Consider the following 144,179-nt stretch of genomic DNA (forward strand, 5'->3'; position numbering starts at 1 on the left):
TTAATAATAACAATAATAATAGTGTGTATTTATAATGCGCACATTCCATTCGTGTTTGCTCGTGGTGCAATTGTCAACTCTTCGCATATACATGTATTGGAAGAAGTTAATATGATAAAGTAAATAGATTTGTCTTTAATTGTGACTGCCCAAACTCTTGAAATTCTTAATTCCTAAAGGAAGAGAGTTCCATAGGGTTGGTGCTATGTACGAGGAAGTTTTTTGTCCAATTGGTTTAAGTTTATAAGTATGTACAGTTAAAAGATATCCATTCTGCCATGTGCGAGTTCTTTGTGGTTTGTAGTTTGTTAGCAGGCTACTTAGATAAATAGGTGCTTTTCCATTAAAGGACAAAGTTGGTGTCAGTCATTATCACATGTGTGATAGAACTGGTTAAATACGTTCCAAATATAATCTAAATACAGAGATCATTGCTACCATAGATGCGCTGTGAAGCTTTCAAGAAAGGGAAGTGACGAACGCAAAAGGAAAACACGAGTTGTCCTTCTATATAACTGACTTTAGTGACGAGTGATAACCGATACACGGGCGAATTTCTGCTCACTAATAATTCCTTCGAAGACCAAAAATTGTTATGTGAGGCTGTGAGAGGATATCTGATAATTCAAAAAAGTAATTGAATGCCACTATAGATAAGAGAAAACGAGAAAAATAGAAATAGCCCGCACATTCCCTTGTTTTTTTATTCATTCTATACTTCATAAAAACATGTTAATGCACGGACTTTTTCTATTTTTCTCGTTTTCTCTTATCTAGTGAGAGTCAATTATTTTTTTTGAATTGTAAGATATCCTCCCACAGTCTGATATAACAACGGGCCTGGTATTTGAACATTTGAAACGTAGACACATCATAGTATTTAACAAATTAAGAATTAAAAGATCAAATGGTGTGCAAATGTGGAGTCTCCGTAATATAATTAAGACTGACTTTAATCTTGAAACACTTCGAACAGAATTGCCTTCGACAAATCTGTTTTATTAACAATTTTCAAAACCAAAGATTTAAAAAAATGTTTTCCCCGTTTTATTATTCATTTAAAGCCAAGAACTCGTAATGTTAAGTCTTTTCCTTTTCTTAATGAAGACGAACGGAGTACTAGAGAATATTTTCAAAATAAACAAAATTCAAACTATTTTCAACCGTCATACCGACTGCGCTAATGATGACGGGTAATTTTCATGAAATACTTAACTATCCGTGCCAGTATATGCATTTTTAAATGCTATACAAATGTGACGTCATCCTTTGAAATTATTATTTCAAATAATGGCATGGGCAATGTGTCAAGCGTACATTATTTATACTTAAAATACAGATGTGACGTCACCCTTTGATGTTGGCGTACGATTATTTCAGACAATGGTACGTGCAACTTCCGAATCGTACATTATTTATACTAGTGAAATATTGGACTCGCGTGACATATTTCACTTTAAAAGCTCGTGCGGAGTGCCTGTATTTTAAGTCGTTTAATGGTCTCGAGCTTAAAACGTTGCGTAATATATTACTTAATGTCTCGCTCTCGACCATTAAACAATACGTATTTCATTGAAATGTACATGCTGGTAGTGTCTGTATTTTAAGTTGTTTAATGGTCTCGTGCAAGACATTGAGTTATAGATATAGCACTCGTGCAATATTAATATATTACTAAATGTCTCGTACTCGGCCATTAAACTACACATACTGTTAATATATTAAAACAATATTCCATACCTGTAGTTTTGTGAATATCCTATGTATATTATAAGACTAGTTCATATGTCTTAGATGAAATACTATCCCTTGTTTATATAAATATACATGTTTTTATCAGATCATTATCAGATGTCATGGCCAGCAGCTGTTACAACATGATCTACATATTATAATCCGGTACAGATCAACGCATTTTGTTATAAATAGGGCCGTATGTAGCTCAGAGCAACCACGGGGGCGTGAAGTGTTCTCAGGGGTGCTGTCAAAATGGACAATGTATATCAATTTTTTTATGGTCAAAAATTTTTTCACGGGGGGGGGGGGGGGCTTTGTATCCCCCCCCCCCCTGCGCCCACCTTAGTTACGGGTCATAAATAGCTTGGTCTGGTAGAAACCAAATGGGTTTAACGTCCTACTCTTCTGCTCCGACTGGGCTAATAAAGAGGGGTATATGCGATTTGGTCTCTTATATCGAATTCACGTACAAGCCAGTATGTACCCGGCACATCGGTGTATCGTCTAATCCGAACGGCGAACGACTATACGTTATCCCTTGTAAGGGCCTCTGTCCTGCAACACTGACAAGGGTGAGCCACGTGGGAAAATCCTGATGAACTTTCTTGGCCAACACCCGTACCGAACACAGAACCAGAGAAAGAACTATAATATTGTTACATCTGTTATATTGTAAATATTTCAACAAACCAATTTCACGCACAACGATCCATTTTGACATATTATTATATTATCATTTTCCAAATAGTTGGGGCAGGTCCACAGGGGCGGATTGGGCCATCGGGCGATAGACCGAAGGGCTGGTCGGAAAAAAAATAATTTTGTCTAATTCGTCTAAAAAACCTTTTTTCTGCTAAACATTATATGAGGGGTGGGGGGTATTGGACCGACCATGGAGCGATGATGATCATGTGTGACACTATCCTTGCAGGTTGGGGTTTTGGCCTAAATTTCTCGATTTATGAGATATATTATTTGACAGAGATTATAATCAGATATGCCACCAAATCACATATTTGGGGTTCATTTTTCAAAATTTTCCAGGGGGGAGAGCCCCCGGACCCTCGGTCAGTAAAAGGGACCGCTCCGACACGGGAGCCCGGGCCGGTTCGCGGCCCCAATCCGCCCCTGCAGGTCCCCTGTGGCTGGAGACCCTTGTTCTGTAAGGGATAATTATTTTTTTCAGCTGCTTTCACCGAAGAAAACGCCGCTTTAGATTTTGATGCAATAAAAGTCTATAATTCTATAACGTTTGTCATTCTGTCAAGTTATGTAGTTTCAATTCATGCGCTTGTATGTGACTGCTAAAGACCCCAATGTGAAAGTGAATTATTGAAATAAAATTGAACCATATTAGTCTCAAAACGGCATACTTGGTTTTTCATTTCATCTAAACAACTGTTATGCTGTCGAATGTCGGCCCTCCGTCCTAAACCACTGACAAGGGGGAACCATCCCGGAAAATCCCAATGAACTTTCTCGGACAATACCGGGATGGAACACGGACCTCCAGGTTAGCGAGGCAATGTCTTACTCACTGGGCCATTGTTTTATAAACTGTCTTAAGAGTTTTCTAGAAACGCAGAATAATGGTGGTTACTATGATTCGCGTACTCAAACATATCACCCGGTTTTATCGTATACCGAGAAAGATAGGCTGTTAGGCAACGAAACATAAACCCACAGCAGGTGAGTCATTTGTGTCGCATATTATTTCTTTATACGACAACTGAAAGCATTTACAAGGCACTAAAAACTGATACTAGTAACAACTCATTGTTTGGCTTCAAGTTCTGGGCCCTGTTTCTCGAAATCTTAACTAAAGATAAAATCCAAATTTTAGTAGATATTTCAATTTTGATTGGTTAAGCACTAAAATCAATCTAATATTATCCAATCAAATTATTAAAATTTGGATTTTATCTTAGTTAAAATTTCGTAAAACAGGCCCCTGTCCCATGCATGTTTTCCAAAGTGTGTATCAGTGAATGATTTACTACATACTTCACATGTATATGACTGTTCTTCAGGCTAAGACTTTAGTAGGAGTTCTTATGTGTCTCTGTCAGAACGGAGGGCCTGACAAGGACAGCTGTCTAGTCCTGCAGATGATACAAAAAACCGAGGTCCCGTGTATATATTTGAATGCACGTAAAAGATCCCCTGGCAGTTGGAATTCGATATAAAAGTAGGCGATAGTGCCGCTGCCCGGGCACAACTTCCCTCATAGCCCACTGTATGGCGTATGCCCGTCTTCATTAGCCCAGTATAGGATCAGAACAGTAGGACGTTAAACCTCATTTCATTTCATTTCATTTATGTGTCTCTGTAGATTATCATTTCTAGAAAAAGATTTGTTACAAACAAGAAATCATAAGGATTTTCTCCACTACGAGATTTCACATTTATATGATTTCTTTTCAGACGGGAGAGAGAGAGAGAGAGAGAGAGAGAGAGATGGGGTTTAACGTTGTCCACTCGACACAAACTAGGTCATTTCGGGACTAACATATGGTTTAATATTATTATATTATTTCAATAATTCGCTTGCGCATAGGGGTCTTTAACAATGGGAGGAAACCGGAGGACCCGGAGAAAACCCATGAGGTTGGACAGGCGACCCTACTCCTTGTCACGTACGATCGGGGATTTGAAACCACACCAGTCGACTCAATGACAGACTTTATGATACAGCGCGCGCACGCTAACCATTCAGCCATCCAACCCCCCTTTTCAGACGGAAGACTTCAGTATAAGTTCTTATGTGTCTCTGTAGATTATCATTTCTAGAAAAAAATTTGTTACAAACAAAAATTCTTAAGGATTTTCTCCAGCACGAGATGTCATGATGCGATTCTGCAGATAACACAAAAACTGTTGCCCATATACACCTATTCCAATACAGAGATAATATTAGGCCTAAAATCTAAGCAATAATACAAAATAAAAACAATGTTGTTCTTTATTTTAAAAAATAACAACTATGTACAAAAAAAACCCAAACAACAGCCATATTACAAGTTTATCAATGTTGTGTTTTGTTTACAAAAATAATTAATTAGTGGGGTTGGGGGAGGGGTGTGGGGCATCTTTCTTCCAATTAATTCAAAAATTTTCCTAAAACATGTTGAAAATAATGATTGATCAGGTAACAGGTAATATTTTAACTACTCCTAAATTGTCTGAGTAAGTAGGCCTATGCCAGATTGCCTGTGTAGACATGCCAAGCCTACATGTACCTCCTTCAGGGTCCAAGTAAGGGGCCTCATAACTGAACTAGCACAGGGCCTTATTTGTCCTAAATCCAACACTGATAATATCCACAATATTATAATAATAATGAGGATTACAGGGCTTGGGTAATGTGTAATAGAATGTAATCATTAGATTTTTTGAATTAAGGGTCCGTGTGATGGAAGATTTAAAAAGTAATGAGTAATGGAAATGTAATTAAACATACTTTATGCAAGAGCTAAATCTGCCAATTGCAGGTCTTTCTTTAGGCCTAAAATGTTATCTAAATTATTAACTATCCAGACCATAATCAACTCTCGATGGCATTGCTAGTCTACGATATTTACTGGATTAGAACCCGGTCTGCTGTTGCTGAATAAATCAAAAAGTGGATAATCGAGACTATGTTTTTTATCCTACCGACTTTAGTAATGATGATCGAGGCTACGTCTATAATTCAATCGCTAAATTCTTGGTTCGGGGTGGATCGATTTGACTGAAATTTTCAGCAAATTCCCTTTACATTATCTAGTTTTTAACTATTATAGTGAGAACTGCAAGCTCTTTATCTAATCTCCCATAATGTATCTTCAATTACAGTCCAAAAACTTGTCAATTACATTTTATTGCAAATATCAATATTTCCAACTATCACAACCCTCCAAGTTTAGTTTCAAGGAAGTAAATTTGGACAGGTTACCCTACTTCTTGCCACGTACAAGCAGGGAATCATCAAACCAAATAGTCAATTCTAATGACCTTCAAGTATCTCATAATTTTATGTTATACATGTAGTACACAAAACAGGTGGTTCTACATTGTGTATGTTCATCTCATGTAAAATGTGAGCGTTTATTGCATGGCAGCTCCTGTTTATATATACATGTATACTATATATATTGTAGTCATAAAGAAAAAGGTAATTGTAGCTTATTACATCCATTGCTAATCTGATTAAATTAATTTAAAGATGGGTTGCCAGGAACCGAAACATATGTCCACTATTTTTTCTCTTGTGGATAATGGGAGCATTTACAAGAAACTGATTCCAATTTCAAATAATATACTACAAAATGAGAGAGAGAGAGAAATGGGGTTTAAAGTCCACTCAACACAAACTAGGTCATTTCGAGACCAACATATGGTTCAATTTTATTTCAATCATTCGCTTGTGCGTAGGGGTCTTTAGCAGTGGGAGGAAACCAGAGGACCCGGAGAAAACCCACAAGGTTGGACAGGCGACTCTACTCCTTGTCACATACAACTGGGGAATCGAAACCCCGCCAGTTGACTCAATGACAGACCGTATGATACAGTGGGAGCGTGCTAACCATTCGGCCATCCAACCCCGCCACTACAAAATGAACAAAGGCTATAAATCTAGAAGCAATTAACGAAAATTGTTGAAATTTGATAGGATTCTTCGTTTTACTATTGGGGTTGGATGGCTGAATGGTTAGCACGTGCACGCTGTATCATAAGGTTTGTCACTAAGTCAACTGGCGTGGTTTTGATTCCCCGGTTGTACGTGACAAGGAGTAGGGTCGCCTGTCCAACCTCATGGAGTCTCACTCTCTTTCTCTCTCGTTTTACTAATTCATATAATTCAAATGGGATGATAACTTCAACATAGTGAATCAAGGGCCACAACTCCAGATGTCATTAACTGAAATTGCTGGAATTCAAATCTCATCTTTGTTTTTTTAAATTGCATACTGCATATAAATTGCATACATATCAGATGAAAATTGTTGTTAGACCATTCACAAGGTTCTACAAAGTGAATCAAGGGCCACAACTCCATAAGTAAATGTAATTAACAGAAATTGTTGAGACTCCATAAATTTAATGCAGATCTAACGATAACTTTTGTCTTTCAAGCGTTAACAAGGTACTACAAAGTAAAACAAAGGCCATGACAGAAAATGTTGAAATTCAATAGGCTTTTTATCAGTGTATGTGTTCGATTTTTAGGTCTGTCATCGAATCAAGTGATGTGATTTTGATTCTCCACTTGAACTTGAAACTGTTAAGTGTCCGAGACCCCTAAACGTGCAAGCTACACGTTAAAACATGTTTCATTAAACCTATGCGATGTTCTTTCTGTACGCTCCTAGACATGTAACGCACAGATGCACCAAACAATTATCACAATGATTCGACAGATTTTTTTTTTTGATTGACATCACTGACTCTGCTAAAGACCCCTTATTCCTATACATGCAAAATACATGTACTAATGTTAAATCAGGGTTTCATCAAACCTACACGATATTCGATCTGTACTAAAGTTATTCTGATTCATGGTATGCTCTAAAACACAAAACGCACAGATGTACGAAACAATTATCACACTGATACAATGATTCGGCACGTTTTTTTGATTTCATACACTGTCTGCATCTAGCTTTTTTGGTCGCTTTCATTGGAAAATGTCTACCAGTTGTTGTGGGTAGATCGGAACCAAAATCACAACGTTTTCGTTTTCGTCCATTTCTCTCGTTTCCTATCATTTTTTTGAATAAGTTCATTTTAAATTCTAGTAATATCGGTGGACTGTTTTTCGATTTTTTCGATTGGTTTTTCGATTCTTTGAATAAAATAAAAGCATTGGCTATACAAAGATCAAACAAAAAATAAAACAGATATAGCCACCATTTTTTGGACATCCTGTAGGTCGGGTATTCCATCCGTAGCTGGTCTGATCGATCTACTCCTGACATGTTAGAAAAATACTTGCTGATCGCGACAGGACACTTCATACCTTTTACTGCAATGTCTTTTTGCTTTCGTGACACAACCATGGTCTCTAAAGGTATACTGCCGTTTTGCTTTTGCAACAAGTCCACAGTCTCTGAAGCTGTACCATTTTTTGGTTTTCGTGACACGTCCACACTCTCTGAAAGTGCACTACCTTTTTCTTTTCGCAACAAGTCCACATTTTCTGAAGCTGTACCATTTTTTTGTTTTTGTGACACGTCCACGCCATCTGAAGGTGTACTGTCTTTCTGTTTTCGCAACACGTCCACTGTCTCTAATGGAGAATCAGCAGTTGACATAAAGTTGATTATCTTCCTGTCTTTCCACATGCCGGCCGTGAGATTTGTGGATTGCACAATTTTATATTCGCCACTTGCCCAGTTTTTTACGTCTTTGTGGTTCTGTTTCAGACCTTTAGGCCAATTCTTTCTGGTATTCTTGCACATTCCACGGGCGAATATACCCACTTTTTCTAGTTCACTAAATAATTCAGCACAGGTAAAATGATCGTCAACATTTACAATCATGTTTTGAAACTGAACTTTTCTGGTCAAATCTAAAACCACACGAGACGAAAGACCAATTTCTGAAGTCTGTTTTTCTCTACCGGTGTACACTTGGAACTCGTTGACGTAGCCATTGGTTGGATCTGCCCGCATCCACACTTTTATTCCATGTTTGACGAGTTTCGAAGGCGTAAATTGTTTGAAGCCGATCCTTCCACGGAATGCCACCATAGCTTCAGCAATAGATGTGTTTTGATGTGGGTTATAGCGTTTTGAACAATTGTCCAAAACATGATCTAAAACGGGTCTAACTTGATGGAGTTTATCATGGTTTATTTCACCTCTGGCTGGGTTTGTCGATTTGTCATTTATATGCAAATGTTCAGATATCTTATTATAGCGGTCCCGGGTCATTATATCGGCTATTTTGTAATTACCAAAATAGTATTCCCGGGACCAGTACATGCCTGTTCTGGGCAGTGTTGAGACACTCATAAAAACACGAAGGCCCAAAAATGCTTTTACTTCTTCAGCTGTCACGTTTCGCCATTTTTTCTCCCCATTTGGATGTTTGACAGCGTGGCAACGATTTGTTTCATCAGCAATGATCGTGTAAAGATTTGATCCAAAAAACAAACTAAAATAATCAAACTCATTCTTCTTCTCTTCCAAAACTCCTGTTGGCCCAGGCAGTGGTCCTAGAAACGATGGAGACATCACTGAATTTAGAGTTGTTTTCCAAATAAAGTTGGATGAAGATGGAAGGCCATGTTGATCATTCTCGACTATTGTTCCATCAGGGTCCTCCTCCTCTTCTTCTCCACTAGAAACATCAGAAAAGTTACTACCAAGACTGATATTATCAACATCTAGAATATGTTCTTCCAGATCTGGAAATAAACAAATTAATTAAAAAATAGGGCGTCAGGCAAGACACATACACCCTCAGCATTTACCATTTCATACAGATTGGATAACATATGAGTGCTCACACAGTTCACCAAATAACACTAGCAGTTATTAACAGAAATTATGAGACATTTTGTTGTTAAGAGTGTTCACTAGGTTCAACAAAGTGAAACAAGGGCCATAACTCTAGAAGTTATTAATGGGAGTTATTGAAATTCCATAGGCTTCTTCGTTTTACTAATTTAAATAATGCATGTAAATTTAGTACAGATCAAACAAAAGCCATTCAAAGTCTGAAAATGAACAAATTATTAGAAAAATGGATATAAGAATATTAAATACTATACAAAATGATAACCAATAAACAGAAACCCCTCAACTTTTGTTATTATGTGGGAGCTGGTTTGACCCAGTATTGACCAAGAAACAGTGATGGGATTTCACCCTCATCTTTCGGACATGTCCGACGCTAATTTCCAAACGTCTTAAATTGTCCGACAAGGAATATGCCCAATCGGACATCAAGACAGGATTTTCGACGAGGTTCAGTGACATAGTATAGTTATTTGGGTGAGATGAAAAACGGAGGTCCACTGTACACATTGTCATGCACATAAAAGAACCCTTGACAGTAGGAATTTGATATATGAGCAGGCCATAGCACCGCTATCTAGGCAAAATTTTCCCTATAGCGCACACTGCATGGCATATGTCTGTCTTCATTAGTGAAGTCTGTGCAGAAAAGCAGAATGTTAACCCCATTTCAATTTTACCTCCTTCTTCAGACTCCTCATCTTCAACATTATTGGTCTGCTCAACTTTAACATCAACAAGTACTTCTGTATGATCAACTTCACAGTGTTTCTCTAAATCAGTTTCTAATTTAAATTCTTCATCACATAAATTACACTGATGCAATGTTTCAACATCTTCAGTTTCCTCATCTTTGATAATGATATGTATTTTATAGTGTTTTTCAAAATCGTCATATTGTTGAAAAATTTCATTGCATACAACACACTGATGGCAAACATTATTAGTGTCCTGTAATATATAATAGAAGTTACAACATCATTAGTGCCCTGTAATACATGTATATAATAGAAGTTATAATATCATTAGTTTCCTGTAATACATGTATATAAAAGTTATAACATCATTAGTTGCCTGTAATATTTAAAAGTTTTAACATCAATTATCAATAGTTTCCTGTAATATAACATCATTAGTTTCCTGTAATATATAAAGTTATAAGAAATAGATAAAATCAAGTTTCTGGACTAACACATGCTTCAATTTCATTTCAATAATTCCAATTGTGTTACATAGTAAACGCACGATTATAACACTCTTAAACAGCTCTTGCTACGAAGAAATGAAACTGCTCAAACATTGTATTCTAGTCTATATTTCTATGAGCAGGACTAAAATGATGTCACAGACTGCTTATTGATGGAAAGTTACGACTAACGTTAGTAATTTCCGCCATTCTCTGTGGGTAGTCGTAACTTGTACTAGGGCTGTACACAATCTAATTAAAATATAGATCTATATTTCGTTTCTTTTTTTTTATACTTTCGATGGCCTACACTACATGTAGATCTAACAAGTTATAGTGGGAGTTTACATTCTATGATGTCAGGTACCAAGCAAGTGACATTTGACCCGATAACGTCAGTCATTTGATTAACCAATTAGAGACCGCCATACTTTTTTAAATCTATTTTTGCTTTGTTTTGATTTCTATCGCTGGTAATGTCTACCCACAGTTCCGCGCAAAAAAGGCCAAAGGCTCGATTCGACAGACCATTTGATTGGCTGATCCCTCATTTCAAGCAGAACACAAGTTAAATAACAAGTCTTCCAGATCCAAATGTAGTAAAGACAAGTAAAAACGAAATTTTGAAGTATAAAAACCGAAACGGAATTGGATCTGTGTTTTAATCAGATTGGGCTGTACGATATTGCAAAAAGGGACGATATCGATATCATTGGCATTTTTTTCAACGATATAGTTAAATATCGCGATATTTAATAATAATGTCACTTTGCTATGCTGATGTTTAAAAAGCGTCTGCTTGTGACCTTGTGTAAGAAAATTCTCAAATACCACTTGCAGCGGAATTAAGTAGATGCGGTCTTCAAGTCTTGTATTATAAGTTCAAACAGTTTAACAAATACTAAATGATCCGGACTATCTTCCATTCAAGCATTCGATTGGCTGCGGTATTCCTGGCCTAACAGTGACAGTAATCTATTTATAGATCTTTTTATTCTTGCTTTCAGAAATTAGGTTTCGTAGAGTTTTCTAAAAATATTTGTTTTTTAAAAATATGACAACCTATTTATAGCCTGGTAATTAGCCGCGGTGGTGGGAAATTTCAGGCGTTTAGTAGGCCTAAGCTTTACATGTAGCAACAACTGGCAATTTATTGTCGACTAAAAACAAAGTAAAAGTAACGCATACACGATACAGTGAAAAACGGCTGCAGACACTGCGCAAGTGTTTGGATGTCAGCTGTTTCGTAACCTGGCTGTTTCGTACTTAGTTCATTCGTACCTCCCATGAGCCGTTCCGTACTTCACTTCGTACCTCAAATTGATTCATACCTTTTCCCATGTTGTTGAAATCAGTTAACAGAAATTGAAATAAAGGTGAAACGATTTGATCAAATCCAACGGCTACGCTAAATTTATATTACACAGCCTGCCCAATAGTAGTAATTCACACACAATTAAAGGATACATTTATACTAAAATTGCTTCAGCATTTCACTAAATTTACATCGGTTACGATCAAAAGCCATTTTCATGCAGTTGGGTTTCAATAAGAGAATTACCCCGTGATATGACCGTATATACGGTCCATGATATAACAGAATGGGTTTAATAATCAACCCCGGATTAAATACTTTTTCATCCGTTTTTTAAACTGCTTTAACAATCACCAATCAACTGTCGTCAATAATCACAACTCACTGAGCAGAATGGGTTCGATAATCAACATCAGATTTAAAGAAAGGCAGGTAATCGTTTATTATTTCAATTTCAACAACATATAGATTTATTTTAATTTCTTTCAATTCATTTCAACAACATATAGGAAAAGGTACGAATCAATTTGAGGTACAAATCACGTGTGTATTCTAATTCTCGTTCGGCAGCCATTTTTATAAATTTAGCGCAGCCTTTGGATTTAGGAGAAGGAACTAATCAATTTGAGGTACAAATCTCTTGCATATTCTAATTCTGGTTCGGCATATTCAATTTCTTTCAACTGATTTCAACAACATAGGTACGAATCAATTTGAGGTACGAAGTAAGGTACGAATGAACTAAGTACGAAACAGCCAGGTTACGAAGCAGCCTGCACCCAAGTGTTTTCAACATTTAACGATTCTCAAAACATTAGCTTTATTATAGTTTATTGCCGCCAGCTAATTTCCACTGCTGTATAGTGTATTTATTACCTATTTTTATGATAATTTTTTTCGATATTTGAAGATTTTGGCGATATTCGATAAACCACTATATCGACGATTTTTGGCCACATGATATCGTAGTTGGGTCTGAAAATACCATATCGCGATAAATGACTATATCGAGAATATTGTACTGACATATTATTACTTGCATTATTTAAAAAATGCATGAAGCTTTTCCGGTGACATTTTAAGACGGAAATAAAAAAAACCCAGATCTGAGTGGAATAGTTTCTTGATATACAAAATTGTCGTAGAAGAGCCAAACACAGTGCTTTTAGTCGCATTTCCGTCTATTTTATTAATATAATGTTCCAAAGATAGGGTGACGCACCATAAATAAATATCTCCAAATATCTCGACAATTACGCCACAATATTTATATATATACCAAGCCTTAAATCAGTTTCACACAATTATAGTCACTAAATAAATGATCATGTTGTACTTAATAAGCCATGACCATTTAACCATCTATAAATAATAGACTGAAACTGGTTCCAAGTGTCGTCCATAACATCCAGACACTTTTGAGTAAAAGATAGGGTACGTGCCCTTGTTTTGAAATTAGTCTCGCTTAAGCAATGTACCGACCATTCTACGTCTGATTGACAGGTCGGGATAAGCTGGAACAAGAAATTGAATTTAGAAACACGCACGTTAAGCAGCTTAACAATTGTTTTAAGAAACTTGTAAAAGTAAAATGAAACTACTGCTAGTATCATGTTCCTGCTAACGAAAGTGATTCAGAGATATTATTTGTACTAAACCAAAAGATGCCGCTCTTAACGGTACAGTTAATGATAAAGCAATTTAAAAAATAAAACGAACGTAATTTCTTAAACTGCTGTAATAACCAAGAAGCTAAATTTTACTGCTATTCAAATTCGTCAACAATAGATTTTTTACGGCTGTAATAGTTGATAGATTTGTAGAGAATTGCACGTGCCATGGCTATTTATAGTATCATACACTCCACCGCTGATAGTTCGAGACGACCACTGAAGCGTGCACATTAGCCGTGTCGAGACCAACTTTCTGTAGAGTGCACGGGTCACCCTACCAAAGAATAGAACCATGCGCCCTTTAATTAAAGGGGCCTAGAAATTGACAAATGTGGGTCGAAACGCATATAATACTGTAATATGAATGTATATAAACTGATTTACATTTAATGGTTTCCATTTTCACTCCAATTTCAAATCAGTTATGTTCGGCGAAATAAGCCAACAGTCTCAAGCGAGTGCAAATTTCTAGCGTCTGGTTATTTCAGTCTACATATTATGCCGTTTGATTTGGTGCAATGTGTCTAGCCTCGTTTCTCGAGTCTCTTGATACAACTGGGGCTGAAGCGCATTATGGTACACGATTCGTGTACCAATGGTAAAATGTTTATTTTGTCTTAAATATTGGATATCAAAAGCCCATCTTTTTCCGGTAAGATCACAAAATGAACGTTGATTTAATTTGACAAATAAATCGTGTTTTCAATGTTGAAGATTTTGAATGATATTGAGTTAGAGACTTAGCTACTTTAACGTTCCCTGAAAATGTCAAGTCCCGCCAATTCAAAGCTGACTGAGTACTGAAGGAGCGCATCCTATAGTATCGTATCCGATTCCCTCACTTATGAAACCTGATTAACAAACAAATAAGACCTGTAATTTGATAAACTTACCATTGTGTGTCCCAGTTTTGGAAAGAATCGAATCCTTTGGTCATTTCCGGTTGCGCCGTATATTATGTTGGATAATAAATTTAGACGAGGATCAACTCAACCCGAATAAGTCATAATTGAATACCAAATGTGTGACTGATTCGAGTTTTTGCACCATTTATTAGTTTGATAAATGAGGTCGCTGATGATGATGATAACGATAATGATTTATTTATTTATTCATTTATTTATTTAAGGTATACTTTTGAGATTTGTATTAGTAATTATATTAAAATGTATAAATTCCATAGAGATTAATTTAATAATCTTTGGTTTGTTTGCAAATCCATTCTATCACTATATACTCATGTCAAACTCAAAATAAAATATTGTTTAAACAAATCAGTAGGAAGTGTGTTTAAACTAGAGACAGGGCAGAGCATCACAAGAAAAACAACCTGTCTCATGGCACAGCACATATCTCTGCTACAGATATACAACCAACTAACCAACCACACATATCTCTGCTACAATCATACCACAATCCAAGGTAACATGATTTACCCAAATCATCCATTATTTAAAGTCATATCACAGCATTTTGTCACCATTATTTAAACTCATATTACAGCAATTTACATCGACATTTGATAAGATACCATTCTTTATGCCAAACTTATTTTTAATTTAAAATCTTAGCGTTTTTCTGTCAAAATATCCCACCAAATGAGTTTGAAGTTGTAGCCAAGGAACATAATTCTATAATTATTTCAACCTATATCACGATCATTTGTATTGTTTTTTTTAAAAATTTATCACCATGATACCATTCTTTTAACTAAATATGTCATATATACTTTTTTCGGTCTTCATTAGCCCAGTACGGAGCAAAACAGTAGGACGTTAAACCCCATTTCATTTCATATATACTTTAAAATCACAGCTATTACATGTACATGTAGATATATCATTGAGATTACTCTTTTGGTTGCCTGAATCTTTTCATTCAGAGTTGCAAGTTGGAAATCATTGATATAATTCTTCAATTTAATTCTCATTTTCACGCTTAATTTCACGATCATCGTTTATTTATCATGAGTTCTGTTTTGTTTCTCATAGCCAGTGTTGGCCCTGAGATTTTTCAGCGTGCTTTCCCTTGTCAGTGATGCAGGATGAAGAGAGAGAGAGAGAGAGAGAGAGAGAGTTTAACTACCATCATCACAAACTAGGCCATTTCAGTACTAACATATGGTTCAGATTTAATGAGGTTTTATATAGTGTCTTCTCCATGTTCACACATGCTCAAAATGTTTGGTAATGGCTCTACTGGCAAAAATGTCCAAACAGGAAAGTCTATAGTGCAGATTGAAATTAATTAAAAGTCGATTGATTCTTGATCTGCTGTGGAAGTTCATTCCATAGTCTAGAACTTTAAGTTATATCTTGGAACATCTAGTGACTGTTTATGTTTAGAGCGAAGTGATCTACATGTAATAGGGGTGTAGTCATACATGTATAAGTGTTCAGATAAGTATTGAGGAGCTGCATTAGTATTTTGTATCTGACTCGCGCCTCAGCAGGTAACCAGTGTACCGAAGCTACCACATTATGGATGTGATCAAACTTATGTCTCCTTGTCACTATTCGGGCTGTAGTATTAAGAACTTTTTGGATCTTGCTAGAAGTGCTTGTGGGATTCCAGAGAGTAAACATTTACAATAATCAATCCTGGACAAAACCAATGATCTCAAAAGTAGTTTACAAGCATCAGCAATGAGATTGTCTCTGATGTTGCATATACAGCGTAGATGATAGTAGCATGTACGGCATACCATATCAACCTGAGTTTCCATTGTAAGAGAAGGATCAAATAAAATAAAACCTAGTACAAACAATCGAAACCATTAGAGAAAATTCAAAGTCCTAAAAAACAGTATAGGCCAAATTGTGCAATCAGCAAATGGACTGTTCACCGTGTACAAAATACATGACAAACAGTGGTAAAAGGTGTCCGGAAGAGTAAAAAATCAGAATAAAAGGAACAAGCTCTCGCGTATCGAACTAGCTGAGGCACATACACTTCATAAGCTGGTGATATTGGAATATTACTACTACTCCAGTAATTAACAGTTTGAAGAAAGCGGAGGAATCAGAGAAAACCTACGAGGCTGGACAGGCGACCCAACTCATTGTCACGTACAAGTGGGGAATCAAAACAATGCCATTTGACTCAATGACAGACCTTATGATCTAACGCGCACGCATTAAACCATTCGGCCCCTCCCATCCTGCAACACAGACCCCATTGGAAAATACGAAGGAACTTTCTCTAATTCGGGTAGAATTGGTGCCTTTTACTCATACCACGTCTGTCGCGTCATCTTTTACGTACGGTACCCATTTTACAATAAATAGCAAATGTGATTTTATTCAGATATCCTTTTTTCCCCTTAATAATTTAAAAAATTGTTTTAGAATTTAATTTATAAATAGAATAAAATTAAAGATACATTATGGGAGATTAGAAAAAAAGAGCTGGTAGTTCTCACTATAATAGTTCAAAACTAGTTAAATTTCAGTCAAATTGATCCACTCTGAACCAAGAATTTAGCGATTCATTTTTCGGCCTAGCCACAATCATCATTACTAAAGTCGGCATGATAAAGAACATAGTCTCGATTATCCATTTCATGATTAAAACATGAATGAAAGTTGAGTAGCAAATTGGATCATAATCCAATAAATATCGCAGGCTAGTGATGACATCGAGAGTTGATTATGGTCTGGATGAGTTAATTAATGTCTAATTAATAATTTAGATAACATTTCAGGCCTAAAGAAAGACCTGCAATAGATACAATTAGCTCTTGCATAATGTATATTTAATATTGAGATCTAATTTACCAGGCCCAATGTCTTCCCTCTCAGTGAAGTTCTAGTTGTTCAGATGGATGAAAAAGAAAAGTCCTGTGTACACATTCAGACACATTGGTATGCACGTAAAAGATCCATTGGCAGTTAGTATTTGATGTAAGAGTAGGCCGTAGCACACTGTAAGGTGTATACCTGTCTTCATTAGCCCAGTAGGAGCAGAAAAGTAGGAAATGAATGTCGTTTAACGTCCTACTGTTCTGCTCCGACTGGGCTAATGAAGACGGGCATATGCCATACAGTGTGTTATCACATGTAATGAAGTGAGGTCCCTTAGTATGCAGGTACAAAAACCCTTGAAAGTAGGAATTCAGTTGCCTTCTGGATAAAATTTTCCTAACAGCACACTGCATGGTGTAGGGTGTTAAACCACATTTTTATTTCATTGTACATTGTTGAAATTGGAAAATTCAAAATTCATTTCTTCTGTTCAATACATATATATTTGTATGGAACATTTGCGTGTAAATCTTTATTTAAAGATTGTTTAGCCTTATATTTATGAACTGAAATATGATTTAATAAATCACTCTTCCACTCAAAACCTTCCTCACATAAATCGCATTTAAACGCATTTTCTGTCCTGTGAATTTTCCTGTGTTCCTGTAAATCTCCATCTTTAAAATATTTACCACAACCATCACATTTATGATTGGTGATGAGGTGCTTCTGATACCGAATATGAGATCCATAGATTTTATCACAGAAACTACACTGATATCGACTGGCAACTTCATCTTTACAGTCTAGATCTTGGTGTTTTGTAAACTGATGTTTATGAGTAAATGATTTACCACAAACATCACATTTATAAGGTTTGTCGCCTGTATGAATTCTCATATGTTTTCGTAGACTAAAATTCTGACTGAATGATTTGTAACAAAAGCTGCATTTAAATGGCTTTTCGCCAGTATGGGTTCTTGTGTGTGATTGAAGCTGGCATTTCACAGCGAATGATTTACTACAGACATCACATCTATAAGGTTTTTCCCCGGTATGAATTCTCATATGTCGATCACGATCGATGTTACTATTAAATGATTTACTACAAACATCACATTCATGACGTTTTTCTCCGTTATGACTTCTCATGTGCGATTGAAGTTGGCCTTTCTGAGTAAATGATTTACTACAAACATCACATTTATGTGGCTTCTGTTTGGTATGAGTTTTCATGTGTTCCCTTAGATGACCACTTTGTGTAAACGATTTACCACAAACATCGCACTTAAAAGGTTTTTCGCCAGTATGAATTCTCATATGTTGTTGTAGATGACTATTAGTAGTGAATGATTTATTACAAACATCACACTCACGAGTTCTTGATTTACATTTATCATCACAATCCCTGAAATGTTGTAAATCAGGCTCCTCTTCTTTAACGTGTATTTCACAGTGTTTTTCTAAATCTGTGTAATATTTAAATTTCTGATCACATAAATTACATTGATAAAATGTTTCATTATCTTCAGTTTTATCTTCTTTAACATGACAATATTCATCTGCATCAGGAGTTTTCTCTTCTTTAACATTACAACATTCATCTACATCATCAGTTTTCTCTTCTTTGATATGTAGTTTATTGTGGATTTCTAAGTCAGCATATTGTTGAAAAATCTCATCACACATGTCACATTGATGGAAAATTTTAACATCATTAGTTTCCTGTAATATATAAAATTTATAACATCATTAGCTTCCTGTAATATAAAATAGTTAAGTCCTATAACATCATTAGTATTCTGTAAATATATAACAGTTATAACATCATTAGTTTCCTGTAATATATACATGTAAAAGATATAACACCATTGTTATATTGTTGGAAAATCTCATCACACTGATGGAAAATTTTAACATCATTAATTTCCTGTAATATATAAAATTTACAACATCATAAGTATCCTGTAATATATAAAAGATATATATATAGTTTCATTAGTTTTCTGTAATATAAAAAAGTTATAATTCATGTATCATTAGTATCCTGTAATACATGTATATAAAGGTTTTAATATCATTAGTATCCTGTAGTATATAAACATCACAACTTCATCAGTCAAATATCACCACAAACGTTGTATCCAGTAAATGTATCTGAAGAGTCACGTTAGACAGTTGATGGCTTGCTAATCTGCAGGTCCAGAGTTAGATCCTGGTGTTGTTTCCCATTATTAGTGGTGCATGTGTCCCCTGGTCAGTAATGCGAGACAGAGTTGTGTTCCCTTGTCAGTGATGCAAGAACGGGGGGGGGGGTTTGGTGGGGGGTGGGGGGTGTTCTTTAAACTGTATAATAAAAGAACACTTTCAATATATATTGATAGTCATATCTACATTTATTGTGTAGTTTCATTATTACACAATTACATAGCTACATGTATTATAACATGTACATACTTAATATGTAATATTTTTATATTTCACAATTATTTACATAAAATCCAAGACTGTGACGAATTAACTCCATACTGAAAGTACTGTAAATGGGGGAAGAATCCCTGTACAGTGCAGGCAAGATCAGATCTCAGTGATACATGTACAGTTGGGGACCGAAAAAAAGATAATAAAGTAAAGGTAATATTCCCCACAAGCATCGAACAATGCAGGGGAAATATTACCTTTACTTATAATTAATTATTTACACATTTAATATTCAAAAATTATTTATTTGCTGTTCTTCAAGTAACAGACAAAACTGTCAATGTTGATACCACTAAAGTTTATGTATTCAACATACATAAATAATCATTACATAAAATCGATTAATACGTAATTGAAGTACAGCAAGAATTTTCGTTCACGGTAATATTCCATTGCTGAATTTGGAATATTGGCTGCGCGCAGACATGACTTTCACAATGGCTGATCATTTCAAATGAAATTTGATTGTGGTTTTGAATCGCTAAATTCTACATGAAAATAGTGTTGGATTATTATAAATTTTGGCGAACAAAGAAGAATCACGATGACAAATAGACGGTAAGGATTCCAAAATAGCCTTAGAACCGAGATGGGGGAAAAGCCTTATATTTTCATATTACTTGAACTTGCGTATTGGATCCGTCAGTAACGAAGGAGAGCACCAGCTCTGAAATATCGAGAGTTGCGGTTTCTTATATATATGTCCCGGTGTTTGGTAAATCGTCCTGTCGATTCTTGAGTATCATATCTAATTCCCCTTACAAACAAATAAGACTTTTAATTTGATAACATGATAATAAAAATAATCGTACCATGATTGTATTTATCCGAGCTTTGTCTCAAGAATTATATGTTCAACGCAAACTCTATTAATTTCCGGTTTTACAAAATATTAGGTTGGGCATAAAATATAGACGTGGAACAACACAACACGAATAAGCCATAATTATACAGCAAATGTGTGCCATATTCCCAAACTGAGCTCTGAATCATCTTCAATAGAGCGCTTGATTTCGCTTTAACTCTATAATTTTATCTAGGCCTTTACGTAATACTCTATTTCGTCACTAATTTTGAGTGGTCTAAAACTCGGCTGCCTCCATAGAATCTATTTGTTAAGGCCAGCTCAATTTTTGTAAAGGTCGCCGAGATGTAAATAAGTTTAGGACACATGATTGTTGACGAGATTGTAGGTTAGGATTAGGGTAAGCATTAGGGCTAGAACCAGGGTTAGGGTCAAGGTTGGGCAAAAGTTCCCTCATAGCACACTGTATGGCGTATGCCCGTCTTCATTAGCCCAGTTTGGAGCAGAACAGTAGGGAGAGAGAGAAATGGAGTTTAACGTCCACTCGACTTAAACTAAGTCATTTCGGGACTAACATATGGTTCGGTTTTATTTCAATAAATCGCTTGTGATTACAAACAATTATCAGATAAAAACCAATAAAATATTTTTGTAAAAAAATCATTCACTGGGTTGACATAAGCATTGTTTTATTCTTTCTGTTATTCATATTCCATCAAGAGGTAATTTTATAAAGAATATCAGAATTTTCGCTAAGTGTCAAATAATTTTATCCTTGGTTAGAGTTGTCTAAACATGGGAAAATTTGCAGTAGCTATTGCCTAACAGCATGCATGCACGAAGACAAATAATTTATTTGCATACTGCATACTTTATAGTATTATTGGCTAGAATTATTTTTAGATCAATATAACCCCAACGACCAACACGCAGCGCTGTAGCAGATGATATATCAACCTTGCACATACCGGGTACTAATAATAGTGGTTTAGAGAGGTGATCTGTGGTTTTGTGAAAGAATTCAAGAAGACGATATGTATCCGAGAATTATAACGACAGATTAACCCTCATAAATATTAACTTCTGGTACTGGTCGGTAAACCTTTTACCTAAATGGAAGTCGATGTGGAGTATAAATCGAATGGTCATATTTTACTGTTTTTTCCGACCCCCATCTGTATATAAGTCGAGGCGGTACAAATGTATCCAAGATGAATGTTTTTCAACTCTACCGTAGCAATCTTTTATTGAGATACAGTTTTATTCTAGTCTAATATTATTATTATTATTATTATTATTACTACAGCATATTTATAGTGCGCCCTTTCATATAACATGTTCAGGGGCACTTTACAAAGTGACAATGTAATTATAAGTAAACAAGATTATGGACATGTTAACGATTGTATACAGAGTCAGTTAAAAGCCTAAATGTGTTTTAAGTTGTTTTCTAAAAGAATTTGCCCAATAATAATATTAATGCAAAATAATCAGTTTATAAATGTAGGACTAACTTGACTAATATTCCAATTTTTTTTTAGTTCATTTGAACCTGTTTTTTATTTCAATATATCCGACATTGTGATCGCACATTGTTATATATTACAGGCGACCCAACTCCGGGGAATTGAAACAACACCACTTGACTTGGCTCAATGACAGACCTTATGATCTAGCATTATGTTGTAGGGGGTCAAATTATCTATAAAACGACCACACAAGGGTTCAGTTTCACAACAGTTTATTTAATATTCAGTAAAAAAAAACCCAAGAAGGGGTTTTTAAATGGAAGTAGCCAGAGACTGGAATGAGGTGAAGTACCTTATACGCTCTCTTCAACTGTAAACAACAAATCTGTAGATAATAATGCTACTAATAAATACTATTACACACGATTGATGAAAATAACAATCGAATCGACAAGAAACTCTAAATATAAAAATGATACCAAGGTTGGATGAAACTTACAACCTTACTCTACCAAATTCTATCTAATAGTGACCAAGGTGATTTTACAAACAACTCCAAGAAACCTTCGGGTCAAAGGTGAAAATGAAACACCAGTGAGCAGGTTGAGTGAACTCTAACTCACTGTATACCTTTAAGAAGAGTGTATAGAACAGAACAGTTTAAAGATGCAGTGATGTGTAACATATTATCTAAGAGTAAATTAGAATTGTGACCATATTAAAATGTCCATACAATAAATAAAATTACTCTACTACATTTAAACCATTCGGCCACCACCCAACCTGGTCCAAATGACCCACGATGCAGTGCCTAGTTGTTTGGATGGGACAAAAACACAAGATCATGTGTACACGTTGCATAAGAATCCTGCAACACCGACCCAATTGGAAAATATGAAGGAACTTTCTCTTCCGTTGTAATACAAACTAATTCGGGTAAAATTGGTGCTTTTCACTCATACCATGCCTGTCGTGTCATGTTTTATGTACCTATCTTACACTAAATAGCAAATGTGATTGTATCCAGATATCCTTTTTTTCCCCCTTAATAATATAAAAAAATTGTTTTAGAATTAAATTTTTAGTAGAAAAGAAGTTACTATTGAGAGCTTATTTACTAGGCCCAATGTCATCCCTCTCAGTGAAGTTCTAGTTGTTGGATGGGATCAAAAAACAAGGTCCCTAGTACACATTGGCAGTTGGAATTCGATATAAGAGTAGACTGTAGCACACTGTATGGTGTATACCTATCTTCATTAGCCCAGTAGGAGCAGAACAGTAGGGCGTTAAACCACATTTAATTTCATTTTCCTCTCAGTGATAGTAGCAGCCAAGCCAATATTTAATTTGTTGTTACCTAGGATTACCAGATTAATCATTTAAGAAACCGGGACATTTATTATTCTGAGCAGACTAAAGCTAAATTTACCACTGAGCACCCACGGGGCGTAAACTTACTAGGGGGGTTTGGCCCCCCCCCCCCCCCCCCCCGCAATTTTTTTCATTTCTAGAAGCCGGGAGATGCGTTTTCAGATATTTTGTGACGGTAGTTATTCTAAAAATATGAGTTGTTGATTGGGTCATTGACAGGCATTATTTTGGTTGTCACATGTTAGTAATATTTGTAGGAGCCTGTCCAGTTTTAGGCCTGTATTATGCACATTCGACACACCTCGGTAAATGATACGAACGAATCTAGATGTACGGTACCAGAGCCTGCCGAGGTTTGCCGAATGTATTGTGCACTGAACTATGTAGGGTGACCCATGCACTCTACAGAAATACAGTCCACTGCTGATAGTTTTAGACTACCACTGAAGCGTACACATTCGCCGTGTCGAGACCAACTTTCTGACAGTATGATACTATAAATAGCCATGGCACGTGCAATTCTCTACAAATCTATCAACTATTACAGCCGTAAAAAAATTATTGTTGACGATTTTGAATAGCAGTAAAATTAAGCTTCTTGGTTATTACAGCAGATTCAGAAATTACATTCGTTTCATTTTTTAAATCGCTTTATCATTAACTGTACCGTTAAGAGCGGCATCTTTTGGTTTAGTACAAATAATATCTCTGAAACACTCGGGTTAGACAGGAACATGATACTAGCAGTAGTTTCATTTTACTTTTACAAGCTTCTTAAAATAATTGTTGAGCTAGCTAACGTGCTTATTTCTAAATTTAATTTCTTGTTCTAGCTTTCTGTTATGTTTTGTAAAAAAAGTAGTCTTGATTATCCCGACCTGTCAATCAGACGTAGAATGGTCGATAGACTGGTTAAGCGAGACTAATTTCAAAACAAGGGCATGTAACCTATCTTTTACTCAAAAGTGTCTGGATGTTATGGACGACACTTGGAACCAGTTTTCGGTCTATTATTTATAGATGATTAATGGTCATAGCTTATTAAGTACAACATGTTCGTTTATTTATTGACTATAATTGTGTGAAACTGATTTGAGGCTTGGCATATATATAAATATTGTGGCGTAATTGTCGAGATATTTGGAGATATTTATTTATGGTGGGTCACCCTAACAGAAGTGATGTGCTGAAGTAAGAGTTTTTGTAGCAAACACTGTTTTATACATTAATATTAATCACTAGTTTATGTGTTTTTTGTTATTATTTTCAGTTGAGAAAAACCTGATTTACAAAAACGGGACATTTAGGCATGTGAGAGGCATCAGGATGGGGCGACAAAAAGGACCCCAAAAACCGGGACGTATGGCAACCCTAATGTCACCCCTTTCAGTAGCAGCCAGGTGAATATATACTGCTGATCAGTTTGTATTGGTTAAAGTCCCCAGAGCCAGTGGTCTCATTTCGTTCGACTCCACTAACCCCTGAGTTCATCCATGAGGTATTCATGTATTCAAATTGTCTGCCCTTGATCATAGTGTGATTCTACGATCCAATCAAGAAACAGTTTACAAACAAGTATTAACCCGATTGTTTACAGGATCACATGTAATATACAAGATCACATGTCATACTGTATCACATGTAATATACAATACAGGATCATATGTAACATACCATACAGGATCACATGTAATATACAATATAGAGTCACATGTAATATACTGTACAGGATTATATGTAATATACAATACACGATCACATGTAATGAAGTGAGGTCCCTTGGTATGCACATACAAAAACCCTTGAAAGTAGGAATTCAGTTGCTTTCTGAATATTCAGTTGCTTTCTGAATAAAGTTTTCTTAACAGCACACTGCATAATATACATGTAGGATATTAACCCACATTTTTATTTCATTGTACATTCATTGAAATTGGAAAATTCAAAATTCATTTCTTCTATTCAATACATATATAATTGTATGGAACATTTGTTTGTGTATCTTTATTTAAAGATTGTTTAGCCTTATATTTATGAACTGAGATATGATTTAATAAATCACTCTTCCACTCAAAACCTATTTCCGGTTTAATAGTCCATATTCATACAGGTACATGTATGTCCCTGTATTATATACACATGTTGTATAATGAATTGTGTCTGGGTGGTTCGAGAAGAAAATGTCACACAGAGAATTCAGTTTTATAAAATTTTATTTGACATTTTATACATGTTGAAAGTATTGAGAAAGCCTTCTAGTCTTCAAAATGTGGATAAATCTTTGTGTCAATATCCAAAATGACAGGCATACTAATGACTCGCAGTTACTGCGAATCAAAAACGTTAGATTTTAATTTTAGATTAGCAATGGACAAAATATGTATCGCAAATTCTCATATGGTTCTGTAGACTAAAATTCTGACTGAATGATTTGTAACAATAGCCGCATTTAAAACGTTTTTCGCCAGTGTGAGTTCTAGTGTGTGATTGAAGCTGTCCTTTTATAGCGAATGATTTACTACAAACATCACATTTATAAGGTTTTACTTCGTTATGAATTCTTGTGTGTTGAACAAGATCCATGTTCCTTTTAAATGTTTTACAGCAAATATCACATTTATAAGGGTTTTCTCCGTTATGAATTCTTGTGTGTTGGACAAGATCCATGTTCCTTTTAAATGTTTTACAGCAAATATCACATTTATAAGGTTTTACTACAATATGACTTCTTATATGTGATTGAAGGTGGCGTTTTTGAGTAAATGATTTACTACAAACATCACATTTATAAGGCCTTTCACCGGTATGAATTCTTGTGTGATGAACAAGATCAAAGTTCCTATTATATGATTTACTACAAACATCACATTTATAAGGCTTTACACCAGTATGACTTGTTATATGTGATTGAAACTGGCGTTTTTGAGTGAATGATTTACTACAAACATCACATTTATAAGGCTTTTCTTTGGTATGAATTTTCATGTGTTCCCTTAGATGACCCCTTTGTGTAAATGATTTACCACAACCATCACACTTAAAAGGTTTTCCTCCAATATGAATTCTCATATGTTGATGTAGTTGACTATCAGTAGTGAATGATTTACTACAAACATCACACTCATGAGTTTTCATGTGATTTTGTAGATAAATACTCTCAGTGAATGATTTACCACAAACATCACACTCATGAGTTTTCATGTGATTTTGTAGATAAATACTCTCAGAGAATGATTTACCACAAACATCACATTTAAAAGGTCTTTTGGTTGTCTTTTTAGTCTGATTATTTGGTGAAACCGGTCTTGTTGTATCCTCGACTTCAACATGAATTTTGCTGCATTTCTCCAAATCATAGTCTGATTTCAATTTGTCATCACAATCACTGAATTGTTGTAAATCAGGTTCCTCTTCTTTAACGTGTATTTCACAGTGTTTTTCTAAATCTGTGTAACATTTAAATTTCTGATCACATAAATTACATTGATAAAATGTTTCACCATCTTCAGTTTTCTCCTCTTTAACATGACAATATTCATCTACATCGTCAGTTTTCTCTTCTTTAATGTGTATTTTATTGTGAATTTCTAAGTCAGCATATTGTTGGAAAATCTCATCACACATGTCACACTGATGGAAAATTTTAACATCATTAGTTTCCTGTAATATATAAAAGTTATAACATCATTAGTATCCTGTAATATATAAAAGATATAACATCATTAGTATCCTGTAATATATAAAATATATAACATCATTAGTTTCCTGTAATATATAAAAGATATAATTCATGTATCATTAGATCCTGTAATATATATAAAAGATTTAACATCAGTCACAACTTCATCAGTCAAATATCACCACAAACGTTGTATCCAGTCCACGTATCTGAAGAGTCACGTTAGACAGTTGATGGCTTGCTAATCTGCAGGTCCAGAGTTAGATCCTGGTGTTGTTTCCCATTATTAGTGGTGCATGTGTCCCCTGGTCAGTAATGCGAGACAGAGTTGTGTCCCCTGGTCAGTAATGCGAGACATAGTTGTGTTCCCTTGTCAGTAAACTGTATAATAAGATAACACGTTCAATATATATATTGATAGTCATATTTTCATTTATTGTGTAGTTTCATTATTACACAATTACATAGCTACATGTATTATAACTTGTATACTTAATATGTAATATTTTTATATTTCACAATTAATTGCATAAAATCCAAGACTGTGACGAATTAACTCCATACTGAAAGTACTGTAAATGGGGGAAGAATCCCTGTACAGTGCAGGCAAGATCAGATCTCAGTGATATGGTTGGGGACCGAAAGTAAAATAATAAACTAAAGGTAATATTCCCCAAGCAATGAACAATGCAGGGGAAATATTACCTTTACTTAAAGGGACAATAACACTCTTGCTGGCTTGACAGCTCCAGAAAATAAATAATAGCTTTATTCTAAGTACTAGATGTTTAAGTGTCCTACCTGTTGTGTAAATTATCCATTACATCCTATTTTACTTGTCCAGAGGGTTCGAAAATATTTTAAAATCCAAGTCACATTTTGAAAAGGTTTACGTTAGGCTTTTCAAATCATTTAGTTGAATTTTTACAATTTTTAAAAATAGGTGTGTTAAGATGAAATTTATTTCACCAATTAATTGGAATATTGTAAAATAGTACAATTTGTGGATCAGAATAAAGATTTGGATATATTATTCAGTTACAACAAGAGTGGTATCGAGCCTTTAATTATTTGCATATTTAATATTGAACAATTATTTACACATTTAATATTTTCATATTTCACAATTATTTTCAAATTTAATATTTTTCAAGCCACATTTATAAATACATTTCAACATTATTTACATATTTAGTATTTTTATTTTCATTATTGATAACCATTTGCAATTGCATATTATATAATTATTAATTTTTATGACAGAATAATAACTATATGCATAACCATCCTTTGTTATTAATTTTAAAGACAAAGTTTTTTTTGTCTTTTTTTTTTTTTATCATTGACATACAAGTACATAAAAGAAAGCTATTACAGGCACATTTAGATAACAAACCCTCCTGTGTTTCGAGATAAGAGATGGTGCTATATAGTTCCACGTAACAAATCCCAACGCAAATCACATTGGGCCTCGGTAAGCAAAATTGACAATATTTTTCATCAAAACAACGATTGATTATGGTTATTTATAATATTTCTGCCACATCCAACTCCAATTAAGCATATAATCCTACTAGGAATGCCATTTTTAAACGGGAGATGTATGACGGTGTATGTCAGATAAAAACAACTCTTCATTAATTTAAACACGAATATTAATTGATAAAGAAATTGAGTTTGCCACTTGGAACTAAAGGCACCCAATTGTATCTAAAAACAAGCACATCAGTATATCTCAATGTTTTTAGCTATGTTCTTGTAGCTAAGGCACATTCAACATTATAATCTGTTCACCATGTTTGTAAACTTGAAAAACGTGTTGCTTATTCAAAATACAGGGTGTTTTAGGTAAATTTCAGGCTTAAGACACGCGACCTGAAACCCCTATTCTATTTGGTAGCACGTCATTTCGGTCCTGCGTCAGTTCGGACTCAACACAAACGTCGTTTCGGACTCAACACAAACGTCGTTTCGGACTCAGTTTGACGACCTTTCTGACTTACTTGGCGACTTTTCGGACTCGGTATGGCGACTTTTCGGACTTGGTATGGCGATGCTTCGGACTCAATGAGACAGACCATTCACAACAATAAAGAAATTAAACATTGTTAGTTGTGTTTTATTTATCCCATACAGACCTTACGCACTTGAACTTTTATTTGTTTCGTTTTAGGTGAGGCAGAAGACAGACCATTCAAAATATTAAATAAAATAAAATAAAATAAATGTTTGTTTTATAAAATAAATGAATACCCGACTGAAGCTATTATTTCATCAAATAAATATGCCCGTTGTTATAAATCGCTGTATGCTATGTTAATGTATGAATTTAAATGTATGTTTTATATACCCGAGTCCGAAACGTCACCTACCCTAGTCCGAAACGTCATCTACCAAAGTCAGAAACGTCACCTACCCGAGTCCGAAATGTCGAGGACATATTTTTTGGAGTCTGAAATGACGTGAGACCGAAATGACATGTAATCTTCTACTGTTATGTTATACTGGGTTATTTTTGTTTTAAATTCTATGTTATCAAATAAAAGTGAGTTATCATAAACTTATTTGACGTTTGTGTTCAACCTTTCCTTTCAACTTATACCCGAGTCCGAAACATAGAGGTCATATTTCTTTTATTCCGAAAGGTACATTGTTATTAGGGTTTCACACTGCGTAGCTTGTGTGAAACACTATTGTTTTTGTTCGGATTATTCTTCTTATTATTATTTTTTTTTTTTCCACTTGAGCATATCTCAGAAACTACTTGTCGGATCGATTCGATGTCTTCGGTTTTCCTAGGAAAGTGGGTGTGACTTAGTTGCCGAAGTTGTCGTTTTTTTAAATATTGCCGTAATATTAACAATAATCGTTGGATTTTAACATTGGATACATTTTGACATAGCCTGAGACAGGGCACATAGCTACGGTAGTTTAGATTTTTGATTTTCGACGAATCTTCGGAGATATTAGGCGCCAAATTTTGACAAAAAACTTTTTTTTTTAATGAATGATTTTTTATGGCATTTTACCCAGGGTTAAGGTGTCGTCTGATTTGAGCAAAAATGTGAACATTTTTTGTCTCAATAATTTTTCTTGGCCGTTATTGGCTAATTCAGTTTATCGGTTCTAGGTTAATTATTTATTGTCCGATTTTTATAAAACAAACTTCATATGCTCCATAGTGCAAATTCTCAATTTTTTTATTACCGGTAAAGTTTTCTATCGGCACCGGATGTGACGCAATTTTGCTAAAAACTCCAATTTTGTCGAGTCGGAACGTCTTTTCACTACCAAATGTTAATTTTTGCAAACCGGATAGATCAAGATAAATGCCCCTACAAAAGGCGCAAAAAATCTCGGACTCGCTTTTTTTAATTTTGGTTTTGTATTTGCACCATTTCGATTTAAAGGTGAAAAAAGATGTAAAAATGAGCTATTTACAACCCATTCAGGCTTTTCATATTTTAAAATATTTCGCGGCTGGGCACAGAAATATCGAGAGATGCGGTTTCTTATATAAGTCCCGGTGCTTGGTAAATCGTCCTGTCGATTTTTGAGTATCATCTCTAATTCCCTTACAAAAAAATCAGACTTTTAATTTTAAAAAATGATAATAAAAATAATCGTACCATGACTGTATTTATCCGAGCTTTGTTTCAAATTTCCAACACAAACTCTGTCAATTTCCGGTTTAACAAAATATTAGGTTGGACAATAAATATAGACGAGGAACATCACAACCCGAATAAGTCATAATTAGACAGCAAATGTCTGCCATATTCCCAAACTGAGAAACACTGAATCAGCTTCAATAGAACGCTTGATCTCGCTTTAACTCTGTAATCTTATCGAGGCCTTCACGTAATACTCTATTTCGCCACTAATTTCGAATGGTCTCGGACCCAGCTCTCGACCTCGCGTCTGCCTCCGTAGGAAATATCATCGGGAATATCAAGTCTCTTGCTTACCAACAGAAATGTCTACCTGTGATAATCGAGTTGCAAAGTTCAAGGTTCAATTCAATGTCAAGGTTGCTAGAAATCATGGACGACCAAAGTGTTTCCTTTTGCAGAATATGTAGTAGAATTATCGATGTACAAAGGCGACGCTTGATATTTTCACCGGCTTTTTTAGTAGTCAGTGAATTACAGGAAGTTCTTGGCTACCATCCTGTCGTCGGTGACGGATTATCATCTTACATTTGCAGGATTTGCTTTGCAAGACTGACAAAAATCCAAACCGTGACAAAATTAATTGCTACGAAATTAGATTCTCTGAAGGAGGTATGATGTACCCTTACCAGTTCCCGAGATCGTAGAGACTTGAAATTTACAGGGGGTGTTCATGGCGTGCTAGCCATGACCTTGCACCAAATTTCACACAAATCTGTCAATAACTTTATATTTTACCGTAATTTAGTTTTTAACCAGGGAAAAGTTTATCCGATAATACAGCAATGAATATTGCCCTGCCCATGGGATCCATAAACGCAAAGGCCCTGAGCTCGATAGGAAATTTAAAGTCGGGGTCAAAAGCAAGGTCACGATAATATTCACACGTAAAAGCCAATCCAACTGGTCACCGCTAAATAGTCGTTTAGAGAAATTGATGGCTTAGCACAAAAATTAAAATATACGAAAATTATTGTTATTATAATGAACTGCAGCATTAGGCAAGAAGCCAGTGTGTTGGACCGGTCTTAGTATCTTGTTATTTGAGTCTAAATAGTCAACAAACAAAATGGCATCAAAATCGGATAAACTTTATCTCGTTAGAAGCTAAACTACGGTAAAATAAAAAGTTATTGACCGATTCGGCTGAAATTTCGTATGGGGGCCATGGATAGCCTCCCTGAACATCCCTGTACATTTCAAGTCTCTACTATCACGGGAACTGTATGAAGCTGATTTATATGTTTTGAGTTAATTTTACTGCATGCTAACAATTATCATTCTGTTCGGTTGTAAAATGCCAGGAAATAAAGCATTAGAGTAAATAACAGAGTGGATTAGAGAGTTAACCTGCCGTTCCACGAAAGAATTCAAGATGATATCAACATATCAAATTAGAAATATTTCTGTATAGACTGCACCGAGTCCAGTTATATAATTTCATTCAACAGTTCTTCTCTGAATCACATAATGAATTTGAAATTTTGATAAAATGGAGCACAAATGTGTCGTTCTTGTTTGTGACAATGGGGCCAAGGCGATCTACATGTATGATGTTAGAAACAATTAACAGATGAAAATCAAAAAGGGTTAAAAAAATTATTCATTGATTCAACATAATCATCATTTTATTGTTTCTGTTATCAGGTATTTGTATTCCATCAAGAGGAAATTTGATAAAAATGGCTGAATTTTCGCTCTGTGCGTCAAAGAACTATTTTATCTTTGGTTAGAGCTGTCAAAACTAGGGAAAATTTACAATAGCTATTGGCTAACAGCATTCATGCACGAAGACTAACAATTTATTTGCATATTGCATACTTTATAGTATTATTGGCTATTATTATTAATACAAATTGTAGATCGATATAACCTCAACGACCAACATGTAGTACAGTAGGGTAACATGCAGTGCTATAATAGCAGACAATATATCAACCTTGCACGTCCTCTGCAGTTAGTGAGGTTGAATGGCCAGCATGTGCACGCTGTAACATAAGGTCTATCATTGAGTCAACTTGCGTGGTTTTGATTCCCCGGCTGTACATGACAAGGAGTAGGGTCGCCCGTCCAACCTCATGGATTTTCTCCGGGTTCTCTGGTTTCCTCCCACCGATAAAAAAAAAACGTAAGTGCATTCGAATTATTGAAATAAAATTGAACCATATGTTAGTCCCGAAAGGACCTAGTTTGTGTTGAGTGGACGTTAAACCCCATTTCTCTTTCTCTCTACTCTGCAGTTGGCCGTTGAATGTAAATAGGATATACTATTTATATCTTTTGTTTTAATTGTTCTGCAATTAATAGATAACATCTGTTTGGATGTAAAATGCATGGAGCAACAGAGTAAATAATAATGATAGAGAGGTGATCTGTGAAAGAATTCAAGAAGACGATATGTATCGGAGAATTATCACCACAGATTAACCCTTCTTAAATAAAGAAAAAAATATTCTTATAGATATTAACTTCTGGTACTGGTCGGTAAACCTTTTACTAATATGGAAATAGTTGGCAGTTTCATTTTTAGCAATACATGCTATTGGTACGAGGGTATTTTCACTAAAAATCACATAACAGCCTATACGTTTCTGTAAGTAATTAACCCTTAATCAGTCGACGTCATTTTAACGTCATGATGTCAAGTGGTCAGGCTAAAGTGAAATATTTTGTATGCCTATTTCAATCGACTACTGCCGGATAATTATAAGTGATAGACTCTTGACACCAATAAAAAAGGGGATAAGTTGATCTATAATTTGAAAATCATTCTAAATCATTTTCATCAGAAATATCGTCTTCAGAACCGGTGTCATCAATATAATTTGAGTCCGGATCATTCATAAGCATTTCAACCACTTTGAGTGTCTTTAAACTTCCTGACATCGTGAAATTAATTTTTTTGTCAAAAAATGTTGAACAAAGACCTGTTTTTCTAAATGCCCCTGACAAAACAAGTTCCTGTCTGACACGCATGCATGGCCATATCAATTAAATGCAAAACTAAATACTCAAATGCAGCATATAAAAAAGGTTCTTGCTGTGGTCGACTGTATTCGACCGTGACCACATAGCTGTATAACGTTGTGGTGATTATAGTCGACAATGACCGGTTAACGGTTAAGTCCAGGCACTGCATATGACCGAAAATGACATGAAATGGGAAACCCATAAAAGCTCCTATTGTTACTCAAGCCTAATAATTCTATGATCAGTCATCAATTTAATGAGTGATACTCTGGCCCATTTCGTTTTGAGCGTATAATTGTTTGCCGTTAATTTTTTTTAATTTTATATTTCCATTCATTTATTTATTGTAAGATCTGGTGTCTGATTTTACTTTTCTATTTTGTTTTCATCTTTTTCAGGAGAGAAGAAATTTAATTTCTGAACTTAAGTCAAAAATTTCTCAAAATAAACAATCATCAGGGGCAGTAGTACTTCCAGTACAGCAGGAGATCCAGCCAACCCAATTAGCTGTAACAAAAAAGGCAGTAGTACCGATCGCGATACAGCAGGAAATCCAACCAACCCAAACAGCTGTAACAACAAAGGCAGTAGTACCGATTGCAATACGGCAGGAAATCCGGCCAACCCAATTAGCTATAACAACAAAGGCAGTAGTACCAATTGCGATACAACAGGAAATCCAGCCAACCAAATCAACCTTAACGCCAAAGGCAGGCTCAGAGCGCCCTTTATTAAGTAAGCAATAGATGTATTAATATATTTTACTACTTGACTAGCGGATGACCCTGCGCTGCACAGGTTTTTTTTTGGTTTTTTTAAACAATATTTTATTCAATAAACTGAAATGGATTGTTGCTGGTTGTGCCTGTAACTCTGAAATCCGGAAGCAGTAGGCCAACACCACCTCGCTTGTGTTACTCCACGGTTCGAGCTACCCCTATACACCAAATTAATTATTATTCTTGCATTCCTATTAGAATCTGTATTAAGCAGTCACTCTATGGAATTTTCATGACTGACCGCTTAGTGGGAGTGAGCTCTTAATACAATCTCAGTGTTTGTTAGTGCTGACATCAAGTAAATTTTACACATGGATGCATTGGGAGCAAACATACATCAATACTTGCATCAGTAAATTTGGCCGTCGCTGAACTTGCTTGGAACGAAAATTCTTTGACTGAACAAATCTCTGATATATCTTCTGTGAACGTGTTATTTTTAACCAACATTGTAATGTCTACCATTGTGATGTATTCGATTATTTTATCCATTTGTTTGAAGAAAAATCCATGGATTAAATTTATTTTATCGAAAAAAGCACATGTCCAAAAAACATCGCCAAATTTGTCACAGATTTTCAGGGGGTGTAACTCTGTATGTAATATAGGCGGCACTAAAACTTCTGTTTAGCAACAAAGCGGCAATGAAAAATAGATACTAGATGATTGTGACATAACTCGGCTTTGTTTGATGGTATTTTTAGTTCATTCAATCAAATAATGTTTCATTCACACATTTATTTTTTTCAAAAGTATCGAGCAATCAAACTATACACTAAGTTTCATCACTCTCTATCAGATAGAATCAAGATTATCTTGTCCCAAAGCATTGACAAATGAAATTGATTAGCTCTGCTTAGCTTCAGCTCGAAAAGTTAATCAGTCAAGACATTCACCTAATGAACATCTATATCAAGTTTAAACATTCTACCTCAATTAAAAGCAGAGTTGTTTTGTTCTAAAGTCTTGACCAATCAAATTGCTTATCGCTCCTTAGCCTAAGCAAAAAATTCTCACCATCGAACTTAGTCGAGGTAATGATATAATGAATCTATATCCGGAGTTTCATCGCTTTCACTTCATTATAACCAAAGTTATCATGCCCCAAAGCATCAACCAATCAGATTGCTTATCTCTGCTTACTGTAAGCAGGCAATGTTCATCATCGAACTCCAATGCATTCACCTAATGGATGTCTATACGAAGTTTGAACATTCTACCTCAATTAGAAGGAGAGTTATTGTGTTCCAAAGTTTTGACCAATCAAATTGCCTATCGCTCTATTTACCTTCAGCAGAAAATGTTCATTATCTAAAGCTATACACCAAGTGTCCTCACTCCCACTTAATTAGAACTAAAGTTATCGTGTCCCAGAGCATCAGCTAATCAAATTGCTTATCTCTGCTTACCCTAAGCAGAAAATTCTCATCTTCGAACTCCATCAGGGCATTCACCTAATAGACACCTATACCAAGTGTGAACATTCTAACTCAATTAGAATGACAGTTATTGTGTTCCAAAATTTGATTTGATTAGCAAAATGTTATTAAAACTGTTTCACACTGCTAACCAATTGTCAAGAGTTATTTTGTTCCCTGTTACACCCTGAAAAATATGGTATTTATTTTTAGCAATAATATCCCATCTTTTCATCAGTTTATTGATTGACCATATTTGTTATTCACCTACTTACAGTGCACATTTATCTGTTCAAATTTCAGTCAAGAGTCCAACATACCAGAGCACAGGTGGGTTTGTAGACTCATTACTTACTCCAAAAATAGTTAAAACGACAAAAGTTACTGTGTCTTTATTGAAAGAAAGCAAGGTAGGTATAATATAACATTCAAGTTTTCAATCATCCCCAGTATCCGGGGGGTTGGATGGCCGAATGGTTAGCATGTGCGTGCTGTATCATAAAACCTGTCATTGAGTCAACTGGCGTGGTTTCGAATCCCTGGTTGTACGTGACAAGGAGTAGGGTCGCCTGTCTAACCTCGTGGGTTTTCTCCGGGTCCTCCTGTTTCCTCCCACTGCTAAAGACCCCTTGATTGAAATAAAAAAAATAAACCGTATGTTAGTCCCAAAATGACCTAGTTTGTGTCGAGTGGACGTTAAACCCCATTTCTCTCTCTCTCCCCAGTATCCTCAGTGGGAGACACGGTCAATTTATCTTCACTTGATAATTGTGCTATGTTTATAGATCAATCAAAAAATTTTATAAGTAGATAGTAACTCGCATTTTGTTGTGATTAAGACCACCAAATAGATGTTGTAAACTTTGTCAAAATATTTTAGGATATGTTTTTGTGTGGATGTCATTTCTTACATATTAAATTTCTTGCAAACTTTCTCACAATCGAGCTTAAAATCTGCTGTATTGTGGTGAATGTAAACAATGACTCCTACTAAAGACTGATATGTAAATTGTTTATTGATTGGTTCATAGAATTAACCTACAAGGCCAATGAAATCATCAATGGCAGATAATTTGAACTTGTGAATTCCCTATGAATGGACCCAGTGGTTAGTGGAGTACAATCTGATTTTTAACAATATGTAACAATAAAGAACTGGGTTTTTTCTAGTATAAGATCTCTTTATTTTAAATGCACTGCTAAGGGTGGATCACAAATACTTTTTTTAAAAGAAATTTCAAAACTTCCATAGTTGAATAATACTTGTTAATTTAAACCTTTTTAGTGTTATCTGGACCGTTATTATTGTTAGCGTTATTGACATTAGCACATCAACAGACAACCACTGCCTGGACCAACAGCACCTTTTTTTTATTGCTTTCTTGTTTTCAGTATTAGTTTTTGTACACCAACTTTTCAAGTGGACATATATTATCATCGCCCATGTCCTAGTTCGTATGGGTCACAATTTTTATCCATTTTTGAAAAAATTGAAATATAGATTTATCTCCAAATCAGTTCCATTCAATATTGGCATGTATCAGACTGTGACATCATGGATTATGGGCCCTGGTTATACGTAAAATCATGTTTTTAGCTTGTTGACTCTCAAGATACACCCAAATTTTCCAAGAGATGGACAGAGAACAAATTAAAAAGTGATTTTTCATACAATCGGGGTCCATAAACCAGGAAGTTATGGTCTGGGACGTGCGAATATTGGAAGGAACCTAGATCTTTGGGATATAAACATATTTGCTTCTGTGTAAGGGTCTTTAGCTGTGGGAGAAAAACATATGAAACATATATTTTAAGTTTCATTAAAATCGAATAAATATTGTGACATCTAGAATGTCGACAAGCAAATTGTGAGACTGACACCGGACGAACTATGGTGAAAGCAATATACGTCCACATGGACGTATAAAAATTTCATAAATGAGAGCGGCCATATATCATTAAAACAATTATTGTGAAAAACTGATGTAATTTTTATATATTACAGGAAACTAATGATGTTAAAACCTTTCATCAATGTGTTGTATGTGATGAGATTTTTCAACAATATTACGATTTAGAAACACACAATAAAATGCATATTAAAGAAGAGAAAACTGATGATGTAGATCAATATTATCATGTTAAGGAAGTGAAAACCAAAGATATAGAACCAGTTCATCAGTGTAATTTATGTGATGAAAGATTTGAATCTGAGACTGATTTAGAAAAACACAGTAAAATTCATGTTGAAGTCAAGGAAGCCATGGAAACTAATTATGTTATAACATTTCATCAGTGTAATTTATGTGATGAGAAATTTGAATCGGAGACTGATTTAGCGAAACACTGTAAAATACACGAAGAAAGCATGGAGGAAAATAGTTCACAATTTATAGATGCTTATAAGATTCAAAGCAAGATGTGTTTTAAAAGAACTTTAAAATGTGATGTTTGTGGTAAATCATTTACTCAGACTGTTGGTCTGAAGAGACACATGAGAATTCACACCGGTGAAAAACCCTATAAATGTGATGTTTGTGGTAGATCATTTAGCCACAAGATTAATTTAAATCAACATTTAAAAACCCACACGGGAGAGAAGCCTTTTAAATGTGATTTTTGTGGCCAATCGTTTCGCCGAATTGGAACGTTACAGCAACACTTGAGAATTCGAACAGGAGGAAAACCTTCTAAATGTGATGTTTGTGATAAATCGTTTATTCGGAAAACCTGCTTTATTGCCCACAGGAACTTTCATAGTGGAGGACCATTAAAGGATTTTAAATGTGATGTTTGTGATATATCATTTACCCTTAAATCTAATCAACAGAGACACATGAAACTTCACACTAAAATATGAGGTTCAAATTCATGCGGGGGGTTGGATGGCCGAAAGGTTAGCACGAGCGCGTTGTATCATACGGTCTGTCATTGAGTCAACTGGCGGGGTTTCGATTCCTCGGTTGTACGTGGCAAGGAGTAGGGTCGCCTGTCCAACCTCGTGGGTTTTCTCCAGGTCTTCCGGTTTCCTCCCACTGCTAAAGACCCCTATGCTAGCGAATTATTGAAATAAAATTAAACCATATGTTAGTCCTGAAATGACCTAGTTTGTGTCGAGTGGACATTAAACCTCATTTCTCTCTCTCTCTCAAATTCATGCCAATGGTAATTGTAATGTTTTCCCAGAGTCAACATTTACAGCAACATGTTAGAAATAATTGTTAAAGAGACAAATGTTATGTTTGTAGTGGTTCATTTTCAGAGTCTCCATTTACAGCAACATGTGATGCTTGTGGTAGATCGTTTTCCAAGAGTCAACATTTACAGCAACATGTTGGAACTCATTGTTAAAAAGACAAATGTGATGTTTCTGAGAGTCACCATTTACAGCAACATGATAAAACTTATTGTTAAAGAGAGAGAAACTTAAAACAAACATATGGTACACTTTTATTTAGTTTTTTCGTTGTGGGGTGTGTGGATTGCCGAATGGTTAGCACGTGCACGCTGTATCATAAGGTCTGTCATTGAGTCAACTGGTGGGGTTTTGATTCCCCCGTTGTAGGTGACAAGGTGTAGGGTCGCCTGTCCAACCACGAGGGTTTTCTCCGGGTCCTCCAGTTTCTTCCCACTGATAAAGACCCCTATGCGAAAGCGAATTATTGAAATAAAATTGAACCATGTGTTAGATCCGAAATGACCTAGTTTGTGTCGAGTGGACGTTAAACCCCATTTCTCTCTCTCTTCCCTCTTATTTCGTTCTACCTAGAGGTCCTCACCAGTGGGAGAAATTTTAAGGACTGGAGAAACCCCACAAGGTTGTCACATACAAAGCCACACCTCTTGACTTAATGACAGATCTTATGATCTAAAGTGCATGCAACCCCCTACCCCCTGTGGGCTGAAAGTAGTATAGCCGGAAGCAGTAGTCCAACGCCACCTGGCCCATGATACTCCATGGTCTGAGCTTCCCCTACACACTAAATTGCAACCTCGGGACAGCCCTAGTGTAGCCACCAACCCTGAACAGACAGACGACAGTCACAAATATTAGTATAGATTTAGTCTTATTACAATTATCAGTGTATTTTAGTATGATAACAGAACACAATTTTTATGGGAAACAATCACTGGTTTTATTCTAATAGCACGACGTTTCGACAAGTATCCTCTTATCATTATCAAGCTCGATATAGTCATTTATCGCGATATGGTATTTTCAGACCCAACTACGATATCATGTGGCCAAAAATCGTTGATATAGTGGTTTATCGAATATCGCCAAAAAATTCAAATATCAAAAAAAAATTATCATAAAAATAGATAATAAATACACTATACAGCAGTGGAAATTAGCCGACGGCAATAAACTATAATAAAACTAATGTTTTGAGAATCGTTAAATGTTGAAAACACTTGCGCAGTGTCCGCAGCCGGTTTTCACTACATCGTGTATGCGTTACTTTTACTTTGTTTTTAGTCGACAATAAATTGTCAGTTGTTACTACATGTAAAGCTTAGGCCTACTAAACGCCAGAAATTTCCCACTACCGCGGCTAATTACCAGGCTATAAATAGGTTGTCATATTTTTAAAAAACAAATGTATTTAGAAAACTCTACGAAACTTAATTTCTGAAAGCAAGAATAAAACGATCTATAAATAGATTTGTCACTGTTAGGCCAGGAATACTGCAGCCAATCGAATGCTTGAATGGAAGATAGTCTGTATCATTTAGTATCACATTATTTCTGTTACGTCCTTTTTGTACATGTATTCCTGATTGTTTTCAAACTTGAGTGAAATCTGTGTCACTACAGGCCCGGGACTGTATTGCGCAGTGGACACTTACGACTGGCCCTCGGATCCATTCACTTGATTTGATATTGGTTTATTTGGTGCAATGTCTATTTTCTGTCTTGTCCGGTGCAGGTTTATCTTGTAGATTTTTGTTTTACGTGTGTATATATAGTGCCGTCCCCCTGCACTTACTATTAAACTGTTTGAACTTACAATACAAGACTTGAAGACGGCATCTTCTTACTTCCGCTGCACGTGATATTTTTGAGAATTTTCTTTCACAAGGTCACAAGCAGACGCTTTTTAAACATCAGCGGTTATATTTAATTTAATTATGGAAAACTTAGCTAGTACAAAAGCATTGAAACGTTTTTATCCAAAAAGGATGTTGTTTTGTTCATTTTAATAAATCTATATTGTATAAAAAAACAAAGTTTAAAGTGTATGAATAAAGGAATTCTTACCCACAATTCTTACTCACACTGTATTCAGCTTTAATGCATTTATATTTAATTTATTTAATAGCAAAGTGACATTATTATTAAATATCGCGATATTTAACTATATCGTTGAAAAAAATGCCAATATCGATATCGTCCCTTTTTGCAATATCGTACAGCCCCATTTGTATATTTACTATAATATAACTCAAAATACAACCTGTCTTGTAATCTGTTCATGCATTGATTCTTTAAAATAAAATAGTTTGTTTTGATTTTATTTCATTTTATTAACCTTTGCTTATTCTACTCGCAAAACAAATCTCGAGTGGTGGATATAATTTGAGTTGGTTTGCAATTTTGGATAATTTTATGCTCCCACGTCCCATCCGAATGACTAGACAGCCATCCTCGTAAGCCCCTCCGGCCTGCACCACTCACAAGGGAAAACCATGCCAAAAAATCCTGATGAACTTTCTCAGCCAACACCGGGATCGAACTCGCGATCTCAGCGTCTTACTTAGCCAACGTGGCTCCCATAATCTCTGTTCAAACAGTTGTGTTGCCCAAGGTGGATCTTTTGCAGTGAATGCACCAGACATCATTAAATTATCTCAACATCCCTCATGTTTTGAATCAAATGAGAAATGTTACCACGTTTAAATGGCATATAGCTCTATTCTTTGGATCATCAAAAAGACAAAAATGAGTCTAAACGTTCATATGAATGAAAAGGAAGAGATCTATATTCAATTTTTATTGTAATTTATAATCAATTATGTTCAGTGAAATACATGAACAGTTTAAATTGGACGGCAGTCTTTTACAATGACTTAGTCCAGTTTTTATTACTACTTTGTCGTTTGTGAATTACACAGCCTTTACTAATTATTCCTGCAATGTCTTGTAGGAGGATTTTGTTTGTTTATTACAAATGGCACCCGAAACCATCAAGTTTATGGCCTGTGGAGTACTGTGGACTGATTTTAAAATGTTCATTAATTTATAATATTAATGAAGTGTTGAATTTGATATGGATGAAAATTGGTTGGTGAAATCATAGATTAGGAAAATTGATAATTACTAGAATATGCATAACGATACTTGTAGGATACTTAAAAGGATACTTGAGAGCAACTGATTTACTTTTGGACTGTTTATTGCCCCATCAACATACCAGCTGGTTATGTACAATGTAAGTGTAAAGCTGTCAGGGAATCTCTCTCAAACCTTCTAAACAGGTTGTTATGGGTGAGCCTAATCTGTCATGAACCTTCTAAACACCCTAGTGAGTGGTCTCTATCGAACTATCTACACAGCCTGATTAGTCTGATCTCTCTGGAACCGTCTAAACAACCTGATGAGTCTGGTTTATATCAAACCTTCTAAACAGGTTGGTGTGAAATCTATCAATTCATCCTTTTGCTGTCTAATATGTTTGATATTAAAGTCTAGGAGGTGAAAAAAATCATCTCTTCTTTTAAATCCGGTACTGATTGAGAACATTAGATTTTTTCACCTTTGACTTTTACATCAGAAGGTAAAAAAGAGTAGGACATCGGATCGGGGGGTCATCGGCACGAATGCCGATTAAGTCGAGGTAAGAAAATCAAATTGATGTTTGTGGCCAGACTGGGGCTATATTGCCCTGGAGCGATGTACCGGCGGCATCCCGCCCCAATTCTTGGGCCTTGTCTGGATAAAAGATGTACCACCATGTTTTGTTGTAATGCTTCATTGCCAATAAACTTTATTCTCCGTTGAAGAATTTAAATAAATTAACATGTGATATAACAGATATTTTATTTACAAATGAATTAATTTACAATGTGAAACAATAAATCATACCATATGGACAGAAGTATAACCATTTTAATATAAAGGACAATGTACATTATATAGGTGTTCTGGTGGGATGAATAACCAAGGTCCTGTGTACATATTGACGTACACGTAAAAGATCCCTTTGCAGTTGGAACTAGATAGACGAGTAGGCTGTAGCGCTGCTGTCTGGGCAAAATTTTCCTCATATAGCACAATGCATTGCTTGTGCTCGTCTTTATTAGCCCAGTCAGAACATAACTGTAGGACTTTCAACTTTAAACCCCATTTCATTTCATTTTCATACACTAGCTTTTTGGACAAGGAACCGAATTCAAGCGCTACTCATCTTGTTGTTCATCTTTAAATAAAACTCTCTCAATTCAACAATCAAGGTCGATATGAAATGTGGCTTGCTTGTTTATTGGGCAATTATTCATTCAACTTCTGATACAACAATAAAAAAAAAATGACAATTTCAAGGGGGTGGTGATGACGTTATATTCGGATTCTGGTCCGTAACACATTAATACAGGCTAGCGCCCATTTTGACCAAATTGAATTTGGGTCTTTTGGGGGTTTTTTTCTATTTTCTTTAGTAAATATATTTATTCACATAATACATGTTATATATATATAGCATAGTCAATATCAGTGTATGAATTATTTTTATAAAAAGGCATAATAAAATGGATGATTTTAAATATATTTTTATAATGGATTTTGGATTTTACATAGATTTAAGGTAAAACATTAAAATATTTTACATACAATATCAAAACAGTTGCTATTTTATATACATTCCTGTGACGTTACATCATTGCCAACCTTGTAGATTGTAATTAACTATCTCTTCATTCTACTGTTTGGAGCCCAGTAATACATGTATTAATAAATACCCATCTCTTCATTCTTCTGTATGGACCCCAGTAATATTAATATACACAACTCCTAGCGCGTTTTACCCAAAATCCATCATTATTTCAACTCCTTTCACAATGGCTTAAAGTTTTTGTGTCAATATGCCTCTCCAAATGCGATTTCTAAACAAGTTTGGAAGTCGTAATCAGGTTTTAATAATTATTTTTCTTTTAAATTCTAATTTGTGTCTTTTGATTTCGAATATTATGAAAAATATGAGTTCTTTATCCCAAATTGTCATTTGTAATTTAAAATTGAAGCACGTTTGTGTTAAAATGCCCCTCAAAATGAGATTTTCAAGCAAGCTTGGAAGGCGTAACCATTTGGATACAAGAACGCTATGATTCTGATTTAATAATGATAATTTGGCACAAAGAAAAGTATATTATCAAAAATAAATGATTGTGATATGACTGAGTTGCAATAATTGAGGTTTGGGTAAATTGTGCTACCACTGTCTTTAAAGTCATCATAATTATAACATCTACCACAATAACACCAAATCGGTGACTTACAAGAATGCATAATTGTTTATGTGTAAAATGAAATATAAAATTAAAATGAATCCGCGACACGGGGCGACATATATATAGTCAAACTGACAGATGTTTGAAAAAATCAAGCGCGTCACACACTTCAATTATGACATATTCGGGTTGAGTAGATCTACTTCTCAATTTATGATACAACCTTCTATGACGCGATACCGGAAATGGCGATAGAATATTCAAAGAATTTTTTTAGAGTGGATAATGTGATCCACGAGTCTTCATTTTCTATCGTTTTAAAATGAAACTGGAGAGTACATATCAATCTGTATAAGTAGACACATGTGACGGATCAACACTAGACACAAAAACAAAGCCGGCATATATAACCATGGTAAGATTAATACATGGATTGTAGAAATGGTTCCACTACTGATGTCTTCCGCCTTACTCCATCCACAGTAGTGACTCGTCCTACAGAGTTCCTTTGCGCAAGTTTTTTAGTGAAATCACTACAAAAAGGTGACTGGCCTATAGCACCCTTAATTTACACAGACATAAACTGACCCAAAACAGTACAGCACCTAGCTTAACATATAATAAATCAATTCCTATTAAAGTATTGACATAAAGGTGATTTCTACTAAAACTAGTGTAAACCAGCAAAAGTGTGCAATAACATTGAACATGTCTAGTTATTGCACAGTTAAACTCCACCCAATCTACTAGAGGGAAAACAATCTGTTTATTCAACAAAAAAGAACAAAGCAAGATTTTCTGTCCATGTTACAAGTGTAATTGTCAAGTTTATTGCAGCCAACTATATGGTGAAATCATTTATCAAGAAAAAAGTAAAACCCCTTTTGCATTAATGATATTATAAATTTTGTATATTTCAGGAAACTAATGATGTTAAAATTTTCCATCAGTGTGTTGTATGTGATGAGATTTTCCAGGACTATGGAGATTTAGAAATTCACAACAAAATACATGTTAAAGTAGAGAAGACTGATGATGTTAAATCTAAAGAAAATTTCCACCAGTGTGGTGTATGCGATAAGATTTTTCAACAATATGATGATTTAGAAAAACACAATAAAGTACATGTTAAAGATGAGAAAGCTGATGATGTAAATGAACATTGTCGTGTTAAAGATGAGAAAGCTGATGACGTAGAAGAACATTGTCGTGTTAAAGATGAAGAACATTGTCGTGTTAAAGATGACAAAGCTGAAGACCTAGATCTCTATGACAATTGCCATGTACATTTTGAACCAAGAACTGCAAATTATGGATGCAATTTATGTGATGAGAAATTTAAATTAGAAACTGATTTAGAGGAACACTGTGAAATACATGTTCAAGAAGAGTATGATTCACAAAATGTTTCTCGAAATAATGAAACAATTTTTCAGAGCCAAATAGATTTGAAGACACCCGAAAAACCTTATAAGTGTGATGTTTGTAGCAAATCATTCTCTAGAAATAATAATCTACAGAAACACATTAGGGCTCACACAGGAGATAGTCCTTATAAATGCAATGTTTGTAGTAAATCATCTAATTCCAATTCAGATCTTAAAAAACATATGAGAATTCATACTGGTGTAAAACCATTTACATGTGATCTGTGCTGCAAACCATTTCATACTAGAAGCCATCTTGATAGACACATTAGAACGCATACAGGTGAAAAGCCTTATAGATGTCAGGTTTGTGGTAAATATTTTAAGCAAAATGTTGGTCTTCAGAGGCACATAAGAGCTCATATTGGAACAAAATCTTATAAATGTGATATTTGTGGTAAATCATTTACCGATCAAAGCTATTTATATAAACACAAAACCATTCATGCTGGAGGAAAACCTTATGAATGTGATGTTTGTAGTAAATCATTTAATCAATTCTTAGGACTTCAGAGACACAAAAGAATTCATTCAGTAGAAAAAATCTGTAAATGTGATGTTTGTGGCCAAGTCTTTACGGATGCCAGTAATTTATGGAAACACAAGAAAATTCACACAGGAGTGAAACCCTATAATTGTGAAGTTTGTCGTAAATCATTCCGCCAGGTCGTTGATCGTGAGAGACACATTAGAACCCATACAGGGATTAAACCATACAAATGTGATATTTGTGGAAAATCATTTAAGCACATTGGTCACTTACAGACTCACATGAGAACTCATACCGGAATGAAACCTTTTAAATGTGATGCTTGTGATAAATCATTCACAAGCCTTGGTAATCTGACACAACATTTGAGCAAGAAACATGCTGGAGGAATGAATTTTAAATGTGATGTTTGTGAGAGTCTATTTAACACCAAAAAAACTCTGAAATCGCACAAGAAAACTCATATTGTACAGAGAGTCTATGAATGTCATGTTTGTAACAAAATTTTCTCTAAGCACCGTAATCTGATTATACACATCCGTCTTCACACTGGAGAAAAACCCTTTACGTGTGATGTTTGTGGTAAATCATTTACATACAAACATCAGCTGAAGAAACACCAAGATCTAGACTGTAAAGATAAAGTTGCCAGTCGATATCAGTGTAGTTTCTGTTATAAAATCTATATCGTACATAGTCTTTATCAGAAACACCTCATCACCAGTCATAAATGTGATGTTTGTGGTAAATATTTTAAAGATAGTGATTTACGGGAACACAGGAAAATTCACAGCAGAGAAAATGCGTTTAAATGCGATTTATGTGAAGAAGGTTTTGAGTGGAAGAGTGATTTATTAAATCATATCTCAGTTCATAAATATAAGGCTAAACAATCTTTAAATAAAGATACACAAGCAAATGTTCCATACAAATAAAAATACACTCTCAAATGTTTAATACAATTATACATGGCCTATATTCAATAAAATGAAATGGGGTTTAACTGTCATACATACACGTATGACCTAGGTTGTTCGTCCCACCTGAACAACTAGACATTGTTCAATGCCATGAATAATTATAGTAGATGAAAATTGGTCTAAAAGCAAATATTAATGTAACATTAGTGTATATAAAGTGATTTACACCCTATTTTTAAAAAATTGTTATTGTAATTTCTAATCAATTATGTGAGGTGAAATAAGAGAAGAACAGTTGTTTGCGTTACACCTGTTTAATCAATTCTGCTCAGTAATTTTTTATCATTATTTTGTCATTTGTAAATTAGCTATTTTTAATTACTTCCTCATTGTGCCCTTGGATATGTTTTCCTTTTTATAAGCCCATATGGAAATGTGGTTGTATATTGCATTTCCCTCCATCTGTATAACCTACAAATGAATAAATATGCAACAACATGGGCCACCATTTTGTTGTCTGACAACCTATCTTGTCAATACAAATGGTGCTCGAAACCATTATATTCATAGAATACACAAGTCATGTTCGTGTAGTGATTTTGAAATGTTCAGTCAAGTGTCTTAAATAAATGATATGAGCATCCAATATTTTCACAATGGAGTATTAAATCAAATATAAAAGTTAAGACTTAGCAATCTATAAAGGACAAGTATGAGCATACTAAACTATGGGCCAAACATATGCTGTTATAGCAGCAATGTCAATTCTTTTAACCCTTGTTCACTACTGTTGTCCTCTGAATACATTTACATTTGCCATTTTTTCTTTCTTGTTTGCCTCTAGTTTCCTCCCACTGTTAAAGACCCCCACACAGAAGCGAATTATTGAAATAAAATTAAACCATATATGTTAGTCCCGAAATGACCTGGTTTGTGTCCAGTGGAGTTAAACCCTCTCTCACTTTCTCTCTCTCCTCTCTGGTGTTTGTTTTATTTTTCCCTTGATAAGCTTATATATGATATGTATGCACTTTGTAAATATGTGTAGGCCTAAATACTGTTTCTGGGTAGTTATGTATACTACCCTTTGTTTTATAATGAAGGAGAGACATGATGAAAAGTAGAACTCATGTACTAAATATGTTCCCTCAGAAAATAAAGTTCATGTTAATCGTAACAGAATTGACAAGTCCTCAGGCTTTTTGTGAAGCCTTGCCTCAAGGAGAAGAAGTCACTGAAACTTCTGCCCTGGGATGCCACATACATGTAGGCTTGTGAGGGCCCTGCAGTGGACATGCACTTAGATCAATCAAGATAGCCATTCCAGTTATTTCCCTTGATCACCCAATACTAACAAATTATTATCCCCCTACTACCAAAAACAATACAGCAGAGAGCATGTTCAAATAAGCCATTTCATTTATTCCCCCTTAATCACCAATAATTAATGACAAATTATTGAATTATACATCCAAAAATCAATCTATTTCTGGACCAATATGCGATGAAAGTACAATTGTTATTGAATAACAATACGTTTGTTTGTGGAAAATAAATTGTTTATTCAATTTTTCACCGTTCCATTGAAGAAGTAAAGTTATTGAATAATTTAGCCAGTTTTGGATACTGTAATGTTAAGTTAGTATGTGACTGTATTGGGTTAGAATTTATAGGTATTTGGTAGTATTTGGCTTGAGCAACCAGTAGCCTGCTGATACTATAAATAGGCACCTCAGTTTTCCAAATACCTTTTGCCAATTCCGTGTCGTAGGCCATTGTCTTAGGGCCTGTGGTTATACTTTTAACTCTTTTATGTAAATAACTTTTTATTAAATCAACTTAAATGTACAACATTTATGTTTATTCCCCTTCAACCCTCCATTGGATCGAAAACCCTATAATATGTCTTGGAAAAATCATAATTCTATCATCTCTGTTTGGTGAAATATGAACTGGTTTACACAGTTTTGGGTGATTTGCTAACTCAGCCTCTAAGGAGGCTAGTCCATAAATATTCAAAGTGGCCCCCTTTGAATATTTCTGGTATGCAATTAGGTAATCGGCCCACTCAACATTAAAAAATAAATTATTACCCCAGTTAGCTTGAAAAGTAGTTAATCGGCCCACTGAGCATTAAAAAATCAATTATTACCCCAGTTAGGTCGAAAAGTAGTTAGATAATCGGCCCACTAAACATTAAAAAATCAATTATTATCCCAGTTAGCTTGAAAAGTAGTTAATCGGCCCACTGAGCATTAAAAAATCAATTATTACCTCAGTTAGGTCGAAAAGTAGTTAGTAAGTATATTGATTTGTAGGTCTCATTTTGGTTTGATTGAATGTGTAAGAGACTCCGGCAAACAGACCCATTTTCCTGAAGAAAAAAGTCCCTCTCGGAAAAATCTGGACCCCCCCCCCCCCCCCTTTGTGCGCCCATGGCTACATTTTCAACTATAGCACGAAGCTGATAAAAGTAATGTTCTGTCTAGCAAACTGATCACAGTACTTCTCTAGAATCTGATGTCACAATTGGAAGCTACTGGTACGTTGTTTCCACGAAAATAACACAAAACTTTTGATTAAAGCTGATGGGGCATGTAGAAAAATGAATCTGAAATGCATCTGCCACCTAAATAATCTAGAAGATGGTTGAAAAGATGGAACGTGTCAAACGTGTGCTAGTCAATTATGATGGCTTGATCGGGTTGGGTCGATCTTCGTCCAAATTTATTATACAACCTAATACCGGAAATGACAAAAGAATTCAAGTGAGTCACTATATATTTATAGTCGATAAAACGGCAACACAACATATCCCCAAAATATTCTTCCCCAAGCTGAAATATACATAAATGTACATGTACAATCATGGTAAGATTATTGTTTATTTATTGTCGTTTTATAAAATTTGTACAAAAGGAATACTGAGTTAGAGTAAATCATTATCATTATACTAGCATGTGCCAACCAAAATTCAATTTTTGAGCTACAGACCTGAAATTTTGCACACAGTTAGAAAAACACCTGAGAATCATTAATCTTTTTCAATTATGACAATCGGTTCATAACTTTGTTTTTTGTAGCTAATTTTATATACCCATACGTAAGCAGCGTTTTCCCCAAATCCGTCAACAAAAACAGGCAAAATTGAAAAAATAATATTTTGACTAACTGAATGACTTTGGAACAGACTCAAATTGTACACAGATGTTCTAGAGACACACATTTACTAAAATCAACCACAAAAATATTGTTTTTACCTTTTATTTTGACAAAATTTAAAGCAAATCGGACATATTTTGTTCCGAAAAAACATAAAAATAATAACTATAAAAAAAAATCATTAAAAATAGTGGAAATTGTTTTTTGATGATTAAATGGAAACTGGAAACATGTTCTCATGGACAGCTATGAAATATCCATGTTCTCGTGGACAGCTATGAAATATCCATGTTCTCGTGGACAGCTATGAGTATGAAATATCAAAAAATAAAATTATCAAAATAAATGCACTGAATCATAACTAACAAAACTCCAGAATTGAAGTTTTCAGTATAAAAATATAAAAAAAACACAACAATTCAGCTAAATATCTACAAAATATTCTGCATATACTGAAAAAGTTTTGTAAATATGATTAAACAATACTGATAAAATGAAGGAAAACAGGCTGGAATACATGATACATGAGTTAATAATACATGAGTTAATATTAATAATCTAATATACTGTATGTTAAATAATAAAAATATTGAGACAAACAAGATGAAAAACAAGGTATAAAGAAGTTAACTACAGGTATTTAAGTTGTCAATCATAAAGTCAAGTTAACAGTAACACTGTAAAAACTTCAGAACAGAAACAGGTGAAAAACAGTTATAAATAAGTTGACAGTAATAAATATATGTTAGCTATATTAATAATATTAGTATAAAGTAATAATGGAAAAAGTAACTTTACATAAATAAGTCAATAATATTAGTTAAAAGTTATGGAAAAAAAGGTAAGAAAATAACATTGAAACAATACATAATAAGTTAAAAACAATGAAAAATGTAACTTGGGGGTAATGTCTCTTCAGAACTACTAGTAGACCTATCCATTTCTCAATAATTAAAAAAAAAAACCTAAAAATAAAAATATAGAAAAGTACTCCTTATTTCTTTTTTTTATTGGGCTTTATTATACCATACAATTCTGAGCTATGTTTGTTTTCGTAAAAAAATCAACTGCACAGTCTTAGAAAGTTAAAATTCTTCCTATGATCACTCATTATTAGCACGTGTGTAACTAACGGGTGTCTAACGGTACATTTGACACGCCCCCGCCATTACAATATGGCCGACAGAATTTCGGTCACATGGAGAAAAATTGAATTTTACCAATGTTCACGTCCACTTATGGAAATAAATGAAGATGGATCTTATAAAGGGATATTTAATCCATATTTGAGCAGGTTTTTTTTCGCTCCGCATCTTCCACGAAAAAATTTACAAAATTTCAAACTTTTCAATCGGAGAAAAAAAATATTCTTACCTTGCTACGAGTGATAAATTTTGCATGCGGAGCAACCTTGACCTCTTAACTAACTGTTTTCGGTTGAATGGAACCGGTATCGATTGCAGGTAACCAACACGAGGCCGTAATGCAAGGCTAGCTTTTCGCGAAAAAATAGTGCCATATTTGTGACAGCCAATTAAGAAAAAAGAGTTACGTCCCTTTTTCGGTTGGCACACGCTAATTATACATTATAAATTTCAAACGGATTTCTTAGATTACGAACGAATGCCAGTCAAGTCGTTCACAAGCAAAGTCGTCCACACCCGTTGGTGGAGTCGTCCACACGACTTTGTATAATTTCTGGATATAGTAATACGTTGGTGGAGTCGTCCACACGACTTTCGGGACACATAATGTATTTTTAATTAGTATAGTTTTTCTGCGTGGTCACCCTTTCTCCCGACAAAACTATAATTTCTGGATATAGTAATACGTTGGTGGAGTCGTCCACACGACTTAGCATAATTTCTGGATATAGTAATACGTTGGTGGAGTCGTCCACACGACTTAGTTTACTTTCGGGACACATAATGTATTTTTAATAAGTATAATTTTTCTGCGTGGTCACCCTTTCTCCCGGCAAATAAACAACAAAGTAAATCATTTTATTCAGTAAATAACATATTCATAAACAAATTTAACAAATTCAATAAATAATCATTAATATAACAAATTCAATAAATAACAAATTCATTAATCAATTTCATTAATATAACATTCCCCATGCACAAATGAATTCCTATACCGCTACCAAACGACCCACGTCCTTTAAAAGCCCCGATACACTTTTTTCCCCCTGTGTGGGTTTAATTACAACTTCAGAATGATATTTAATACGAATCATAGTTACCAGTTCAACAACTGACTTCCACTTTTCAGCCAAATTAAGGTCAAATGAAGGGTATGATGGACCTATTTGTCCGGGAGGCCATTTCAGAAGGGCCTTGGTTCGATGTGACTCTGATCGTTTTTACCTGAAATTGATTGTTCCACAGAAAGCTTATACAATTTGCTACCAGATGGCGCCACTGAAAAATGACTTAGATCATTCTTCCCCGGGGCCCTTCATACATGTATATTTATACCTATTAAAATCATAACGCCAGATAACAAACAATACAATAAACTTTATTACAAAAACATCATTAATACTAATCAAAAATGTTACAATCATAACGTCAATTAAAAGCGAATATACTTTATTAAAAAAAACATCGTTAATACTAATCAAACAATCAAAAATGCTAAAACCATAACGCCAATTAACAAACAATACAAAATACAAGTATATTTCATTGCAAAAACATCGGTGAACAACAAACTAACAAAACAAACAATAACATCGGCGTTTTGAGTACGAGTAAATTGTGTACGAGTCTTATTCTTAGTTGTGGACGACATCACCAATAGTTGAGTACGAGTAAATTGTGTACGAGTCTTATTCTTAGTTGTGGACGACATCACCAATAGTTGTGGACGACATCACCAATAGTTGTGGACGACATCACCAATAGTTGTGGACGACATCACCAATGCCTTGTGGACGACTCCACCAATGGGTGTGGACGACTTCACTGTGGACGACTTTGCTTGTGGACGACTTCACTATATACTATATACCAGAAATCACCGGAAAACAACCCGAAAAGTACCGGAAAACACCATGTTATACTGAATAGCGGAAAACAACGGAAAAACACTAAATACCGGAAAATACCCTAAATAGGTAACCTGGAGCCAGGTCCTCTGTGTGCGGGGGGGGGGGGGGGGTTGGTTAGGTTTAGGTTTTTCCGGTATTCAGTATAACATGGTGTTTTCCGGTTGTTTTCCGCTGTTTTCCGGTATATAGTTAGTATAGCCCGATTACGAAAAACTATTTAATTCAGGTCATTAAAAACTTATCTTTGTGTTTGAAATCACCTTCGTTTAAATAAAATAATTACCGTATATGACAACCTTTTGGACTCCAAAGAAATATGTCCTTGACGTTTCGGACTCGGGCAGGTGACATTTCACATCCGATAGTAAGTTTCAAGGAAAGGTTGAACACAAAAGTCAAATCAGTTTATAATAAGTTAAAAACAATTTTATAAAAAAAAACCATGTAGATAAAATTTACCATTCATCATCAAGTACAAAGGGTGTCAATTAACTTGTCTAACAAGTTAGATGTTAGGCTACTCTTCTATATTCTAACTAAGGACGTAACATGTAACATCTGAACAGTCAAAGGATTGACACAAAAGTTGATAACTAGTTTACTCCTCTCAGCGAACGGCCAAATTCAGATTGTTCAGTTGTCTACACTAAACTTACATTAAACTTATATATCTGGTCCATTTATTTCACACAAAATATTTCTTACTGTAAATTATACGAGATATCTATGAATTCATCGTCGACAATCAACTGTTAACCATTAAACAGGAAATGACCTACATGTAGTTTTACTTCGGCAAATTCCAATTCCAAACAGGATTCTTCCACACAAAACAAAATTTGTATGTTTTTAATTTTTTTTCAATATTAATTCATTTACTTTGTTATTGTGGTGATCTAAATTGTCCTAAAACATTTATATTTAGTTCTTAGTCTCGACGGACGTAGTGTCTAAAAGACTGCAACATTATATAAAATTATATTTCGTTTCGAGTTAACCTTTTGCAACATCATAGGTCATCTATCCAGGGTATATGATGAGACGTCATATATAGGTCATCCTATCGAGGGTATATGTATATATATTAAAAAAAAATTTGATTAGCAATTATTGAATGTTTTTAAAAAAAGTGATAATCAATCTGGAAATTGATTAGCAGTTCCTCTTGATTGAATGGCAAATAAGTAAATTTTCATGGTATCGTATTGAACAATCTCTGAAGGCCATAATTTCTACCGATATACAAATTATGTTTATGTGTTTATGAGGGACTTTCATTCCTTTAACAGACTTCATCTACAAATAGTTTTATGTTATGCAGCATACAATAAAAATAGGTGCACCTCACTATTTTTCATGTTCAATTCCTGTACAGTATTCAAATTTATGTCCGTAATATTGCTACAAAATTAGGTGTTTTTGTAATAGGATAAAATGACACGTAGGCTACCCTTATCCGGGCTTGTGTCATAATTTTCATAAATTACAGGAAACTGAAGATCTTACAACTTTTATTTATTATAACTTTTATATATTACAGGAAACTAATGATGTTATAACTTTTGTATATTGCAGGAAACTAAAAAAGTTAAAATTTTCCATCAGTGTGACATGTGTGATGAGATTTTTCAACAATATGCTGATTTAGAAAAACACAATAAAATACACATTAAAGAAGAGAAAACTGATGATGTAGATGAATATTGTCATGTTAAAGAAGAGAAAACTGATGATGTAGATGGATATTGTCATATTATCGAAGACAAAACTGATGATATGCATGTAGAAGGATATTGGCATGGTAAAGAAGAGAAAACTGCCGATGCAGATGAATATTGTCATGTTAAAGAAGATGAATATTATCATGGTAAAGAAGAGAAAACTAGTGATTTAGATGTATGTTGTAATGTTAAAGAAGAGAAAACTGATGATGTAGATGAATATTGTCATGTTAAAGAAGATAAAACTGAAGATAATGAAACATTTTATCAGTGTAATTTATGTGATGAGAAATTTAAATATTACACAGATTTAGAAAAACACTGTGAAATACACGTTAAAGAAGATGAGTCTGATTTACAACATTTCAGGGATTGTGATGACAAATGTAAATCAAACTTTGATTTGGAGAAATGCAGCAAAACTCATATTGAAGTCAGGGAAACTACGAGACGAGTTTCACAAAATAATGAGACTAAAAAGACAACTGATAGACCTTTTAAATGTGATGTTTGTGGTAAATCATTCACTTGGAGTAATGCTCTACAAAATCACATAAGGATTCATACTGGCGAGAAACCATTTAAATGTAATGTTTGTCGTAGATCTTTCTCTCAGACTAGTAGTCTACAAAGGCACATGAAACTTCATAGGGGAGAGAAGCCATTTAAATGTGATGTTTGTGGTAGATCATTTGCTCAGGCTTGTAGTCTACAAAGACACATAAAACTTCATACGGGGGTGAAACCGTTTAAATGTGATGTTTGTGGTAAATCGTTCACTCAGAAATATCGTCTAAATAAACACATGGGAACTCATACTGTAGGAAAGGTTTTAAAGTGTTATATTTGTGATAAACCATTCTCTTTGAGGACTCAACTACAAAAACACATGGGAACTCATACTAAAGAGACCCCTTACAAATGTGATGTTTGTGGTAAATCGTTCACTCAGAAATATCGTCTAAATAAACACATGGGAACTCATACTGTAGGAAAAGTTTTTAAGTGTTATATTTGTGATAAACCATTCTCTTTGAGGACTCATCTACGAAAACACATGGGAACTCATACTGTAGAAAAACCTTACAAATGTCATATTTGTAGTAAATCATTCACTCAGAATTTATATCTAAAAACACACATCAGAACTCATACAGGAGCAAAAAAATATAAATGCGATGTTTGTAATAAATCATTTTCTCGAAGTAATCATCTCCAGGAACACATCGGTACACATACTGTAGAAAAAGCTTACAAATGTAATGTTTGTGGTAAATCATTTACTCAGAATTATAATCTAGAAGCACACATGAGAATTCATAGTGGTGCAAAAACATATAAATGTGAGGTTTGTGATGAATTATTCACTCACAATCATTATCTAGAAACACACATGACAATTCATATCAAAGAAAAACTTTTTAAATGTGATGTTTGTAGTAAATCATTCACACAGCATAATTATCTCCAGGCTCACATGAGAACCCATACATGTACTAGAACCTATACACTAATTAAATGTGATGTTTGTAGCAAGCCTTTTTATAGTAATTACGTACTTCAGCAACACATGCGAATTCATACGGGAGATAAACCATATAAGTGTGATGTTTGTAGTAAATCATTCACTCAGACTAGTAGTCTACAAAAACACATGCGCATTCATACAGGAGGAAGACCTTTTAAATGCGATGTTTGTGATAAATCATTCTCTCGGAGTGGTAATCTACAGCAACACATGCGCATTCATACAGGTGAAAGACCTTATAAGTGTGATGTTTGTGGTAAATCGTTTACTCAGCAGGGTCAACTGAAACCACACAGAAGAATTCATACAAGAGAAAAAACCTTAAAAATGTGATGTTTGTTGTAAATCATTTTATAGTAAAGGTGTTCTTGATCAACACACAAGAATTCATACTGGATAAAAACCTTTATAGAGAGAGAGAGAGAAATGGGGTTTAACGTCCACTCGACACAAACTAGGTCATTTCGTTACTAACATATGGTTTAATTTTATTTACATAATTCGCTTGCGCGTAGGGCTCTTTAGCAGTGGGAGGAAATTGGAGGATCCAGAGAAAACCCACGAGGTTGGACAGGCGACCCTACTCCTTGTCACGTACAACCGGGGATTCGAAACCACGCCAGTCGACTCAATGACAGACTTTATGATACAGCGCGCGCACGCTAACCATTCAGCCATCCAACCCCCAAAAAACCTTTATAAGTGTGATGTTTGTTGTAAATCATTTAATAGTGACAGTGTTCTTAATCGACACACCAGAATTCATACTGGAGAAACAACCTTTTACATGTGATGTTTGTGGTAAATCGTTTACATACAAACATCAGCTGAAGAAACACCAAGATCTAGACTGTAAAGATGAAGTTGGCAGTTGATATCAGTGTAGTTTTTCATCTCACAGTGGTTCTCTAAAAGTAAAACATCCTATCTCCAGTTATAAATGTGGAGTTTGTGGTCAATACTCTGAAGATGTGGATTGAAAGGAACACAGAAAAATTCATAGCAGAGAAAAACATGTTTAAATGCGATTTATATGATGAAGGTTTTGAGTGGAAGAGTGATTCATTAAATCACATCTCAGTTCATAAATATAAAGCTAAACAATCTTTAAAGAAAAGTACACACGCAAATGTTGTAAGAGAGAAAGAGAGGTGGGGTTTAACATCCACTCGACACAAACTAGGTCATTTTGGGACTAACACATGGTCAAATGTTATTTCAATTATTCGTTTGCGCTGAGGGTTCTTTAGCAGTGGAAGGAAACCAGAGGACCCAGAGAAAACCCATCCAAACAACTGCACACTTTGGAGGCACTCCGTTCTGCACCATCCACAATGGGAAAATTTTTTGAGCCACTGTGTCGCCCTATTAAAATGTAAATAATGTGTTTTAAAATTATGCTTTGCTAAATTTATGTTATAGAAACAATATCATTAGATTCAGAATAAATAACAATTTGCTGTTTTGAATTTTTGGGCCGTTTTGACCACCCTCACTTAGCCTTTGTCTATCGACAGATTCCCTGAATGGGCAATATGTTGGAGGGGCAATAGTTAGTCCAAAAGGCAATCACTTGCCCTTATGTATACTGTTATGCACATATAGTTCTCAAATTTCATAATCCATGATAGCTGCCATGTTCTTTCATCAACACACAAAACCATTTTTCATCTGTAAATTGTTTCAATGACATTCAGTTATTGAACTGGAATATACAGGTCACAATTCTCTGGAATACAATTACTGCTTATTACTGAGCGATGTTCCGACTAGGAGGCTTGTCTAGGCATTATCATTGCTTAATAATGACTAGAGAAGCCTATTGGTAGTCGAAATGTCGCTAAGTAATAAGCAGTAATTGTATTCCAGAGAATTGTGACCTGTATATTGTTATCCCTAGCGAAGTCATCACTTCATCAGGTTTAGTTTTTTTAAACCAAAAATCTCAACTAGAGCATCGGAACCGCTGCACATTCCTGCTTTGATTGAAGAGAATGAAATATGAAATGGCTGCAGTGACAAGCAGCAGACTAAATATTAACAAAACAGTGGGTGTGACACCAGTGATGGGATTTCAAAATTTTAGTTGTCATATTTAGTTTTTCATATTTAATTCCCGTACGGTATTCATATTCCTACATAGTCCGACAATTGAGAAGCAATGACTTCTGTTCAGGATTGAATTGATGAATTGTCCGACAAAGAATTAAGTCAGCCAATCAAGGCAGATTAAGTAGTTAATCAAGGTAGGTGTATAGACGGTATAAAACGATAAATACGTTGATCACTTAATTACCTAATCAATCCAGCCTATTATCAACGCTAATCGGGTTGAGTGGTAGTTATACACTTAGTACACTATATTAATTTTGGAATTTTGAATATTATTTACCATGTCTTGATGTCCGATTCAGCATATTCCTGGTCGGACAATTTAGGACGTTTGGAAAATAGCGTCAGACATGTCCTGAATATACGGGTCAGGGCATGCACCAAAATAAACAGTTGTTGTCTTTACGGTATAAGGAATAAATATGCAAGATGATTCATTCAGAATTTCAGCCTGTAGATGAAAAACACAAAAATTGGGCATGGCTCTGCCCCTGGGGGTTAATCTGCCCCTGGGGGTTGAAGATGGAACAATATAAATAGGTACCACCCTGTTATTGAAATGATTGATATGCTGATTTTGAACAAAATCTGTTGATAATTGCAAGCTGTTGAGTATTTACAGACAAATTTTTTTAAAAAGTGGGGGTGGTACCACACCCCTGTTGGTTGGGACATGCACCAAAATAGACAGTTGCCATCCTTACGGTATAAGGAATAAATATGCCAAGTTCCTTGATCTATTCAAAATTCCAACCTCTAGACAAAAAACACATGAATTGAGCGTGGCTCTGTCCTGTTCCTTTAGGAATGGCATCTGATTGGACGATGTTCTCTTACCGTTCCTAGGGGGTTGGATGGCCGAATGGTTAGCATGTGCGCACTGTATCATAAGGTCTGTCATTGAGTCAACTGGCGCAGTTTTGATTCCCCGGTTGTACGTGACAAGGAGTAGGGTCACCTGTCCAACGTCATGGGTTTTCTCTGGATCCTCCAATTTCCTCCCATTGCTAAAGACCCTTACGGGCAAGCGAATTATCGAAATAAAAAATGGAACCATGTGTTAGTCCAGAAATGACCTGGTTTGTGTCAAGTGGACGTTAAACCCCATTTCTCTCTCTCTCACTTACGGTTCCTGTTCGTCCATATTAAGCTGCAATATGAAAGTACTGCTCTAGCCCACCTCTGTTCTAAGGCTATTTTGAAATCCTTACCTTCTATATTTTACTGTGATTCTACTTTGTTTGCCGACGGGAATCATTTCTCACAACATCTGACACAAATTTGTAATAATTCAACACTATTTTCAAGTAGAATTTTGTGATACAAAAAGATAAACAAAATATATTTGAACTAGTCCATCATTATGCGACTTGAATATGCACAGACCGCATGTTATTTTAATCACAAAATAAGAAAATGGACAATTTCAGACAGATTTATATCAAATAAAAATAATGAACGCCAAAGTTTATTACTGTAAACATACTAAAATATGACCCACTAGGCTAATTGGACTAATAATACCATCCGGACCGTTTTTTTTTTTATATTTTAAGGAATCTGTGACGGATGGGTGCATGGCAGGGGAGGTGTTGTTTATTTAATTATCTATCTTTAGACTACTTGAAAATTGACCTATTTATCGTAAGATAGGTTGCCAGGCAACGAAACGTACGCCCACAGCAGCTAAATCATATGGACAGTCAACAAGAGTTGTTGCATATTTTTACTTTTGTCGGTAATGAAACAGTTATAATACACTAAAATCTGATTACGAATAACAACTCATTAAGTAATTATCAGAAAAAAATTGGAATTTGCTTTGCCCAAGCCAATGTTTAGTATACAAAACATTTAATATCATGGATTTAGCTGTTCAAGTTATCAAAAATCATTGAAAATCAATATACTATTTCGTCTGTAGACCTTAAACACTGGATAAAAATTTAAAGTCAATCGGATATTAACTTTAGCCTCTAGAGCAGCCACAAGCAATTGTGGACGCCAGACGGACGGACAGGGATGACGACAACAGACGACCACATTTCAATGTGGGCGTATAAAAAACGTTTAAAGTTGACCTATTTATTATAAAAGATAGAAAATTGTCATTCTGTATTGCCTATTGGTTGCTAGAAATCAAATACATCCCTCATCATAGAAACACAACAATCTCAATTGAGTGTGATGTCTACTTAAATACATGTATGTTTCTTTCCATTTCTCTAAATAGTACCAAAAGGTAATAAAACACATAGGCCTACTTATGGAGAACAGCTTCTAGTGTATTTAAGGTAATGTTTCAAAGAGTATTCTTTCAACTTGATCATGCTAATTAGTAGCTATTTTCCATAAGCATGTGTTTTGTTACTCTATCCAGTTAATAATTGCCATTCAAAGATTATCATTGGTAATCGTTCCTCTCTCAGTTCATATCATCGGTACTGTTCCCCTCTCAATTAGTACTATGGGTATTGTTCATCTCTCAATTAGTACCATTAGACATTGTCTGTCTGTTTGTCTGTCTCTCAATTAGTACCATCCGGTATTGTTCCTCTCCCAATTAGTACCATCCGGTAACAATCTGATTAAAACACAGATCCTATTTCGTTTTCATTTTTTATAGTTCAAAATTTCGTCTTACTTGTCTATACTACACTAAGATCTGGAAGAGTTGTAATGTAACCCGCGTTCTAGTTGATGTGAGGGATTAGCCAATGAAACAGTCTGTTGCAGCGAGTTCATGGCCTGCTGTGCTCGGAACTGTGCGTATCCTACTAGAAACATCAAAGCTGATTGGTTGATCAAATTTCTGACGCGACCTGCCACTACAACTGGTCAGATGGTCAGATCTTCATGTTGTAGGTGCCATCGAAATTATAAAAAAACCGAAACGAAATATAAATCTGTATTTTAATCAGATTGATTGAGTAATGTACCACTGCTTCTTTATTTTTTTACGAAGTGACGAGGCAATTTGCCCCACTGCTTACTATACTAAACAATACCAGTATCAGGATTCTAGATGAAGTTTGTGGGTAGAATAAGCAAAGGGTACATAATTCTACTCTGCATGAAATAAAATCAAACCAAACCAGCTTTGGGGACAAAATGCGTTTTATATCACAAAAACAAGACATGACTAGTTATACAGTACACATGAAATTATAGATACACTGTACAATGTCAATAATCGGACAAACAAATTTCAATTTGTAAATAATTCACAAGTCTAGATACATGTATGTGTTTTTTACAGCATGAACTATGCTTTTGCACATAAAACAAGCAGATTGTTTGCCTTTGCATTGATGATACCAAACATCAATCAACTGGACCTGGAGAGAGTTTAATGTCCACTTGACACAAACTAGGTAATTTTGGGACCAACATATGGTAAAATTTTATATACTCCTACATGCAGGTGAATTATTGAAATAAACATGTATTGTACCATACATACCGTATGTTAGTCCCAAATAATCTAGTTTGTGTCAAGTGGAGGTTGAACCCCATTTCTTTCTCAGTTTACAATGAGTTCAAACATGTTGCTGTAGATGGAGAATCTTGGAAATACAGCTAATATCACATTTAAATGCTTTCTCACGGACACAAATTTGTATAATGAAATAAAAGACATATATAAAGAGTGGTTATTAAAGGAGGCAAGTCTTTAACTCAATATCATCCACAGTTTTCGACATTGCAAACAAGACTTGTTGGTCAATTTAAATCAATATTACTCAATATTTAAGACAAAATGAAAATTTTAAAATTAGCACATGAATCGCGCACCAGAATGCTTTCGAGTGCTTTTTGTTATGAAGCAACCCGATGATCGAGGGTAACCATACCCCACAGGAGAATACATGTAGTACCGGTATAGACTGAAATAACCAGATGCCAAAGACTGCCATTCAATTTGGAATTTTGCGCATTTCGCCAAACATTCATGTAGCCGATTAGACATTACAGTAAAAACTGAAACAATTGAATTTAAATCAGTTTATATACATTCATAATACATTATTATATGCGTTGCAACCCATTTGTGTCCATTTCTAGAGGCTAAAGAATAGCGATTTAGCTTGTTTAAAGATACATTCCCGGGTACAAACTGGGTGATTTGATGATATATTTGGACTAAAAACATATTCAAACTAATTAATTTATCATAATTTTGCTTCAAATTCTTCTCAAAATATTGCAATTGTCAGGAAATACCCTGGCTATAAAAAATCAATCAAAAGAGGTCATGTTTGTGTCACGTGACTTACCTCTCTCAGTACCTAGCAACGCAAGCGATGTTGTCTTTAATCGCTGACTATTTATTACAAATATCGAAGCCTAATTAAATTTTCGGATTATCCACTGCCCGCGTCTTTTCCCGTGATTTTTATCTCAGAAAGTGTTGTACGTCTAATTCTTCATAAAGTTTTTCAAAATGTACATCAAGCGCTCAATCTCCGCGTGCAACCTTCGACGTCATGCGTGCAGACACTCGTAATCGTCGATTAGGGAAACCCTTACATTTTTGTCCTGTATGCGCTCCATGAGTATTTTTCTTGGAATCCAGTATTTTTCTAGTAAGATTGGATATTTCTACTTTCCATATATACCAAAATTGTCATACTTTTATTAGAAATAACCACCCGATAAATACTTTTCTGGGAACGTAGCTTTAAGATCGGTTATCCGAGGTGTCAGTGACTAGTTTGTTTGTATTGAACTATTTAGACTTAATACAATGTAATACAATGTAGGGAGTCACATATGTTACAATTGTTTTGTAAAATGGACAAAACAGTACAGAGCAGGAAACATTAATAATATTTTTCACGTAGATGCTACGTGTAATATGTACACAACACCTTGGTTTTTCATCTCATAAAAAATAGTTGAATGAAACATAGCAAGGCAGGGTAATAAGCCTATTACAGGAAGAACATGAGTTCCTGCATGTTGCTGTTGGTGATGACTCTCAGAAAATGAATTACCACAAACATCATATTTAAATACTTTTTCATGAAATCTTATACATGTATGTTCTTGAAGATTCTTCAACCTAGAAAATAATCACATTTAAATGTTTCTCACTGGCCTGAATTCATATTTTAGTGTGAAGTTTTGTGTGTCTATGCAGATTAGACTTAAAGGTAAATGATTTATCACAAATATCACATTTAAAAGCCTTTACTATGTCTACAGTATGAATGCTTCTGTGTACATCAAGACAACTTTTCCGTTTGTAACATCTCCCACAAATATCACATTTGAAGGGTTTTTTATCTGTATGAGTTGTCATGTGTAGCTGTAAAATTTCAAATCGACTAAATGATTTACCACAAACATCACATTTAAAGGGTTTTTCCCCTGTATGAGTTCTCAAATGTTGCTGAACATTCCCTGCGTCACCGAATGATTTCCCACATTCTCCACACTCATAAGGTCTTTCACCTGTATGAATTCTCATGTGCCGCTCAATATATCCTTTCTGTTTGAACGATTTCCCACAAACATCGCATCTGAATGGTTTTTCACCTGTATGTATTCTCATGTGCATCTCAAAAGAGCCTCTTTGATTAAATGATTTACCACAAACATCGCATTTAAAAGGTTTCTCGCCAGTGTGTATTCTCACATGTTTTTGAAATTGACTTTGTGAATTAAATGTTGAGCCACAAACATCACATTTAAAACATATCTGGTCTTGTAACTTTTTCTCCTCTTGAAATCGCTGTAAAATATTTCCTACGTTCTCTTCTACTTCGTGTTTTTTACAATGTTTTTCTAAATCGGTCTCAGATTTAAATTTCTCATCACACAATTTACACTGATAAACAGTTTCAATATATTCGGTTTTCTCTTCCTTAACACAACAATATTCATCTACATCGTCAGTTTTCTCTTCTTTGACATGACAATATTCATCTACATGTACATCATTAGTTTTCTCTTCTTTAACATGTATCTTATTGTGTAGCTCTAAATCATTATATTGTTGAAAAATCGCATTACATACAAGACACTGATGAAAAGTTATAACATCTTTAGTTTCCTGTAATACATGTATATAAAAATTATTAGTCTCTTATAATATATAAAAGTTGTAACATCATTAGTCTCTTGTAATATATTAAAGTAGCTAAGTCTCTAACTCAATATCATCCAAAATCTTCAACATTGAAAACACAAATTATTTGTCAATTTAAATAAACATTGATGCTGTGATCTTACCGGAAAAAGATGGGCTTCTGATATCCAATATTTAAGACAAAATAAACATTTTACCATTGGTACACGAATCGTGTACCATAATTCGTTTCAGCCCCAGTTCTAGCAAGAGACTCGAGGAACGAGGCTAGACATATTGCACCAAACCAAACGGCGTATGTAGAATGGAATAACCAGGCGCTAGAAATTTGCATTCGATTGAGACTGCTGGCTTATTTCGCGGAACATAACTGATGTGAAATTAGAGTAAAAACGGAAACCATTGAATGTATATCAGTTTATATACATTCATATTACAGTATTATATGAGTTGCGACCCACTTGTGTCAATTTCTAGGTCCCAAATGTTAGTGATTTAGCTCCTTGAAAGTTATAAAATCATTAGGCACCTGTAATATACAAGAACCCTTTCCCTAGTTTAGGTTAGACTATCAATATGTTTTATAGAGTTGTATACATACTGTCAAGGGAGAGAGAGAGAGAGAGAGAGTTTAACCTACACTTGACACAAACTAAGTCCTTTTGGGACTAACATATGGTAGTTCAATATTATTTAAAATATTCGCTAATACGTTGGAGTCTTTAGCTGTGGGAGGACCCAGAGAAAACCCACGAGGTTGGACAGGCAATCCTACTCCTTGCCACGTACAAGCGGGGATTGGAAACCAATGCTCAACACGCCTATTGTGAATAGAGGCTTATAATTAATAATGAATGTCTAGCTGATAGCAGAACAATAAGGTTTAATTTTACTGTGAGAATCGATGGTGATATCAAACTTGTTTTATTTTTTTTTTAATTCTCTTAGCACACACTAAGTTATTGCTTATAATTTTTAAAATAAAACTAAATACATTGGCGGATCCAGATACAATGACCGAGATTTGGACCGCATGTTATTTTTTCATATGTGGCCTGGGTATAAAAAGTGTTAATGTTTTTGTTACTATGTTGAAATAGTTCAGGAAGAGTCATTCATTTGGACCGCACGCCAATGTGTACAAGGGACCTCAGTTCTTCGTCCCATCTGAACAACTAGACGACTGTCATTTTCAGGTCCTGCATCACTGACAAGGGGGAACCACACAGGAAAATCTGGAGTCAGCGTCTTACCCATTTAGCCACCGTGAACACCCTCTTTCTACTTGTAAGATCGATCATCAAAATAGCATTATATTTTGCAATTTAAAAATATGTCTTGTGCCTTGATTCTGGAGCAATTTTTAACCATGATACTTTTAATACAGTAAATACAAAACTATTCAAACGCAGCATAAATATTGAAACTGTGTAATATAGTTGTTTTATAATGATTTACGCAGAACATCCTGGCAATTTGTTAACATTGTGGGAGTATATCATTTTCACATCGATTGTTTATGATAAAAAAATATTGTTAAAGATACATTATGGGAAATTAGATAAAGAGCTGGTAGTTCTCACTATAATAGTTAAAAAGTAGGATAAAAAACATTGTCTCGATTATCTATTTTTTTTATTTAATCAGAAGCAGCAGACCGGGTTCTAATCAGGTAAATATCGCAGACTAGCGATGCCATCGAGAGTTGATTATGGTCTGGATAAGTTTATTAATATCTAATTAATAATTTAGATAACATTTCAGGCCTAAAGAAAGACCTGCAATTGGTAGTTTTAGCTCTTGCGTAATGTATGATTAATTTTATAGTAAAATTACACCGAAGCCTATCGTGTCACATGGCTGTTACGATTTATTTATCGTGGTATTATTGGGACTATAATTAACAAGAAACATCATGATAATCGTGTCCCGTCAAACCATCACAACGGGTGTACTGTATCCTCATTTGAATATATGAACTTTTTCTGACTGGAATAATAGTTTGTGTGTTATCTTGTGTTCTCTGCAATACCAGGGATTAATGGATAATCCTTTAATTAGCTCAAGGAAGATAAGCTATTGACTAGTTGACTTTGGGACATAAAGGAATAGTTACTTAATTTGCAAAGAGTTAATTACCCTTACTTCTGCAATATCTTTTGGGGTAGGTCATTACAAATTTCATAAAATACACAAGTTGTGTAGCGATTTAAAAATGTTCATTGTGTCTTAGCTATTGGATATTAGGATCACATATTTTCATGGTACCGGTAGATAATAATAACATCAAAATTTTATAGAGATGGACCAACTCCTTTAAGCTTCTTAAGATAAATTTGGTGTTATTGTATTGTAAAAGTGGACGAGAGAAATAATTATGAACGGGTAAAAGAAATTCAAATCCCTCAAAACGTACATTGTGATTGTCAAAAAAAAAACCCAACCAAATCCGAAAGACAAAGAAAGCTTCGTAGGTGACATAATTACAATTTCTATAGTATGCGGTGGAAACAATACTCTTTTAGAATTGAGACTTCAGTGTATTAATAAAAATTATCTCACCATTTTGCAAGGGCAATTCGGCTATTCTCATTAAAAGAACAAATAATTGGGCACTTCCGGTGTGAATAAATTTATTTATTTTGGATATGGACTAAACCGACCCGAGCGGTGCATAAATGCGGATGTTAATTATACGGGGCATTACCCGACAGTCAATTAAAACTTGTCTGCGATATCACTGTAGGTGAAGCGGACGTTAATCACCATTGACTGACTCAAATGACACAAATGGAATCAAGTGACAAGGAATAAAGCTCTGTGGGGATCAGACTTTATGATTGGTGTGGAGACACAAAGTCCTCTCTTCTGAAGATGGGCAGCCAGTGATCGAGTTGTTTGTGTATCCAAACTCATAAAACGCCTAAAAAATGCATTATTAGTAAGTGCAGGAAGACCGCAACACAGACAAATAAATACACAGGAAAACTTACGAACAGGACACAAACTACAGACACCGCAAACAATGAACGCTTAAATATCAGATCAGAACGGAACTGGGCTAAATCTGTCTATTGCAGGTTTTTATTTAATTGTCAAATGCTATATATGTATGGTTTAATGGTCGAGAGCGAGACATTGAGTAATATATTGATACTTAAAGAGGCGTAAGCCGAGTGTTGTTTCAATATTTTACGCAATGTCTTTAGCTTGAGACCATTAAACAATTTAAAATACAGAAACTATCTCGCACGTGCTTTTCAATGAAATACGTCACACGTGTCCAATATTTCATGTAGTATAGATAATGTACGATTGGCAAGTTGCCCGTACATTATTGGAAATAATGGTATGCCAACATCTGTATTTTAAATATTATTAATTAGAGATTTATTCATGTGACAAGCCCATATCAACTTTTAATGATTTTTATTGTTTGAATAGCGATTTAATAATTTATTGGATAATCAAGACTTTGTTATTATTAAAACAATGGTAGCAACGAAAATCGAGACTAAGCTAGTCTTACGAAAATTTCCAACATTACTTCGCACAATAGAGACTACGGTTTAGACCCAATAGAACGCCTACGACCTGTCTCGATCCTATCAGTACATGTCAAACGCCTACACCAATAAAAATCTGTCCGAATTCAAGTATTATTCAATTCCTCTCTAATAATATCTCTTAACTAATAGTGAAATTCTTTGTGTGGAAAGGAATATTGGTGTGAAGCTGTTTTTTTCATGTCATTAGTAAGTCCCGCAATACCGAAATGAAATGAAATGGGGTTTAACATCCTACTGTTCTGCTCCTTTGCTAGGCTAATGAAGACGGGCATACACCATACAATGTGCTATGAGGGAAATTTTGCCCGGGCAGCGGCACTATCGCCAACTCTTATATCGAATTCCAACTGCCAAGGGACCTTTTACGTGCATTCCAATGTATACACGGGACCTCGGTTTTTCGTCTCATCCGAAGGACTAGACAGCTGTCCTTGTCAGGCCCTCCGTCCTGCATCACTGACAAGGCCACTTTGATTTGTTTGCAAATAGTTTTTTTCTGGAAGAAAAACTAGGGCATGCCATCATGACCCGTGACGTTGTAATGAAGTGTTACAAATTTTAAAGGCATGTCACTGTGTCAGAGATACTTTTGCGCAGCTGGCGTGTCACTGATGTTCAGTATGACGCTCCAGTACCAAAACTCACCAAATTATGAACCGTTCGTGTAGGTTTAGTCCATATCCATAATAAAGACACTCTTCGTACCGGAAGCGCCCAAGTCTTGCGTTCATAATTAGAACATCAAGTCGACTGCTCTTGTAAAATGGTGAGATAATTTTATTAATCGATTGAATTCGCCATTCTAGAAAGTAAGGTGGTGCACAGTAAATGTGATCACCCCATGAGCTAAATTTTAATGGCTATGATCAGATTCAGTTTAAAATGAGATACACTGAATTATCTATCAGCTAAGTCATAAGTGGGTAAGACGCTAGCTCGCTAGCCTGGAGGTCGGCTGTTCGATCCCTGCGTTGGCCGAGAAAGTTCATCCAGATTTTCCGGCGTGGTTCTCCCTTGTCAGTGATGCAGGACGGAGGGGCTGACAAGGAAAGCTGTCTAGTCGTTCGGATGGAACGAAAAACCGAGGTCCTGTGTACACATTGGCGTGCACGTAAAAGATCCCTTGGCAGTTGGAATTCGATATAAGAGTAGGCCGTAGTGCCGCTGTCCGGGCAAAATTTCCCTCATAGCACACTGTATGGCGCATGCCCGTCTTCATTAGCCCAGGTTAGGAGCAGAACAGTAGGACGTTAAACCCCATTTCATTTCATTTCATTTGAATTATCTATCAATGTAGGCTTTCAGGTCAAATTTTCAAATGCCCCAAAAAATTTTTTTAAAAAAATATTTTGTGAAAATATACATAAAATGCTACCCAAATTTTTTATTTCATCAAAATATTCTAATTAGATCCAAAAATATGGAATTTTAAAATCCAAGATAATGTAAACAAAATGCTCTATAACACAGTCAATGTGTGCCACGGCACCAAAATAAGTGCTTTTCAGTCATATCTGAGTTACGTCTTAAGCGGTATTTTCCCTTCAGAATCACTAGTATCAATTTTAAAACTGAAATCTGCACGTTATAGTCATCGAAGATTTATTAAAATCTTAATAATTTGAATGATAATATGTTAAATATTATAATCTGGATGACACCACCAAAAAAGTAGGCTATATTTAGTCGAAATTTAACAAATTTCAGTCAGCAAAACAAATAAATCTCGTTTTCTACGGCTGTAATTCCGGGACCCGGGCTATCACGCACCATGATGATCACAAAAATGTTATCTATCGTTTGATTGGTTCCGGGTTCTATATTAAAATCCCCCGAAACTTAGGTGTGGATTTACCAATGCAGTGAGCTGTAGCAATGTAAAATCCCCGGCCGTGTGATGTCAGGCCGGTATTTTCCCGCGAGCATCTCCTGTAAATAAACGGTAATTTTGCTTACATTTCGATAATTTTTGAGCCTGAATCTTTGCAGATATTGAGATTGATATTAAACTATTACAATACAATCGCTAGTAATACCTTAACATAAAATAGTAATACAGAATCGTAGATTTGAAGCGGGCTATATTTCATCTTTAAAGGAACTATATAAATTACTAATATTTGGGACCTTGATATTGACACAAATGGGTAGCAATGCATATAATAATATAATATGAATGTATATAAACTGATTTACACTCAGTTGTTTCCGTTTTTACTCTAATTTCAAATCAGTTATGTTCAGTGTCTGGTTATTTCAGTCTACAACAATAGTATTTATTGCTCATGTCTCCACATAAGAATATGCTGTCACAGTTTGACATGACTTGTGGAATATTTTTAGTCTCTTTCTTCGAGTCTCCTGTTACAAATGGTGCTGAAACGCATTATGGTACACCATTTGTTGAACCAGTGGTAAAATATTCATTTGGTCTTAAATATTGGATAAAAGAAGCCCATCTTTTCCTGGTAAGATCACAACATCAATGTTGATTTAAATTGACAAATACCGGTAATTCGTGTTTTCAATGTCAAAGAGTTTGGATGATACTGAGTTAGAGACTTAGTTACCTTAACGTCCATCTAATTCAAATTGGTTACCCTAATCAACAAATTTATCGACACCAATTTCTGAAGCGATTACCACAAATCGCCAAATGACCTCTAGGTGCGATTTGATTTGGTGATCACATGCTTTTTTATACGCCCCCGTCTGTCTGTCGGTCCGTCTGTGAACGCTCTAACACCAAAAGTTATCACCCAAGTGTTTCGAAATTGATATGTTGTTTACATTAGTGAGATGAAGAAGACTCTTTAACTTCAATAATTCTATTAATTACTTCTAGAGTTAGTCCCTTGTTTCACTTTGTTGTAATTTTTAATTGAAAATCATAACATTTTTGTGTTAAAAAATTTCTCTCAAATTGCGATTTTGAAGCAAGTTTTGAAGTTGTAACCAAGAGATGTAATTCGAGTAATGCAGGAAATCGCTTGCTTGGAAATTGCGTAAAGAACGGTATATTATCAAATATTGATATAAATCATTGTGATGGGAGGAGTTGAAAAAGTGGGATTTGAGTGGATTTGGGTAAATTGTGCTATTCCTTTTATTTGATTAACTTTATTTCCAAATGCCAAATTAATCTCTATGACCATAATACAGCTACTGTATATGTAACCACTTTGTTTTAGATATAACATCTGAGTCATTTAAAGAACATCTGAAACATCAAAAATACAATATATTACATGTCACTAATGATGTTAAAACTTTTATATATTACAGGAAACTGATGATGTTATAGCTTTGATACATGTAATATTACAGGAATCTAATGATGTTATAAATCAATGAATCAAAAACTCTAGACATCTTCAAGTCACATTTGAACACACATATATTTGTTGAAAATAAAATAAACACTAATTCATTGATTGATTATAAACTTTATATATTACAGGAAACTAATGATGTTATAACTTTTATATATTTCAGGAAACTAATGATGTTAAAAAATTTCATCAGTGTGTTCTATGTAATGAAAATTTCCAAGAATATGATGATTTAAAATTACATAATAAAATACATGTTAAAGAAGAGAAAGCTGATGATGTAGATGGATATTGTCATGTTAAAGAAGAGAAAACTGATGATGTAGATGAATATTGCCATGTACAGTTTAAAGAAGAGAAAACCGAAGATATTGAAACTGTTTATCAGTGTAATTTGTGTGATGGGGAATTTAATTCTGAGACCGATTTAGAAAAACACTGTGAAATACATGTTAAAGCACATGTTAACTTAGAGGAAACCATAGGAAATATTTTACAACAATTTAAAGATGACGATAAGATTCAAGATAAGATGAGTTTTGAAAAACCTTTTAGATGTGATTTTTGTGGTAAATCATTTAATACGCAAAGTCAGTTTCAGACACATGTGAGAATTCATACAGACGAGAGACCTTTTAAATGTGATGTTTGTAGTAAATCATTCACCACACAAAGCAAGTTTCAAACACACCTGAGAATTCACACAGGCGAGAGACCATTTAAATGTGATGTTTGTGGTAAATCATTTATTCAGAAAGGATATATTGAAAGACACATGAAAGTTCACACAGGTGAAAAACTTCATACATGTGATGTTTGTGGTAAATCGTTCAGTGATTGGGGTAGCCTTCACAGACACATGAGAATTCACACAGGTGAAAAACCACATAAGTGTGATTTTTGTGGCAAGTCTTTTTGCACTAGTGGTGATCTACAGAGACACACAAGAACCCATACAGGCGAGAGACCTTTTAAATGTGATATTTGTGATAAATCGTTTAGTTGTAACCGTGGGATACTGCAACATATGATAACTCATTCAGGGGGAAAACCATATAAATGTGATGTTTGTGGTAAATCATTTAAACGGAAGACTTGTTTTGCTATCCACATGAAAATTCACACCGGAGAAAGGGCTTTTAAATGTGATATTTGTGGAAAATCATTTACCCAAAATTCTAATCTGCAAAGACACATCAAAACTCACACAAAGATATGATTTAGGTGGTGTTGACTTGGAACATTGTTTCTTGTTGCCCTTGCGCTTAGGACCGCATTGCTTTTCAGCACAAAAGATTTTAAAGTATTATTTGAATGTTTCTTTCATTTTTAACAACTATTTTAGAAATAATATATTTGTATTATTTATATTTACCTGCTAAACAAAAATTACCAGTCTGTTGCCATGTTTAATAAAAAAAACAATAGAATGGATTTGATAAGAGCTGTAATTTACGTAAATTTGATTGCATTTACAGCCAATGAGAAAAAGCTTTATATAAAATGCATGGCAACCAACAAAAACTTCTTAAGGCAGTATGGTTTACTGTTTTTCATTGGCCACGAGGAGTGAAATACTGGAAATCCCTGGAATCTAGACCAATAAAAACATTGGCCACGAGGAGTGAAATACTGGAAATCCCTGGAATCTAGACCTATAAAAATGTCCCTTGTCTCTCATCTAGGTAATATATATCAACAGGGCTGCATTTGGCGGAGGATTAAGCTGATTTAACAACTTGTTAACATGGAGTTCATGGATCGTTATCTTTAACGGAGAGAAAGTTTGTTGCTGGAAGCCCCATTAACTTTAACATGTCGTTAACTTGCCATTTTATTTAACGACGTGTTGGGCTCCGTTATCTGTTTCACAATGGTATTAGTCGGCTGTCAATCGAAGTATACCCATAGCAAAAAATCATAGATGACCAGTGTAATTTTCTATAGAACATTCTAGAGGGTTGGGCTATTCCATTTTCTATAGGATGATATTCTGTAGTATTCTACAGAATTTAGGGGGCCTGTAGGAAATAATGGACCCAAATATTCTAGTTTCTGTAGTACAAATCCCATAATTTTTCCCACAGATTCATGATAAAATTTCTAAAGGAAAAAATAAAGTATTATATAGTTTTTTTTTATAGTGTGAATTCCAGCCCGTGAATATAGCAACTTCAAATTGGTCTAATATATAGAAGGCTTGATCTCCCTTTCATGCTGTACATCATATCAAGCCCTTCACGCAATACCCTGCATATTTCGGCACTAATTTCAATTGGCCACTGTCCCAGGTGGGGAGCCTATAAATTCCAGCTTAAATGTTATGATTGAGTTGCAAAGTTAAAGGTTTGTTCGGTTTCCGTGGAGGTCACCATTTTTAATTTGAGTGTGTTTGTGTCACAACGCCGTTCATGTTAAAGGAAGATAATGTAGCTATAAGTTTGTGAATTGCAGGTCAGTCTAGCAACGTCTAGATGTTGTAAAATTTGCAATCGTTGCTTCAGGAAAATGAATTGAGGTGGCTGACTCAAATTCCAATCAACCAATCAATCGTTTAAAGTTCATGGAGATGAGATTGTCCAGAGAAAATTTTAAAAATTTATTTGGCGCAAAGCGTTTTCCTGCTCCAGTCTGTGAATATAGTAACTTCAATGTGGTGCAATATAGCAATCCCAATCAATCGTATCAGAGCCTCATCCCCCCTGGAGAAAATTTTGAAAATGTAATCACCACAAATGCTTTTTCCAGCTACATGTATTCTAGCCCGAGAGTTAAACAACTCCAAAATTGTCCAATGGTTTTGTAACCGAAATCCCAGACCGGCCTGAATTCTAGACTAGACTGTTGCAGCTGCATTCACAGATAAGAATCAATGCCCAAAAATGTCGTACAAAGTAGAGGGACTCCAGACAAAATGTTTTAATCCATAATCAATTAGGTACAAATTCCTGGTATTCAATTAAAAGAAAGTAAAATTGGTGTTTTGTTAGATTTCCGGCACTTTATTTTGCCAACTAGATGAAATAAAAATTTTGTTTTCACGTTACTCATCTGCCCGAAAAGTCAGATTACCCAAAAGTAAGGGCGGGATCAAAAGCTAAAAACATGATTCTTCGTACAATCTAGGGCCATAATTCAAGAAGTTACGATCCCATATATACGTGAATATCACAAGGAACCAAGATCTTTGGGTAATAAACATGTATTTGAAGTTTCATCAAAATTGTGTCATCTCAGGGTCCACAACCTTGATATACCATATATTTACACTATTTGCGTGCGAGTGGTGGCCATTTTGTCTGGCAGTTTTGGTCCGATTCTCATGAAATTCGAACTCAACCATCATTATCTTGTAACGGTGATATATTCAAACGTTTTCTTAAATCGGATAAAAATGTAACCACTAGATGGACAACAAGCTAAAACACGATTTTTCGTACAATCAAGGGCTATAATGCAAGAAGTTATGATCCGATATGCGCAAATATCGAAAGGAACCAAGATCTTTGGGTTATAAACATGCATTTCAAGGTTTATCAAAATTGTGTCCACAAGTTAAAAACGTGATTTTTCGAACAATCAGGGACCGTTATCCAGAAGTTATGGGCCATACCTGCCAATATCGAAAGGAACCAAGATCTTTCAATTTTCGTCAAAATCGGATAAAAATTGTGACCTGTAGTGTGCCCACAAACAAATTGCGGACAGATGGACGGATAGAGGCGACGGCATAATACGTCCACATGAAAATGTGGGCCTATATAAAAACAAAATCCGCTCTGATGGGAAAATGTGTTTTATTTCACATGAATAACATTACAGTACACTGGAAATTATAAATATATAATTATTACAATAAAGATACTATCACTTTCTTATTTAAATAATTATCTCGACAATCATTACAATAAAAATACATGCATACAACAACCATGCGTAAATATAAATTGATTTGACCATTTGACCTCCGGGGTCACAAAGAACAAAGGTGAATTTAGCAAGTTTACATTTTTATTGAATGAGTGAATAGTTTCGATCATTTTCAGCATGTTTGCAAGATATGAGAATGGCTGCGCATTCACTTTCAGTGTAAATGACCTAATTTGACCTTTGACCTCGAATATCTCGAAAACACCCCAACGGCGGTTTGATTACAACTCGGCAACATATTCTACGTAAATTTTACAATAGAAAAGTTGAATCTGGTTTTGTGACCATTTGATGCCCCCCTACACCACCCCTTATCTGAGCCTCCAGTCTATATGCAATTTTGAGGGCATAAAGGTGTTTCTTATTCCTAACAAGTTTCAAAGTGATACCTCAAATACTGAGATATGCCTTCTTGAATGTCGAATAAATGCTGAAGAAGACAATCACAAAGTAATAGAGCGAACTTCCGAATTTCAAAAAAACGTCAGTCAGAGCCCCTATGGGATTCGCCCAAAGAATACAAAAATGAAAAACCTGATGAAGATCTGTTGACAAATAACCAAGATATAAGCAATCTGTGATTATTTTTTGTCCCATCCGTAAAAAACATCCTGTTTGTCAAAAACGACCCAACTCATATTTCATAAATACAGGTAGTTCCACGGAGACCAACAATATCTACATGTACGTTGGCAGAATGTTTGCAACATGCACAGTTTTGGCTGCAACTTCTGACTAAAATCCCCCCTGCCCTTCCCGAAAAATAAAATAAATAAAAACTCTTGCGAAAACAATAGTGTTTTGTATTAATAAAAGTGCATGGTTTAGGAGCACCTTTCTACAGCCCCTTGTAAAATGTGCTGTACCATACGTGTCCCAAATCCACCAGCTAAATGTAGTTCCACTACCTGGGTCAAACTGTAACCATTATTTTGCCCTCTCAAACTTTATATATATATATATATATAAATATATATTAATGACATATCAAACTCTATATATTTTATTGCATTAATGGGGCATTAGGTAAAATCAGATAAAGAGCTAACAGTTCTCATGTATAATAATTAAAATAAAAGATAATGAAAACAGAAAATGCTGAAAATTTCAGCCAAATAGCTTCACTCTGAACCAAGATATTAACGATTCAATTTTCGCTAGCCTTGATCATTATTACTAACGTTGGTGAAATGAAATGAAATGAAATGAAATGTTGTTTAATGGCACGTCAGCTCCAACCGGGCTATATTGCGCCAAACATATGGTGAATCTAATGAGACAACTAACGTTGGTGATATAATTTACAAAGTCTCAATTATCCATTCACAAAATGTATTCAAATCCACTTAAGATCATAGGCTAACAATGGCATCGAGGGTTGATTATGGTGTGGATCAGTTAATTAATGTCTAATTAATAATTTTGATAATATTTCAGGCCTAAAAAAAAAGACCTGCAATAGGCTAGCCTCGATCACCATTACTAACGTTGGTTCTATAGTTAACAAAGTCTTGATTATCCATTTTTACATAAAATTCTCAATCACAAAATGTATTCAAATCCAGTAAGGATGGCAGGCTAATGATGGCATCGAGGGTTGATTATGGCCTGGATTAGTTAATTAATGTCTAACTAATAATTTAGATAATATTTTAGGCCTAAAAAATGACCTACAATAGGCAGATTTAGCTCTTGCATAATGCATGTTTAATTATATTGAAACATTATGAAAGAATTTGCTCCAATTTAACTTTAAATATTAATTTACCAATTCAGGGATTTGTATTCAAAGTGTAGTTAAAGTTCCGCCCAAAACAAATAAGGCCGTCTATAACATGCTGTTAAAATCATGAGTAATTAGCTGTGATAAATGATTAGGTACATGTATTGATAATAAACAAATGAATTGATAACTGTAGAAAAAATCACATGTGATCAGCCACTCATGATTTAACTCTTTACTGAAGGAATTAATTTGGTAACATAAAATTTTTGGGGTAAATTATAACAATGGATCAATCAGTGAAACCATGTTGCATGAAAACATTTGGTACTGTAACTTAAATGGTTAGATGTTAAAACTATTAAATAACAAAGTTTTAATCAATGAAAACACTGCAGTGTACACAAAATACCAATGAACCTTCCATCAATCATAAACAATATTTACATGTATTCAGAATGGCTACCAGAACTAGATAATTTCATTTTATGTCAATGACTAACATACAGTTTATTTTTTTTATGTCAATAATTCGCTTGCGCGTAGAGGTCTTTAGCAGTGGGAGGAAACTGGAGGACCTGGAGAAAACCCACAAGGTTGGACAGGCGACCCTACTCCTTGTCATGTATAACCAAACCAGGGAATCGAAACCATGCTAGTTAACTCAATGACAGATACAGCGCGCACATGCTAACCATTCGGCCATTCAACCCCCCTGGTGAAAAAACGTGCGCCTAATCTAATGAATCTAGAAAATGATTTAACACAAACATCACATTTAAATGTTTCTCACTGGCCTGAATTCATGCCATATTTTAGTGTAAAGTTTCGCATGTCTATACAGATTAGACATAATAATAATAATAATAATTTATTGTTTAAAGTCAGTCCCATGTACATATCAACGGACTTTACAGAATTAACACAAAATATAGAACAACAAAAAAACTAAAAAGCTATAAAAATACTTCAAGTTTAAAAATTTGAGGAATAGTATTCTTTAAAAAGTAAATTTTGTTGGGAACTTTTAAAATATGCTAATGGGTCTATTGTGCGGATGTTAGGAGCAGATCGTTCGAGAGGGTGGGTGTGGCGATAGGAAAAAAGAGGGATCCGTAGAAGTCACACCCGTCATTTAGCCTAACCCCTCCTCTTTCGATCATAGCCTGCCCGGTGGACCTCTGTGGAAACCAAGTGGTGATTAATTCTGAAAGATAGAGAGGTGCTTGGGTATGAAGATATTTATAAATTAATATCATAATTTTGATTTTATACGTTGACAGACAGGAAGCCAATGGAGTTCATGCAAGATAGGGGTGATGTGTTTGTGAAATCTAGTGCAGGTGACTAAACGGGCGGCAGAGTTTTGAAGTAGTAGTAATTGATTTACGAGAAACATCACGTTAAAATGTTTTTTCACTGGCATGACATTGTAATATAATAATAATAATAATAAATAATCACTAAATGCCGTATAAGGATTAAATTGTAATATGTTATATTTTAGAGTGAATTTTCAGATGTCTATACAGATTAGACATAAAGGAAAATGATTTATCACAAACATCACATTCAAAAGGCTTTAATATGTCTACAGTATGAATGGTTCTGTGCACCTCAAGGGAACTTTTCCTTTTGTAATATTTACCACAAATATCACATTTAAAAAGTTTGTCTTCTTTAGGGGTTTTTCTATTAACATCACCTTCAAGGTTTTTTTCTACTACAGAGTGAATTCTCATGTGGTTTTGTAGATGACAACTCAGAGTAAATGATTGACTACAAACATCACATCTGAAGGGTTTTTCACCGGTATGCGTTCTCATGTGTACTTCGAGATTAAAATCCTCAGTGAATGATTTACTACAAACACCACATTTAAAAGTTTTGTCGGTATGAATTGTCACATGTTTCTGCAGATGGCCATTCTGAGTGAACGATTTACCACAGACCTCACACTTGAAGGGTTTTTCCCCTGTGTGAAGCTTCATGTGTGTTCGTAGACTACAAGTCTGAGAATATGATTTACCACAAACATCACATCTAAAGGGTTTTTCCCCTGTATGCGTTCTCATGTGTTGCTGTACATTTCTTGCATCACCGAAGGTTTTCCCACATTCTCCACACTCATAAGGTCGTTCACCTGTATGAATTCTCATATGCCGCTCAATATATCCTTTCTGTTTGAACGATTTCCCACAAATATCGCATTTAAAGGGTCTTTCACCTGTATGTATTCTCATGTGCATCTCAAGAGAGCCTCTTTGATTAAATGTTTTACCACAAACATCACATTTATGAGGTTTTTCTGCAGAATGTGTTCTTAAATGATTCTGAAACTGACTTTGTGAATTAAATGTTGAGCCGCAAACATCACATTTAAAACATATCTGGTCTTGTAACTCGTTTTCCTCTTGAAATCTTTGTAAACAATTCTCTTCTGCTTTGTGTGTTTTACAATGTTTTTCTAAATCAGTGTCAGATTTAAATTCTTCATCACATAAATTACACTGATAAACAGCTTCAATATCTTCAGTTTTCTCTTCTTTAACCTGACAATGTACATGTACATCTGCATCATCAGTTTTCTCTTCTTTAACATGTATTTTATTGTGTTGTTCTAAATCATCATATTGTTGAAAAATCTCATCACATACAACACACTGATGGAAAGTCTTAACATCATTAGTTTCCTGTAATATAAAATTTATAACATTATTAGTTTCCCGTAATTAATTTCCTGTAACATACAAAAGTTATAACATCATTAGTTTGCTGTAACATATAAAAGTTGTAACACCATTAGTTTCCTGTAATTTATGAAAGTTAGGCTATCAATATTAAAGATAAATTATGGGAGATTAGATAAAGAGCTGGCAGTTCTCACTATAATAGTTAAAAACTAGATAAAGTAAAGGGAACTTGCTGAAAAAAATCAGTCAAATTGATCCACTCTGAACCGAGAATTTAGCGATTGAATTTAGCGACAATGAAGTACTGTAGATATTTTTTGTCTTAATAATAGAAATAAGATGAAACAGAATAAAAATTTACACTGAACAAATAAAGAAGTTGAATTATACATTGTCTTAATTTAGAAATAACATGAATAGAAGTTAGAAATTACATGAATAGAAGTTAGAAATTAGACGACAGCATATTAGAATTTTGAATCAAATATACATGTACTTCCATAAATTTGGGTATAAAATTATTTTTAATTTTTTATTTTAATTTCTAATCAATTATGATCAGTGAATTACACGAACAATCTACCATACATGTAAATTGAACGTCAGTCCAAAATCTGACAGTTGTCGGCCTAATTGAACACTTTGATTCAACCGGCTTATGCTACCTGTTGGTGACCTGTATAAAAAAATAGTTTGACTTTTTTATTTGTTCATTGGAATTAATCGTGTACTCTTTCATCGTCAATGAGATAAATGAACGACAGCATGCCAATGACCTGTTGTACAATGTGTGTGTGTGCTAAACATTCATTGACGAATAAATAGTCTGATTTTAAAATGTGGATTTGGTTTTACAAAACTTATCTTAGAAGTACATTATGGGAGATTAGATAAAGAGCTGACAGTTCTCACTATGGTTAAAGGTACTTTATGGGAGATTAGATAAAGAGCTGGCAGTTCTCACTATAATAGTTAAAAACTACATAATGTAAAGGGTATTTTATGAAAATTTCAGTCAAATTGATCCACTCTGAACTGAGAATTTAGCGCTTGAATTTTCGGCCCAGCCTCGATCATAATTACCTAAGTCTGTACGATAAAAAACAGTGTCGATTATCCATTTCATGATTTAATCATGAATGAATGTTGAGCAGCAAATCAGATCCTAATCCAGTAAATATCGCTGGCTAGCGATGACATCGAGAGTTGATTATGGTCTTTTCATGGTAATAAATGTCTAATAGTTTATATAACATTTCAGGCCCAAAGAATGCCCTGCAATAGGCAGACTTATCTTTTGCATGATGCTTGTTTAAATAAAGGAACTGCCAATAATATAATATCCTTCAGATACATGTAACAAGACAATTCTATAATATCCAGATAATATGTTATATTTTATATCTGTTCTAAACTTAACATTTTTAAACTCTAGTGTGAAAGAATGACCTTGTGCACTCTGCTGATAAAGTAACACACCATCGTTGAACAAACAATGATAGGGTACTGATAACGATGTGGGTATGGTTTCTGTTATCTACATGTACAACAGTTGTTTTATATAGGTGCTCAAGTTTTGTATTACTTACAGTATGAACATTCCTTGACATTTTTACAGACAGAATTTAATAATACAAGAATATAATTTTTTGGGATATTCTACAACAAATATATGAGCAACCCTGAAGAAATCAGATTAAGACCGATGTTGAAAGAATTCAATATTACATATACCGTACTTGTGTACTAGTTAACCAGGACACACAGTCTATAATAATTGAGAGAGAGAGAGAAATGGGGTTTAACGTCCACTTGACACAAACTAGGTCATTTCGGGACTAACTTATGGTTTAATTTTATTTCAATAATTCGCTTGCGCATATGGGTCTTTAGCAGTGGGAGGAAACCGGAGGACCCGGAGAAAACCCACGAGGTTGGACAGGCGACCCTACTCCTTGTCATGTACAACCGGGGATTCGAAACCACGCCAGTTGACTCAATGACAAACTTTATGATACAGCGCGCATGTGCTAACTTTTCAGCCATCCAACCCCCCATATAATCATTGAATGAATTATATGGGAACAAAAGTCAGCAACTAGCAGGGCCCTCACAAGGCTTTGTGGCGCCCCAGTGCAAAAGTTTCAGTGACGATCCCACCCCTTGCATACTGTAACTGTTTTGTTCAGTGCCTGCGCTCAGTTGATTTTTCATGATTAAAGGAAGTTTAAAATACCATTTTTTATACTTTTAAAACTTAATCTAAAGATACATTAGTTAAGAGTTTAATAAAGAGTTGGCCATTCTTGTTATAATAGTTCGATAATAGATAATGAAAAATGAATTATTTGAAAATTTCATTCAAATTTCTCTATTGTGAGTGAAGATATTAGCCTTAGAAGGTTTGACAATACGTGTGCGATAATTGCAACTACCGTACTGGTTGTTCGAAGCTATGTCTAGCCCGTCCATTTTTAAATTAATCAAGATATGGCTGAACCCGTTCCAATCTATTTAAAATCGGAGAAATCCGATGCCATCGAGAGTTGATTGTGGCCTGGGATCAGTTAATTAATGTTTAATTAATAATTTAGATAACATTTCAGGCCTAAAGAAAGACCTACAATAGGCAGATTTAGCTCTTGCATAATGCATGTTTAATCTAAATAACTATTTATTAAATCAACTTATATGTAAACATTTTTATGTTTGTTTCCCCTTAAACTCTCCATTTTATCGAGAAACCCTATAATATACCTTGGAAAAATTATAATTCTACCCTCTCTATTCACTGAAATATAGCTTAACATTGAAAAAAAAAACAACACGGGAAGTGGCCGAAAGAGAACACCATATATACATATAAAACCCCCACAAACGAAAAGAAATGAAATGGGGTTTAACGTCTTACTGTTCTGCTCTAAACTGGGCTAATGAAGACGGGTATACGCCATACAGTGTGCTTGGAGGTAAATTTTGCAAGGACAGTTGTGGTACTACGGCCTACTCTTATATGGAATTCCAACTGTCAAGGGATCTTTTATGTGCACGCCAATGTGTACAAGGGCGGTTTTTCATCCCTTCCGAATGACTAGACAGCTGTCCTTGTCAGGCCATCTGTCCTGCATCACTGACAAGGGGGAACCAGAAATTTAATTAATGGATAAATAAAATTTCTCGAAACATTAGACCTAGCAAAAAATAATCAAATCCGAAAGACAAAGAAGACTTTGCATGTTTAATGGACGTAGTGCAAGATGATTTATAATTACAAAATAACAATTTCTAAATCATGCAATAAAGACAGTAATCTTTTAGAATCGAGAATTCAATGAATTAATAAAATTATCTCACCATTTTACAAGAGCAGTCGAGATGATCTCCTCATTAAAACAATTACCCCTAAGTACAGTTAGGATTTCCAGTCAATAAACTCAGTCGATGGTTGGTTAAAATTTGGGAATAGTCTATTAAAAGAACAAATGATTGGGCACTTCCGGTATGAAGAATATATTCATTTTTGACATGGACTAAACCGACTCGAAAGATGCATAAATGAAGATTTTTGCTTCGGATAACCGACAGTGAATTAAAACTAGTCTGCGATATCACCCGAGGTGAAAACGGAACTTAAACCCCACTGAATTGGGGGAAATAGAATTAAGTGACACAGAATAAAGCACTATATGAGAATCAAACCTTATGATTGGTATAAATGAAATGAAATGAAATGGGTTTAACGTCCTACTGTTCTGCTCCGAACTGGGCTAATGAAGACGGGCATAAGCCATACAGTGTGCTATGAGGGAAATTTTGCCCGGACATCGACACTACAGCCTACTCTTATATCGAATCTTTTACGTGCACGCTGGAAAATCTAGGATGAACTTTCTCGGCCAATGCAGGGATCGAACACCCGACCCCCAGGCTAGCGAGCCAGCGTCTTACCCACTTAGCCACGTTATCCCCCTTATGATTGGTATGGAAACATAAAGTCCAGTCTGCTGAAGACGGACAGCAATTTTTGGTTCCATGGCCACTCGGACCACACCGATCAGCAGTGAATTTTTGCTAGGCCGCTACAATCACTGATAAGGATGACATCGATGCGACTTAATGAGCCAGAAATATTAACTTTTTTCCTGCGACTAATTAAATTCTAAAACATTTTTTTTATGTATTGGAAAAATAAATAAAGGCGTTTGACGTATTTGTAGGCAAAAATTAGTTCCTTTTTAGTGTAAATGGGTATTAAAATGACTAAAAGACAGAATTCCGCCCGAAGCAGTAACGTCTTATGTAAACAATGCACGCGCCATTCAGCCAATGATTGACGCCGCGTGCTGTAACGGCACGTGTTAAGGCAGTCATCTTTGACAGAGATATTACTAGACTCGTAATTCTCTGTGAAACAGATTGCACTCGGATCAAGACCACTCGGACCAATTAATAGACCACTCGGACCAAACTAAAAGATGACTCGGACGTGTTTACAAATGACACTCCCGGTTCGCCGTCCCGAACAACAGAAGTCAACGAATAATCCTCGGATTTTTCGGAATTATAAACAAACATTTTCTCGTACGGCCAATCAGCACCTGTATGATTTTGCCCCTTGGTGTCGCTGTTGATTCTGCACGTGCATGCAGACGGTATATAAACGCTGTCATTTTACGAGACTATAATCACGGGAGAGCTACCCTGATCTTGGTAAATGTAAGGCTCATTTACAGAGCTAACTAAACCAATATTTGTTAGCCTGAAAGGCTCTAAAAACGAGCTAACAGGCTTGATGACTGTAGGCTACTGCCAAATTAATTCTTGGGTGTTATTTAAAGGACATGATTCGTGTCACACGTTAAATTTACTGGCTAATGTAGCCAATATAATTTTATTCACAATAATTTGATGTTAATGTATAAAATGGCCTTAATCATGGGATCTCTTGTGGCTGAAAACTTGTAAATAGAACGCTTCGCGTTGGCGGAGTTAATTTTAATTATGATTTAATCCAGAAGCGGATTAGTGGCAAATTCGCCCTTTCATGGTCTATCCACTTGTCGTCCTATCAAATACTGACTGGGGAGCAGACCGTAAGGTCTTGCTCAGATTATATCGAGCTTTAATAAGATCTAAACTCGATTATGGGTGTATTGTGTATGGGTCTGCCCGCGAGTATATCACAAAGAGCTCGACACCATACACAACCAGGGACTTAGAATTAGTATAGAAGCATTCCGCACATCTCCAGTGGACAGTTTATACGTCGAGGCGCATGAGCCCTCACTGCACAACAGACGTGTTAAACTGGCCCTGCGCTATGCTACGAAAATTGCATCACTTCCAAATCATATTTAATTTAACGCTATATTTAGACCTCTACATGAGCATTTATATCTGGTGAAGACTAATTTTATTCCATCATTCGGTATTCGCATACAACCCCTTTTGTCTGAGGCTGGTATCAGCCTTGACAGTATTGCGAATACCCCTCTCCTTGAGACTCCACCGTGGGCTGTATCTCCCCTAACTATCGATTTCGATCTTACGCGACATAAAAAGAGAGATACTAGCACCACGTTTTTTTTATTCTCTTTCGAGAGCTAAGGTGTAAATATGGTGATTATGTTCCAATTTACACAGATGGTTCAAAAGATGATGATCGGGTAGCTTCGGCTACCGTGTCACCATATCTGTCCGCCTTCCACCTGCTGCTTCCATCTTTACAGCTGAACTCCAGGTCATTCTTAAGGAATCGGAGTTCATTCAATCATCATCTAACTTAAAGTATATAATTTTTACTGACTCTTTGTCCTCACTACAAGCAATAAACAATAAACAGCTTGATCACCCATTAATAGCAGACATTTATAGTCTGCTATTATCTAACGAGTTAATCAGCAAGGACATTTTCCTTTGCTGGCTCCCCAGTCATATGGATATCAAAGGGAATGATCAAGCAGACTCGGCTGCCAAGTCTGCTTTAGATCTTCCCATATCTGAATTTGTAACGCCATATAAAGATTTTAAATTTATTATAAATAATTTCATTTATGGCCACTGGCAACGGTCTTGGGATCTTGCAGGCACAAATAAACTTCATCACATTAAGCCTCTCTTAGGAGACTGGCCAAGCTCCTGTAGAACCAGCAGGAGGGATGAAGTTGTTTTGTGTCGCTCTCGCATTGGTCATACCTTTTCATTTTGAAGCGAGAACCTCAACCAGAGTGTTCACTGACATGTTCCTTTGACAGTAAAACACGTCTTGATTGAGTGCAAACATCTCAAGTATATTAGATCTAAATACTACCGTTACCAATCTCTACGTCAGCTATTTGCTCAACCGGAGCTATATGATAAAGTGCTAACATTTTTAAAGGAGACAAACTTTTATTCTAAATTTTAATTATATATTTAATTATGTATATTGTTTTAAATATTTATATATGTAAAAGATTTGTAATATTTATTTTTATTCTTATTTTCTGTGATATTTGTTTTTATTTACATATATCAATTCATTTATGTGATATCGTTTTAATTTGTCTCGTTAGATTCACCATATGTTTGGCGCAATTTTTGCCCGGTTGGAGCTGACGTGCCATTAAACAACATTTCATTTTGTTACAGTTGTTTTAATAAAATTTTGATATTGTACATAACGTGGTCGATAGGGCACTCAGCGTGGCAAGAGGAAGTTGGTGTCAAGTGATGTGCATACGTTCACCGTTGAAAGACAGAACAAATGAAATGGAGTTTAACGTCCTACTTCACAAGAACAGCACCTATTATTTAATATATCGAAAAGGCTACCAGATGGATGCTCTATCTATACAGCAGAAATAAAGACAATATCCACAGCTCTTGAGTGGCTCGTGTCATCCACCGTTCAAAGAGCAGTCATTGTGTCAGACTCTCTTAGCAGCATAAAGTCAATAATACATGACAAAAACACCTAGACCAGAACTTGTTCAGAATATTCGAGCAAGTGTTTATTCCCTCCGAAACAAAAATAAAACCGTAGAATTTACATGGATACCATCCCATGTTGGCATATAGCAGGCAATGAGTCCACAGACAACCTGGCTCGCAAAAGACTCAGCCTCTGCGAGACTGAATACTTAAAATATAGCGTTCAGGAATTTAATAGCATCGTCAAAACTAAAATTAAATCAGAACGGAAAATTGAGCTGGCCAGAGCAAATACTTTATCTAAAACAACGATCTGGTTGTAAAGACGGAGATTTATCACGCATCGCGCAAAATTTGTGGGTTAATCACAAGATTAAGAACTAAGGATTTAATTACCGACCATAAATTTAATCCAGTGAAGTGCGAATGTGGCCACAATTTGACCGTTAATCATGTCATCATCATTGCGTGCAATAAATTGGAAAAGAAATGGAAAATGCCAAACTTAAATTTACCCTCCAAAATGTACTCTCCCCCCCCCCCCTCGAATATGTCATAAAATTTATGAAGCTATCTCAATATTCATAGAATAATCGGGAATTAACTATTAAGTTAGTTGCGTTAAAAGAGCACTAGTCAAAGAAAGATAACTGGTTGTGTAGACCAGGTTAGCCTCTAAACCACCTGGATGCTTTAATAATATCAGAATAAATTAACGTTAAGATAGGGAACTACATATCTAGTCCTACATATCTAGTTACAAAGAAAGGAACTATTGTTGTAGGACAGTATGGCGGTTCAGCCTGCTGCATGATTTAATATACTAAGGAAAAATAATGACAAAATAAAGGAATAGGGACCTACACAGCCATTATTAACAATCACATCAATCAATTTAATTTAACCGGTGTTTAAAAATTTATTTATTCCTATAAATGCTTCAATTTGTCTTTGTTGCTGCTGGCTCTTCTTTTTCTTTTCAGGTAACTTTTTATCTGTGGAGAGCCGTACGCAAGGAAAACTCTAATGAAATGCCTACGACCTTTAAAATTTTAAGTCTTGAACTCTTAATTAATTTTTAACAATATGGAACTTATTGGACGACACATTTAATATGTAAATAATCTACGGGTCCAGCTACGTGGTTTTTACTGTGAGCACTTCGCTTTTCCACATAAGGCCAACGGATTCTTTTCCTCCCACGGTTTTTTTTCTATCCGCTCCGATGACGTGTCCGGTAGTCACCAGACAGGAAGGGAAGTCGTACACCGCAACAATAATGAGCACTCCCACTCTTCAAAACCGGGAATTCTGACGGCTGTAAAAATTCAAACCGAGGTAAGATTTTTAATAACGAAAGTAACACTCCATTTACACATCGAAAATATTTGAACAACAAAAATATATTTAAACATAATTGAACAACGAAATGTACATAACAACAAAAGTATGTCTGTTTTTTTTTTTCAGTTGAAAGTAAATGCCGTTTTGAACCTCTTTGAGCCTGCACAGAAGATAGTGGATCACATTTTAGAATAACATGGTGATATGAGAGAGCCCTAGTCTTCTAGACCCGGTTATGCCAATCTGTTGCGGAACTGTAATAGAATACGCCAGAAAGACAGGCCCGATGACTCGGAATTTGAGGTGTGATGTAAATAGTTAATATACTGAGCGCCATGGAAAACGCTCCACTTTTTTTCCCCAAATATTTTATTACTAGGTGGTTTTGTATGTATAATATTATGCAATACTATGAACTATTGTTTCACACAATGCTCCCAAACGTGCAGCATTGTGTGTGAGCCCTATAAAAGCATGTTTTCAACTTAATGTGCAGTACATGAACTGTGAAACGTCAATCTGTCGTAATTTGTTACTGTGAAACGTCAATCTGTCGTAATTTGTTGTTGGACGTGTGAAGGAATCGAGCTAGAGATGCCGAGACTTACTGAAAATCAACGGAATGAAGCTATGGGAATGTCCAGGGTTGGCACGTCTACACGTGCTATTGCCAGACACTTCAATTGTCATCAGTCCACTATTGTAAGGTTGGTGGAACGTGTTCGAGTTACTGGATCAACACGTGACCGTCAACGTCCTGGTCCACAACGCGTTAAAATCCAGGCTCAAGACCGCTACATCCGGGTCACTTATCTGCGTGACATTTCGCCCAGCGACTCGAACAGGTGCAACAGTCGTCGGAAGACAAGGACCAGTAAGTGCCAACACCGTAAGACGTTGTCTAAGAGAAGTAGGACTCCGTGCACGACGACCTTATGTTGGAGCTATCCTTAGGGATCATCACCGCCAGCGGTGACTGGCAGAGTGTGCTCTTCAGTGATGAGAGTCGCTTTCATCTTTATCACGCTGATGGCCGTCAACGTGTGTGGAGACGTCTTGCAGACTGCTGCGTCTTCGAAACGAATCGATGGGGCGGGGGAAGTGTAATGGTGTGGGGAGGCTTCACAGTTCATCACCGGACCGCCCTACACATTTGCAGGGGTCGCGTTAATGCTGTAGCCTACCGTGATGATGTCGTGCAACCAATTGTTGTTTCAAGCGCACCCACAACTTCAGCACTTCCAACAGGATAATGCACGTCCGCATACCGCCCGTTTTAGTATGGACTACCTGGCTGCTAACAACATCAATGTCTTGGACTGGCCAGCCATGTCTGGGATGAGATTGGACGCCGTCTGTATCGGAGACCACAGATGCACACCATTGCTGCTTTAGAAGCTGCTCTTGCCCAAGAATGGAACAATTTGCCCCAGGCCTTCTTTCAAACATTGGTAAATTCTATGCGACGTCGCTGCACAGCGTGCGTAAGAGCCCGTAGAGGACACACGCGCTACTGACATCTGTGTCGTACTTTTGGTTTTGACCCCTCTGACTTTGTATTGTTGATTACAGATTAAACATCCATAAGTGTACAAATGTGTTATTGATGTGTTCCCATTTGAATATTGTTCACAATAAGAAGCAAAATAAATAAGATATGTTTACAGGATCATTTTGTTATACGAAAAACTAAGTGATGCGTTTTCCATGGCGCTCAGTATATAACTTATACAACAGTAATTCGTGCATCTATGAATAAACGCTTAGCAAACTTTCTGGCGATATACAGTTAATCTCTACCACACGACCCTGAGTGCACTGGTGAACGGATCACGCGAGGGGGTATTCTACAATGAGCATTTACCAGAAATCCTTGCACTAATGGACTCACAGCGAGTGGAAAATCTAAAATAATGTAGAGGATTGCCTCATGTCTAACCCTTTAGAAGTATCAGACACGCAGGATAACGCACCAATTACAGTGACTCCAAATTACGAAATGAAATGGGGTTTAAGGTCCTACTGTTTTGCTCCGAAATGGGCTAATGAAGACGGGCATACGCCATACATTGTGCTATGAGGGAAATTTTGCCCGGACAGCGGCACTACGGCCTACTCTTACATCGAATTCCAAATGTCAAGGAATCTTTTCCGTGCACGCCAATGTGTACACGGGACTTCGTTTTTTTTGTCTCATCCGAATGACTATACAGCTGTCCTTGTCAGGCCCTCGACTCCAAATTACAACCTCAGTGTGGAAAATACACCAACAAGTACAGTAGATGCAGGTCCTGAACAAGATATTGATTCAGAAACTGAGTTAGATACTTCATATCTATCCCACACATTAGAAAAAAAACCCAGCAATATTTATTATCTCTCAAGATGCCATTCCTAGAAAACTGAATTTATCAACTTCAAAACCGAAAATAATCTCCTCTAAACTTGTCAATAAATCAAGTACTGGTAAATCTACAAGTACATATAAGTGTGAAAAATACAAACTTTTGCAAACTAAAAATCAATCGCTCACTCTACATGGTGCAAAAAGGGATATAGAAAATAAGGAGCTCTCGACCAAAATTATTTCCCCGACTTCAAAATGTAACCAAGTAATTAGAATAAACCACTCTCGTCCACTATTTCCCTGCTCCACAAAGAGATGAATTGTGAAAATGGTAACCAGTCTCCAAGACCAATTACATCTCCTTGAACTGAGACTGCCGCCTCATGAACCTGACATGTCCAACATCACATACACTGGTACAAGTACTGACCCTATCACACTAAGCCAAACAAATAGTCCTCCACCATCTACTGCTCCCACAGTATAACAACCCACTGACATAGTACAAACATGATAAGAGCGACTAGATTCCATTAGAGTTACCCAACCAAACATAAATCTGATTTTCGGCTCCACTTTGGTTAAAGGTCTAAATTCAAGGCGATTGGACAATTAAAATAATACATCTGTGAGAACTTTATCTGGTGCAAACATTAAAGATATGTGTCATTCATTATATTGAGAGATGCCCATCATCCAGTAGTGTGGAAAACATTCTATACCTAATTGGTTCAAATAATGTGTCCTCACACATGACCTGGTACAATGCGAGTGTGACCTGATTAACATTTCCAAACATAAATTTCCAAAGTCAAAAATACAATTTATCGAACTACTACCTAGAAACTATAAATCCTTCAATGTGAAAGGTCTCACGAGCATGATGGTAAAATATATGTCAAAGACTCAACTGCAGTCTAATTAAAGATACATTAGTTAAAAGTTTAATAAAGAGTTGGTCATTCTTGCTATAATTAAAAAATAGATGATGAAAAATGAAATATTGAAAATTTCATTCAAATTACTTCATTCTCAGCCAAGTTATCATTGTAGTTTTAACAAGATGCGTGCACAGTGGTAACCAGGGCACTGGTATAATCGGGACTTGGCCTCGCTTTCCCATTTTTAAATCAAATTTTTAAATGGCCAACCGTTTTAATCTAGTTAAAATCTCGAGTATCCGATGCCATCGAGAGTCGATTATGGTCTTGTTTTGTTAATAAAGGTTTATATAACATTTCAGGCCTAAAGAAAGACCTGCAATAGGCAGATTTAGCTCTTGCATAGTGTATGTTTAAGACACTCAACCTATTTGTGTATAACGACAGCTCAGTTAAACGGTACTTGTATGATGGCTCAACCCACCTCAATAACAAATGTACAGCTACTCTTGCAAGGGTGATTAAACATGCTCTTAATCTACCCATATGGAATAATACTGCCATCTGAACCCAGGAGAATACAAATGAACTTAAAAATATACTTATCAATGCCTCAAAACAATGTGTAAAACTTGTGAAGGTAAAAACATGTAATAAAAAGAATAAATGGTTTGACAAGGGACTACAATAGGTTGAAAAGAGATATGCTTATGGCACTAGAACAATTAAATAATAATCCCAACTGCGGTCAATACATTATAAGAGAAAGATAAGAAAACTAAATATTGCTAAAAATGCAATATTAGAAAAACTTGATGATCTTGATAGCAATAACCCGCGTGAATACTGGAAACTTGTCAATTCCGTTAAAGACAAACCAGAAGGGGGTGATAACATAACCATTAATCCGTGGTAAAATCATTTTACTACACTTTTCGAATAAAACCAAACATGATCAGTCCAAACTCTGAAATATCCGAAAAAACTTGAACAAGAGCCTATCTCTGCAAATGAACTTCGAAAAGCTGTAAAAAAAAATCAAAAGAAAAAAGTCGAATGGGCCCGATTTGATTCTCAATGAAATGTTAATATCTTCCTCTGAAATTATGATTGATCAGTTCCTAAAATTGTTAAATATGATTTTAACCCTATCCAACATCCTGGATGGAATCATATATTGTTCCACTACACAAAAAGGGCAGTAAGGATGATTTAAATAACTATCGTGGCATTTCTCTGTCCAGTTGTTTCAGCAAGTTTGAAGACAACAATTTACTTGACCAGGCACAGGGCGGCTTCTGTAAAAATCATCGGAAAGTTGATAAAATTTTCATACTCAAAACGATTATCAACAAATTTAAGTGTAAGAAACAGAATTTGTTTATGGCCTTTGACTGTATGCAGAACAGGCCTCTTTTATGAATTACTATAACATCAACGGATCGATTTTTGATTTAATTACATCCATGTATTCAAATACTTCATATACTGTGAAAACTCCCAAGATAATCTCCAATACAATAAACTCTTTCATGGGTGTGACACAGGGATGTGTGTTGAGCCCTGTACTATTTAATATCTATATTAACGATTTACAGTTTTATATTAATAATGCAAACACAAATCCTCCCTCACTAGAATCTATTAATGTATCTCACCTGCAGTTTGCGTATGACATTATCTGCTCTCCACTTCTGAATCTGGCTTACAAACTAGCCTTGACCAACTTAATAAATTTTGCGGTGATTGGCAGATTGACCTTAGCCCAACAAAATCAAAAATCAAGATAATCAAAGAAAAATAAAGAACATATTTCATTTTGGCAATATTAATCTTGAAACAGTTAAATCATAAGTTTATCTATGGGCGTGCCTTTCCAATAACTCTACGTTCAAGTCTGCAATCACCGAACTTAATAGTAAGGCTAGACGTGTATGGTTTTGTTTGTGCAATAAAATTGGTACTACCGATTTTCTTCCGACCGATGTTCTTATCAAATTATACGAATCAGTTGTCGAGCAGATAGCTGTATATGCATCCGATATTTGGGGATTAGTTTGGTACACAGCAAAACTTTTGAAATTAGTAAATGGGACCAAATTTATCATAATAAACTAACCATTAAGATCTGCAAACCAATACTGAATGAATGAAATATGGTTTTATGGCACGTCAGCTCCAATCGGGATATATTGCGCCAAACATATGGTGGTTCTTTCGGGACAGGCTAAATCGTATCACAAGATTTTATATGCATAAATAAAAACAATATCACAGTATATCTAATTTAAAAATAAAAAGAATCTTTTATGCATATAAACATTTAAAATATGAAATATTACATATAGATATATATACAAATTAAAATTTATAATAAAAATCTGTCCCTTTTAAAAAGTTTAGCATTTCGCAATATAACCCTGGTTGGGCAAACAAGTGATATAGTGACCTTGCAACGGTAATATCGTGATCTTATATGTTTGAGATGCTTGCACTCAATCAAAATGTGCTTAACTGTCAAAGGAACATGACAGTGTTCACATTCTGGTTGAGGCTCTCGCTTTAATATGAAAATGTGAGGTAAGTATGACTAATACGAGAGCGACACAAAACAACTTCATCCCTCCTGTTGGTTCTATAGGAACTTGGTGGCGTATGCCCGTCTTCATTAGCCCAGTATAGGAGCAGAACAGTAAGACGTTAAACCCCATTTCATTTCATTTATAGGAACTTGGCGAATCTCCTAAGAGAGGCTTAATGTGATGAAGTTTATTTGTGCCTGCAAAATCCCAAGACCGTTGCCAGCGGTCATAAATAAAATGATTTATACATGATTTAAAATCTTTATATGGTATTAAAAAGGGTGATCGGGGAAGATCTAAAGCAGTTTTGGCAGCAAAATCTGCTTGATCACTCCCCCTTATATCAACGTGACTGGGGAGTCAGCAAAAGACAACGTCTTTGCTGCTCAATCCCTAAGATAGTAGCAGACGATAAACATCTGCTACTAATGGGTGTTCAAGCTGTTTATTGTTAATTACATGGAGCTCAGATGTAAATATTGAAGCAGCAGGTGGCAGACACACAGAAATGGTCTCGGATGGCGTCACTGTAGCCGAAGCTACCCTGCAAATCAATACTAGCACATCATCAAAAGCATCCAACATTGACTGTCTAGCAGAATTGAGTATTTTCCCAGCTAACCTTGACATATTTCAAAGAATGATTCCCTATTATAAACGTCTTACTAATTCTAGTATAGACAGTTTTCCTAAAAGTGTTCTTTTACATTCTGCCTTCATTACCATAGTAACCTCATTGCAAACAATAACATTAAATATTCCTTGACAGCATCCATAGCAAAATAATATGAATGTTATAATCTCCCTCATAACCCCTCGCCTTCGGTAACTAAACTAAAACTTCAAACTAAATTTAACCACCATTTTACAGAACTAACTAAATCAGGAACCAAACTGAGAACGTATGGTCTGTATAAAAACTTAAACCACCCCGCTGGTTACCTTCTGCAGGTTAAAAATAAAAACTTTAAATCCGCCTTTTCATCTGAGCTCACACAAACTTGATATAGAGAGAGGGCGATACAAGAATATTCCACCTGACAAAAGGTTATGCACCCAATGTTCTCTTTCTAACGTAGAAGATTAATTCCATTTTCTGTCCAACGGAGACCATTTCTGTGGGTCCACCTGCTGCTTCAATATATACAGCTGAGCTCCAGGTCATTCTTCAGGCTTTGGAGTTCATTCAATCATCACTTCACAACAGCACGTCATCGTTACTGATTCTCTGTCCTCGCGTCAAGCAATTAACAATAAACAGCTTGAATACCCATTAGTAGCAGATGTTTATCGTCTGCTACTATCTTATGAGTTCAACAGCAAAGACATTGTCTTTTGCTGACTCGGGGGCTTGGATGGCTGAATGGTTAGCGAGCGTGCGCGCGCTGTATCATAAAGTCTGTCATTGAGTCGACTGGTGTGGTATCGAATCTCCGGTTGTACGTAGGATCGCCTGTCCAACCTCGTGGGTTTTCTCCGGGTCCTCCGGTTTACTCCCACTGCTAAAGACCCCTACGCGCAAGCGAATTATTGAAATAAAATTAAACCATGTTAGACCCGAAATAACCTAGTTTGTGTCGAGTGGACGTTAAACCCCATTTCTCTCTCTCTTGCTGACTCCCCAGTCACGTTGATATAAGGGGGAATGACTAAGCAGATTTTGCTGCTTTAGATCTTCCACAGGCACTCTTTTTAATACCATATAAATATTTTAAATCTTCAATATATCATTTCATCATTTCGGTCTTGGGATCTTGCAGGCACAAATAAATGTACATTGAAAAACAAAATGAAACCAATCTGGATATTTACAAAGCGATTAGCATGAAAGACGAACAGTGAAAAAAGTTGAATATGTACATTGAAAAAAACAATTAAAGACGGGCGATATACATTTACCACACGGAAGAGGACATAATATATACATTTATGTAACAGGTGATGTAATGAATGTGCATTTTTATGTAACAGGTGATGTAATGCTTGTGCAAATAGTATATATATCACAAAAATATATTTATAAAAAATGCCAAAAAGTGACATAAAGGCGCGTGTTTGCACTAATCTGCACGCACGTGAGTATAAACCCGAATAATTCGTTTGGATGTCTGACATTGACCTCTTCGACTGCAATAAATTTTTACTGACGATTTACATGTGCAACGATAGAATCCAAAATATGTCATTCTCTTTCGCGTGCACTAGAGTGGTTGACACTAGATCCATATTAATAAATCTCTTGCAGTTGACTTTTTGTCGTACAATGAAATACAGCTTTGACCGCTCACAAATTTTTATCTGTTCCAACCACCCATTCAACTTCGCTAATAACGCTTCCCTTGCATATATAAAATTTAACAATTGTTCCACAGTAATAATACGAATTAACTTTGATTGCAACAAGCGATGGCGACTTGTTTGTAAAGGCCCCACGGTACCTGACCTCCCGAATTCATTTCGTTTAATATGGACTATTTTCTTCTCTCCGACCACGTCATTTTGATGTTGTACTAATCCCAGTCTTACAATTTCTCCCTTGGCAACCCTCGGTTACTGGTTTCCGTGGCTTTAACAAAACTATCGCTGAAAAGCCCACAACACTTCAGTACTGTCGCTTAAAAGCACATAACACTTCAGCACTGCTATCAGCCACGGACTCTGTAATAGAAAAAATAATAATGTAATTTTATGGAAGACTGACACTGCCAGAAACGAGGTAGCACTGAGCACGTGTCATCATGGGCTTCATGTCGCGAAGTAGTATTCTCTATCCAGATCGCCTCATATTTCATCTATTTCTGTTATTTAATAAGAACGACGAGAACAAATGACAATAAGAAAACAATCTTACTTCCATGATGTTCATCGCTGATTTCTCTGGATGTTGGCGACTGGTTATTGCATCTATAAGTGTACCATTAAACCGTTCGAATCCAAACATCCAGAAGTTATTTACTGGACCGAACCGCCTGACATAATATTGCAGATGATGGGCAATGTGGAAGTTGATGGTCTGAAAAATAAATTATTGTAGAATTTATTTATGACGATAGATAAATACAAACGGTGTCTGTCTAAGCATCTCACTCATTATGCCAAAATCAATCGATGGTTAGATCATACGGAGTCGAACTACAACCAATAACTAATGTTACTCACCCGGATCCACAACGGAAAGTCTCTTTCCATCATTGACAATGCACAGTGCCATTCCCTTTCATCCACGTCCGTCGGCGCCATGGTGTCAAACATTCGGCTCACATTGAACAGAAATTTTGCCAACGTTTCTTCCTGTGTGCTGCCTAGCATCCCTCTAAGGCAGTAGGTAAGGGTCCCGTATGCCATTAGCTGAAATACACAATATTTATATTAAATATCTAGCAAAGTTCATACGCAGTCTTAAAGTGCCATCCCTTGTGGGTGTATTGTTTTTATTTCCGTGAACGCGTCCAATGATTTTCTTAGCAATATATTCCAATTACCTGCAGCCAAGTATGACTCTTTGTTTTCCCCTCTACGATCGGCGGTGACCTTCTCTTCTTCCGTGGAGGTAAACGCTTGGATATTTCCGCTGAAATTCAATGAAGTTCATACCATTAACTACACTGTTAACTATATAGGGTGTTAAAGATCATTATTTTCAGGGTTAATTACAGACAAATAACAACTCTCTCTTTTTTTTAAAGAAAAAGTAAAGTCTTAAGCTTACCTCTTCTCTTTATTAAGCCCCCGCTTCTTATGCCTCTTTATTAAACCTCTTCTCTTTATTAAGCCCCCGCTTCTTATGCCTCTTTATTAAGCCTCCTCTTATCTAATGGAAGAAACAAAACAAAAATTAGTTTTATGAAACTGATAACTATATATATACACAGCCATATTGATAATTGATACCGCTTTTGGAGAATAGACCACCATAGTCCACATACATTCATTTAAAAATAGTGATACCGCCTGTCACCAAATCCCTAGTTTATCCCACTAGAGAGGATCGAATGTGTCAAATGAACGGAGTGAGTGAATCAAAGTGAATGAATATTTTGGCAGTGGCAGAATTTCAGACACTGGTCGTCGAGATAAATAGAGCTGACCAGAAACTGTCTGCCGTCAAATCACTAGCTTATCCGAAGTAGAGGAAGGTGGCAAACGAACGGAATGAGTGAGTGAATCAAGTGAATGAATATTCTTGCCGCGTTGAACTGATACCTATAAACTTTGAGGATCGTAAAAAAAGCACCCCTCAAGTGGTTCACGCGTTATTGTTTATAGTTGGTCAACAGGAGGATTGGTTCGGTAAGAAATCACTGGACTCTACGCAACATGCAAGTTTATGACTGATTTAATCACCCTAGAAGGTACTGATTACCGAAACATATCACAAACATTTTTCTTATTTTTAAAATTATTGGGGGGGGGGGGGGGGGGGGTAGAACAGGGCTGATTTATAGGGAGGGCAAATTTGACTGAAATTTTAAATATGATATATAAATAATAACGCTTATTACGCAATTTCATTAAGCGGCCCCATGGTAAAGCATACCACCTATAACCCACCCCAACTTTATTTTTGTGCAAATGTAATAGTCCTATTTTGAATTGTTTAAATAATATCTTGTATTTTGAGAACAATTGGCTGTTGGCGGCGACTGATTAAAAGAAATCGGCTATCACACCGGTTTCATATGCCTTGTGGCATAAAACTGATTTTGAAGGTCAATTTTAAATAGTTATTTCATTACCTAGTTTTGAACTATTATAGACAAAACGGTCAGATCTAAATCTTACACAATTCATCTTTAATTTCATGTCATTTTATTTCATTTAACTGCATTTGGAACGTTTCAGTTGATAATTGATTAGACATCCTCTTTTGCACACGCAATTATGAACTGTTCATGTCGATTTAGTCCATGTCCATAATAAATAAATACTTCGCACCGGAAGCACCCAAGTCATCGTGTTAGTGATAAAAGTGGCAAGTCGATTGCTAGTGTATAATGGTGAGATAATTTTATTAATTCATTGAATTCGCCATTCTAAAAGATAATGTGGTGCACGAAGGCCTACTTGTTCATTCAGTAAATGTGATCACCTGTAGCAGTACACTAAAGTGATATGCCGGTAGATAAACTTGCGTTTAATCTCCTATAGTTTAACTTATACTATAGTGATCGAGGGTATTTCCATGTACCAAGTCCCACTTGGTGTTCCAAGGCATCCGAAATTAATAACAATGTTACCTATTTGAAGTCTAAAGCATAATCTGAGCCGCAGCAATATATAGGGTTAAATCCCGCTGGTAGCATGGGACTCCGTGGATAGGTGGAAGTAGTCCCGGTTATCCTGACGGACACCTGTATTATACAGGGCAAAATCACAACACTCCTCCCCGTCTTCATTTGAAAGGATTGGTTCCTGGTTCTGAAAATAATGTCCTACTCTTCACACTCACACTTTTAATCACACTAGTAATGGTATACAGGTACACCGTATCATTCACGCATCAATCAAGAACAAATCGGTTATAAATTCACCGAAAAAATCTACATACACAGCTATTTAACAGTTTACAGCAAAGTCACCGTAGGCATGGACAGGTAAATATTCAACATCGTAATGTTGAAGGCATTTTTACTAAAGTGATTGCCAGAAAACAGGAAAGTTTAAACCACTTAATCTCTTCTAACACTGGATTTGGTACTGTAGTCTATCCAGGTCTGCTTACGAACGAAGTTACTCCCTCAGCATTTCTGATATCGTCTGCCACCTCTGATCAAACGCCAGTTTCTTATATACACCTCATGCACGTGCATCTGAAATCGAGTCTGCATTTAGGCGACCCTTACATGTCCATGAGTTTAGGCGTTCTCTGGATACAGTTGAGTTTGGGCAAGCCAAACCAACTCTAACAGTAGAAAAGTGTTACTGTGGCTGAATAGGATATAAATCAGGTATGTTATTAACTAAACTGTATCACAAAACACAACACACCTCCCAGTTTTAAAAGGTCCCAGATAAGAACAGGGCTAGACCTAAAAGGTTCTGCCCAGATAGTACGAAAATACCTCGAGCCTAATCCAAACCAATACACAAAATTAATCCAACTATATCGATAAATGACAATGCTGGTAACACCGTTCGACTTTCAGGGAATGTAGCTCGTCGACGGGTGTTCTTTAAGTATCAGAAATGAATACAGATTCTTGGAATGGATCTTCAACACTTTATTTCAGCAGCAAATAATTAACAGCAACAATTTAACAACTTATAATTTCCTATATATCGGCCCTCCAAATAGTATGTTCCCTAAGGCCGTGTTGAATTGATTCCTTGTTTCTCCTCGCCTGCGCGCTTAGGTCGAGGACCCCGAAAATCGTGCGCTTACGTTTTTAACACAAAAAAAAATATTAAAAAAATTACGTTAATAACATCTAAATAAAATTCTACCAAACATCAGAAGTCAATTCTCGTTGTTTATTCCTCGTTACGAACTAAATAAGTAAGTGCAGGGGACCGCACTACACGCAAAACAAAAATCTACAAGATAAACCTGCGGACAAGTATGGTGGCCCATGGTCGCAATAGCGTTTTTGGGGTTATTTTTGGTATTTCATTTAAAATAATAAAAATATTAGTACAAAAAAAATAAAAAAAAATAATCTTTTAAAATTTAAAAAAAAAAAATCTTTTTAAAAAATTAAAAAAAAAAAAAATCTTTTTAAAATGAAAAAAGTGGTATTTCATTTAAAATAATAAAAATATTAGTACAAAAAAAAAAAAAAAAACATTTTTTTTTTTTACAAAATAAAAAAAAATAATCTTTTAAAATTTAAAAAAAAAAATCTTTTTAAAAAATTAAATTCTTTTTAAAATGAAAAAAAAAAATCTATATATATAATAAAAAATAATAAAATATATTTAAAAAAAATAAAAAATAAATAATATTAAAAAAAAAATTAAATGAAAAAAAAAAAATTGAAAAAGAAAAGATAAAAAATAATTCTCGACGTGGCCCATCGTCGCAATAGTGTCTTGAGTATCCAGACCCAGTATACAGCTATCATTAGACTAGAGCGACCAGAAACATTTTGTGGCCCATTGTTGCAGTAGTATCTCGATTATTATGTGTGGGATCTATGAAGAACGTATAAACTCGAACGACAAGAAACGAGTCTGTAGTTATCTCACGTCAACATAATTGTAGATACTTCAATTTTGATTAGCTAAGCACTAAAATAAATCTAATATTATCTATTATCCAATCAAATACTAAAATTTGAATTTTATCTTAGTAAAACAGGCCCCAGACGAAGTCCACGTAGGCTATCATGCTCTATTATGTCTTTTAAATTGATGTTGTCCGCCATCGCACTTTCGCACCTCTTACCCCTTACTGTGGTCGTAGCGGGGGACTAGCGATGACCTCAGGGAGAGCAGGGGTTTCACAAAAACTGAAGCTAAAATCACTAACATAGATTTTAAAATCAAAGTGAAATTTTAAATTTATGCGTTTCACGAAGATCAATTGTAACTTAAAATTTAATTTTAATAGATTTTAGTTAAAATTACTTGTGCCTTGATGTGAGGTAACTATAGACTGGTTTCTTGTCGCTCGAGTCTATACCATACGTTCTTCATAGATCCCACACAGGATAATCTGAACGACAGACCCACGATGTTTGACAGGTCACCCTACTCCTTGTCACGTACAACCGGGGATTCGAAATCACGCCAGTTGACTCAATGACTGGCTTTATGATATGACAGGCTTTATGATACAGCGCGCACGTGCTAACCATTCGCGCCCCCCCCCCCCCCCCCCCCCCCCGGCTACTTAGTAGTAGTAGGCCTATACTTCGAGGATTAGTTTCAAAGTTGTTAACTACTTTTGAAATTCGACCTCAGGGAGACCAAGTGTTTTAAAAACATTACATAAGCCTTTTGAGGGGAGAATAGGCCTTGCGCACTAGTAGGCTGAATGGTGTCATTAAAGTCAATGACTTCATACGTCATTATGTATGTAGGCCTAGTTCTAGTTAGACTGGATAAACTAGTCTAAATGACGCTAGGCTTCTATAGTCTATTAATTATACATTTCTATTGACTTGCATATGTATAAATACATATATCCAAGTCCATAGACGTCATGGGTGGAAAAATTGTGTTTCACGTGTTGATGTCTGTTTACCCTTTTCCTTTCGGAAGGGGAGATAACTACAAACTCGTTTCTTGTCGCTCGGGTTATGCCACATAGGATAATCGAGACACTATAGCAACAATGGGCCACAAGGTATTTCTGGTCACTCGAGTCGAATGATAGCTGTCGTAGGCTGATTTTATACTGAGTCTGGATAATCAAGACACTATTACGACGATGGGCCACATGCAGAATTCTTTTTTTGATTTTTTCTATTTCACTTATTTTTTTTTTTTAATTAAAATGTTATTTTTTTTTATAGATTTTTTTTAATCTTAAAAATTTTATTAATTTTTTTATATGGATTTTTTTTATTTTAAAAAGATTTTTTTTTTTCTTAAATTTTAAAAAGATTTTTTTTTCTTTTTAATTTAAAAAGATTTTTTTTTCTTTTTAATTTAAAAAGGTTTTCTTTTCTTTTTAATTTAAAAAGATTTTTTTTTTCTTTTTAATTTAAAAAGATTTTTTTTTTCTTTTTAATTTAAAAAGATTTTTTTTTTTTAAATTTTAAAAAGATTTTTTTTTTATTTTGTAAAACAAAAGAAAAAAAAATGTTACTTTTTTTTTACTTTTATTTTTTATGATTTTAAATGAAATACAAAAAATAACCCCAAAAACGCTATTGCGACCGTGGGCCACCATAGACAAGACAGAAAATAGGCATTGCACCGAATAAACAAATATCAAATCAAGTGAATGGATCCGGTTGATAATACACATGGAGGGGCCCGCATACTATGGAATAAGTTACACTGTATATGATTGGATGAATTCCGCAAAATGGCGCGTGTAGCAGTCATTTCGGCTAATGAGAAAGCATATTATAAACTGTAAGACAATCGCTAATATTCAACCGCGAACCTGAATAATCAATTTTTTCATTGGCTAAAATTATAATTCATGTCATTATTATTCAAGTATTACCCAATCATATCTTGTGTAATAAATAACGCACGCCTTACAAAATGGTGAGCTATGCCGGGACATAGGTAAATTCGCGTACCGGTCGGCCTAATTTATTGATGTTCAAGGAAATAATAGTGGCCCCGTTCGCTCGTTTCTGGAGTTTAACAAACGAACGAACAAACGGGACCACTATTATTTCCTTGAACATCAATAAATAAATTAGGCCGACCGGTACGCGAATTTACTTATCTCGACTCGACTTTGGTGGTTATTCCCAGCACTTTCACGTTCCATGATATTATCGAAACCATCTATAACTCAACAAGCGAATCAAATTATAACTGGAATGTTTCCATTGTATTTTAACACAAGAATACGGAAAATTTATATCAAAATATGGTTATTTCATTTTTTAAAAAGTTATTAAATTTATTTAATTAAATATTATCTGTGTTTTTATTCTAACCAATAATATAACTAGATTATTTATAATATTATTAAAAATGGTACACAACCCTCAGACTATATAGGTATTATGCCAGACCACTTTGTGTTTTGAAACCCACTTTGTGTTGTGTTTACCGCACTACCGCACATGATTGCCAGAGTGGTGGCAGGAGAAACAAGGAATCAATTCAACACGGCCTAAGCTGGTCTCTCCAACAAATGATCTCATCTAACATACATTTGTCTATTTATATAAATCAGTTACTTAGAAAGTGTTGACATAAACATATAATTATTGAAGGATTAAGACTTAAGGCATATGTCTAAAAAAACAGAGAAAATATTGATATAAATAGTCCTTTCTAAACTAGGATAGGGCTCTTGTATATTAAAGGATACTTTTATATATTATAGGGAACTAAATATATTACAACTTTATAATACAGGAAACGAATGATGTTATAACTTTTATATTACAAGAAACTAATAATGATGTTATAACTTTTATATATTTCAGGAAACTAATGATGTGATAACCTTTCATCAATGTCTTGTATGTGAAGAGATTTTTCCATGTTATGATGATTTAGAACAACACAATAAAATACATGTTAAAGAAGAGAAAACTGATGATGTAGATGGATATTGTCATATTAAAGATGAGAAAACTGATGATGTAGATGAATATTGCCATGTACAGTTTAAAGAAGAGACAACTGAAGATATTGAAACTGTTTATCAGTGTAATTTATCTGAAGAGGAGTTTAAGTCTGAGACTGATGTAGAAAAATGCAGTGAAATAGATGCCAAAGTACATGTTAAGACCATAGGAAATATTTTACAACAATTTCAAAATGGTGATAAGATTCAAGAAAAGACAGGTTTTAAAAAACCCTTTAAATGTAATGTTTGTGGTAAATCATTGAGCTCCAGTAGATGTGTTCAGAGACACATGAGAATTCATACAGGAGGAACACCTTTTAAATGTGATGTTTGTGGTAAATCATTTACTCAGAATAGTAGTCTAAAGAAACACACAAGAACTCATACATTAGTAAAACCTTATACATGTGATGTTTGTGGTAAATCATTTACTCAGAGTAGTAGTCTAAAGAAACACACAAGAACTCATACTTTAGTAAAACCTTATACATGTGATGTTTGTGGTAAATCATTCAGTTTCCGTGGTAACCTTCATGTGCACATGAGAATTCATACCGGTGATAAACCTCATAAGTGTGAGTTTTGTGGTAAACCTTGTCGTACTAGTGGCGCTCTACAGAGCCACATGAAAATTCATACTGGAAAGAAGCCTTTTAAATGTGATGTTTGTAGTAAATCATTCGGTTTTCAGGGTAGCCTTCACATGCACATGCACATGCACATGAAAACTCACACAGGCGAGAAACCTTATACCTGTGAATTTTGTGGTAAATCATTTAGCACCATTGGTGTTCTACAAATACATATGAGAATTCATACAGGAGATAAGCGTTTTAAATGTGATGTTTGTGATAAATCATTTAGTTGTAGCGCTGGTCTATTGCAGCACGCGATAACTCATAAAGCCGGAAAACCATATAAATGTGATGTTTGTGGTAAATCATTTAAACGGAAAACTAGTTTTGGTCTTCACATGAAAATTCATAATGGACAAAGAGCTTTTAAATGTGATGTTTGTGGTAATTCATTTACAAAAACTTCTAATCTACAAAGACATTTGATAACTCACACAGAAAGAAAACCTTTTAAATGTGATGTTTGTTTTAAATCATATATTGAGAAAACTAGTTTGGTTCTTCACATGAAAATTCACACTGGTGAAAAAGTTTTTAAGTGTGAGGTTTGTGGTAAATCATTTACAAGAACTTTTAATCTACAAAGACACTTGATAACTCATACAGGTAGAAAACCTTTTAAATGTGATGTTTGTTTTAAATCATTTATTGAGAAAACTAGTTTGGTTCTTCACATGAAAATTCACTCTGGACAAAAAGCTTTCAAATGTGATTTTTGTGGTAAATCATTTACCAGAACTTTTAATCTACAAAGACACATAAAAAATCACTCAAAAATATGATTTTATTAGAATAAATAATAATCATTTAAAAACGATTGGCAGTTAATGTGATTTAATTAAAAAATGGATAATTCTCCAAACAGCCCTAACTTACATGTAGCTCAGAATGGAGTAATGTGACTGAAATTTTCAACATATTCCCTTTTCATTGTCTATTTGGTAACAATTATAGCAAGAACTTGTCAACTCTTGCATAATGCATCTTTAATTATTTGTATTTCACTGTATGCAATAACTGATTGTTTTACTAATATCCCGGTTGGAGCTGACATGCCATAAAACCACATTTCATTTCATACTAATGTAACATGTAGCTAAATATAGAAATTACATGTATTGGTGTGTAGTGGCATGAAATAATACTTAAATTAATTTACATAAAGAATAAATGATCATGAATTTACATAAAGAATAAATGATCATGAATTTAATTACATGTATGTACATGTAGTATATACATGTACATAAATAAAACGTATTATAAAAGTTGTAGTACTACATGTACATTAGGGCGAGATTTGTGCAAAAGAACACATCTATAATAATATTACATGGCCTTGACTAATTATTCTCCATTGTCAAAATGTAAGCTAAGGTATGAGTTTATTTGAAACGCAAATTAAATTGTTTATGAAATATTGTGAGGATAACAGAACATGGGGTCTAAGGCCACAGATAAATTCTGTTGTTTAGAACACGAATGGCTAGAAAATTCCTATTGCATCATTTGGCCTAGTAACCAATCATTATAATTAATTACGTCATGTTTGACCAATTAGATAATTGAAAGCAGAAACCCAAGGGTAGGAAATCATCAGAGCTCTGGATGTTCATTAGACACCAGGCAGATTCTAAGAGAGGAGAGACTGTTGGGGTTCAAGGGACACCATCTGGTTTCAGAATGCCCTGTTAAGTTGTAGGAGAGCCATATGATGTCGTGGGATCTGTCACTGTCAGTAAACTCATTCTGTGAAATAGTGGGGTTGAGAGAGTAAAGGATGTCTTTATTTTTAATCTATGCTTGTAACCTATGTATCCAGTGCTTGACATAAAAATATAGAAACAAACTGTTTCATTGTTATTTACATGTGTAACCATAATCTGCGCAACCTGCAAAATTCACAACGTGGGATGTCAGAGTGACATTTAAAGATACGTCCTAACCAGTAGAGAGTTACAAATATAACCAGAGACAATACTAAACGATCACAAGGCTAATAAAGTATGTAGCAGAGAAGAGAGTACATGTATGTGTCACATGTTGAATGTGGGAAGTTTTTGACAGGTGGTCTTTCCACATAACACTGCATATCCCTCATAGCACAACATATAGTGTATGCCTGTGTTCATTAGCCCAGTCAGAGAGAGAGCGAGAGAGAGAAATGGGGTTTAAAGTCCACTCAACACAAACTAGGTGATTTTGGGACTAACATGGTTCAATTTTATTTCCATAATTTGCTTGCACGTAGGTGTCTTTAGCAGTGGGAGGAAACTGGAGGACCCGAAGAAAACCCATGAGGTTGGACAGGCGAATCGAAACCACTCCAGTTAACTCAATGACAGACTTTATGATACAGCGCACACGTGCTAACCATTCAGCCATCCAACCCCCCTAGCCTAGTCAGAGCAGAACAATAGAGGGTTAAATCCTTTATCATTTCCGCATTTATTATTTTAAAGATGGATTATATACATGTACTGTAAGAGCTAAATTTGCCTAATGCAGGTCCTTATTTTGGGCTTCAAATGCTATATAAATTCTGTTCCCTACAATTCTTATGAGTGACCTAGCATGATCCATGGCCAAAGTAGAGTGACCCACTAAATTTATGAGTAATCTAACATGATCCATTACACTCGGCAAACCTCAGCAGATTCCAGTACCCTACATCTATATACATGTATGACGAAGGCCGTCATTGGAACTACTTTCAAGTTATCTTGATGTGGTAACTGATCTATAGATTAATACACATGTTGGTCATTTACAATTTTCATGGCCATAAACATACATTATATTTGTTTCCCAAATTAGGTAATAATGCCCACCGTTATTCAGGGTATGGTGAATGTCTGTCTATTCCATACTTGGAATTTAACTGTTATCAGTCTATGATGTAAGTAATTAGAATGTTGGCATCTATAAAAAGAGCAAAACCAGGGCTCGAATGATCCGACACCAGACACCGTTTGGGTTCTTTAGACAACTATTTGATTCTCAGACCACCATTTGATTTTGGGAGAGCCAGGATGTAGAGGTTTCCAAAAGCTAACTACATGTATCTCTCTCTCTCTGCGAAGTGGATTGGGGTTGAGGAAAAGTCATGTTAATTTTAAGTGTTGTAATGTAGACTATTGTTTAACTGCTTTGGCTTTGACATGAAAACCTATGCCAAAAAGTTGTTCCTTTTACAACATTAAGATAGATTTTTAAAACAGTAGCCTGTTCAGAGGCACGGGGCAAACCACTAGACGATCAGAGGCCAAATGGTAGTGTTACAGGTGTAATTGTACAATATGATACGAGCCCATTAGGAGCACAGGAAGACCATTGGCAGCCCATGAGCACAGTATGGGCTCAGATTGGGTCCTGGGAAACCGCTTACTAGGAGTTTATAGGCGCCAATAGAAGCAGGGTCTGGGAAAGCTTGGAGGCCGAGAAACAAAAGGGGGGTCCCTAATTTTCAGTTGCGTTTCAGATTTTTTATGGCATTTTTCGGTATATGATACAGACATTTGTAATGTTTCAGTGGGTAGCGATTGGCCTTTTAATTCAAAAACGTTATGGTTTTAAATTAAAAATGACAATTTGGTATTTAGAATGGCACATTATGAAATATCGATACATATTATCGTGGAATGAGTAGAAATAATGGTGGATATTGGTAGATCGTGCTACCGCGTTTCAGTTGATAATCGAGCGTCCCCAATAACACCCGCAATTATGAACCATTCATGTCGGTTTAGTCCATGTCCATAATTAATATTTACATCACACCGGAAGTGTTTGATTGTGTGTTTGCGTTGACGATTAGAATATCGAACCTTCTCTACAATAATGGTGAGATAATTTTATTAATCAATTGAATTCGCCATTCTGAATAGTAAGGTGGTGCACAGAGGCCCACCTGTTCAAACAGTAAATGTGATCACCCCGAGAGATAAATGACACAGATCGGATGCACGACCATGACTGTAACAACAAGACTCGGACCTAACTTCTATCCGTATTTGCATACACGATTCCCAACTATGCAATGTCTTTTGAAGCTTTGATTTGACTTGCCCTGTACTGTAGTTTAATGGTCGCGTGTCTAGCAGACCAGGTGATTTTATATATTTTGTAGTGTTCTGGTGGATTTGTCGATGGTAGATTTTAATAGCACTTATTTAAACTTTCTTCATCTGACCGATCACGTCAGTACAGCAATTCCTAAACCTGAACATACAGGGTGAGTGTAATCAGACCTGCGTTCAGAGCTGAACTACGACTTGGCCTGCTCTCGGAGCATTATTTTTTTTTTTTAACAATTTGTAATGTCAGGCAATCTAACCAGTGTCGATTCACTCAGATATGTTTTTTCTTCAATCTCTTCATTTTGATTTGCATAAATACTCCACACAAAAACAATATCATAACCACTTGTTTCCAATATTTACATTATTTTTGGCTATTAACATTTTGTCACTGACTCCATGTGCTGACGTCGCACAAAAAGCTAACCAACCTCTTAACTCTTGTATCCTTCCACCTCAAAATCATAAATATTCACCCAAAAATGGCACAAAATGTAGTTTTCAAACCCTTTTCTTCGATTCTACACCAAAAAGTCAACAAAGATCGCCATGCAAAAGGGAGAGGAAGAAAAAAACTAAAAATAACTTTTGCCCTTGTTTCGATGCCCTATTCTTTCTCCCCTCAGCATTTACTAGAAAACAGTAATACTACTTTTATTCAGCAACATGGAAATGTTGACGTTCATAACGTTGGTCTGCCAATCATTCCACAATTGCTTGTGAACACTCTACAGACTACATTTATCGTGTGATTGTTTTCAAATTTATTCCTTTGCTGGCTCCCCAGTCACATGGATATCAAAGGGAATGATCAAGCAGACTCGACTGCCAAGTCTGCTTTAGATCTTCCCATATCCGGATTTTTAACACCATATACCGATTTTAAATCATCCATAAATAAATTTATATTTGATCGCTGGCAACGGTCTTGGGATCTTGCAGACACAAATAAACTTCATCACATCAAGCCTCTCTTAGGAGACTGGCCAAGCTCCTATCGCACGAGCGGAGAGATGAAGTTGTCTTGTGTCGCTCTCGCATAGGTCAATACTTTTTTAACACATATTTTCATCTTAAAGCGAGAGCCTCAACCAGAATGTGAACACTGTCATGTTCCTTTGACAGTTAAGCACATTCTGATTGAGTGCAAGCATCTCAAAGAAATTAGATCCGAATACTTCCGTTGTCAATCATTACAGAATTTATTTGCCCGACCGGATCTATATTGTAAAGCGTTAGATTTTTTTAAAGGAGACACATTTTTATAGAAAGTTTTAATTTGTATATATACTGTTTTTGACATTTTATTTTTTAAACATTTGATATACATAAAATAATATTTTTTAATTTTAATAGGGTTAACTGTGATAATTGTTTTTATTTATGTATATTAATATTTTGTGATTTCATTTAATGTGTCTTGTAAATATCACCATATGTCTGGCGCAATATAGCCCGGTTGGAGCTGACGTGCAATAAAACCACATTTCATTTCATTTCAAATTTATTCATGTTGTTAACATGAGTGAGATGAAGAAGCATATTTGCCTATTTAATTTCAATAATTTCCAGGAATTTCATTTGTAGTTATAACTCTTGTTTCACTTTGTTGAACCATGTGAACGATAAAAGTTTTCATCCTATCTGTATGAATTTTATATGCATAACAAAGAAGTCTATTGAATTTCAGCAATTTCTGTTAATTACATTTCACTTTGTTCAACCATGTGAATGCTCAAACAACAAAAGTTATCATCCAATCTGTATGAAATTTATATGCATTACTTAAATTACAAAAAAGAAAAAGCCTGTTGAATTTCAACAATTTCTGTAAATTGCTTACAGAACCTTTTGAACCCTCACTGACGAAAATTATAATCTGATCTGTATGAAATGCCCCCATTTACCTACAAAAGAATAAATATGTCGGCCACTCAGACGATGTAGCTGGAGTGTGCATATGTATTGTTACCTGGCAGCCTCTCTTTTATAGATTATAAGAAACTAATGATATTTTAACTTTTACATATTACAGGAAACCAAAGATCTTAAAATATTTCATCAGTGTGTCGTATGTGATGAAATTTTCCAAGAATATGATGATTTAAAAGTACATAATAAAACACATGTTAAAGATGAGAAAAATGATGATGTAGATGAATATTGTCGTGTCAAAGAAGAGAAAGCTGATGATGTAGATGAATATTGTCGTGTTAAAAATGAGAAATCTGATCATGTAGATGAATCTTGTCAAACTGATATTGAAACTGTTTATCAGTGTAATTTGTGTGATGAAGAATTTGAATCTGACACTGATTTAGAAAAACACTGTGAAATACATGTCAAAGGGGAGACTATAGGAAATATTTTACAACAATTTAAAGAGGATGATAAGATTCAAGATAAAATGTGTTTTAAAAAACCTTTTATATGTGAATTTTGTGGTAAATCATTTAATAAGCAAAGTCAGTTTCAGATACATGTGAGAATTCATACAGGCGAGAGACCTTTTAAATGTGATGTTTGTAGTAAATCATTTATTCAGAAAGGATATATTGAAAGACACATGAAAACTCATACTGCAGAAAGACTTTATAAATGTGATGTTTGTCGTAAATCATTCAGTGATCGGGGTATCCTTAACAGGCACATAACAATTCATACAGGTAACAAACCTTATAAATGTGATGTCTGTGGTAAATCATTTAGCAACAGTTATTATGTACAGATACACATGAGAATTCATACTGGCGAGAGACCTTATAAATGTGATGTTTGTAGTAAATCATTCAGCCGAGGTAATACTCTACAGCAACACATCAAAGTTCATACAAGAGAAAAACTTTTTACATGTGATGTTTGTGGGAAATCATTCAGTGATCGGGGCACCCTTAACAGGCACTTGAGAATTCATTCAGGAGAGAAGCCTTTTAAATGTGATGTTTGTAATAAATCATTCAGTTTTCAAGGCAGCCTTCACAGGCACTTAAAAACTCACACAGGCGAAAAATCCTATAAGTGTGATTTTTGTGGTAAACGTTTTAGTACCAGTTCTGATGTACAGAGACACATGAAATCACATACAGGCGAGAAGCGTTTTAAATGTAATATTTGTGGTAAATTATATACTCAGAATAGCAGTCTAAAGAAACACATGATATCTCATAAAGGAGGAGGGGGGTTGGATGGCTGAATGGTTAGCGTGCGCACGCCGTATCATAAAGTCGGTCATTGAGTCAACTGGCTTGGTTTCGAATCCCCGGTTGTACGTGACAAGGAGTAGGGTCGCCCGTCCAACCTCATAAAGGAGGAAAACCATATTGTGATGTTTGTGGTAATTCATTTAAAGGGCCACATATCAAAACCCTCAAGAAGAAATGTCTGAAAGCCCTCAACATTTTGAGAGTCTTATCAAACACTGACTGGGGAGCAGACCGTAAGGTCTTGCTCATATTATATCGAGCTTTAATAAGATCTAAACTCGATTATGGGTGTATTGTGTATGGGTCTGCCATTGACTTTAAATTGATACAGAGTGTTTGAGGTCATGAGACGAAGAATCGTATTAATTTTCAACGATTTCCGATAATTACTGCCAAAGTTATGGCCCTTGAACACTTTTAAAAACCTTGTGACCCTCTAGAAGCTAAAGTTATCATCCGATTGACTTCAGATTCATACACAGAGTGTAAGGTCTTGAGACAAACAAGTATATTAATTTTCAACGAATTTTTATGACTTGAACAGCTAAATCCATGATGTTAAAAGTTTCCTATACTAAACGTTAGCATGGGGCAAAACTTTATAAAAACCAAACAAATTCTAATGGTTTTCTGATATTTACTTAATGAGTTGTTACTCTTAATCAGATTTTAATGTATTATAAATGTTTCATTACCGAAAAAAGTAAAAATATGTGACAACTCTTGTTGACTGCCCGGACGAGTTAGCTGCTATGGGCGTATGTTTCGTTGCCTGGCAACCTATCTTTGTATTTAATATTTATATGCATAAAAGTTGTATTTTATTTTTAATTTTACTAACTGTGATATTGTTTTTATTTATGCATATAATGTTTTTCTGTGATATAATTTAGCCTGTCTTGTAATATTCACCATATGTTTGGCGCAATATAGCCCGGTTAGAGCTGACGTGCCATAAAACCACATTTCATTTCATTTCATTTAAAGGGAAGACTTGTCAATGTGATATTTGTGGTAAATCATTTACCCAAAAATCTAATCTACCAAGACACATCAAAATTCACGAAAACACCGACTCAAAGCATAAAAATTTAGAGAGATAAATTGTGTTTAACGTCAACTTGACATAAACTTGTGCATATGGAAATGGGGGGTTGGATGGCCGAATGGTTAGCGCGCTGCATCATAAAGTCTATTATTGAGTCAACTGGCGTGGTTTCGATTCCCTGGTTGCATGTGACAAGGAGTAGGGTTGCATGTCCAACCTTGTGGGTTTTCTTCGGGTCCTCCCACTGCTGAAGACCCCTACGCACAAGCGAATTACGAAATAAAATTGAACCATATGTTAGTCCCAAAATGACCAGGTTTGTGTCAAGTGGACGTTAAATCAAATTTTACAAATGAGGCAAAATGTTGTTTATTAGAAATTTAATGTCCAATAAATTACATGATATTATGGACAGGTTGATTTAAATAAAATTATTTACATATAAAGGAGTAACAAAAAAAGAAAAGTCCATGTATATATAAAAAAAGAAAGAGTCATCAATGCATATAGAAAAAAAAACCTTTGGGAAAAAGAATCTGCTCACCTTATGTGGAAATATGTAAAGGCATTAAATATGTTACTGGACATCAAAGAACTTAAATTAAATGGTGAAAATCATCTTATAAATGTAGATAGATGCATTATTCAAGAGTTAAATCTGCCTATTACATGTATTTCTTTAGGCCTTAAATTAGACATTTACATGTATTAACTTCACACAGCCATAATCAACTCTCTAGGCCATTAGATGTTCATAATTTTTAAAGGATTTAAAAATAATTAGCATTAAATGTTTTAATTAAAAACTGGAAAAAGGTAGCAATGACAATTGAGACTCCACTATTCTACAAACAGCCCAAACTTAGCTCAGAATGAAGTAATGTGTTCAGTTAAACTTAAATTTAGGGAAGGTTTGATTCAGCTTGCATTTTGTTCACAGGTGATCTTTCATTGTTACATGTATTACTATTTTATCCTATTGTTAGTGTGTTTACTGTTATATATCACAAAATGCAACATACATGTAAGAAATTCTACTGTCATCCTTGGATTCTTTTTAATAAAACACATTTTGTCACCAAATCTGGTTTTTGATTTTGTTATTTCATCCAGAATGGACATACCATTTGCTTATTCTACCTGCAGAGTGGACATAAACTTGGCTTATTTTATCCACAAAGTGGACGTACCCTTGGCTTATTTTACCCACAGAGTGGACGTACCCCTGGCTTATTTTACCCACAGAGTGGGCGCACCCCTTGCTTGTTCTACCCATAGAGTGGATGTACCCTTGCTTTACCCTTATCCAAAAAGTGGACATACCCTTGGCTTATTTTACCCACAGAGTGGACACACCCTTGACTTTTTTTACTCACCGAGTTGATGTACCCTTGACGTATTTTACCCACAGAGTGGGCACACCCTTGGCTAATTCTACCCACAGTGTGGACATACATGTACCCTTGATTTATTTTACCCACAGAGTAGACGTACCCTTAGCTTATTTCACCCACAGAGTGGGCATACCCTTTGCTTATTCTACCCACATAGTGGACATACCCTTGGCTTATTTTACCCATAGAGCGGAAGTACCCTTGAATTATTCTACCCACAGATTGGACATACCCTTGGCTTATTCTACCCACAGAATGCGCATACCCTTTACTTATTTTAACCACAAAGTGAACGTACTCTTGGCCTATTCTACCCACAGAGTGGGCGTACCCTTTGTTTATTCTACCAACAAACTTTATCTTGAAAAGTGATGAAATAATAAGAAAGTGCAACACAGAATGTACATATAGCTTCATAACATATGGGGGCCGCATTGACTGGATACACTGTAACCGGTGTATCATTTAATCTTGTGTATCTAGCACTAATTTCTTTCACATTCGTTTAATATCAAATCTTTGTTTAAAAATTTGTAAAAACTGTTTAAAATCACCATAAATCGTTTAATTTGTAATTCTGTCCAGTTTAAAGCTGACCATTCAATTTTGATAATGAGTGTCCAATTTACAAAGTGTTTAATTTCTCAATCGCTGTTAAAAAAAATAAACAACCCAATTTATTATTGATGTATAATGATTAATTTTTGAACAGTGCTCAGGGAATTAAATACTTGGGCACTCATTATCAAAATTAATCAATCTGCTTTAAACTGGACACAATAATACAAAATAAAAACAATGTTGTTCTTTATTTTAAAAAAATAACAACTATGTACAAGATGATTTTGGGGTTATTTTAAATGATTTTTACTAATTGTTAAATAAAGATTTGATTGATATTAAACAAATGTGAAAGAAATTAGTGCTACATACCTAAGATTAAATGATACCTGAGTTACAGTGATAGCTGTCACTTGTATCCTATAAACATCGGGAGCCACAGTGGTGCAGTAAGTAAGACACCTGCTGGCCAACCTAGAGGTCCTGTGTCTGATCCCAATGTTGGCCAATAAAGTTTGTGATTTTCCGGTGTGGTTGTCAAGGTACAACATATAGTCATTTGAATAGTATGAAAAACCAAGGTCCCGTGTGCATATTGACAATGCACATAAAAGAACCCTAGGCAGTTGGAATCCGAAATAAACAATAGGCTGTAGCGCCGCTGTCCAGAAAAGATTTATCTCATAGCACATTGTATGGAGTATGCCCGTTTTCATTAGCCCAGTCGGAGCAGAACAGTAGGACGTTAAAACCTGTTTCATTTCTGTTTTTATTTTCAAGATGCAGTTATTGCAAGTCTTTATTTCAGTTTTCAATGTATATATAAATTCTGTTCCCTACAATTCTTATGTGTGACCTAGCGTTATTCATGACCAACCTCGAGTGATCCAATATATTTATGTGTGGCCTAGCGTGACCCATTATCCACCTAGAATGTCCACTATTTTTAAGTGTAACCATGAGTGCCCCACAATCTGTATGTAAGGCCTCTGACCCATGACTCACCTAACAATGTGACCCACCAAGAGTTCCCTACAATTTTTATACGTGGCCTACCTCGACCCATGACCCACTTACAGTGCCCCACAATTTTCATGCGTTGCCTAGCTTGGCCTATGGCCCACCTTCAATGCCCTACAAGTACAAGTCTTATGTTTGACCTAGCATGATCCATCACCAACCTAGAGTGTCAGATTATATTTATGTGCGGCCTAGCCTGACCCATTACCCACCTAGAGTGACCACCATTTATATTCGTGACCTAGAGTTTCCCATTATTTTTATTTGTGACCTAGAGTGCCACACAGTTTTCAAAAGGGGCCTAGCTTGACCCATGACTCGCCTACAGTGCCCCACATGTCTTATGCATGACCCAGTGTGAGCCATGACCAGCAACGAGTGTTCACCATTTTTATGCCTGACCAAGAGTTCTTGACAAGTGTCCCTGAACCACTTCTCCGGACCCCAGTGAAATTGATGGGTCCCAACAGGTGTTCAGTTTGTTCAATGGATTAACCCTGGGATCCATCTGTGTGACCAGCGGTGCTACATGAAGAGCATAAGAGCATGGGAAGTCCATTGGAAGCCCATGAGCACAGTGAGAGCTCAGATCAGGTCCTGGGAGGCCTTACTGGGTGTTCGGTGGTAATACAAGTAGGGTCTGGGAAAGCTTGGAGACTGCGAACCCAATGGAGTCCCTAATTTTTCAGTAACTTTTCAGATTTTGTTTAGTATTATTTGGTATATAGTACAGTCGTTTCGAAATCTTATTTTGAGGGGTCTTTAATATATTACGGTTTTAAATGAAAAATGACAATTTGTATGAAGAATGATATATAATCAAATATCGTTATATATTTTTTATGGAATAAGTAGAAATAATGGTAGATATGGGTGAAATTTGGGTAAATCGTGCTACCGTGTGTCAGTTGATAGTCGAGCATCCCCAATAACACCAGCGGTTATGAACCGTTCGTGTCGGTTTAGTCCATGTCCATACTAAAAATATTCTACACACCGGAAGTGTTCGATTCTGCCTTTGTGTTGACGATTAGAACATTAAGCCTTCTCTTGTAAAAATGGTGAGATAACTTTATTAATTCACCGAATTCGCCATTCTAGAAGGCAGGGTGGTGCACGAAGGCCTACCTGTTCATACAGTTAGGATGGTCACCTCGATAGATAAATGACACTGATTAGATTTACTTTGTATAAATCTTTAATGAGATGCATGACGGCAACTAGATAACAAACCTTAATCTCTCAACCCTCCGTGTTTCGAGATAAGACATGAGCCCATTACCTATAACGTTGCAGCTCCGGGAGCGATTCACACCCGTCATTTTTAAACAAAATTGACAATAGTTTTAATTAAAACAACGATTGATTATTGTTATTTATTTATAATATTTCTACAACACTCAACTACAATTAAGCATATAATCCTACCTGAAACGGGTACAAATCGTCGTTTTTAAAATCGAGGCGTTAAGCCGTTACTAAGACTGCCATCTTTTTAAACGATACGCTGTCATCATGAAGGCGGGGCTAAATATAAGGCTTTTATAACAGCCAATCAAAAGGACAATCGAAAGCACAGTAACTATGAATGGATTTCGATGGCGGTGAAATGTCAGACAAAAACAACGCTTCATTAATTTAAACGTGAATATTTGGAGTTAGGCGACAGTTGTGCCACTACATTGGCTTCTGTAAGTTTAATTAATCATAATATCATAAACTTATCTATTTTAAAGATATTACATGCATTAATAAAGAAATTGAGTTTGCCACTTGGAACTAAAGGCATCCAATCGTAGCTAAAAACAAACACATCAGTATATCTCAACGTTTTTAGCTACGTTCTCGTAGCTAGACGGCAACTAGAAATTGTTCCACTACTGATGTCTTCCGCCTTACTCCAGCCACAGTAGTGGCTCGTCCTACAGAGTTCCTTTGCGCAGGTTTTTTAGTGAAATCACTACAAAAAGGTTTCTGGCCTATAGCTCCCTTAATTTACACATAAACTGACCCAAAACAGTACTGCACCTAGCTTAACATATAATAAATCAATTCCTATTGAAATAAAGGTGAAGCCTTACCGCATAATTATATGATTTGATGAAACACAACAGCTACGCGAAATTTCAACTGGCTGGTGTCATGGCGGCTTGTGTAATACGTCATTACAATATGCAAATGTAGAACGCATAACTACAAAGAAAAACTGTTCAGTAACTATTTTAGTGGTCCAGTCTTCACTATTTGTCATAGAATTACTTATTCCAATACAAATTGCAATGATATGTGTTGACAATTGTGCTTTTGAACCTATTTGAACTTGCGTAAGGATTCTTTGACTGTATCAATTGTAACGTTAAACACACAGTTTAACATTACAAGTATAGTAACTAGACGGCAACTAGCGACGAGCAGCTTTTTTTAAATATAAATATTTTTCCAGAACTTTGGTATTTCCCGAAGGCCGGACATCTCAGAATTGTATAACAACACCAAGTTTATCAAAATCAGAGTTAATGTCCGTTTACTAACGCAAACTGGGAGACCCCTTTTTAACGAGATTGGCCATTGGCTTCAATTTACAACCTCACTCCATATCTCAGAAACAAAAATTATATTTATTTAATACTTTAATATAGATCTCAATATCTGCAAACAATCTGAACAAAATATCAAAATATTTTGGGTGACGAAGGAGGGGAAATATTGTTTTTACGTCAAATGTCCTTAGTTTTTTCGACAACCCTCTTCGCTATGGTTCATTTAATTGGTCGATCTTTAAGTTATTTTAGCAGGATTCTTATTTTGAACCAATCAACGATTATTTTGATAAGACGGTAATAATTCTTTGTTGTCATAAAATCAGCTTTAAATCATAATAATAGTGAAATATTGATTTAGAAATTAGAGAATCTAAACGTTTAAGCTCTGTTTAATATCTCTTATTGTAGAGGGGTTGGGTGGCCGAATGGTTTAATGTGTGTGTGTTGGATCACATGGTCTGTCATTGAGTCAAGTGCTGTGGTTTTTATTCTCCAAGGAATCTACCAATCTTTTGGGTTTTTCCTGGTTCACCTGTACCCCTGTACGCAATTGAACTATTGAAATAAATTGAAACATGACGTAGATTGTTTAATTAGTATTAAAGGAAATACTTTGGTTCTCAATCTCCCAAGGGAGAATACTTTCGGTCATCTCTCTCACAGTTATCAGTTATAGTTCTTGGGAAAGATACTTAGGCATTTTGATTGTACAAAATGACAGATCGACAGTAAAATGTTGCCATCATTGTGGAATAACAAATTAACAATCTATTATCCAGTGCCGTTCGTGATTGGATAGTGTTTCCCAGGGTTTGTACATGTACTTGATAGACAGGTCTAGTGTTCAGTTCCTCTTTTCTTCATTTGCTTAATAGAGTTAGTTTTTATTTTTTTAAAGATAAAAACATGTGACGTGGCCCATTTTTGATGCCATAGCGGTTTCTGAGAACCAGAATTTTTTTTTTGTAGCCTAATTGTGTTATGATTTTAATATATTACAGGAAACTCAAGATCTTAAAACATTTCACCAGTGCATTTTATGTGATGAAATTTTCCAAGAATATGATGATTTAAAAGTACATAATAAAATACATGTTAAAGATGAGAAAACTGTTGATGTAGAGGAATATGGTCATGTTAAAGAAAATAACCCTGATGATATGGATGGATATTGTCATGTTAAAGAAGAGAAAACTGATGATGTAGATGAATATTGCCATGTACAGTTTAAAGAAGAGAAAACTGAAGATATTGAAACTGTTTATCAGTGTAAATTGTGTGATGGGGAATTTAAATCTGAGACCGATTTAGAAAAACACTGTGAAATACATGTCAAAGTACTTAACTTAGAGGAGACTATAGGAAATATTTTACAACAATTTAAAGAAGACGATAAGATTCAAGATAAGATGGGTTTAAAAAAAACTTTTAAATGTGATTTTTGTGGTAAATCATTTAATACGCAAAGTCAGTTTCAGACACATGTGAGAATTCATACAGGCGAGAGACCATTTAAATGTGATGTTTGTGGTAAATCATTTATTCAGAAAGGATATATTGAAAGACACATGAAAGTTCATACCGGTGAAAAACTTCATACATGTGATGTTTGTGGTAAATCATTCAGTGATCGGGGTACCCTTCACGTTCACATAAAAACACACACAGGCGATAAACCTCATAAATGTGATGTTTGTGGTAAATCATTTAGTACCAGTGGACATTTACAGCAACACAGGAGAACTCATACAGGCGAGAAGCCATATAAATGTGATGTTTGTGATAAATCATTTAGTCGTAGCGGTAGTCTACAGCAACATATGATAACTCATTCAGGAGGAAAACCGTATAAATGTGATGTTTGTGGTAATTCATTTAAACGGAAGACTTGTCTTGTTATACACATGAATATACACACCGGAGAAAACGCTTTTAAATGTGATATTTGTGGGAAATCATTCACCCAAAATTGTAATCTACAAACTCACATAAAAATTCACGCAAAAATATGATTTATTAGTATTAATGATAATATTTATATAGCACATTCTTCACTTTTATTAAAACACCTTTTCGAGACGCATGTTTAGAGAAAGATATGGTATCCGCTTGACTCTATCAAAGCCATTTTCAGAGGACCCCAGATAACCCATGAGGTTGGACAGTAGACAGAGCCACAGTGGCTCAGTGCATAAGATGCTGGCTCACTAGCCTGGAGGTTGCGGGTTAAATCCCTGTGTTCGCTGAGAAAGTTCATCAGTGGTGCAGGACGGAGGGCCTGGCAAGGATAGCTGTCTAATTGTTTGGTTGGTTTAAAAAAAAACCAAGGTACTGCAAACTGCGTATACTTTGTCGTGTGCGTAAAAAATCCCCTGGCAGTTGGAATTTGATAAAAGAGTAGTCCGCAGTGCCCCAGCCTGAGTCAAAATTTCCTCATGGCACACTGTATGGCTTATACCTGTATTCTTTGGCCCAGTCGGAGCAGAACAGTAGCATGTTAAACTTCATTTCATTACATTAGAAATTCAAGTCTACTCCTTTTCACACACTGTTAAATAGACAGAAATAGAAATCGGGTTTAACATCCACTCACACAAACTTGGTGATTTTGGAACTAACATAATTTGGTACATTTTATTTAAATAATTCGCTTGCACATAGAGGAGTCTTAAACAATGAGGGGAAACCAGAAGTCTATTCAACCCCCTCTTCATTGTAATTACTTTTTATTCTACATGTACATGTACATGTATAATCTTAACTAAAGAAATATTGTTGTCTTGTCATGCTTTGATTCGTTTTAATAAAACACATTTTGTCACAAAAGCTGTTTTTTAATTTTTTGCTTATTATGCTCACAAAGTGAAAATGATAAAATATTTAGAAAGCAGTTGTTTAGTGGCTGACTTGCTGGTAATGGTTTGCTATAAACATTGTCTAACCTGCAAAAGCAGTTATTATATGTGGCTTGCCGAATTAACTAATTAAAAAATAACTGAGAGAGAAATTGGTGTTTAATGTCCACTAGGTCATATGGTTCAATTTTATTTCAATAATTCGCTTACGCGTTGGGATTTTTAGCTGTGAAAGGACCTGGAGAAAACCCATGTGGCTGGACAGGCAACCCTACTCCTTATCACATGGATGTGCTAGCAGGAGAATCGAAATCATGCCACTTGACTCAATGACGGACCTTGTGATTTCATGTACATGCATTAAACCACTAGACCTGGAACTAATAACGAGATAGCAACCCAATATCTTCGGGGAGCCACGGTAGCCAAGTGGGTTGGCTAGCCCACAGGTCGAGTGTTTGATCCCTGCATTGACTGAGAAAGTATATACACAGGTTACAATTCTATGGAATACAATTACTGCTTGATAATGACTAGAGAAACCTAGTCGAAATGTCGCTCAGTAATAAGCAGTAATTGTATTCCATAGAATTGTGACCTGTATATTCCAGTTCAATTACGAAATGCCATTGAAACAATCTATCAGACTGAGAAAGTATATGTGGATTTTCCAACTTGGTTGCCTCTTGTCAGTGGTGCAGGAAAGAAGGCCTGACAAGAACAGCTGTCTAGTTGTTCGGATGATACGAAAAACCAAGGTCCTGCATACACATTGGTGTGCACATAAAAGATCCCCTGGCAGTTGTAGTAGGCAGTAGTCTCACAGTCTGGCCAAAATTTCCCTCAATGCAGATTATATGGCTTGTAAGGCTTCTTCTGTGGTTTCATCCATGGTTTCATCACACAAATTTGACAGCATCATCGGATGTTCTGGATAAAGTATTTCTGGAATGAACTGGGTGTTAAAAGCTTGTGTGACTGACAAACATATCGGTTTATCCTCTTTTTATACGCCCATATTGAAATGTATATTGTCGTCGCCCCATCTGTCCATCGCTTTGTCCGTTGGTCCGTCCACAATTGCTTGTGGATGCTCGTGAGGTTAAAGTTGATTTATACACAGTGTTTAAGGTCATGAAACGAAGAAGCCTATTGATTTTCAGCGATTTCCGATAATTATTGCCAGAGTTATGGTCCTCAATAACTTCAAAAAATCTTTAGGACGCTCTAGAGGCTAAAGATAATATGCGATTGACTTTAAATTTATATACAGTGTTTAAGGTCATGAGATGAAGAAGCTTATTGATTTTCAGTGATTTCTGATAATTACTGTCAGAGTAATGGCCCTTGATCACTTCAAAAAATCTTGGGGACGCTCTAGAGGCTAAAGTGAATATCTGATTGACTTTAAATTTATACAGTGTTTAAGGTCATGAGACGAAGAAGCCTATTGATTTTCAGCGATTTCGGATAATTACTGCCAGAGTTATGGCCCTTGATCATTTCGAAATATCTTGTGGATGCTCTCGAGGCTAAAGATAATATCCGATTGACTTAAGATTTATACACAATGTTTTAGGTCCTGAGACGAAGAAGCCAATTCATTTTCAGCAATTTCGGATAATTACTGCCAGAGTGATGACCCTTGATCACTTAAAAAAATCTTGTGGATGCTCTAGAGGCTAAAGTTATCATCCGATTGACTTTAGATTGATACACAGAGTTTCGTTGCCTGGCAACCTATCTTTAGATGAAGCCGTAGGTGGAACTGTTGTCTAATCAATTGTTTTGTTGATTCCTTTCTTTAATGTTTTGGCTAAAGTAAAAGAGAAAGAGAGAGAAATGTGGTTTAACGTCCACTTGACACAAACTAGATCATTTCGAGACTAACATATGGTTTAATTTTATTTCAATAATTCGCTTGCGCATAGGGGTCTTTAGCAGTGGGAGGAAACCGGAGGACCCGGAGAAAACCCACGAGGTTGAACAGGCGACCCTACTCCTTGTCACGTACAACCAGGGATTCGAAACCACGGCAGTTGACTCAGTGACAGGCCTTATGATACAGCGCGGACGTGCTAACCATTTGGCCATCCAATCCTCCACCTTCTTCAAAACAAAGCAAACAAGATGACTAGTCATCACCATCCCGCGCCCTTGCACTTGTTTGGAAAGCATAAGGAAAGATAAGTTGCCAGGCAACGAAACATACACCCACAGCAGCTAAATCATCTGGGCAGTCAACATGAGTTGTTGCATATTTTTGCTTTTGTTGGTAATGAAACACTTACACAAATCTGATTAAGAATAACAACTCATTAAAGGACAATATTGGTGTCAGTCATTATCACATATGTGATAGAACTAGTTAAACACGTTCCAAATATAATTTTAACACAGAGATCATTGCTACGATAGATGCGTAATGCAGGTTTCAACAATCGCTATAGGTAATGCAGGTTTCAACAAATGCAAAAGGAAAACATGAGTTATTGCTATATAACTGACTGAAGTGACAAGTGATGTTCCAGACCATTTCAATTGGGTTCAAATCCGGACTCTCGGATGGCCATGGGCACCAGTTGATTCCATTGTCCTTCATGAAGTTCTTAGATAACTTGGATGTGTGTTTTGGGTCATTATCTTGCTGGAATCTGTGTCCATCGGGAAAAATGCTTTTTATGTATGGTAGAAGTGTCCTTTCTAATATTTCTGTGACATAAAAATTGCTGGCCATGATCCCATCGAAAATCAGAAGATTGGGTGGGCCTTTTTTACTTATTCCACCCCATAAGTGTAGTTTTAAAGGATGTTTGGGTCTGGATTGGTGGGGTGCTCCTGCATCTTTTCTTCTGTATGCCACAGTCTTGTTGTCGTGCAGTTGAATCGTACATTCGTCTGTAAATATGACGTTTTCGAATAGGTCGTTTGTTTCTATTAGATCTTGACAAAATGCAACACGGTTTTCTTTGTTTTTCTCTCGAATAAGCTGGCAATACCTAGGAGTTGTTGCTGTATATCCAACTGCAGCTATGCCTCTTTGAACCATTGACAGACTTACGTTGGCCCCATTTTCCCGTAAAACAGTTCTAACGTCCCTTGACGAAGAGTTACAATCTCCCTGCAAAGTAGATTTAATCAAACACAAATTATCTTCCGTCAGTTTCCGGAACTTTGGCTGGCGTTCTGTCGTATCTACAGTGTGATGAATATGACCGTCTTCGTGCTTTTTGATAACCTTCCTTACTGCTACCCAAGTGACTGTAATTTCCTTCTCTTCTAAAAACCTTTTAATTCCGGTAGGGGTCCAACCTTTCTGGTGCAGTTCTATTATCTCTAGTATGTTGTGGTGTGGTATCTTGAAAGGCATTGTAAAACAAAGTGATCATCATTTCACTTCTCTACTGATTTATAGGCCATCATTACACATCTTTTGACACTTAAATACATATTAAACCAGATGTCATCAGGTTGTTGGGTTTGCAGGTCAGAAATCTAGACATCCAGGCGTTACTTACCATGGTGTTACTATACACTGTCGCCATGATTTTGTCACATGTCATTAGAAAAAGAAGCCGATTTAGGAGATTAATTTGATTTCTCTACTAATTTGTAGGCCATCATTACACATCTTTTGACACTTAAATTTAACAAGATGTCATCGGGTTGTTGGGTTTGCAGGTCAGAAATCTAGACATTCAGGCGTTACTTGCCACGGTGTTACTATACACTGTCGCCATGATTTTGCCACATTCGTCATTAGAAAAAGAAGCCGATTTAGGAGATTAAATAACTTATTTTAATTAGTTTATTCACTTATCATAATTATTTCGTCTGTACATGTAACATGGAAATAATAAGTAGTATTTTATAAATAATATACTCATAAATTTTCTTTTGATTTAAAACAAGCTATGGATAACCATTTTAAGTTTCCATTACGGCATCCGGTTCATCCATTAAGGTACATGAAATATAAAAGACACATTTTTTGCATATTAATTATAAACGTAACCGTCAAGGCAGTCCGTATTCGACAATCATATCATTTGGATATGTATACAAATAATATCTTTCCATGTCGGTCACTATTTTTAAATACTTTATTACGTCATTTAGGGCGTCATTATTACATGTACACGTTACTTATTATTAGCAATTATCTTGGACCATCTTTTGTTGGTAATGTAAGCATTCAAACCATTAATCAGAAATCATTATAATTTATTTGGCTTATTGTTCTGCCACATGCTAACGTTTAGTAGCAATTGTGAAAGTGAAAGTTTGCCCGGACAGCGGCGATACGGCCTACTCTTATATCGAATTCCAACTGCCAAGGGATCTTTTACGTGCACACCAATGTGTACACGGGACCTCGGTTTTTCGTCACATCCGAACGACTATGCGTTGTCCCTTGCCAGGCCCTCAATTATTAAAGTATCGATGCTTTTGATTAGCAGGGCGTCATTATTACATGTGCATGTTAATCATTATCAGCAATTATCTTGGATCATTTATGTCATAATAATCATATAAATGTATCAAGTAGATGTATTGACAGCAATACCGATAGCATCCACAATTATGGATAATAACCATTTACGGCATCCGGTTCATCCATTAAGGTACATGAAATATAAAAAAAGACACATATTAATATGATAAAAGTAACAATGCGTGATTTATGTATGGTGTATAACATACTCTTTATTTTATTTTCAGAAGTATGCCTCCGTGGTGCGGAGATTGGTAATTGGATCCCCAGTCACCACAGCGTTGCCTGAACCAATTGCCACATCGACACCAATACAGACACAAACAGCACTAGCCTTGGAACCTACCTTTACACCTGCACCAGCAGCCACATCAGCACCAGCAGCCACAACAGCACCATTGATGCCAATGCCAACACCTGAACCAATTGCCACTTCGACACCTATACAGACACAGACAGCACCTACTTTTACACCAGCACCAATGCCAGCACCAGCAGCCACAGCAGCCACAACAGCACCAGCAGCCACGACAGCACCAGCAGCCACAGCCACAACAGCACCAGCAGCCACAGCCACAACAGCACTAGTGATGCCAATGCCAACTCCTATCCAGTCAGCACTAGCCTTTGCACCTAGATTTACACCAGCACCAAATGCCGTGGCACCAATGCACCAATGCACACCAGCACCAATGCACACACCAGAGCCCACAACAGCACCCATGCCAATCCAAGCACCAGTACCAACACCCATAACAGCACCAGAACCCATCTCAGCACCCACGTCAATCCCATCTATGCAAATTCCAACACCATTAGCGTTGCCGAACCCAGCACCAACATCAGCACCCACGAATTTTGCACCACCTATTGCACCAGTAGCCATAACAGTACCGACAGCTCTTGAACCAGAGTTCGACTTTTCACTACTAACAGTCTTTCCCGATTTAGACGATTTGGAGCAGAATAACGGTAATAATAATAGATGTGGATGTAGCTCCGCCATTCAGCAATCTCTAGACACAATAATGTTAAGATTAAAAACAATAGAAGAAAATCAAGATAAAATTATGAAAATGAGAACACAAATCGGGCATGAGCCACTTGAAATTCACCAGCCATCAACTTCTGCCTGTACAGACGTCACAGTTTTTGACGATATACAAGCTGAATATAGAATTTCTATTGCAGAATTAAAAAAAATAAAAAAACATTCATTGAATATTGGCAATTTTGCCGTAAAAGTAACCGCTAGACTGTTCCCCGAATTGTTCACGGAGGAGAATAAAAGGCATTACTTTTCTTATTTCGGAGGGGGGAAAAGGCAAAAGGATGAGCTTGATCACAAAAGAAAATCAATTTTAAAACGGTATGTGCTTTTTTATTATCCCGAGGTGTCGGATAATAAAGTTTGGAAAGACCGGATCGTACCGAGGATAAACGAAGCGCTAAGGAGGAAATGATAGTGACGACAAATCTATATTTAGCCGTGTATATACATGTATATATATATTTCATGCACCATAAAAAAAATATATAAAAAAAACAACGAAAAACATATCTATTCTATAAAAATATGGACGAACTTTTTTATGTTGATGTATTAAAATGTTAATATGTAATTATCAGAACTGCTGTTCATAATATCGACGAATCGATAGCTAGCACTGTATATATATGTATGTATTTTTAATACACAAATACACCATAAAAATATATATAAAAACAACGAAAAACATCATCTATTCTTCTAAAAAATAAATAAATATATGAAAATATGTAATTACCAGAACTGTTGTTGATAATATGTAAACTGCCCCATGGGTAAATAACGCATTGAGAAGGCAATTATATAACTACCTGAATATGTAATTACCAGAAATGTTGTTGATAATATATTGTCAGTGTATATGCAAAATTGTAATTAAATTTGATACTTTAAACGCATTATGAATAAAAAAATATCTGACGGATTGATTGTTATTCTTATCTGTTCAATAACTGAAACGATTTCATCTGTTTTGCAAATTGGGGATCTGTCATAAGATTGGGCTTGTGTTATGATACAGAAGTCAGTTTTAAAGCCGAAAACGAAATAAAACTAAAATTAGTAACCAGTTTTTCAGCTCCTTCATCCACCCATAAATGTATATATTGAATGCTGTTAAATATGGGTTGCCGAATTATCTTTTCAACTGACATACAAGAGAATATATATTCCCAGCCATTTATGCTGCATGTACTTCTACAAAAATCCTTAAATTATTGTTCATAATTAAAGCTGAAGGGGCGAATTGCTACCTCCTGAATATATTTTCAAGACACTGCTATCAGAATTCGCAAACATGGTTTCATTGTCTGCTTGTCGGATTAAGCGTTGAAATCCACAGTAGCTACGTGTATGTGCTTTGTGACCGATGTATACATGTCGCCTATTTTCCGATAGTGCTATCAGAATTCACGAAACATGGTTTCATTGTCTGCGTGTAAAATTAACCGTTTTCACCCACAATACATGTGGCTACATGTACATACAGTACATTTTCTTTGTGATATGATTCACGATTCTAATACTGATGAAAATCAGGAATAAAGGATAGATTTAGGATATACATGTAACGGTAGGTTTTAGTTACTTTTCATAATCAATTTGCGAAGAAAGTATACTGAAAACCATGGGGCATAACAGGCGAACGGTTAACCTGCGTTATTGTTCCAATACCACAGCAACAATATGGACGACATTCATCTATACATTGCGGACCATTCTCGGCCGACTATATTTAATTTTCGCGGACTATAATCCGCCGACTATTTTATATTTTCGCGGACTATAATCCGCCGACCTTTTTTATATTTTCGCGGACTATAATCCGCCGACTTTTTTATATTTCCGCCGCGTTTTTTCCGCCCAGAATGCCTACATTTCCGCGGAGTGAAAATGAGAAAACACCGCGATTCTTGAGCGGAAAAAACACCGACCAAGGACTAATTTCATACTTCCGCTTGATGTGTACTGTACATGAGCAAATTTCTGCTCATTAATAATTCCACTGAAGACCAAAAGTTGTTGTGTGAGACTGTGAGAGGATATCTGACAATTCGTAAAAAGAATTGACTATCACTAGATAAGAGAACACGAAAATTTTTTTTAGAAAAAGTCTGTGCATTACCATGTTTTTATTAAGTATAAAATGAATAAAAACAAGGTAACGTACCGATTATTTCTATTTAAGTAAATATCAGAAAATCATTAGAATTTTAGTATACAAAACATTTAATACCATGGATTTACTGTTCAAGTTACCAAAAATCATTGAAAATCAATATACTTGTTTGTCTCAAGAACTTGAACTCTATCAATCTAAAGTCAATCGAAACGATTATATATTGGCGTAAACACGGTGTATAAATACAAAATCAATCAGATGATAACTATGGTCACTAAAGCATCCACAAGATTTTTCAAAGTGATCAAGGGCCATAACTCTGGCAGTAATTATCGTAAATCGTTGAAAATCAATAGGTTTCTTCGTCTGATAACCTTTAACACTGTGTATAAATTTAAGGTCAATTGGATATTAACTTTAGCCTCAAGAGCATCCACAAGATATTTCAAAGTGATCAAGGGCCATAACTCTGGCAGTAATTTTCAGAAATTGTTGAAAATACATGTAAATAGGTTTCTTCGTCCTATGACCTTAAACGTCAATGTGTATAAATTTAAAGTCAATCAGATATAAACTTTAGCCTCGAGAGCACCCACAAGGTTTTTCAAAGTGATCAAGGGTCCTAACTCTGGCAGTAATTATCGGCAATCGGTGAAAATCAATAGGCTTGTTCGTCTCATGACCTTAAACACTGTGCATTAATTAAAGGTCAATCGGATATTAAGTTTAGCCTCTAGAGCATCAACAAGCAATTGTGGATGACGGACGGACGGGGGCGATGACAGTACACAACCACATTTCAATGTGGGCGTATAAAAACAACTTCTTGGAATATCCCTGGGACTAATCAGAAGATTCATACTCTGATCACAGTAGCTCGGCAAGGCAGAGTCGCTACTCCATGTAAAGTTTGCACAACAACTACTGTAATAGGTTGATGTGTGTGCAAAGTTTCAAAAAGACATCTTGAACGGTTTATGAGATATGCTCCAGAAAATAAACTGGGACGGATGGAACCCCTCTCAATATCCCTTCCTAACTTGTTCGGCAATAATTAGACGAATGGCCAAACAAATAACGTGGGTGTTATTATATTGTAAAGTGATTTGCACGTAGCCTACCACAATGGCCGCTTGCAAGGAATTGTGACCAATGTTACTAAATTTAGGAACATTCGCAGAACCCTCTATAAATAATATTTCTTACAGATGAGCACTCCTCGAATAATATTTAGAGAATGTTGTGCTTAGAACCCGGGATACAAGTTGAACTAAGCTATATTCCTGGAAACAGATATCACTATATCTTGATTTCCCGTCCAATGGTCTCAAGAGTTGATTATGGGCTTAATAATAATTTATATAACATTTTAACCCTTAACCGGTCTACGTCATTTTAACGTCATGAAGTCAAGTGGTCAGGCTAAATAAAGGCTAAAGTGAAATATTTTGTATGCCTATTTCAAACGACAACTGCCAGATAATTACATGTATAAGTGATAGACTCTTAATACCAATAAAAAAGTTGAAGGGGATAATCCGATAAGCGGATCTATAATTTGCACGTTGTCTCTCGTTTTCTAAATCATTTTAATAATTATTTATTTTCATCAGAAATATCGTCTTCAGAATCGGTGTCATCGATATAATCCGAGTCGGAATCATTCATAAGCACTTCAACCACTTTGAGAGTCTTTAACCTTCCCGACATTGTTAAAAAATTACATTTTTTGTCAAAAAATGTTGAACAAAGACATGTTTTTCTCAATGCCCTTGACAAGACAAGTTTCTGTCTGACACGCATAATTGGCCATATCAATTAAATACGAAACTAAATACTCAAATGCCGCTAATAAAAAAGGTTCTTACTATGGTCGACTGCGGTCAACCGTGACCACTTAGCTGTACAACTTTATGGTGACTATAGTCGACAAAGACCAGTTAAGAGTTAAGCCAAAGCCAAGACCTGCAATACATGTAGGCAGATTTAGCTCTTACATAATGAATATTTAAATAAAACCCAAAACAGCTTTTGTGACAAAATATGTTTATTTCACAGAATCAAGACTTGAATAGATTACTGAACTTTTGCACATCTACCACTTCCCATGGTTATAGAGATTGTAAGGGAAATTTCAGACGATTTGATTAATAACTGTTAATTCTACATACCTTTACTTTTCAAATTAGGTCAATATTGTCAACTCCCTCCCTCCCAGAATATCATTTTGCTTATTTAATCTCAAATATCAGAATACTGAGCTTCTTGCCAACTCTCTAGCACATAGTATAACCCTGGCCAGTTGGAATTAGATATCAGAGCCAGATGTAGTGCCGCTGTCGTGGCAAGCCCCCTATAGCACACTGCATGGCGCAAGACCATCTTCATTTAAGCCTAGTCAGAGCAGAAAGTAGGACACTAAACCACATTTAATTTAATGTTGTACCCTGATGAGTTCTAAATTGCTGCCATAGATGGCGACTCTACAAAACATCACATGCCAAAATTTGTAAAATGTCATATTCTTGTGTGGATTTTTATGTGTTTTTGTAGATGACATTTATTTGTAAATAACTTACGACAAATATCACATTGAAATGTGTTTAGTTTTGTATGGCTATTCATGTGCCTTTTTAAATGAGAATTCATGGCATATGATTTACTACAAACATTACATTTATAGGGTTTTTCACCTGTGTGAATTCTTGTATGCCTATTTAGATCACCCTTACTAAAAAATGTTTTCGCACAAAATTCACATATAAAGGTTCTATCCCCTGTATGAATTTTCATGTGTGCTGTCCGATTACTGCTTCGATTAAATGACCGACCACAAACATCACATTTATAGGGTTGTTCACCCGTGTGAGTTCTGATGTGTCTCTCAATTTCTACCTTCTGACAATATGATTTACCACAAACATGACATATAAAAAGTCCCTTTCCTGTATGAATTTTCATATGTTGCTGTAGACCACCATTCTGAGTAAATGATTTACCACAAACATCACATTTATAACGTTTTCCTCCAGTATGTATTCTCATGTGTAGCGGTAAACTAGTATAATGAATAAATGATTTACCACAAACATCACATTTATATGGTTTATTCCCTGTATGAGTTCGCATATGTTGCTGTCGACCAGCCTTTCGAATAAATGATTTACCACAAACATCACACTTATATGGTTTTTCCCCCGTATGAATTTTCATATGTTCCAGTAGACCACTATTGCGAGAAAATGATTTTCCACAAACATCACATTCAAAAGTTTTTTTCAACCGCATACTATCTTGAATCTTATTGACATCTTTAAATTGTTGTAAAATATGTTCCATGCTTGTCTCGACCTTAACATGAATTTGACAGTGTTTCTTCAAATTAGTGTGAGATTTAAATTTCTCATCACATAAACTACATTGATAAAATGTTTCAATATTATCAGTGTTCTCTTCATTAACATGACAATATTCATCTACATCATCAGTTTTCTCTTCTTTAACATGACAATATTCATCTACATCATCAGTTTTCTCATTTTTAACATAACAATATTCATCTACATCATCAGTTTTCTCTTCTTTAACATGACAATATTCATCTACATCATCAGTTTTCTCATTTTTAACATAACAATATTCATCTACATCATCAGTTTTCTCATTTTTAACATGTATTTTATTGTGTTGTTCTAAATCACTGTATTGTTGGAACATCTCATCACATACAACACACTGATGGAATGTTATAACATCATTGGTTTCCTGTAATATATAAAAGTTATAACATCATTAGTTTCCTGTAATATATAAGATAGGTTGCCAGTATACGAAACATTTAATATCATGGATTCAGCTGTTCAAGTTATCAAAATTCATTGAAAATCAATATACTTGTTCGTCTCAAAACCTTAAACTCTGTGTATCAATCTGAAGTCATTCGGATGATAACTTTAGCCTCTTCACACTGTAACCCAGGTATCGTTTAATCTTGTGTAATTAGCACTAATTTCTTTCACATTCGTTTAATATCAAATCTTTGTTTAAAAATTCGTAAAAATCGTTTAAAATCACCAAAAATCATCTAATTTGTACATGTGTCCAGTTTAAAGCTGACCATTCAATTTTGATAATGAGTGTCCAATCTACAAGTGTTTAATTTCTCAATCATTGTTAAAAAATAAACAAACCAATTGATTAATGATGTATAATGATTAATTTTTGAACAGTGATCAGGAAATTTTTATTTCAGAAAGTGTTGTACGTCTAACTCTTCATAAAGTTTATCAACATGTACATTAAGTGCTCAATCTCTGCGTGCAACCTTTGACGTCACGCGTGCAGATATTCCTAATCATCGGGCTGTCGAATAGGGGAACTCTTTACATTTTTGTCCTGTATACGCTCCATGAGTGTTTTTCAGGGAATCCAGTATTTTTCTAGTAAGATTGGTATTTCTACTTTCTATATATACCAAAATTCCCATACTTTTATTAGAAATAACAACCCAATAAATACTTTTCTGGGAACGTATCTTCAAATGCTGATCTTATCTATAATGTAATCAAAAATAATAATGGCAATCTACTTCCAGTTTGTTTTTGCTGAAAAAGAGGCAGATATCAAGTCAACAGCTAGCACCACAAATGATAATGGATCAGTTCTAAGTGTGTGCGTTAGAATCTAGTCACACGTTACCTTAAGATTTAGACCCAACATTACCTGGTTTGGATTGTAGCTACGAGAACGTAGCTAAAAGCGTTGAGCTATACTGATGTGCTTGTTTTTAGCTACGATTGAGTGCCTGAGTTTCACCTGACAAACTTAATTTCATTTAATGCATGTAACATCTTAAAAATAAGATAATTTTATACTATGACTAATTAAACTTACGCACCCCTTTCTAGACCTAGTGAGACAACTTGGTTTGTCTGCAAATATTGTCAAAAAATTAAATCAAGTGTTGTTTTTATCAAAATTTATACGGACATTCATAATTGGGGTTTATATCGTAATTATCTCTCTAACAAACAGCTTGTTGCATATTCCCAGAATATATACATGCAGTTATATCGCATTATGAACACTGAAATGAAATGAAATGGGGTTTAACATCATACTGTTCTGCTCCTAAACTGGGCTAATGAAGACGTGCATACGCCATACAGTGTGCTATGAGGGAAATTTTGCCCGGGCAGCGGCACTACCGCCTACTCTTTATGGAATTCCAACTGCCAAGGGATCTTTTACATGCACGCCAATGTGTACACGGGACCTCGGTTTTTCGTCCCATCCGAACGACTAGACAGTTGTCCTTGTCAGACCCTCCGTCCTGCATCACTGACAAGGGGAAACCAAGCTGGAAAATCTGGATGAACTTTCTCGGCTAATGCAGGGATCGAACACCCGACCTCCAGGCTAGCGAGCCAGCGTCTTACCCACTTAGCCACGTGATCCCCAAATGAACACTGAAATATCTGAAATAGCAGATATCACCCACCCTTTATTGTAACTGAGCTACATTCATGTATTATTATCAATTCTGTGATGTTTTGACATTTTTTAAGATTAAATATTATTACATGATTGATTGATCTCAGTAGTTAAAAACAATAGGAAGCATTATCCGTTTTCCTAATTTTGAAATTTAAGAACTCGCTACTTTTGGTTACTTTGGATCTGTTTGAGACTGTTGTTGCTGGAGCACATATCATGTTGTGCTATTTACATATTTTAACCATGTGGTCATATGTAGAGTATTTGCTTATCGTTATATAATAAAATTACTCAAATATGCATAATGTATATCAAACTAAAGGGACAGGCAATTTCTCAAATAATTAAACATTGAATGTTATTTTATTACAAATAGTTTACAGTATGGCTTATAAGTGTGACTGGAATGAAGATATGCAACAGAAAAAAGTAGGCTTAAATGAAAGTATGCAAACTTACATGTACAGGTCGCTGTCTAATAGAATCCAGCTTTTTTGTGACTATATTTTTAATGTGAAGATTCAAGGTAGGGAGACTTCCTGGCTTCAGTACACGATAAGCTAAACCTGTTTTCTTTCTCACATCTACAAAAAAAAACCAAAAAAAAACAGCCTTGGGTATTATCTTACGATGAAAATTGTTATTTCGTTTCTGAAAATTTTATGTAGTTGGCAATGAATAACTGACAACTCATCCCAAAGACAACTCATCCCAATATAAGACAACTCATCCCGAGTTAGAAGACAACTCATCCCAACTTAAAAAAAAAACACTTACATGTATCTCAAAAAAGTTTTGCTTGGTTTAATACATGGGTCAAGATATAAGACCACTCGGACCAAGTTATGGCGATTACAAATAAATACCACAGTTGGAATAGCTTGAACTGTGTGGATCTGGTCTGCTTCTGTTGGTGTCTTCTCAATTTCCCCTCAGACATCATTTTTATCTGGGTTGGTAGCTGTGCTGCCTCCGTTTACAACAATGTTAGTAGAAGGTACAATTGGAGGTTTCCTTTTTTTGCCTTATGATTCATTCTGTTATGCCAACTTTCAACATCGTTATTAAAACAAATAAAACCAGCACTTACATTTGTTGGGATGAGTTGTCTTATATCTTGAAATGTTTTAAAGTTGGGATGAGTTGTCTTACATGTATATTGGGATGGGTTGTCTTATATTGGGATAAGTTGTCTTGGACACAAACTCTGTTTTCTCCTCTTCACGAAAAGTAAAAAGTCATCGGTGTTGGTGGTCATACACCTTCCCGAAGTCGCGAAACAAAAACAGCACATTTTGCGGGCAGATTTTTTTGACAGTGATAAAAATAGTATCAGTGGCGCCCCTAGCGAGCTTTTACATTGCTAATCTTTGTAGTTGTACCCTTATTTCATTCAACACTATTACATTTATATTTCATGATCTGAATGGTGAATGCATTTATTTATTCAAAACCATATCTTTATGTATGTATAGCCTCTATATAATATAATATTGACATGATTACTTACGCTCTTCGAAACAATCAGATGTGAAGTGTCTAGAGCATAGCACCAAGTTTTTTTCGTTGAGAGTATCTGCTCTGCCTGCTCTAATAACACCCAAGAGATCATTTTTCCATTCTATATTATTCTTGGGCAGGTGGTGAAATGAAAGGCCACGATTCTTGGCCTTGTTTGCTGGGCATCCATATAGAGCGCAAACAACCATAATAAAATAAATCAAGCACATAAATACCCGGACTCAACACATTACCTGTTGTTGTTAAGACCGGAAGTATGCTGTGGTACATCTCTTTTGCGCATGCGGTGTATAACATGAACGACCTATCGGACTTCCTTTCCTAATAGTTGTATATTTGTACTAGACGTGGATCTATCCAACGCGATCAATTCACAATTGAAACAATTTCATTAAACTGAATAAATATTTCATTTGTTCAGTTACAACTTCCAGCAATACAGGATGAAGGGCTATAGGCAGGGATATTGGTTAGACCTTCAATAATATACACCAGAGTAATCAATGCTATAGGCAGGGATATGGTACACATTCAGTAGGTCGATGGTATATGTTTCCCTTCAAAATATGGGTTACAGCTTCAGCAATATTACATAGCATTACCAGCTCATTAATATTATATTCACATTATTCTATTCTGAAAGCAATTTTATATAAGCTTTTTACTATTTTGGTTCTTTAATGCCTGCTTCCACAAAAGTGATATCGCAGACAAGATGTAGGAGAGCCAAAGGTTTTTCCCCCATTTTTAAAATATCATTTTGTAAACTTTCGATCTGCGGCCTTTAGGCCTTTATTGTTTTAGTGCGAAGTTCTTCCCTTTATTTAACTAAAAATAACATAGCTTTTGGTAGTAGATCAATAGAGACAGCATTTATGTGGATATATATATATACTCTTCAAAAAAAGTAGGGGATATTAAAATGCAAATACCTATGCAGGTTGTGATATGATAAATAGTCATGGACACTTGACATGCTTTGAGAGTATGTTCACAGATGAAGAACTTATCGCCCCAACAGAACCACTGAGCTGCACATGTGACACCCAATAGCGCCATACACGTGGGAGGGGTTCATTGTCAAATTCAAACTGCAGTGTGCTGGTTTATCCTATCCATGTTTGCTTTCCTATCGGTTCTTGCATAAGATTTACTGATTAGCATATCTTTGCTTTAGTGTGTTACGTATAATTTGATCGGGTGACCTGTTTGTCCCTGTCTACATCAACCGACAACACTGCAACAATTGGCCGTGGCACTGCGAGAGGAGTGGGTTAGATTGCCCCAAATCGTGATTGGACGGTTGATTAGGAGCATGCCACGACGAATTGCTGAATGTCTTGAGGACTGGTGGAGCACTTACTCATTATTAAGACAAAAATCAAAAACGTTGATTTTCACTTTTGACAGTGTATCTCTTTGCGAGTGAAATGGGGCCGTCAGATAAGCCGCCCATATGAACTGTTTATGTTCATGTGTAGGCACTTGGCCTGTTATTAACATACACTGGTTACCTCTAATAAAAACAGCAGAGCATTTCCGCAGTTTTGTGTGGTTTCTGAATGTCCCCTATTTTTTTTTTTTTGAAGTATATATATATACTCCTCTTTTCCGGATTGGTAAATGAAAAGTTGCTTCCCCTTATTGTATATAATGCAGTGCATTTCCGCAGTTTTGTGTTGTTTCTGAATATCCCCTACTTTTTTTTTGAAGAGTATATATATATATTGGTAAATGAAAAGTTGCCCAAAACCAATTGAAAAAATTCTTTATCTTTCTAAAATTGCGTTAAACTGTGAATTCTAAAATTGAAGAAATGGGGATGATGTTATTTTGAGACTAACATGCCAATGATTTCATACAAAATTTATGTACACAGTTGGATCTCAGTTTTCCATCTGGGTCTCATCCCACTCAATCTGAGCAACCAGACAGTCTCTCTTTTTCTTCAACAGGTTTTCATCTCACTCATTCTGAGCAACCAAACATAGGTTTTGTTGCCAGCAACACAGGAATCACCACTGATAAGCGAGAACTGAGACTAGAATGTGTGCCATTTGACACACAGTAGTTGAAATCTTGGTCATGCAATCTACAAACATGGCTAATGAGAGAGAACTGTGGTTTAACGCCAACTTGACAGAAACCAGGTGATTTCTTCACTAAATGTGGTTCCATTTTATTTCAATAATTCGCTTGCATGTACGAGTCTTTAGTAGTGGGAGGAAAAGTCACGAGGTTGGACAGGTTACCCTATTCCTTGTCACGTACAAGGGTTGAATCGAAACCACTTCAAATGACTCAATGACAGACTTTGTAATGCTACGTGCATGTGTTATACCACTAGGCTATCCAACCCAACTCCTGAACAATGAAGACTATGGGGAAAACTTCCCCTGGATAGTATTCCAGCCCCCCCCCCCCCATATTCATCGTGTTCCTAATGTCAAGGGCTCCCTTCTACCTCTATCTTCTCCATGCCTACCTAAGTTTTCACCCCCTCAGAATGACTTAAGCACTGTTCCTCGAACTTGTAAGAATTGTGTGTATAGAAAGCTTTTTGAACCATTACTTGAATATATCAATTGTGAAGGAAATGAAATAAGGTTTAATGTCCTGTTTTTGATTGACTGGGCTCATAAAGATGGGCGTACGGCGTACACCTTGCTTATTTCAAATTCCTACGGTCAAGGGTTCTATTATGTGCATGTTAATCTGTACACAGTTTTTCATCTCATCTGAACGACTAGATGCTGTCGTTGCCAGCCCCTTCATCCTGCATCACTGACCAGGGGACAGAACTCTCTCCTTACATCACAGATAAGGGGACACCACTCTGTCCTTGCATGCACCACTGACAAGGATACACCACTCCATCCGGCACCACTGACAAGGGGATACAACTCTATTCTACACCACTGACCAGGGGACACAACATCATCCAGCACCACTGACAAGGGGAAACCAGTCCGGAATATTCTGCGGAACTTTCTCGGCCAGCACCAGACCTCCTGATTAGTGGCTCCCTAATGGGGAGGAGGTTTTGCCTATGTACAACTTAAAACTAAAATATAAAATATCATTTTTTAATTCAATGTTTTAACATGAAAGATTTAAACAGTAACGAAATAAAAGTTACATATATAATAAAACATACATTTATCCACTAATGAATTTGTTTTATTTTCAGATATAAGTGGTTTATGCCATATTGGATGTTGTTATTAGCATTAACCTTATCAACCATAATCAATTTCATAATTACATTACTTTAATTATCATTAAGTTTCCATCAGGGTAATTAAAAGGGTGTCTCTGGTTGGTCAGCATTAACCAAGTATTGTTTTTTTACATGTATATATTGTCTTGTTATATTTCATATTTTATCATAGCTTGATAATGACTAGAGAAGCCTAGTGGAAAAGTTGCTCAGTGTAAGCAGTAATTGTATTCCATAGAATTGTGACCTGTATATATACAGAGAGAGAGAGAGAGAAAGAGAGTGAGAGAGTGAGAGAGAGAGAGGGTTTAACGTCCACTCGACACAAACTAGGTCATTTCGGGACTAACATATGGTTTAATTTTATTTCAATAATTCGCTTGCGCGTAGGGGTCTTTAGCAGTGGGAGGAAACCGGAGGACCCGGAGAAAACCCACGAGGTTGGACAGGCGACCCTTCTCCTTGTCCCGTACAACCGGAGATTCGAAACCATGCTAGTTGACTCAATGACAGGCTTTATGATGCAGCGCGCACGTTCTAACCATTCAGTCATCCAACCCCCCAGGTGAAGTACAAGTGGCCGAGACACGTTTAATATATCAATAAACATAGAGTATAGTTAAAGACTCTATAGGAATCCCTTGCCGATTGAATCCAAGATGGTAGATTATCTAGCGTTGGTATTCTCATTTGTTTGATTACAATTAGCCTGGATTAAACTGTGAGAAATTTGATATTTTCCGATAAATGCAAATCAACATCGTTACATTAAAAAGGGACTATCCCTTATTTGAACAGAGTCTCAAAAATAAAAGTCTGAGTATGTAAGAAATTTAAACGCCAAAATATAGATGAATGGTGTATTGACCGTATCTTAAAATTTCAGCTCAAAATTTTGAGTCGTTTGGACATGACCGTAAAATCTGCTTATCCGGAACGTAACCCTTTTACGATTTCGGGTCAATTTTTTCGTTTGGAGACCTGATAATCGATTCCCGTTCCTTTATACAAAAAATATCTGGTTTTATCTAGACACCGCATAATACAACTTTGGACACTGGTCTCCATTACCAGATGAAGACTGGCGGGTTTCAGTTTTTTGAAAACTTATCAGAAATATTGAGTTAGTTGCTCGGCCCTCAGGTAGAGGATTTTAAGGGGTTTTAAAACAAAATTAAACAGTTTTATTTTCCAAAAAATTATCAGGATTAGCCCTTTAAGTCAAACTCTAATGGAGTACAGTTCAGTAAAATTTTAATGATTTTAGAGTATATTTGACTCTGTCAAAAAAGAGTAAAGATCAGCCAAGTGCTAATGATTTTGGGGTGTTTTCCCTTTATCTCGACTGTGTAGTTCAACTATATCTTGAAGAATTGGCAAAAGTTGTAAATTCACCGAGTCTTCAACCTTGACGTAGTTATCAAGTGTTTGTTCATCCGATGCTCCAATCATCCATGCGAAAGTATTGTATAATGGAATAGGTATCGACGATTTACAGTCATCAGACGAGAGGGGACGTGTGGTCCCATTATTAACAGATGATTTACAGTCATCAGACGAGAGGGGAGATCTAGCTCCGTCATTAACAGTTATTTTTGAAAACGCATCTCTTAACTTCAAGGCAGATGTATAAAGGAAGGGATTAGACTTTGTAGACTTCACACCAGATGGAACAGATTTTGAAGTAGATGGTTCGATCGATGAAGAGTTTATTTGATCTGTATCTTCTCCTGAAACGGTAGAATTCGCAGTAAACGGAACAGATTCTGAAGTAGATGGTTCACTTGTTGAACAGTTTATTTTCTCTGAATCATTTGTATCTCTTGTAGATGTGGCACAAGATGTGACAGATTCGGAACCAAATGAGCCTGTCTCTGTTGATTCACGTGTCGAAGACTCAAAATCCTCTGTATCAACCACAAATACCATCTCACTATTTACACGTTTAGGCGGGTGACTGAACACAAGTTGGGGAAATTTCACTTGAAGACGACTTTTCAACATTGATGATCTGAAAAGTAAACAGAATGATTTGATCAAACTTGAAATAAAGTGGGGTTTAACATGCTACTGTTCTGCTCCGACTGGACTAATGAAGACGAGCATACACCATACAGTGTGCTAAGAAGGCAAATTTGCTCGGACAGTGGCACTATGGCCTACTCTTTTATCGAATTCCAACTGCAAAGAAAAAGTTCCTGGTCCACAAATAATGATGATGGAATCTGAATTTTTCCATTACATCAACTTATATATATGTGCCACTTTTTCCTGGTGCAAAGTTCACTTGAATAAATTATATCTTTAAAACCTGCGTTATCAATAATCACAGAAGTAAAGATAAAACAAGGTAAATAAACCTGTTAGTTTTTCACAACATTGAGGGAATATTTAGTGATTGAGTGGTTTTTAGTATTAGGGGGTTTGTGGTGGTAGTTACACTGTAACTCGGCTATCATTCAATCTATGGTATCAAGCACTAATTTCTTTTAACATTCGTTTAATATGAAATCTTTGTTTAAGAATTTGTAAAAATCATTTAAAATCACCCAAAATCATCTAATTCGTATTTGTGTCAAGTTTAAAGCTGACTCTTTAATTTTGATAACGAGTGTCCAAGTTACAAGTATTTGATTTCCTGACCACTGTTCAGAAATTAATCATTATACATCAATAATAAATTGGGTTGTTTATATTTTAACAGTGATCGAGAAATTAAATGCTTGTAAATTGGACACTCAAAAATTGAATGGTCAGCTTTAAACTGGACACAAGTACAAATTTGATGATTTTTGGTAATTTTAAACGCTTTTTACAAATTTTTAAACAAAGATTTGATATTAAATGAATGTGAAAGAAATTAGTGCTAGATACACAAGATTAAATGATACCTGGGTTACAGTGTTAGCAGTGGGTAGTATGTGGTGGTAGTTACTATTGGGTGATTGAGTAAATTGTCCTGCCATCAGTGATTACAGTACTAGTGTTAGGATTAGAATTAGAATGATGAAAAATGATGATAGGGAGACAAGATGAACAAACCATTGATCCTATTACTGGGATTAGGATGATGAACAAGGATAACAAGATAAACAAACCCATAATCTGAAGCATCCAGATCTTCAACTCTACCAACATAAGACTTGAAGACAGCCAGAAGTTTGGACATATACAGTATCTCTTTATCATTAATAATTCTCTTGGTAATTATTTCACTTGAAAACTTCTCAAAAGATTTCTCATACAACTGGTGGTCACTGTCACTCCTGCAAACATAAATATATATGGGGTATAATGTCCTACCTTTTTGCCCAAACCTGGATAATGAAGATGGGAATATATACGCCATGTAATATTCACTGACTGCATCACACTGATCTAGTCTTAATTTGAGTGCGGACTATCAAGGAATCGTTATGTGCATGCCATTGTGTATTTTTGTCCCTTCCAAACTAATAGAGACTGATCTTTACCAGATGCCCCAATCCACTCTGTCAAGTGCACTGCTGTGGTGCTGACACAAACTAGTAAATGGTCCCATAATATAGAAACCTATCTTCATATCTTAGACGTTTGAGGCAGTCTAAGGAAGAGCAGTTTTGGACTGTCCAGCAATGTACTAGTATTAATTTATCTTCAAGGAACTGAGGTAGTCAGTATCAAGTGGTACAGGGTTAAAGTCGATAACGGTATCAAGGACTCTGAGTTTGATGTTACCACTTGATAACAGTATCAAGGACTCTGAGTGTGATATTACAGCCATAGATATCCCTTAATAATGGTATCAAGAACTCTTGAGTTTGATATTACCACTATGGGTATCAAGAACTCTGGGTGTGATATCACTGCTATAGGTATCCCTTGATAACAGTATCAAGGACTCTGAGTGTGATATTACAGCCATAGGCATTCCTTAATAATGGTATCAAGGACTCTGAATGTGATATTACTGCTATATTGGTATCCCTTAATAATGGTATCAAGGACCCTGAGTGTGATGTTACCACTATAGGTATCCCTTAATAATGGTATCAAGGACTCTGAATGTGATATTACTGCTATAGGTATCCCTTAATAATGGTATCAAAGACTCTGAGTGTGATATTACTTCTATAGGTATCCCTTGAAAACTATGACCCCCATCTTTTATTTGTAGTGGAGAAACGTAACAAGCCTAGTTTACATCTGATTGAATTCAAGCCAAATGATTATCTAGCTTTGATATTTTCCAAATGGCAGGAACTCATACATCATGATTTTAAATGTGGTGTATACTGAGAGAATAATTAAACTTCATTTTCAGACATTAAATTAATATTAAAACAATCAGCAAAATGACGTTAATCCGATCAACAGATTTAACATAAAATTAGCAACATGATGTTATCTAGGATATACTGAAAGATGAAAGAAATATCAGTTTTTTTGAATACTTAAACATGAAATTAATAAATACTTACAAATCGCTGGGTTTCTTGTAAAGAAAAGTGACATACTTCTTATAACAAGTCCTATGGTAACAAACTTCTATAGCTTCACAGTCCTTGCCTCGTATATGTTTTAGTATGGATTCATCATGTTTCTTTGTGGCAGCTGCACGAAGTGAACCTGATAGTGAGAAAGTTAAGATTAGATTTGATAGAAATGCAATACAATG

At 35.4% G+C, this 144,179-nt stretch overlaps 14 protein-coding genes and 1 long non-coding RNA gene across 16 annotated transcripts in view; 7 read left to right on the top strand and 8 right to left on the bottom strand.

The window, feature by feature from the left end:
* Positions 1-4,721: 4,721 nt before the first annotated feature.
* Positions 4,722-14,350, bottom strand: LOC126819489 (piggyBac transposable element-derived protein 3). The gene is made up of 3 exons (XM_050547589.2): positions 14,307-14,350; positions 9,920-10,190; positions 4,722-9,127 (listed from the first exon to the last, which is right to left on the bottom strand). Exons 1-3 carry the CDS (start codon positions 14,307-14,309, stop codon positions 7,263-7,265), a joined length of 2,139 nt encoding a protein of 712 aa, XP_050403546.1. The 5' UTR covers positions 14,310-14,350; the 3' UTR covers positions 4,722-7,262.
* Positions 14,351-16,806: 2,456 nt separating this feature from the next.
* LOC126819522 (zinc finger protein 501) lies at positions 16,807-20,510 on the bottom strand. Its single transcript, XM_050547651.1, has 2 exons — positions 20,450-20,510; positions 16,807-18,881 (listed from the first exon to the last, which is right to left on the bottom strand). The coding sequence occupies exons 1-2, from the start codon at positions 20,450-20,452 to the stop codon at positions 17,634-17,636; spliced, it is 1,251 nt and encodes a 416-aa protein (XP_050403608.1). The 5' UTR covers positions 20,453-20,510; the 3' UTR covers positions 16,807-17,633.
* Positions 20,511-25,516: 5,006 nt separating this feature from the next.
* Positions 25,517-30,827, bottom strand: LOC126819519 (zinc finger protein 501). The gene is made up of 2 exons (XM_050547645.1): positions 30,591-30,827; positions 25,517-26,942 (listed from the first exon to the last, which is right to left on the bottom strand). The coding sequence occupies exons 1-2, from the start codon at positions 30,591-30,593 to the stop codon at positions 25,644-25,646; spliced, it is 1,302 nt and encodes a 433-aa protein (XP_050403602.1). The 5' UTR covers positions 30,594-30,827; the 3' UTR covers positions 25,517-25,643.
* Positions 30,828-31,003: 176 nt separating this feature from the next.
* On the top strand, positions 31,004-39,698 carry LOC126819507 (zinc finger protein 83). Its single transcript, XM_050547615.1, has 4 exons — positions 31,004-31,244; positions 34,001-34,337; positions 36,103-36,209; positions 37,805-39,698. The coding sequence occupies exons 1-4, from the start codon at positions 31,005-31,007 to the stop codon at positions 38,657-38,659; spliced, it is 1,539 nt and encodes a 512-aa protein (XP_050403572.1). The 5' UTR covers position 31,004; the 3' UTR covers positions 38,660-39,698.
* A 4,835-nt stretch (positions 39,699-44,533) lies between these two features.
* LOC126819493 (zinc finger protein 883) lies at positions 44,534-48,917 on the top strand. Its single transcript, XM_050547597.2, has 2 exons — positions 44,534-44,662; positions 45,168-48,917. Exons 1-2 carry the CDS (start codon positions 44,660-44,662, stop codon positions 47,097-47,099), a joined length of 1,935 nt encoding a protein of 644 aa, XP_050403554.1. The 5' UTR covers positions 44,534-44,659; the 3' UTR covers positions 47,100-48,917.
* Positions 48,918-49,867: 950 nt separating this feature from the next.
* LOC126819491 (gastrula zinc finger protein XlCGF26.1) lies at positions 49,868-58,022 on the top strand. The gene is made up of 2 exons (XM_050547591.2): positions 49,868-49,955; positions 54,880-58,022. Exons 1-2 carry the CDS (start codon positions 49,953-49,955, stop codon positions 56,884-56,886), a joined length of 2,010 nt encoding a protein of 669 aa, XP_050403548.1. The 5' UTR covers positions 49,868-49,952; the 3' UTR covers positions 56,887-58,022.
* On the bottom strand, positions 50,335-51,824 carry LOC126819569 (uncharacterized). Its single transcript, XR_007679666.2, has 2 exons — positions 51,621-51,824; positions 50,335-50,550 (listed from the first exon to the last, which is right to left on the bottom strand). It is a non-coding gene; the product is annotated as an uncharacterized LOC126819569 (long non-coding RNA).
* A 5,411-nt stretch (positions 58,023-63,433) lies between the features above and the next one.
* On the bottom strand, positions 63,434-67,364 carry LOC130010271 (gastrula zinc finger protein XlCGF7.1-like). Its single transcript, XM_050547656.2, has 2 exons — positions 67,322-67,364; positions 63,434-64,723 (listed from the first exon to the last, which is right to left on the bottom strand). Exons 1-2 carry the CDS (start codon positions 67,322-67,324, stop codon positions 63,773-63,775), a joined length of 954 nt encoding a protein of 317 aa, XP_050403613.1. The 5' UTR covers positions 67,325-67,364; the 3' UTR covers positions 63,434-63,772.
* A 1,679-nt stretch (positions 67,365-69,043) lies between these two features.
* On the top strand, positions 69,044-73,746 carry LOC126819536 (zinc finger protein 239). Its single transcript, XM_050547666.1, has 2 exons — positions 69,044-69,094; positions 71,824-73,746. Exons 1-2 carry the CDS (start codon positions 69,092-69,094, stop codon positions 72,877-72,879), a joined length of 1,059 nt encoding a protein of 352 aa, XP_050403623.1. The 5' UTR covers positions 69,044-69,091; the 3' UTR covers positions 72,880-73,746.
* Positions 73,747-77,827: 4,081 nt separating this feature from the next.
* Positions 77,828-83,454, bottom strand: LOC126819526 (zinc finger protein 501-like). Its single transcript, XM_050547655.2, has 2 exons — positions 83,361-83,454; positions 77,828-80,006 (listed from the first exon to the last, which is right to left on the bottom strand). Exons 1-2 carry the CDS (start codon positions 83,361-83,363, stop codon positions 78,810-78,812), a joined length of 1,200 nt encoding a protein of 399 aa, XP_050403612.1. The 5' UTR covers positions 83,364-83,454; the 3' UTR covers positions 77,828-78,809.
* A 27,596-nt stretch (positions 83,455-111,050) lies between these two features.
* Positions 111,051-112,700, top strand: LOC126819530 (zinc finger protein 892-like). Its single transcript, XM_050547661.2, has one exon. It carries the CDS (start codon positions 111,404-111,406, stop codon positions 112,187-112,189), a length of 786 nt encoding a protein of 261 aa, XP_050403618.2. The 5' UTR covers positions 111,051-111,403; the 3' UTR covers positions 112,190-112,700.
* A 4,520-nt stretch (positions 112,701-117,220) lies between these two features.
* LOC126819542 (zinc finger protein 239) lies at positions 117,221-121,579 on the top strand. Its single transcript, XM_050547675.1, has 2 exons — positions 117,221-117,283; positions 119,767-121,579. Exons 1-2 carry the CDS (start codon positions 117,281-117,283, stop codon positions 120,775-120,777), a joined length of 1,014 nt encoding a protein of 337 aa, XP_050403632.1. The 5' UTR covers positions 117,221-117,280; the 3' UTR covers positions 120,778-121,579.
* A 4,943-nt stretch (positions 121,580-126,522) lies between these two features.
* Positions 126,523-128,400, top strand: LOC126817789 (nematocyst expressed protein 3-like). The gene is made up of 2 exons (XM_050544934.1): positions 126,523-127,028; positions 128,397-128,400. Exons 1-2 carry the CDS (start codon positions 126,523-126,525, stop codon positions 128,398-128,400), a joined length of 510 nt encoding a protein of 169 aa, XP_050400891.1.
* A 2,914-nt stretch (positions 128,401-131,314) lies between these two features.
* Positions 131,315-136,568, bottom strand: LOC126819504 (zinc finger protein 883). Its single transcript, XM_050547612.1, has 3 exons — positions 136,292-136,568; positions 135,241-135,365; positions 131,315-133,050 (listed from the first exon to the last, which is right to left on the bottom strand). Exons 1-3 carry the CDS (start codon positions 136,509-136,511, stop codon positions 131,803-131,805), a joined length of 1,593 nt encoding a protein of 530 aa, XP_050403569.1. The 5' UTR covers positions 136,512-136,568; the 3' UTR covers positions 131,315-131,802.
* Positions 136,569-140,719: 4,151 nt separating this feature from the next.
* Positions 140,720-144,179, bottom strand: part of LOC126819478 (uncharacterized) — a 14,861-nt gene continuing 11,401 nt past the window's right edge. For both annotated transcript variants that reach the window (XM_050547575.2, XM_050547576.2), the window contains 3 exons: positions 143,983-144,130; positions 142,621-142,788; positions 140,720-141,533 (listed from right to left, as the gene is read on the bottom strand). In XM_050547575.2, the coding sequence (XP_050403532.1) occupies positions 140,834-141,533; positions 142,621-142,788; positions 143,983-144,130 (1,016 nt within the window). In that variant the 3' untranslated portion in view covers positions 140,720-140,833. The remainder of the gene's footprint in view (positions 141,534-142,620; positions 142,789-143,982; positions 144,131-144,179) is intronic.

This window comes from Patella vulgata, chromosome 4 (genome assembly GCF_932274485.2).
Source record: "Patella vulgata chromosome 4, xgPatVulg1.2, whole genome shotgun sequence".
Lineage (NCBI taxonomy): Eukaryota > Metazoa > Mollusca > Gastropoda > Patellidae > Patella > Patella vulgata.

What these genes read in the sequence shown, in the direction of transcription:
- LOC126819489 (XM_050547589.2), bottom strand. An exon ending in TGAGGAGTCTGAAGAAGGAG is followed by an intron (nt 9,128 to 9,919) that starts GTAAAATTGAAA and finishes GTTTATTTCCAG; the next exon opens with ATCTGGAAGAACATATTCTA.
- LOC126819507 (XM_050547615.1), top strand. Translation starts at nt 31,005, where the DNA reads ATGGACGACCAAAGTGTTTCCTTTTGCAGAATATGTAGTAGAATTATC. An exon ending in AATTAGATTCTCTGAAGGAG is followed by an intron (nt 31,245 to 34,000) that starts GTATGATGTACC and finishes CATCTTTTTCAG; the next exon opens with GAGAGAAGAAATTTAATTTC. An exon ending in CTCAGAGCGCCCTTTATTAA is followed by an intron (nt 34,338 to 36,102) that starts GTAAGCAATAGA and finishes TTCAAATTTCAG; the next exon opens with TCAAGAGTCCAACATACCAG.
- LOC126819530 (XM_050547661.2), top strand. Translation starts at nt 111,404, where the DNA reads ATGTGTTTTAAAAAACCTTTTATATGTGAATTTTGTGGTAAATCATTT.
- LOC126817789 (XM_050544934.1), top strand. Translation starts at nt 126,523, where the DNA reads ATGCCAACACCTGAACCAATTGCCACTTCGACACCTATACAGACACAG.
- LOC126819504 (XM_050547612.1), bottom strand. Translation starts at nt 136,511, where the DNA reads ATGTGCTTGATTTATTTTATTATGGTTGTTTGCGCTCTATATGGATGC. An exon ending in ATCTGATTGTTTCGAAGAGC is followed by an intron (nt 135,366 to 136,291) that starts GTAAGTAATCAT and finishes TTTTTTTTGTAG; the next exon opens with ATGTGAGAAAGAAAACAGGT. An exon ending in TTAGACAGCGACCTGTACAT is followed by an intron (nt 133,051 to 135,240) that starts GTAAGTTTGCAT and finishes TATATATTACAG; the next exon opens with GAAACCAATGATGTTATAAC.